This window comes from Jaculus jaculus, chromosome 2 (genome assembly GCF_020740685.1).
Source record: "Jaculus jaculus isolate mJacJac1 chromosome 2, mJacJac1.mat.Y.cur, whole genome shotgun sequence".
Classification (NCBI taxonomy): domain Eukaryota; kingdom Metazoa; phylum Chordata; class Mammalia; order Rodentia; family Dipodidae; genus Jaculus; species Jaculus jaculus.
This window is the reverse complement of record NC_059103.1, coordinates 165,308,591-165,418,836: the sequence shown is the minus strand read 5'-3', so window position 1 is coordinate 165,418,836 and position 110,246 is coordinate 165,308,591. Positions and strand designations below refer to the sequence as shown.

The 110,246-nt window shown below is 41.8% G+C and overlaps 2 protein-coding genes across 6 annotated transcripts; one reads left to right on the top strand and one right to left on the bottom strand.

Moving 5' to 3' along the window:
- Positions 1-21,933: 21,933 nt before the first annotated feature.
- Ccne2 (cyclin E2) lies at positions 21,934-35,719 on the top strand. Of its 4 annotated transcripts, none has more exons than XM_045143152.1 (12): positions 21,934-22,047; positions 23,270-23,309; positions 23,409-23,511; positions 23,596-23,649; positions 24,846-24,997; positions 27,717-27,852; positions 28,731-28,877; positions 31,112-31,207; positions 31,458-31,592; positions 33,827-33,938; positions 34,552-34,709; positions 34,975-35,719. In XM_045143152.1, the coding sequence occupies exons 2-12, from the start codon at positions 23,296-23,298 to the stop codon at positions 35,086-35,088; spliced, it is 1,221 nt and encodes a 406-aa protein (XP_044999087.1). In that variant the 5' UTR covers positions 21,934-22,047; positions 23,270-23,295; the 3' UTR covers positions 35,089-35,719. The 4 variants fall into 4 exon arrangements, with proteins under 4 accessions (XP_044999087.1, XP_044999090.1, XP_044999089.1 ...); XM_045143155.1 differs by having other exon boundaries at positions 21,938-22,047; positions 23,412-23,511; XM_045143154.1 differs by having other exon boundaries at positions 21,975-22,124.
- A 683-nt stretch (positions 35,720-36,402) lies between these two features.
- On the bottom strand, positions 36,403-97,783 carry Ints8 (integrator complex subunit 8). 2 transcript variants are annotated; one of them, XM_045143151.1, is made up of 27 exons: positions 97,557-97,783; positions 94,543-94,717; positions 91,302-91,442; positions 90,915-90,986; positions 89,590-89,641; positions 87,294-87,476; positions 85,267-85,374; positions 84,570-84,725; positions 82,911-83,011; positions 81,639-81,780; positions 80,023-80,093; positions 78,724-78,899; positions 75,009-75,142; positions 73,477-73,587; positions 71,334-71,535; positions 66,673-66,794; positions 58,488-58,672; positions 57,089-57,122; positions 55,107-55,163; positions 54,718-54,779; positions 49,888-50,006; positions 47,014-47,117; positions 42,940-42,990; positions 38,633-38,706; positions 38,332-38,396; positions 37,950-37,993; positions 36,403-36,602 (listed from the first exon to the last, which is right to left on the bottom strand). In XM_045143151.1, exons 1-27 carry the CDS (start codon positions 97,684-97,686, stop codon positions 36,486-36,488), a joined length of 2,988 nt encoding a protein of 995 aa, XP_044999086.1. In that variant the 5' UTR covers positions 97,687-97,783; the 3' UTR covers positions 36,403-36,485. The 2 variants fall into 2 exon arrangements, 1 of the variants encoding a protein (XP_044999086.1); XR_006635745.1 differs by lacking the exons at positions 36,403-36,602; positions 38,633-38,706.
- Positions 97,784-110,246: the final 12,463 nt, after the last annotated feature.

The following is a 110,246-nucleotide window of genomic DNA, read 5'->3' as shown; positions in this document are numbered from 1 at the left end:
TGACCATGGAAACATCAAATAGAGCCAAAGACACCTGTATGGGTAACAGTGAGAAGATAAAAAGCAGAAAGGCAGTGCCTCTCTTTCACACAGCACAGACAGATGTCATTACAGAAGCTGATCCCCGAGTGTGTGGGGGCATTTCTCTAGAGAGCACGGAGTAGAGCCACCGCCACACACAGGATAAAGAAACAGAAGCCAAGTTTTTTTTTGTTGTTGTTGTTTGTTTGTTTTTCAGATTAGGGTCTCACTCTAGCCCAGGCTGACCTGGAATTCACTATGTAGTCTCAAGGTGGCCTCGAACTCACAGCAATCCTCCTACCTCTGCCTCCCAAGTGTTGGGATTAAAGGCGTGCATCACCATACCTGGCTCAAAGTTAAATTTTATAGTATAATAAGCAAGAATTAACAAAAGTAAGATAGTGCTGCATGGGACAAAAATTGAAGATCTTCACTAGGTATTGGTTGAGTGAACCGAAGTGAATGGAAACCAGGCCATGATGATACATATCTGTAATCCCACCACTTGGGAGGCTGAGACAGGAGGATTGTTGAAAGTTCATGTCCCTCAGTGCATGATTCTATCTATAATGTGAGATCCTGTCCCATGAAAACCCAAATAAAAAGAAGTTAATGTATATAATAAGACCATATAGCTTAAAATATAGCATGAAGGGGGCTGGAGAGATGGCTTAGCAGTTAAGGTATATACCCAGGTTCTACTCCCCAGGACCCATGTAAGCCAGATGCACAAGGTGGCACATGCATCTGGAGTTCATTTGCACTGGTTGGAGGCTCTGGTGCGCCCATTCTTACTCTCTCTCCCTCTCTCTGTCTCAAACAAATAAATAAATAAAATAAAGGCTCTCTCTCTCTCTCTCCATATATACATACATATATATATACATACATACATATATATATATATATATATATATATATATATATATATATGTATATATAAAATGAAGGTATGAGCCTTAGAACAATATAAAAGATGGCTGCAGGGCCCAGCATGGTGGTGCTTACCTGCAATCCTAGTGCTCGGGAGGTGGAGGCAGGCAGGAGGGTCACGAGTTCTGAAACACATGAATCGTGCTGCAGGCTAACACTCAGGGTACTGGGGAACAAGCTGAGTGTGCTCAGTTTGTGTTGCCCACATTAGTTGAAATTGGCAGAGATTGGAAAGGGAATACCCAAGAGGCTTGGTAGGTGTGACTAATTCACGCTGGCTTTGCTATGCAAACAAAGAGTGAGGAGACAGATGGACAAGTCTGACACCAGTAACCGCTTTGCAACTGCCTGGACTCCCTGCTGGATCTATGTAAGCTGACTGGGGAAAACTGTCACAATTTGCTGTTCTACAGAAATGCTCACCACAGCCTATCCCAAACTTCTTGAAATGTGCAGTCCATGGCTGACCTTGAACTATGCACATTTATGAGTAAACATGTATGTATGGCAGTTTTTATAATTAGGGGGAGTGCTTGGATGGAAACCCAAGCTAATGAACCATATGTCACAGGAAAGTGCTTAAAAAGTGCACCTACTAAAGTGTGACGCTTAATCCTGCTCTTGCTGGCATCAGGTGTCTGCCCAGTGTCTGTTAGGGGTGGAAGCTGGTGCTCCTCTTTTCTGGCCAGACCAGAAGATAACCAGAGGTCATCACTGCTGGGAGTTTGTGCGTGCACAGGCATATTTAGCTGAATATGAATCAACATATATTTAAAGAATTATAAAATATTTTCCTTAGAACTAAGACTGCCTGAGTCTTAAAGATACATATTTATTTTATGATCCTATCATTTATATATATGTGTGTGTGTGTGTGTGTGTATTGTTTTTGTTTTTGTTTTTGTTTTTCGAGGTAGAGTCTCACTCTAGCCCAGGCTGACCTGGAATTCACTTTGTATTCTCAGGGTGGCCTCGAAGTCACGGCAATTCTCCTCCCTCTGCCTCCCAAGTGCTGGGATTAAAGGCGTGCTCCACCACGCCCGGCTTCAGTTTAATATTTTAAAACACTACACACTATGTGTCTTTTAAATTTTTTGTTGTTGTTGTTTTTCGGGCTAGGGTCTCACTCTAGCCCAGGCTGACCTGGAATTCACTATGTAGTCTCAGGGTGGCCTCCAAGTGATCCTTCTACCCCAGCCTCCTGAGTGTTGGGATCAAAGGTGTGCACCACCACGATATGTCTTAGTTAGGGTTTAGCATATTTACCTATAGAAATGTTATATGAAACTGAGAATGGTGAGACAAGCCTGTAATCCTAGGACTGTCTTGAGTGAGGCCATCCTGACTAAAATACCCTGCAGAGAGAGGCATATAATGCACTTTTGCCAGGTGTGGTGGCGCACGCCTTTAATCCCAGCACTCTGGAGGCCAAGGTAGGAGGATTGATGTGAGTTGAGGCCAGCCTGAGACTACATAGTGAATTCTAGCTCAGCCTGAGCTAGCCCAAGATCCTACCTCGAAAAACAGAGAATAAAAGAAAAAAGGGGTGGGGGAGAATAATGCAGGCTTGAGAAATTGTTCCAATTTCTTTTCCTACCTTGACAGCCTGAGTGCTGAGATTAAAGGCATGCACCACCATGCCCAGCCATTGTTCCAGACTAAAGTCTCTCCCTCTTCCTCGTGTGTGTGTGTGTGTGTGTGTGTGTGTGTGTGTGTGTGTGTGTAGGCCAGAGGAGAGCTTGACTGTCGTTTTCTGGAATGCTGTCCACCTCCTTTGAGACAGTGTCTCTCATTGGCTAGAACTCAACAATTAGGCTAGCCTGGCTCTTCAGTGAGCCCCAGGGAGCCTCCTGTCTCTGGCTCTCAAGCTAGGATTGTAGCCACTGTACCTGCCATTTTACATGGGGACTGAGGATCAAACTTCACAGACAGCTCTCTTCCCAGCTCCAGTTTAGATCATTTCTGAATAGTTTCTTATGACCTGTAATGCTGAGCTAAGGAGATTTCTAACAACCGGCTGGCACAGTATCATCTTTCCCTTATGGCATAAAGATCAGTTATAGTTTGAAAGTGATAGAAAACAAAATTTATGGCCAGGCATGGTGACACACACCTTTAATCCCAGCATTCAGGAAGCAGAGGCAGGAGGATCACTGTGAGTTCAAGGCCACCCTGAGACTACAAAGTGAATTCCAGGTCAGCCTGGGCTAGAGCGGGACCCTACCTTGAATAACCAAAAAAAAAAAGAAAAAAACTGGTCTGGAGAAATGGCTTAGTGGTTAAGGCACTTGCCTACGACTCCTAAGGACCCATGTTTGACTCTCCAGATCCCACATAAGCCAGACACACAAAGGTGAAGCAAGCACAAGATTGCACATGCCCACTAGGTGGCACAAACGTCTGGAGTTGGATTGCAGTGGCTGAGGTCCTGGCATACCAATATTCTCTCTCTCTCTCTTGCTAAAATTAAAAATTTTTAAAAACTTACTTTTTTTTTTAAATATTTTTATTTATTTATTTATTTGAGAGCGACAGACAGAGAGAGAAAGACAGGTAGAGGGAGAGAGAGAGAATGGGCGCGCCAGGGCTTCCAGCCACTGCAAACGAACTCCAGACGCGTGCGCCCCCTTGTGCATCTGGCTAACGTGGGACCTGGGGAACCAAGCCTCGAACCGGGGTCCTTAGGCTTCACAGGCAAGCGCTTAACCGCTAAGCCATCTCTCCAGCCCAAAACTTACTTTTTAAACCTCAAAACTGAAAAACTACCATATCTAGTGGAAAAACTAGATGGTCACAGTGCATTCATGGTTATTTTTTCAAGACTATGAGAAAAAAGAATGAATTTCTGAAGAAGTCAGCATCATCACTATGAGGAGCAGCTGTTGGCTGTGAACGTATAGTCTCTGGAGTTGTTGTGTTTGTGTTTTAGGTGTCTGAGCACCCCTGGGCTTTGTCTAGAGCGTCACTACTGGCTGCGCTCTGGGTACCTGCCATAGCACCCTTGCTACCGAGTGAGGACCGGAAAAGATTCTTTCAGTTGTCTGAAACAAGAACAAATGAGCTTGAACTTTGGACATCTGTTTTGGCTATTCAGACACCTTCTTCCTTCCTCCTCCTTCTCAGCTGGGTTACTAATAACTGAAGGACTAGGAAGGCAGCCCTCGGAGGGCTGGACACTATTGTGCGTTATTCTTACTTTGCCTCTAAAAGGATTCAGGGGAAACAAAGATGATCTCCTCATTATTTTAAATTTCTTTTTTTCACTCCATGGGTAGGCTGAGGCCAAGGCCATGTGAGGATGTCAGGAGAGCACACACTAGCAGCCTGTATGAATATTCTACTTCAAACTGCTTGTGTAGCAAGGAAAATAAATCAGCATTCAGAGAGGGATGACAGAGTGCCGCCTCTTCCATGCCTTTAATTTAGCGCTGATTTTACAGATGAGGACTGAAGTTAAGCAACTTGGCGAACATTAAGTGACATAAATGATACTATAACCATCTGCCCATACTAAATCATTCCCTTAAGAATCAGAAAAAAATGGAGCTGGGAGTGGTGGTTCATACTTCTTTTTTGGTTTTTTAAATTTGTTTATTTGAGGGCAACAGACACAAAGAAAGAGGCAGATAGAGAGAGAATGAGCACGCCAGGGCCTCCAGCCACTTCAGGTGAACTCCAGACGCGTGTGCCCCCTTGTGCATCTGGCTAACATAGGTCCTGGGGAATTGAGCCTTGAACCTGGGTCTTTAGACTTCACAGGCAAGCACTTAACTGCTAAGCCATCTCTCCAGCCCATGGTTCATACTTTTAATCCCAGCACTTGCAAAGCTGAGGTAGGAGGATTGCTGAGAGTTTGAGACTAACCTGTGTTACATGCAGAGTGAGTTCCAGGTCAGCCTGAGCTAGAGTGAGACCCTGCCTCAAAGCAGAAAGCTGGGCATGGTGGCACATGCCTTTAATCCCAGTACTCAGGAGGTAGAGGTAGGAGGATTGCCAAAGCCACCCTGAAACTACATAGTGAATTCCAGAGAGACCCTACCTCAAAAAAAAAAAAAAAAAGCCAAACAAATGGCAGTACAATATACATGAAACAATTTAACAATGCAGATGTGTTTTCCTATCCCCACTCCTTCCTCAAGGTAATGCATTTAACAGCCAAGGTAGTACTCTGCCACTTCCTCCAGATTCAAAGACCCACATACACATAAAGATTTCAAAGCCCGGAGGGTGGTTTATGCCTGTAATCCCAGCACTCAAGAGGCTGAGGCAGGAGGATTGTTGAGAGGTTGAAGTCATTTTGGGCTTTTGGACACTTCTATGACTTTTTCCTCATCTATAAAACTGACAAAATAAATGTTAGAGTATTCTTTCTTGCAAGACTTAAGGGTGTTTGTGGGAATGCTTGTAAACTTGAAAGTTTAAATAAACAGTTAAAATAAACACTATAATAAACTACAGAGATGGCTTAGTGGTTAAGGCCCTTGCCTATGATGCCTAAGGACCCAGGTTCAATTCCCCAGTACCCATGTAAGCCAGATGCACATGGTAGCACATGCATCTGGAGTACATTTGCAGTGGTTAAAGGCACTGGTATGCCATTGTTTTCCTCGCCCTCTAATAAGTAAATAAACAAATAAACAGTATAGTATTCTTGCTAAATCAGAGCCACCTTTTTTTTTGACTCAACTTAAATTTCACTAATCATAGCTGGGCCTGGTGGCACACACTTTTAATCCCAGCATTCGGGAGACAGAGATAGGAGGATTGTCGTGAGTTCGAGGCCAGCCTGAGACTCCATAGTGAATTCCAGGTCAGCCTGGGCTAGAGTGAGACCCTACCTCAAAAAAAATCCATTCATTTTTATATTTTAGTTTAATTTAGTTGAGTTGAGTTGAGTTGAGTTTTTTCGAGGTAGGGCCTCATTCTGAATTCACTATGGAGTCTCAGGATGGCCTCAAACTCATGACAATCCCCGTGCCTCTGCCGCCCAAGTGCTGGGATTAAAGGCATGTGCCACCACACCCAGCTGTTTTTATTTTTAATTATTTATGAAACAGGGTGCACCAGGGCCTTTAGCACTGCAAAGTCCAGGTGCATGCACCAACCACCATGTGCATATGGCTTATGTGGGCTCTGGGAAATCGAACCTGGGTTATTAGGCTTTGCAGGCAAGTGCCTTAAACATTAAGCCATCTCTCCAGTCTTATTTATTTTTAAGGAGGATGGAAGGAAGAGAGGAAGAGAGAGGGAGGAGAGGGAGAATGGGCATGCCAGGGCCCCCAGTGTCTGCAAATAAACTCTAGGTACATGTGTCACCCTATGCATCTGACTTTATGTGGGAGCTGGGGAATTGAACCCAGGTTGTTAGGCTTTGCAGGCAAGCTCCTTAACTGCCATCTCTCCAGCCCTATTTATTTATCTATTTATTAAGAAAGAGAGAGAGAGAATGGCATGTTAGGGCCTCCTGCCACTGCAAACAAATCCCACATACATACAGCACTATGTGCTGAAAGGTAGGTAACCAGCTAATGGATATTTGGGAATTAATGCCTCCTGGAGGGAGTGCATTGTTGAGGGCGGGCTTATGGGTATTATAGCCAGTTTCCCCATGCCAGTGTTTGGCACATTCTCCTGTTCCTGTTGTCCACCTTATGTTGGCCAGGGGGTAATGTCCACCCTCTGCTCATGCCATCGTTTTCCCTGCCATCCTGGAGCTTCCCCTTGAGCCTGTAAGCCAAAATAAACCTCTTTTTCCCACAAGCTGTTCTTGGTTGGGTGATTTCTACCAGCAATGCGAACCTGACTGCAACAGTAAAGTGGTACCAAGAAGTGGGATTGCTGCTAGACACCTGCTGTGTGGCTTTGGCCTTTTGGAGCTGATTTTCAACAGGAATGTGGAAGGATTTGAAACCTTGGCCTAAGAGATGCCTTGCAGTGGTATAAGTACAGCTTGATGAACCATTCTGGTCAGAGTTGAAAGACCTGAATGCAGTTAAGAACTATGAACTGCTCCCTCCAGACATAAAATGGCCTGGATATCCATGACCTCACAGTGCCTGACACTACCTACACAAGACCATCATAAGAGGAGGGAAAGATCATGACATCAAAATAAAAGAGAGACTGATTGAGATGGGGAGGAGATATGATAGAGAATGGAATTTCAAAGGGGAAAGTGGGGGAAGGGAGGGTATTACTATGGGATATTTTTTATAATCATGGAAAAGGTTAATAAAAATTGAGAAGAAAAAATAGAACTATGGACTGTGAGGTTTGGCTTATGAGGGTGAGAAAGAGCTGTGCCTGGACTGGGCTAGCAGTTTGTGTGAGAAGCTTGCTCTTGTGCCCATGTCCTGAGAAGTTGTGCAGGGTTGCTTTGCGTAGACATGAACTGGTGTGAGCAGAGGGATATGGCACAGAAAGAAAAATCTTTGGGTGAACTGCTGCCCGTTCAGCTGCAATTGAGAAATTACAACCTTTGAGATTGGGCCAGCTGACCTGTACGGTGGCAACAGGAAGAATGTAGACTCTTTTGAAGGGGTCTGAGTGCTCAAGGAGTGTCCTGTTCTTCAAAGTCAGCTTTATTCCCCCCTGGATTAACAAATTGGCACCCTACCTGGTATTGTGGAGCCTACGAAATGCAGGAAAGAGAGGGTCATTATGTTTGCAACATGGTCTTGTGTTTTGGAAATGGCCATGGGCAGTGTGAAGCAGGTTTGCTGGTTGCCTGCATGGAGACCCCATGGAGTCATGAGGATAAACCGGGGATTGCAATGGAGACCCAGGGGAGGTGCCTGGACCTGGCTGCTAAGGAAAGCTGCTGGCCCCAGTGAAGTTTTCCAGGGCTGGAGGGATGGAATTGGAACTCTAGAGACTTGTTGCTGGTTAGAATTATTGGACTTGGAAATTTGTCCCTAACTAGAGTTGTTGGACTTGAAGCTGCAGAGTTTGATGTTTGCCCTGGTTGTTTTAAATCTTGTATTGGTTGAGTATTTCTTTGTTATGCCTAATGCCATAATGTGCATGTTTATTCTGTGCCATTATGGGTTTTGGGGGGATTTTTTGGTATTATGGCTTGGTTAAAAGACCTTGGATTATGGGGATGTTTGAACATCATTAAGATAGATAAAAATCTATGGAGAACTTTTAAAGTTGGACTGAATGTATTTTATTTTTACATCATGTATGGATATCTGTTTATGGGGGCCCAGGGTGGAATGTGGTGGTTTTATTCAGGTGTTCCCCATAAACTTAGGTGTTCTGAATGCTAGGTTCCCAGCTGATAGAGATGTGGGAATTAATGCCTCTTGGAAGGAGTGTATTGTTGGGGACGGGCTTATGGGTGTTATAGCCATTTTCCCCATGCCAGTGTTTGGTACACTCTCCTGTTCCTATTGTCCACCTGATGTTGGCCAGGAGGTGATGTCCACCTTCTGCTCATGCCATCATTTTTCCTGCCATCGTGGAGCTTCCCCTTGAGCCTATAAGCCAAAATAAACCTCTTTTTCCCACAAGCTGCTTTTGGTTGGGTGATTTCTACCAGCAATACGAACCTGACTGCAACAGTGTAGTCTAGTCCAGGCTGACCTGGAATTCACTCTATAGTCTCAGGCTGGCCTTGAACTCATAGTGATCCTCCTACCTCTGCCTCTCACATGCTGGGATTAAGGGCATGTGACACCATGCCCAGCTGGTTAGCCTTTTTAAAAAATATATTTTATTTATTTATTAGAGAGAGAGAGAAAGAGAGAGAATAGGGGCACCAGGGCCTCCAGCAACTGAAAATGAACTCTAGACTCATGCACCCCTTGTGCATCTGGCTTACTTAGGACCTGGATAATCAAACCTGGGTACTTACACTTGGCAGGCAAGCACCTTAACCGCTAAGCCATCTCTCCAGCCCCAAGCTTTATCTTGTAAAAAGTTAAACACAGCTGGAGAGATGGCTTAGCGGTTAAGGTGTGTTGCAGTCTGGTTCTCATTAGTGGCAGAAATCACCCAACTAAGAGCAGCTTGTGGGCAAAAGTGTTTGTTTTGGCTTACAGACTCAAGGAGAAGCTCCACAATGGCAGGGGAAAATGATGACATGAGCAGAAGTGGACATCACCTCCTGGCCAACATCAGGTGGACAATAGGAACAAGAGAGTGTGCCAAACACTGGCATGGGGAAACTGGCTATAACACCCATAAGCCTGCCCCCAACAATACACTGCCTCCAGAAGACATTAATTCCCAAATCTCCATCAGTTGGGATCCTAGCATTCAGAACACTTGTTTATGGGGTACCACCTCAAGGTGCTTGCCTGTGAAGCCTAAGGACCCAGGTTCAATTCCCCAATGCTCATGTAAGACAGATGCACAAGGTGGCATGTGTCTAAAATTCATTTGCAGCGGCTGGGTACCCTAGCATGCCCATTCTCTCTCTCTCTCAAATAACTAAATAAAAATGTATTTATAAAAACAATGCATGACAGAATGGTTTGTGTTACTCAGAACCATTAATGGACCTAGGACTTACACAAAGACACCTTGCTGCTCTGTCAGCCATGCTTTTTAATGTAGCAGATGGGTTGTTCCCCCAGAACAACATTCTTTTTTAATTTTAAAAAATATTTTATTTTTATTTATTTATTCATTTGAGAGAGAGAATGGGCACACCAGAGCCTCCAGCCACTGCAAATGAACACCAAATGTATGCGCCTTGTGCATCTGGCTTACCTCTGAGTCCTGGGGAATCGAACCTGGTTCCTTTGACTTGGCAGGCAAATAAATGCCTTATCTGCTAAGCCATCTCTCCAGGCCAGAACAACATTCTTTAACACAGTGGCCCCTGAGGCAAGAGTGAGCTTCTCACCTAGCTCTAGTGGGGTGGGGAGATTCAGAGGAAGATGTCAGCCCTGCCTGGACATTTATTGTCCCCTGAAACAGTCAATGTTGCCAAGGGAAGGGGCACCATTCACAGCTGGGCTGATGTATCTGACCCTTGTGTGGGTAGTGGGTTAGGTCCTGATCCCAGGGAAAGGGAGAGTGAGAAGTACAGGTCGTGACACCAAACTCCAGAGCTGTCTGTCATGCAGGAGGCACTGCAGAAGGACCAGAGGAGGGAATGTGCCAAATGGGCTTCTGGGGTGGTGAGTAGATTTGTTTGGCTGGAGTGGCGTCTTCCATAAGAGCACAGGAAAACTCCAGAAAGGTGTAACTCAGCATGTACTCAAGAGCAGAATTTTAACAAATATATTTTAAAATTTATTTGCAAACAGTGGGGGTGGGCTAGGGATGGCTACCCCGGGGCATCTTACCACTGCTAACAAACTCCAGATGCATGCACCACTTTGTGCATCTGTCTTGATGTGCGTTCTAGGGATTGGAACCTGGGCCATCAGGCTTTGCAAGCAGGCACCTTTAATCACGGAGCTCTGTCTCCAGCCCCCAAAAGCAATTTTTTTTTTAAAGTTCATAAAAGGTATTACCGGAAACCAAACCAAACAAACTGAAAAGGAATAGCAAAACTTCCCACAGAAAGAAAACTCATCAGGAAAATGTCACACACGGCAGAAAACAATTTTTGAGTTCCATTATGCATGTTTTAAACGTGCTGAGGAGATGGCAGCAACGCAGGAAGATGACAGAGCAGAAACACGGCACTGCAGGAAGGACGGGTTAGATAACAAACTCAGGCTGCTGGAGGACGTGAACCGGGAACTCGAGACAGAAAACCAAGGGGGAAGATATTCCATTGTAAGAGCCTCTGGGAAAGTTATAAAGAATAGAATTAAGAAAAGTGATGAGGACAACAGAGAACTTTAAAACACCATTAGGCTGGAAATGATAGAGAAAATTGGTAAATAAAATCACACAAATGAAATGTTAAAGTCCCCGAAGGGGGAAAAATAAAAACAAACCTAAACAATGGAAAGGAACAAATATTTTAACATATGGCTTAATTTTCCTCAGAAGTGGGAGGGACCTACATTCAGGAACTAAGGGAAGGAAGGCCTGCAGGTTCTCTCAAGGCTACACAACCGGAGCAGGTCAGAGGTGCTCTTTGTCCCAGGCTCCACCCCTCCAGTCCCCAAGCGGCTGCTCATGAACTGGGGGGGGCCCTGAGAGAAACAACAGGGCCATGCCCTTCCTCCTGGATCCACCAGCTTCAGTCACTTCCAGGAGCAGCGGGCAGGGCCCAGATGGTGAGCAAGAAGTTCAGGAGGAAGTCCTTGAGAGCAACAAGTCAGCGACTAGAAAATCCACACCTGTGATGGACTGGGTATCCACCACTTGGTTTCATCGAATCATAACATTTTACCTTTTACCATCAAGGCTTCTGAGGCCTTTATATAGTTGGAGCCCATTATCAGCCTCTCTAATCCCATGTGTTACCCACTTTGGAGATTCCATTGTCTTGAAATCAATGACCATTTTTACAAGCATGAGACTGTTATTATCTCATAAATATGCATCCATAACTGTTCAGAACATTTGTTGCACAAGCTTTCAAGTTTTATATAAATGATATCATACTAAATGTTTTGATCTATAGTCTGCTTTTTTTTCCCCCCAAGGCAAGGTCTCACTCTAGCCCAGGCTGACCTGGACCTCACTCTGTAGCCCCAGGCGTATCTGACATACCAATACCAGGGCTGTCAGAGGACTCAGCAGGGGGCGTAGCCAAGTTGAAAGTATGGGAAGGAATTCTTTGACCTGTCTTGGGTTGGGCTTGGGTTATCAAGCTCTGAGTAATGGGTTGGCCATGTAGCCACTTGGCCTTTTCTAGTACAATCTGGGTTTTAGGTTTCCACTTTGGGGAGCTGTTAACATAAATATAACAGAACCCATTGTGTGCATACATTGTGTCCATACACCACCTTCTCTGGCCAATATCCAGTCTAGTACCTGGCGGTGGTGTCAGATCATGCCAACCAATGAATTCAGCGACCTCTGGAGGCCTTTACTTGAGCATGTTGTGTCAGGTTTGATGATATTTTCTTTTTAAAATTTATTTGGAAGAGAGAAAGAGGAAAAGAGAGAGAGAAAGAGAGAATGGGTGCCCCAGGGTCTCCAGCCTCTGCAAACAAACTCCAGATGTATATACCATCTTGGGCATCTGGCTTACATGGGTCCTCAGGAACTGAATCTGGGTCATGTGGTTTTGCTGGCAAATACCTTTACCACTAAGCTATCTCTCCAGCCCTCAAAGATATTTTCTACAGAGGACTGACTGATTAAGTACCTGGATGTTCGTCAGACAGAGCCCTAAGAAACCCCATGTCCCCCAGCAAGTCTGAGGATCAAGATCCTGTAACCTCACGCTTGGCCTATGCCACTATAGGATCTATAAAAGCAGCGTCCTTGGGGGTACATAGGAGTTGGAGTAACTATTCTGGGGGTGGGATTGGTTCCCTCGGGAACACAACTCGGTGCTCACCTTCCTCCAGGTCACTCTGGAACTTGGTTTTTCCATTTTGGGATACATTTTCAAACCACTCATAAAAGGAGGTGTATGGGTTGCCAGTCAGCAGTGGCAGTGCAAAGCTATTAGTGGCGTTACTGTATGGCTCTGCCACACGGACTCAGCAGCACAGATATAGGGGGAGTTCCAGTAACCCCGGGAATACCGCAAGTGTCTGAATGTGAGGGTGCGCCTGTATATGGAACTCTACCGTTATCACCCTCATACCAAATTGGTGCCTCACTGAAACTTCTTAAGCTAGTGATGCCCTAGATCCAGCCAGGACTGATCCTCAGATACGTTTTTACAGATGTCCCTTGAGTCCTGTGGCTGCAGGCATGTGAGTCAGGTCCAGAAATGGGTTTGGATAATCAAGAAGTTGTTTATCTAGAAAAACTGTCGCTGGGTCCAGTACTGACCAAACTTGTAGGACCAGGGGTCTAGAAACCATCTTGGGCCTCTGGACACACAGCCAACAGTTTGGGTATTAGCTAGAGTCCTTGCCAACTTCATCCTACAATTACTTCTCTACTGTCCTTAGGCCACAATAGAGCTCAAGAGGGCAAGCACTAGACAAATTTTAAGGAAGTTTATAATCAGTTCCATTTTTCTAGGGCTTTGAAGAAGGGTTAGGGTTATACAAAAAGAGGCAAGCTGAGATATTGTCCTGTGAACAGATATAAAGACTGCTCTACCCAGGACCTAGACAACTGTTATCAGAAAGCAAGACAATGAGAGTGGCCCCTCTCCTGAAAATCACTCTACCACAGAGCTTTATCCTCAGCCCATCCCTAACCCTAAAATAAGAAGGGCCCACAAGCAGGAATTCTTGTAGGTGAGGGGACATTAAGATTATGGATTATTCTGGGCACCACCAATATCCAGCTACCCCATCCCAACACTTTTGATTCTTCCAGTTGATAAAATCTAATTCCCACAAAACAAAGTTGATAAAAGAAGTTAGGCTCATGCCCAGCAAGTGCCAGTAGAATAAGGGGAAAAAAATTTCTTCCTTCTGGGAGGATCTACCCCCTCCTGTATATGTGACAAACATCAACCAACATGGGATAATCCAGGTCCCTTGTCTAGCTGAAGGGAATGAGGACAAAGTTTTTAGATCTTGCAATAAGTGTTGGAAGCTGTTTCCTTACTCTTCCTGAACATCCCGTGAATGTAGAGATGTCATTATGGGAGAGTGGGAGACAAAAGGAGGAAGTCTCAGGGTGACTGTGTGTTAGGTAGTGTATCTAAGTCAAAAAAAAAAAAAAAAAAAAGGTGAAGCTAAAAATTAGGGCTCCTGCTGGGGAATGACTCAAATGACCAGAAGGTAGGTAGGAAGATTGGTTGCAATCCACCCACAGATCTCTGAGGAACACTACCCATTTCTGCTGGGCATTTCTTTCTTTCGTTTGTTTGTTTGTTTGAGGTAGGGTCTCACTCTAGCCCAGGCTGACCTGGAATTCACTATGTAGTCTCAGGGTGGCCTCGAACTCACACCAATACTCCTGCCTCTGCCTCTGCCTCCTGAGCGCTGGGATTAAAGGTGTGCACCACCACATTCTGCTGAGCATTTCTTTCTTTCTTTTTTTTTTTCAAAAAATTTTTTAATTAACAATGTCCATGATTATAAAAAATATCCCATGGTAGTACCCTTCCTCCCCCCACTTTCTCCTTTGAAACTCCATTCTCCATCATATCTCCTCCCCCTCTCTTATTTTGATGTCTTATATTATGATGGTCTTATGTAGGTAGTGTCAGACACTGTGAGGTCATGGATATCCAGGCCATTTTGTGTCTGGGGAGAGCATGTTGTAAGAAGTCTTACCCTTCCTTTGGCTTTTACATTCTTTCTGTCACCTCTTCCACATTAGACCCTGAGCCTTGGAAGGTGTGATAGAGATATTGCAGTACTGAGCACTCCTATCACTTCTTTCCAGCACCATGATGCCTTCTGAGTCATCTGCTGGGCATCTCTGTAAGACCTACTGTTCATTCTCCAGGAAGAAGAATGTCTTAACAAGAGTAAGAAAAGAAAACCAGCTTGAGAATTCAGCCATGCTAGTCATGGTGTGGGGTTTCTCCAGGTCCACAGAACAAGAGGTGCTGGACATTCACGGTTACTCTCATCATTTCTGTTCTGGTTTAGCATGGCTCATAGTGACCTTTGGATGAGTCAGTGGTCTTCAGAAGTGGTGGGGGGAGGGAGTCCTGAACAAGCCCCCATCAATAGTAGTTACCTGTTTTGTAGTGCCGGGGAGGAGTAAGAAAAATGTAAAAGCTCTGGGTACAGCTTAGCACACCATCTTACTCAGGAGAAGTTAACTATGATTATGAAGGTCAGAAAAAAAAGAAGAAAGGGATAGTTAAGTTGACTCAGAATTCTTTCCTCCCCCCTCCCCCCCAGGTAGGTTCTCACTCTAGCCCAGGCTGACTTGGAATTCATTCTGTACTCCCAGGCTGGCCTTGAACTCACAGTGATCCTCCTACCTCAGCCTTCCAGGTGCTGGGATTAAAGGCATGTGCCACCATGCCCAACTGAATTATTTTTTTTATTATTATTATTACTGACAAGTTCAATAACTATAGACAGTAAACCCAATAAACCATGATAATCCCTTCCCACACTTTCCCTTTCACAAATCCACTCTTCCCCTCTTAATCAGTCTCATTTTTATTTTGATGTCATCATCTTTACTTCCTATTATGATGGTCTTGTGTAGGTAGTGCCAGACACTGTGAGGTCATGGGTATCCAAGCCATTTTGTGTCTGGAAGAGTGCATTATAAGCCCTATCCTTCCTTTGGCTCTCACATTCTTCCTGCCACCTCTTCTGCAATGGATCCTGAGCCTTGGAAGGTGTGATAAGAGACATTTCAGTGCTGAGCACTCCTCTGCCACTTCTACTCAGCACTGTGGTGCCTTCTGAGTCATCCTAGAGGTCACTGCCATCTGAAAAGAGAAGCTTCTCTAATCAAAAGTAAGAGTAACATTAATATATGGGTGTGAACATTAAGAGAAGTGCTTACCAGGAAGTTTAGTCAGGATAATATTTGCATTTAGCCAGACACCAGCAGACGTTACACCCTAGGGCTCATGACCACCCCATCATAGGTTTTCAGTATCCAGCATGTATTCCCTCCCATGGAGCAGGCCTCCAGTCCAGTTATAGAACTGTTGGGTCTAAGGCCATATCACCCTGAACATGCTCAATCTCATCTGATCTGGGAAGCAAAGCAGGGTCGGGCCTGGTTGGTACTTGTATAGGAGAGCAGTTGGTTTTCCCCATAACAGACATGCCACTACTGCACTCATTGGCTCATTTGGCCTGGCTGGCCCAAATGAAGGCTTGCAGTGTCCACTGTTGTTTATCTCTACTTATGACTGCTCTCTCTCCCATGGAACTGCATGCAGCATAGCTTTTTCCAGCTTCTGACAGCTGGTCTACAGGGAGGTTTTCAGCTCAGCTCCTACAAGGTTGCTCAGTGACCTTGCAGCCCAAGCATATGGATGACTCAGATTTTTTTTTTTTTTTTTTTTTTTTGAGGTAGGGCCTCCCTCTAGCCCAGGCTGGCCTGGAGTTCCTTATGGAGTCTCAGGGTAGCCTCTAACTCATGGTGGTCCTCCTACCTCTGAGTGCTGGGATTAAAGGTGTGCACCACCATGCCCGGCTTTTCTGTTTTTCTTTTGAGGTAGAGTTTCTCTCTAGTCCAAGCTGACCTGGAATTCACTATGTAGTCTCAGGGTGGCCTTGAACTCAAGGCGATCCTCCTACCTCTGCCTCTTGAGTGCTGGCATTATATATATAATATATACACATATTTAATCTTTATTTGAGAGAGAGACACAGACAGAATAGGCACAGAAGGGTCTCCTGCAAGCAAACTCCAGATGCACACTTCACTTTGTACATCTGGCTTTACATAGGTACTGGGGAATTGAACCTGCAGCATCAGACTTTGCAAGCTAGTGCATTTAACCACCAGTAAAGACTAACTTTATAATGGTAAATTGGCTGGACATTGTGGCACACACCTTTAATCCCAGCACTTGGGAGACAGAGTTAGGAGGATGCCCATGAGTTCAAGGCCACCGTGAGAGTACACAGTGAATATCAGGGCAGCCTGGGCTACAGCAAGAACTTATCTTGAAAAACCAAAAACAATAGTAAACTGAACAAACATCACCTCAGACAAGTGATCAAGGTCACTATTAATAATTATAAATCAGCCCAGTGTGGTGGCACACGCCTTTAATCCCAGCACTCAGGAGGCGGAGGTAGGAGGATCGCCATGGGATATTTTTTATAATCATGGAAGTTGTTAATAAAAATTTGAAAAAAAAAGGAAAAAAGAAAAAAATATATAAATCAACTGGATTGGGGAAGAGAGTGGCTGGAGCCATGTAAGGGTAAGGCTTTGGTTTTCAAGCAGAAACAAAAGGAGAAGCAGAAGAAACTAGAGGAGCTGAAAGCAAAGGCCACAGGGAAAGCCTCCTCTGGCCACAGGTAGAATTAAGAAATCTACACCTTAAATTTTTTTTTCATTGTTATTTGTTTATTTGAGAGTAACAGAGAGAGAAAGAGGCAGATAGAGAGAGAATGGGTGCACCAGGGCTTCTAGCCATTGCAAATGAACTCCAGATGCATGCGCCCCCCTTGTGCATCTGGCTAACACGTGGGTCCTGGAGAATCGAGCTTCAAACCAGGGTCCTTAGGCTTCACAGGCAAGTGCTTAACCGCTAAGCCATCTCTCCAGCCTAAGAAATCTACACCTTTAATCCCAGCACCTGGGAGGCAGAGGTAGGAGGATCACCGTGAGTTTGAGGTCATCCTGAGACTACATAGTGAATTCCAGGTCAACCTAGGCTACAGTGAAACTCTACCTTGAAAAATCAAATCATCATCATCATCATCTGGCAAAAAGCAAGCTGTTCCATAAACCTGAGATAACAGTGACCCTTCTCCATTCTTTTTTTTTTTTTTCAGGTAGCGTCTCACTCTAGCTCAGGCTGACCTGGAATTCACTCTGTAGTCTCAGGGTGGCCTCAAACTCTCAACAATCCTCCTACCTCTGCCTCCCAAGTGCTGGGATTAAAGGCATGCACCACCATGCCTGGCTTCTCCATTCCTTTCGACATATCTGGATTTCCTCCCATAACATCTTTTGCCACCTATAACTAGAATAACGTGTTGTCTGAGACTCTGCTGTGCATTACAATAAACTTTTGTAAACAAACAACAAAAAATAGTGACAAATCATGACAATATATATCCTTAGCACAATGTGACAAAAATGTATTTAATATCAAAACAAAATGTTGGACATGGCAATCTGGCAGTTGAGCAAGGAGAGTTCCCTAAAGATAACCCCCCAATGCACATGCACCTACATACACACATGCAAAACTCAAATAAATAGGACTGGAGAGACTGCTTTCCTGCAAAGCCTAAGGACCCAGGATAAATTCCCCCGTACCCAGTCAAGCTAGATGCACAAGGTGGCACATGCATCTGGAGTTTGTTTGCAGTGACTAGAGGACCTGGCATGCCCATTCTCTCTCTCTTTCTCAAATAAATAAAATAAAATTTAAAAAGAAGAATCTAAAAGAGATTAAAGCATTAAAAAAAGGGCTGGAAAGCTGGCTTAGTGGTTAAGGTGCTTACCTGTGAAGCCTGAGGACCCATGTTTGACTCTCCAGGTCCGATGTAAGCCAGACAAACAAGGTGACTCTGGCATGCAAGGTCATACATGCACACAGGTGGCGCACACGTCTGGAATTCAGTGGCTGAAGGTCCTAGCTGGGCTAATCCTCTCTCTCCCTCCCTCTCATAAAAAAGGGTGGAGGGAAGCAGGGCTGGAGAGGTGGCTTAGAGGTTAAAGCACATGGCTGCGAAACCTAAGGATCCATTTTCTATTCTCCAGGTCCCATGTAAGCTAGATACAAAAATAAATCTTAAGCCTGGTGTGGTAGCATACACCTTTAATTCCAGCACTCAGGAGGCAGAGGTAGAAGGATCACTATGAGTTTGAGGCCACCCTGAGACTACATAGTGAATTCCAGGTCAGCCTGAGCTGAGTAAATCCTCCAAAAAACAAAAAACAGAAAACTATATATAGTATTGCTTCTTGACTTCTTAACTTAAAAATAAAAAGTTATAGATGACAAAGAGATTATAGAGCCCAATAGAAGTATTAACATTAGGGATATTTTATAGGTAAGTAACAGTAACATTATTAATCATCTACATGGGTAAGTAAGAATCCAGAGTTGGGGACTGGAGAGATGGCTTAGTGGTTAAGTGCTTGCCTGTGAAGCCTAAGGACCCCGGTTTGAGGCTTGATTCCCCAGGACCCACGTTAGCCAGATGCACAAGGGGGCACAGGGATCTGGAATTCGTCTGCAGTGGCTGGAAGCCCTGGCGTGCCCATTCTCTCTCTCTACCTCCTTCTCTGTCTGTCGCTTTCAAATAAATAAATAAAAATAAACCAAAAAAAAAAAAAAAAGAATCCAGAGTTGGAGAGGATTATTGGTTAAGGTGACTGCCTGCAAATCCAAAGGACCCAGTTTCAATTCTCCAGTCCCCATGTAAAGCCAGATGCACAAGATGGCTCATGCACCTGGAATTCCTTTGCAGTGGCTAGAGGTCCTGGCGGACCCATTTTCTCTCCCTCTTGCTTCCACTTTCTCTCTCTCTCAAATAAATAAAATATTTAAAAAATCATTTAGGGCTGGAGAGATGGCTCAGCAGAGCCAGTTAAGGCACTTGCCTGCAAAGCCTAATGACCGGGGTTCAATTCCCTAGTACCCACTTAAAGCCACATGCACAAAGTGGCACATGCATCTCGTCTCTTCTCTATCCTTGCAAATAAATAAACAAGGTGTTAAATATGTATATATTATATATTTAATATCATATATATATATATTGAAGTAAGGTCTCACTCTAACTCAGCCGACCTGGAATTCACTCTGTAGTCTCAGGGTGGCCTTGAACTCATGGCAATCCTCCTACCTCTGCCTCCCGAGTGCTGAGACTAAAGGCATGTGCCACCACGCCTGGCTAAAAAATATGTATTTTTAACAATTTATTTGCAAGGAGAAAGTAGGGGAGAGAATAAGCATACCAGGACCGCTTGCTGCTTCAAATGAACTTCAGATGCATGCACTACTTTTTGTGTATCTAGCTTTATGTGGGTACTGAGAAATTGAACCCAGACCTGCAGGCTTTGCAAGCAAATGCTTTAACCAGTGAGTCATCTCTCCAGCCCAAATTTAATCTATTTTATCAGCATATATAAATTATGCAAAACAGTAGCCTGCATCATAACATTTGGTAGATGCATATGGTTTGATTATATCAAGTGCTCCCATTATCCTCTCTTATGGCTTCCCAATCAGCCAGTCCCTCCTTTTTGTCTTTTTATTGCCCCCCCTCCCTGGAACTGCTGAAGTTCAAACCCATAGCCTTGCACATTCTAGGCAGGTGTTTTACCCCTCAGTGACATCCCCAGCCTCATGTCTCTTTATTTTCATCCAGATTTTGCATTTAAAAGGAAACATATTTGTCTTTCTAAATCTAGTTTATCTCACTTAGCGTGATATTACACCCATTTATCTGCAAACACATAACTTTATACTCTATGGTGACATATCACACACTTCTTAAGTTGGCTATTGTGAATAGTGCCACAAGAAACCATAATAAATGGGTGTGCAGGTGCTTCTGTTGTATGCTGACTTTGATTCCTTGGGTAGATCCAAAGAGTGCTACACAGAATCCTATCTGCCAGTAGTTCTTCGAATTTGATTTATAAAACCACTATTAAGATGAGTGTCTCCTCAAAAACCCATGCTCAGAAGGGATTCTGCAACTTGCAGCAGTCTGAGTGGGAAAGTCATGCCTTACACAGGCCCACTTGTCTGTTGACCAGGGCCCTGTACTATGGTAGCATGCATTCTCTTCCTTTCCGCAGAGAGCAGTCTGGAGATTGCTGTAACTTCTCTTTTACTACAGTTATATTCTGCTCATAGTAGTCAAGGGTGTGACCAAAGCACATTTCTATTAACAGTAACTTGTTTGCAATTAATTTATGGGCCGGGCATACAAATATCCAAAGAGCAATCCTATGAATGTTAATGAAATCCCTAGTTTTCAGAATATCTTGAGCAAGGTCAGCCACATACGCCACCATTTTTGTGTTCTGGTTCCTTTTTTGTGTTTTTGTTTGGAGACAGGATCTCATGTAGTCAAGGCTGGCCTTGAACCCATACGTAGCTGAAGCTTTAGCCATCAGTTTCGTTTACACTCATTTAACATGCACTGGAAGACCCAGACACACACGGGCGCGCGCGCGCACACATTTGCTTTCTTGCCATCCTAACAGGTTAGATGACATGACTGCAAAAGGGAGACAACTCCGCTCTACCTAGAGCCTTGATAAGCAATATTGATTGCATGACGCATCTTGGGACAAGGCATGAGCCCTTCTGATTGTGTCATTTGACACTCTACAAGAGAAATACTTTATCGGTGTAAATAAACTAAGAACCGAAATTGTGAAAAAGGCTTTCGGGAGGCAGAAAAGGCACAGGTTCTCTCTAGGCTCTGGGCCAGCCCGAGCAGGGCTGCACTAGGGTCGAGGCCGGGAGCTGGGTCTCTCCCGCTCGCCGCCTCCTGGTGCATCTCGGGAAGGGCCAGCCCGCGCTGACTTCTCCGCGGTCCCCGGCCCGCCAGGATAGGAAAAAGCCGGTCCGCCCGCCACTAGCCGGGGCAGTCAGGGATCCAGGAAGCCTGACCAGCTCCTGCGCCCCGGGGATCTTTGGGTCCCACCGCCAGTTTTGCAGAGTAACCTGCGTACATCCACCTTGGAGATGCGCTGGGGTGCCGAGAGAGGTAGCTAGGAGAACACGAAGTTTGAGTACGCGGATCGAGGGCCCGATGGGCCGCCGGTCCCGCCACTTCCCAGCAGCGCCGGGAGGCGGGCGGCTCTCTCCCGCGCAGGCGGTTCGCGCGGGCTCCGCAGGGCGCGCAGTCGGCGGGGCGGGGCGGGGCGGGGCGCGGCGGGGCGGGCCCTGCACGTGGTGGGGACTGCTCCCTTCACCGAGCCGGGCCCCTAGGGGGTCCCCGCACGCTTGGGGCTGCGGAGTGCCCCGCAGAGGTGCGTCCCATCGGAGTCCCTCTCCAGCGGAGTCAGGGAGCAGGGCAAGGGAGGGGGGCGGCGGGGCGCGCGCGGTGCGAGGGGACGCCTCGGGCCGGAGCAGCCCCTCCTTGGAAAGGGGAGCCGGGCCGCGAGAAGAGCCCGTGGACCGACACGTACTTCGGCCGGCGGGCGGGCGGTGGCTCGTGGCCCGACGGGTGGCTCGCCGGGACGCACGTGGCCGGCCGCGCGCTCCAGCTTGTGTTTACATTCTGCAGCCGCTCCACGTTGTGCCGCGGTCCTCGCCTGCCATTGGCCGGCTCGTCAAGCCAAGGCCTTGCTCCTCCCGGAGGGGCGGGTCCTCCCGGCCGAAACCGGCTTCTCGGAGGCTTTGGCGGGACAGCCCGGGTGCATCCCACGATGGCCGCGTCATGGCCCTTCTGAACTCCTTCGGGTCGCCTCTCCGAGACGCAGGGCAGAGGTGCTGCCAGACGCCCCGAGATCCGTGAGGTACAGTGGGAGGGGGAGCTGGCGCTGAGGAGGAGCCGCTGAGAAGCGCGGGCGTCGGCGTCCCGGCCGGCGGGCAGGTGAAGAGGAGCTGGGGGCCGAGCGCTGTGCGGCCTCGGGGTGCGCGCCGGCGCGCTGGGAGCGCGGGGCGCGGGCGGGCGGGCGGGGGAGGGGAGGGGAGCGGAGCGGAGCGCGCTGTCTGAGGTGTCAGTCTCGGCGCATGCGTGCGGGGCGGTGCTGGCCCGGCCTATATATTGAGTTGGCGCCGGCGCCAGCTGAGACGAGCGGTACTGGGACTGGCGGTGAGGAGATGTTGGGGACACTGAGGGATGTGGGCAGGGAAGGGGAAGGCTTTGCTAGGCGGGAGCTCTGGGAGAGGAGAGAGAAAAAAAAAAAAAAAAAGGACGGCTGGGTGGACTGCAATGCTGCTGGGATTGATGAATGGATTACAGATTTGGGTGCCAGTCAGGACCCTTGTCAGCGATCGGGCAGCGGCGCGGGGTGGAGGGTATCCTCCTCCCTGAGAGGCCATGGAAAAGCGTCCTGATCCTGGGAGCTCCTCTCATGACCCCACTCCGAATTGGGGGAGCTTTCTCGTGAGGGGAAGGCTGGAGGTCTGGGTTTCTTTGCGGGGTGGGGACGAGTTCTTTTCCTGCCCACTTTGCTCCCTTCTCTGCTCCCGTCTGGAGTTGGGGTCCTGTTGCCCCTCCGAGCGGCTTTGCCCGCTGGGTGGGGCTGGGAAGGAGGGAAAGGAGGCTGGAGGACGTGACACCAGTGTTCCCTCCGCCCCCTGCTTCCCCGCCACTGCCGCTCTCCAAATTGGCGCGGAACCGGCTTCTCCGCAGCCTTTCACCTCCAGGGCCCTCCCCGTGGCTGGCCCGGCGGCGAGGTGGGACGGGGCGGCGGGCGCGCGCCATTCCCACTCTGCGGGTGCACTGGAGAGGGCCGAAGACCCAGAAAAACTTGGGTGGGGGTGCCGGGAGGCCTTTGTAACAAGCTTTCAAAGACACTCGCTTCCCGAGTGTATATTCATTGGAGGCAATGCAGGCACGTTTTCTTACAAAATAGCTAGTGGCACAAGTCAGCGTGGTTAAAAAAAAAAAAAAAAGTGGCTCAGGCCACCTTCTGAGGGACTTTAGTTGTAATCTTTGAATCAGCTCTAATTGGCACTTGGAGAATAAAAATGACAATGTTCTTGACTTAAGTTTCTCCCCCTCCCTTTCAGAGGTTTCAAACACCTGAAAGAAGAGGATGTCAAGACGCAGGTAACATTATTTATCTTGGAAACATGTTTTAAAATTAGCTACAGCCCTTGAAATGCATGACTTACTAATTTAAACTTCCTTTCTCAAAATTCTCCACAGTAGCCGTTTACAAGCTAAGCAGCAGCAGCATGCCCAGCCCAGCCAGTCGGACTCCCCCCAAGAAGCGCAGATAATCCAAGCCAAGAAGAGAAAAACAGCACAGGTGATTTAAAGACAGAATGTCAGGGAGGGAGAAAACTCCTTGTGGTGAACCTTAGTCTACAAAATGGTCTTTTCTCTTTTCCAGGATATCAAGAAGAGAAAAGAGGAGGTCACCAAGAAACATCAATATGAGATTAGGGTAATGCAAAACTGGACTGGGTGGGCTTGGGGACGAGTAAGAATAGAATTATGTATTAGGAAGATTTCGCTGATACATTTTAATGCCCCTAGAGGTCGAGAGGAAGGAGGTTCTTATATGCCTGAATCCTGCTAAAGCTGCAGTCTTAAATTTGCCTTGAAGCAGCTGGTTCCTTTTTGTAAATCCCTCCCTCTTGGAGCTGGCTGGTGCACCAGGGCCCGCCTAATCTGCCAGAAATACTGCTCTTTGTTCCCTGTCAGACTAGAGGGTCCTAATAGCTGCTTTTGGGGCATAAAAAGGGTGTGAGATCACTGACAGCCTGGCATCCAGCCCTTTGCTGCCTCTTCTTCATGTTTGTTACTCACATAGCATTTAGAGACAGTTCCCCTTCAAAGCCAGCATTGCTGGAGAAAGGGTCCTCTAAATAAGTGGCTCCAGTTTTTTAAGGTTTTGCCTCAACGGAAAAGGCTTAACTTTTTTTTGGGGGGGGGGGTTCGAGGTAGGGTATCACTCTGGTCCAGGCTGACCTGGAATTAACTCTGTCATCTCAGGGTGGCCTTGAACTCATGGCAATCCTCCTACCTCTGCCTCCCAAGTGCTGGGATTAAAGGCGTGCGCCACCACACCCGGCTAACTTTTTTTTTTTTTTAAATACCTATTAGAAGAGAGAATATGAATGGGCACTGTCTTGCTGCTGCAGATGAACTCAATGTATATGCCAAACTGTGCATCTGGCTTCACATGGGTACTGGGGAATTGTACCTGGGCTGGCAGCTTTGCAACCAAGTGCCTTTAATCATTGATTTATATCCCCAGCCCTTAAACACACACACACACACACACACACACATATATATATATGAAATCAGGATTGTGTTTTTGTTATCTAAAGCATTTATGAAGAGTGGTATAACCATATAACTTTAACAAATATGAATATCAAATTAGCTACATTGTCAACTATTCACATTCATTTAAGGTCCAGGACAAAAAACAAGGTTTCAGCTAGGCGTGGTGGTGCATGCCTTTAAGCCCAGCACTCAGGGAGGCTGAGGTAGGAGGATCACTATGAGTTCAAGGCCAAGCTGGGCTACAGTGAGACCCTACAGGGGTGTTGCGGGGGAGGGAGAAAAAAAACAACAACAACAAGATTTCATTTTGCACAAATTGGTTTTTCTCTTCTTTTTAAATGACAGAATTGTTGGCCACCTGTATTATCTGGGGGAATCAGTCCTTGCATTATCATTGAGACACCCCACAAAGAAATAGGAACAAGTGACTTCTCCAGATTTACAAATTACAGATTTAAAAATCTTTTTATTAATCCTTCCCCTCTGCCAGATTTAAGGTAAGGAAAATTTCAGTAAATTTTGTTAAAGATTAAAATTGTAGACTTAAATTAGTGCCACGTACTCCCTTTTGCTTTCATTCTAAAATAGAGAAACTTGTAAAGATGGATGCTTTTGGCCAGGCATGGTGGCACATGCCTTTAATCCCAGCACTTGGGAGGCTAAGGTAAGAGGACTGCCATGAGTTTGAGGCCAGCCTGAGACTACAGAGTGAGTTCCAGGTCAGCCTGGGCTAGAAAGAAAACCCACCTTGGGAAAAAAAAAAACAACAAAAAAAATTGCTTTTACCAAGAATTAAGCATATATTATTCTACCTGAGACAATGCTATTTGCAAGTGATATGGCATTACTTTCATTGGTTTCCTGAATACTAGACTTTGGAGAACTGAATTACTTTTTAAAATTTTATTTTATTTGCAAGACAGGAAGTGTGAGTATGGGCATACCAGGGCCTCTTGCCACTGCAAACAAACTCCAGGTACATTTTACATAGGTACTGGGGAATCAAACACAGGCTGTTAGGCTTTTCAAGAAAGCACCTTTAACCACTGAACCATCTCTTCAGTCCAATTGATTTATTTATGAGTGAGTGAGAAAGAGAGAGAAGGGGAGTATATGGGAGCACCAGGGTATCTTGCCACAGAAAATATACTCCAGATGCATGTGCTACTTTGTGCATCAAGCTTTGCAAACAAGTGCCTTTAACTTCTGAGCAATCTCCTCAATCCTGAATTACTTTTTTTTTTTATGTTTTATTTAAGCCAGGCATACTGATGCATGCCTCTAATTTCAGCACTCAGGAAGCAGAGATAGGAAAATCACTATGAGTTCCAGACCCACCTAGGACTATAGAGTGAGTTTCACATTAGTCTGGGCTGGAGAAAGAGAACATGGGCACTTCAGAGCCTCTTACCACTGCAAATGAATTACAGACTCATGCAATTTTGTGTATCTGGCTTTCATGGGCACTGGGGAATCAAACCCAGGATGGCAGGCTTTGGTAGCAAGCACCTTAAAGGGTGGCAGCATTTCCCCACCCCCTCAATTATGTTTTTTTTTTCAATATTTTTTATTTGCAAGCAGAGAGAGAGAAAGAAGATGGACAGGCAGATAAAATGGGAGTTCCAGGGCTTCCAGCAGCTGCAAACATAGTTAAAATAGGAGCACATTAACATGGATAGCATTTTAAATTGATTTATCAACCCTTTTTTTTTTTTTTTTCCTGAGGTAGGGTCTCACTCTGGTCCAGGCTGACCTGGAATTCACTATGTAGTCTCAGGGTGGCCTTGAACTCACGGCAGTCTTCCTACCCCTGCCTCCTGAGAGCTGGGATTAAAGGCATGTGCCAGCATGCCTGGCTCGTATTAACTCTCTTTTTTTTTTTTTTGTTTAAAATTATTTTTATTTATTTATTTGACAAAGAAAGAGAGGGTGAGAGAGAGGATGGGCGCGCCAGGGCCTCCAACAACTGCAAACGAACTCCAGACACGTGAGCCCCCTTGTGCATCTGGCTAACGGATCCTAGGGGATTGAAACAGGGTCCTTTGGCTTTGCAGGCAAACACCTTAACCACTAAGCCATCCCTTCAGCCCTCAACCCTATTTCTTACCAGCTTTAGTGAGGCCTACTTACCCTTCTAGTTGAATGTGACTAAAAAAAGCACAGCTTATTCACAGCATTTATGCAGCCAGGTAAGGTGGCATATGCCTTAAATCCCTGCACTCACAAGGCTAAGGCTAAATCACCGTGAGTTGGAGGCCAGGCTGGGCTACAAAGTGAGTTCCAGCTCAGTCTAGGCTAGAGTGAGACCCTGCTTCAAAAAAAAAAAAGTGTAGGCCTGGAGAGATGGTTGGGAGGTTAAAGGGCAAAGTCCAAGGACCTGAGTCTGATTCCCCAGTACCCACATAAAGCCAGATGCACAAGGTTTTGTTTGCAGTGGCTGGAGGCCCTGGCATGCTCATTTTTTCTTTCTTTCTATCTATCATCTGACTTTTTCTCTCACTCTCTCAATTTTATTTTTTTAATTGTACAATTTGAAGCTGGGCATGGTGGCACACTCCTGTTATCCCAGCACTGGTGAGGGAGAGGTAGGAGGATCACCATGAGTTTGAGGCCACCCTGAGACTATGTAGTGAATTCCAGGTCAGCCTGAGCTAGTGAGACCCTACCTCAAAAAAACAAAAAAATAAACAAATACAATTTGTATTTGATCTTAATAAGCAAATCAGTTAGATACTTGAGTTCATTAGCCCACCCTCCATATAAGTGGGGATGAGAAAACTCCAAAAATTTACCAATTTATTTTCCTTTTGTTGTTTTTCAAGGCAGGATCTCACTAGCTTAGGCTGACAATTTAGATGATCATGTTCAAGTGTGGTTTTTATGTAAGTAGTTTATTTATTTATTTTTACTTATGTATCTTGGTCTTTTAAGGCAGGGTCTAATGCTAGCCTAGAATGACCTGGAACTCACTATGTGGCTCAAGGTGTCCTTGAACTTAAGTCTCCCAAGTGCTGAGATTAGCTTTGTGCAGTTGCGGTTTAGTAAGGTTTATTGCTAACTAAAAACTTTCCCTCAGTGTTGGGATTACAAGCATGAGCCACCATACCTGGGAAGCTTATATTTTGTGCATATAACACAATTTAAATTATGTGCTTTCTTCATGGAAAATGTTAATAAAAATTTTTTAAAAATTATGTGCTTTCTTCCTTGTCATAGCTGGGGATGTTCAAAGGAGGTCTGGCTAAATATGTTAACAAAAGAGAACAGATATGTCCATGACAAACATTTTGAAGTTCTGCATTCTGACTTGGAACCACAAATGAGGTCAATACTCTTAGACTGGCTTTTAGAGGTATGTTGCAGCAGTATAAATTTCCTTTGCTTCTATGTTGGGAGAAATATTTATTTTTTATTTTATTTTTTTTTTTTGGTTTTTCAAGGTAAGGTCTCACTCTGGCTCAGGCTGACCTGGAATTCACTCTGTAGTCTCAGGGTGGCCTCGAACTCTCGGCGATCCTCCTACCTCTGCCTCCCGAGTGCTGGGATTAAAGGCGTGCGCCACCACGCCGGGCGGGAGAAATATTTAGATGTAAATGTGCTTTACATATTTTCTCAAGGAATATTGTCCCTTGCCAGCATGTTATTGTTTTTGTAGAATATGAAGTAGACCATGACTATCATTTGGAGTTATTTTGAGAATCCACTTAAATGTGGAAATGACTTACTAACTACAATAGATAAGCATATATAAGTAACTCCCACTAAGTCAGCAGTGAGGGATAGTTTATTATCAATATAGTTGTATTGGGTGGCAGTAAAATAAAAGCAAGTGGTATAAAAATATGAACAAACAGTAAAGTTACTGAAAATAAATAATGGCAATAGGTTTTATCCTACTTCTATATGTTGTTATTTTTCCCCTCCTATTTTAGTTTTGGGATTGTAAAAAGCAGTTTGGCCAAAAAGTATCCTGTACTCTATTATAATTAAGATGTGACTTTAAGCTGGGTGTGGTGGCACACACCTTTAATCCCAGCACTCGGGAGGCAGAGGTAGGAGTGAGTTCAAGGCCACTGAGACTGTATAGTGAATTCCGGGTCAGTCTGGGCTAGAGTGAGACCCTACCTCAAAAAACCAAAACAAACAAACAAACAAACAAAAAAAAGATGTGACTTTAAATTGGAGAAACTCTGAGGATAATGTTTAAATGTCAATTAAATTCTTCCTTAGGTCTGTGAAGTATACACACTTCATAGGGAAACATTTTATCTTGCACAAGACTTTTTTGATAGATTTATGTTGACACAAAAGGATATAAATAAAAATATGCTTCAACTCATTGGAATTACCTCATTATTCATTGCTTCCAAACTTGAGGTAAGTTCTTAAAAAGTTCATCTACTGACATACCAAAAACTTGATTTAAATGAACACAATAATCCTAAAGGATCCTATCTTTTTTATGTAAAATTTTTGTGAAAGGAGAATGGTTTGGCTCATTATACCACAGTGAAAGAAAAGTATCATAGTTTTCTCTAGAATCTGAGTCCAATATAAGTCTCTAGTTTAAATTCTGAGATTAGCATGGCTCATTTAGTAAAAATAGCTCAGTGTTGGGTTGGAGAGATGGCTTAGCGAAAAGCTTGCCTCTGAAGTCTAAGGACCCCGGTTCAAGGCTCGATTCCCCAGGACACATGTTAGCCAGATACACAAGGTGGCACATGCATCTGGAGTTCATTTGTAGGCTGGAGGCCCTGGTGCGCTCATTCTCTCTCTCTCTGTCTGTTGCTCTCAAATAAATAAACAAAAACAAATTTTTTTAAAAATAGTTCATTGTTACCTATATATACAACTGTAGTCACTGCATTCCAAAGAATGGTGTCTAAGAACTAAACAACCAATCAAATGAATGACATGGTATCTAGATAATAATATTCTATCTGAACCAATTTTTTTTTCTGACCCTATTTTTTCTTGTCTAGCTAATGTGTCCCCTAAATCAGGGGAACTTTCTGCCTCAGACTTTGCCTACATAATTACAATTTGCTGTTCCTTTTTATTTATCATTTATTTATTAGAGAGAGAGATAGATAGATAATGGGCATACCAGGGCCTCTTACCACTGTAAATGAACTCCAGATACATGAGTCACCTTGTGCATCTGGCTTATGTGGGTCCTGGGGAATCAAACCTGGGCTCTTTGGCTTTACAAGCAAGTTCCTTAACCACTAAGCCATTCCACCAGCCCCATTTGCTGTTCTTTCTTTCTTTCTTTCTTTCTTTCTTTCTTTCTTTCTTTCTTTCTTTCTTTCTTTCTTTCTTTCTTTTTTTTTCTTTCAAGGTAGGGTCTCACTCTAGCCCAGGGTGACCTGGACTTCACTATGTAGTTTCAGGAAGTCCTTGAACATATGGTGATCCTCCTACCTCTGCCTCCCAAGTGCTGGGGTTAAAGGCATGCACCACTACACCTGGCCTCATCAGTGCTTGTAACTGGTATAATTTTGACAATGTTAGAGGGATTATGACCTGATCAGTACCCTAAAAGTGTAATGTTTCTTTCCACTATCTTGAGCTTTTTTTTAAGTTTTATTTACTTATTTGAGAGAGACAAAATGGTCACCCCAGGACCTCCAGCCACGGCAAACAAACTCCAGATACATGCGCCACCTTGTGCATACATCTGGCATATATGGGTCCTGGGGAATCCAACCTGGGCCCTTTGACTTTGCAGGCAAGCACCTTATTTACTAAGCCATCATATATCTTTCTAGAATGAAAATGGCAGGTCTCTTCTAACACTCCCTCCCCCGCTCTCCCGGAGGTAGGATCACCCTCTAGCCTAGGCTGACCTAGAATTCATTCACTATATAGTGTCAGAGTGGCCTTGAACTCAGCAGTCCTCCTACCTCTGCCTCCCAAGGGACAGGATTAAAGGCTTGCACCACCACCATGCCTGTCCTCCCTTTAATTATTTTTAATTCTCAGGACTGCTGAGCCAGATTTGTCATCAGCCAAATCTTATCCTAGGCTACTGCTACCACTGAGCAACATATCTCTAGCTTAGTATTTTTCATTTTTTACCTTTTTTTTGAGGCAGGGTCCTACTCTAGCCCAGGCTGACCTAGAACTCACTTTGTAACCCATGCTGGCCTGGAACTCATGGCAATCCTACTTCAGTCCCCCAAATGCTGATTACAGGTGTGAGGTTGTCATGTCTAGCTTGAGTCTAGTATGTTTATATTAGTCTTATCTTCTTGTCACCCTATTGCTTTTAGTTTCTACAGTTCATTCACTCAATGCCTTATGGTCTGACTAGCATACCAGGTAATCTTGAAGCAAGTTTGTTTTTTAATTTAAATAACTGGTTAATATACTTTAGTTGTTTACTAACTAAGATCCCAAGTCAATTACAGAAAAATAAGCCTTGAAAATCAATACAGTAGTTAACCTGGAAACCTACATATGAAAAATAAGATTGTTTTGGCTAGAGAATTATTTTACTAAGTTGTATTATTATTTTGTGAAACTGTTATTAAAACTGAAGCCTACCTGTCATTTGTACATGATTCTTTTCATCTTAATTGTACTTAACAAATCAATTCCATGTTAAGGAAATCTATGCTCCAAAACTTCAAGAGTTTGCTTATGTCACTGATGGTGCTTGCAGTGAAGTGGATATTTTAAGGATGGAACTCATGATACTGAAGGTAATAATCATTATGCCTTTATTCTTAGTTTCAGCTTACTAATATAATATGACTGAACCTCAAATACTACTATGTACAGAGCCTGAGGTTTTAATCTTTGCATCCACTTCTAAAAGGTTAATGCATTAAAATATTGACATTGGTTTATGGTTGGAAAGGAAATTTACTTAACCTTTAAAGTCTGCTATATAATGTAATGTGGGTGTGGATGTGTACATTTGCTAATGGGCATTTTAAATTTCATTGACAGGCTTTAAAATGGGAACTTTGTCCTGTAACAGTCATCTCATGGTTAAATCTGTTTCTTCAAGTTGATGCCCTTAAAGATGCTCCTAAAGTTCTGCTACCTCAATATTCTCAGGATACATTCATTCAAATAGCTCAGGTACTGACATTGTTATTGAAAAAAAAAAACATACATACATATATATATATATATATATATATATATATATATATGCTGGTACTGTTGTTTTCTTAGATGATAACAAAACTTTTGACCCACAGAATTCAATCTGTGGCACTTATATTACTTAATAACTCTAGAAAGCAAACTGCTTTAAATTTCTTTGATTTTTTTCTTTTCTTTTATGAAACAGAGCCTCATGTAGCCCAGACTGGCCTTGAATTTCTGATCTTCCTGCCTCCACTTCCCAAGTATTGGGATTACAGGCATGCACCATGTTGCCTCATTTGTATGGTGCTGGGGATGGAACCTGGACTTTAGTTAGGCATGCTAGGCAGCACACTACCAACTGAGCCACACCTCCAGCCCCAGTATTCATTCTTTATGATTACAAGAGTTAAAATACCTCCTTTTGGGCAAAAATGTTTTTTTTTTGGTCTAGGTGTCTTTAGGTTTTATAATGGTTTGGATTTTTGTATGATTGTCTTACTGTCCTTTTACTTACAATGGGCATATACTTTACTTACATTTCATTAAAATTTAAATCACCTTATTCTGTTACATGATGTTTTTAAAACCTAAAGTTCAAATTAGACTGTCCTTGGCAGGCATCTAACAAGTACTCTCACAAAGAAACTAGAGGTTGAGGAACCCATTCTGCATTTATTATTTATAAGTAGCATTGTGGGGGGGGAGGATGCACATGTGCAGGTCAGAGGATTACTTTTGGGGTTGGACCTTAACGTTCTACCTCTTGTGGCAAGGTTTCTCTCTCTGCTATTCTTTGCTGCATTTACCATACGCTTCCAAGAAATTCTGTCTACTCCCATCTTGTTGCAGTATGCTGGGCTTACAGAAGCCCAACACTTCCAGCTTCTTTTTTTTTTTTTTTTTAAATTTTTTTTAAATTTATTTATTTATTTATTTATTTATTTATTTATTTATTTATTTGAGAGCGACAGACACAGAGAGAAAGACAGATAGAGGGAGAGAGAGAGAATGGGCGCGCCAGGGCTTCCAGCCTCTGCAAACGAACTCCAGACGCGTACACCCCCTTGTGCATCTGGCTAACGTGGGACCTGGGGAACCGAGCCTCGAACCGGGGTCCTTAGGCTTCACAGGCAAGCGCTTAACCACTAAGCCATCTCTCCAGCCCAATGGCAGCATTTTTTAAAAATATTAGCTGGGTGTCATGGCGCATGCCTTTAATCCCAGCACTTGGGAGGCAGAGGTAGAGGGATCTTTGTGAGTTCAAGACTCCCCTGAGACTACATAGTAAATTCCAGGTCAGCCTGAGCTAAAGTAAGACCCTACCTCAAAAAAAAAAAAAGGATGTTATTTATTTATTTATTTATTTATTGTAGTAGCTTGAATAGATGGCCCCAATATAGTCAGTGTTTTATTAGTTTTTAGTTTGGATCTGTAGCCACCTGGCTGGGGGAGGTGTCACTGGGTGATCTTAGGGTCCAGCCCTAAGGTGTGGTGGTGGATTTACAGTTCCAGTCTAAAGATATACAAAGTGCCTGGAGATCCTAAAGTGTGCTTCGTTGTGGTGTGGCTTTTTTTTTTTTTTTCCTTGTGCTCTCTCTCTTCTTGGACCTGTGAAAGCAGGTCAGTTTCTTCTGCCATTATAAAACTTCCCCTGGATCTGTAAGCTTCAATACTTCCAGCTTCTTATATGTAGTCTTGGGATCGAACTCTGGTACTTGCGTGTAAGTGCTGAGTTCTTTACCCACTGACCCATTTCCCCAATAAGTAACATCTTAAGGCTGCTGTATCTCATATATATATTGCATTTTGGCATATGCATTAAGTTATCTGGGTTAAAACATAATTTGTGACCAAGTAGTAACACACAGTACTTGAATGTTGTGAGTTCAAGGCCAACCTGAGACTACATAGTGAATTCCAGGTCAGCGTGGGCTAGAGTGAGACCCTACCTTGGGGTTAAAAAAAAAAAAAAAAAAAAGAGAAAAAAATAATTTGTGTTTTAAGTCTAAAACCCAACAGACACTATAGCATGTTTCTAGTAGAAATATTGTTTTATTGCACTGAACCCCAAACCTCTGAAATCTAGCCCCTGTACAACATCCTAGCTACTACTTGTTCAGTTATCATATTGCACCATTTTAAGTGTTCTAAAATAGTTAATTTTGATAGAAACATGAAGCAGTCATCTTTTTCCTAAATTCATCTTTTTCTTTTGTTGTTAGCTTTTAGATCTCTGTATTCTAGCCATCGACTCATTAGAATTCCAGTACAGGATTCTGGCTGCCTCTGCCTTATGCCATTTTACCTCCATTGAAGTGGTTAAGAAAGCCTCAGGTAAGACTGTTCACAACTTTTTTTTTTTTTTTTTTTGGTGGTGGAGTTTTTGAGGTAGGGTCTTACTCTAGCCCAGGCTGACCTAGAATTCACTATGTAGTCTCAGGGTGGCCTTGAACTCATGGGAATCCTCTTACTTCTGCCTCCCAAGTGCTGGGATTAAAGGTGTGTGCCATCACAGCGGCTTATATTCACTATTTTTAATGGGGACCATATGTACTTTATCACCCTATCAAACATATATTTAATAGTTTAGCAGCTTCCTGTTAGAAGCACTTTATAATCCTCAGTGTGTCTCTGCAGACAAATAAGGCTAAATGGAAAGAAAATGGAGGAGGATCACTGCAAGTTGGAAGCCAGTGTTATCTATAATATAGCTACTTCCAGTCCAGCTAGGACTGTGTAGTGAGACCCTATTTCAAAAAAAATTAAATAGATACAGTTCTTTAGGATTTAACTATTTTAAATTTTATATATAAAGGTACTGGTTATGAAGCTTTGAAAATGAAATTTTAAGTAACTTAAAGTTCACAAGCAGAAGCAAGCACATTAGATATTTGTAAGATCGTTTCTGGTGTATAGCCTTTACCTATTCTCAACTTTCAAAATCTAGGTTTGGAATGGGATAACATCTCAGAATGTGTGGACTGGATGGTACCTTTTGCCAGTGTAATAAAAAGTACTAGTCCAGTGAAGCTGAAGACTTTTAAGAAGATATCTATGGAAGACAGACATAATATCCAGACACATACAAATTATTTGGCTTTGCTGGTATGTTGTTTTTTTTGTTGTTAAGTCTTACTATCTAGTAAGTCCTAAAACTGATAGTAAAATGGAGTATTACTTTAGGTAGTTATATAAAGGGATGTTTTGTTTATATAAAGTAATGGGTACAAAAGAAGTTAAAATTTCTGTGAAGTCAAATTAATTTGTGAAGAAGCTCAAAATCAAGGCCAAGAGTCTAGATAGGAGTTTAAAATGTATGCACATTATGAACTTTACTGTTAATTACTATGTGATTTCTTCACATATACAGAATGAAGTAAACTATGTAAATACCTTCAGAAAAGGAGGGCAGTTGTCACCAGTGTGCAATGGAGGCATTATGACACCACCAAAGAGCACTGAAAAGCCATCAGGAAAACAATGAAGTGAAACAAGTTGAAAATGAACAAATATTGGATAGAAATGAACAACTCAGTTTTTCAGGAAAATACTGCTGTGATTGCCCTCATCAACTCAGAAGTTACACTGCCATATTTTGTTAAGACAATTGCTTAAAATTGGCACTAAATACCTAACATGTATGAGGCCCCGGGTTAGGTTAATCTCCAGACAACAAAAATTACCTTTAAAATTTGGTACTAAATAAAACATTATTTCCTACAATAGTACCCAGCAGGATTTGTTTAAAGATGATTTTGCTCTGAAGGTTACTAGCCAGCCACCACTTATGCCATGGCAATTGTTTGTTCTTGTGTGTTTCTTAAATTCAGTGTTACTATATTTATCTTGATGAACTTGGAATTTCAGCACAGGCATTATGGACTAGACAAGTGATACCTTAAAGTGTACATTAAGTGACACAGTACTTTGAAGTGGCGTTTATAGATTCTCAAAATGCCTATGTTCTTAACCAGTGCAATTTGGTTCTTGAAAATAAAATGTAAACTTGTTTACAAAAACTTAGTTTTATAGTAAGGTGACGACTAATTTATCTACAACTGTTTTAACAAGCTATGCTAAAACTTGAATTTTTATAAATGCAAAATTTAATCTGTTTTCAACTAGTTTATTTGCCTTGCCATATTTTTCAATCAGTATGGCATCAATGAACTTGATGTTTTTAAACTGTTCTCTAAACAGTGAGAGAACCAAAGAAATTATAAACAAGATAAATGCTTTGTCTCCTGCTTGGGGTTTTGATATATAGGTTATATATCATAAGTTGGATAAAAGTTAAGTATCTCTTCAAACTATTTATATGAGAAGTCACTTTATTACCCTAAGTATCCCTAAATTTTTTTTTTAATTTAGTGGCTAAGGCTTTATTTATGTTTGCATAAGTGTTAGGGTTTATTTCTAATTCCTACATTAAGATCAGGACAGTATCAAAGTGATAAAAGTTTATAACTTGACCTAAACTTCTATTTTCTTAAGGCAGAAAATATTAAATGTATACTGATTCCTAGAAATCTATTTATTTAAATGTGCTGTATATAGACTAGCTACTTATACATTAAATATTTTAATTAGCCTTTGAAGAAATTTGGGCCTCAAACAGTAAACGTCATTAGAAAAGAATGATACTGGATTGCTAGTTTGTTATCAAACATGTGAACCTTTAAGAAATTATAAATTTAAACTATTGTTATGACAAATTCTTCTGTATAGTTTTTGTTTATAACTAATACTTGTTTCAACATGTTGTCAGAAAAGAAAACACCACTAAATTGTACATATGTATTATATAAACTTAATCTTTTAATAATGTTTACTTTTAGCCTATTGTATAAAAAATAAAAGTTAAAAAAATTAACCAACTGCTTAAAAGTAAAGTTTTGCCATTGCTTGGAGAAACTTTTTTTTCCTTCTCTGCGCTGCCAGCTGTAGCACTTCTTCTGGGTTGCTTGCATTCAGTTCTGTCTGGCCAATGGCTTTGATCTTAAAACAGAAAGAAGTGTTATTAGGGCTCTGGTCAAAAATGAAGTCCTGCTAGTATATACAATATAAAGTTACTTTCATTCTAATAGTAAAGTTAGATAATTAACTTGGTCTAATATATATACATAATTATTTATTTAGGTTTTCTGAGGTAGGGTCTCAGGCTAGCTCAGGCTGACCTGGAATTCACTATGTAGTCTCAGAGTGGCCTTGAACTCTTGGTGATCCTCCTCTTTCCCTCTCACTCTCTCAAATAAATAAAATTTAAAAAAATATATTTGGGAGAGGGAGAGAATGGGCATGCTAGGGCCTCTAGCCGCTGCAAACAAACTCCAGATGCATGTGCCACCTTGTACATCCAGTTTACGTGGGTCCTGGTGAACTGAACCTGTGTGCTTAGGCTTTGCAGGCAAGTGCCTTAACTGCTAAAACCATCTCCAGCCCAAGGATTGACTTTTTTTTTTTTTTTTTTTCAAGGTAGGGTCTCACTGTAGCCCAGGAATTCACTATGTAATCTCAGGGTGGCACTTGAATTCGGGGCAATCCTCCCACCTCTGCCTCCTGAGTGCTGGGATTAAAGGCATGTGCCTCCACCGCACAGCAAGGATTAACATTTTAAAAGAAAAAGGCAAGGGCTGGAGGGATGGCTCAGCGGTGAAGGTGTTTGGCTGTAAAACCAAAGGACCCGTGTTCAATTCCGCAAGACCCATATTAGCCAGATGCACAAGTGGGCACAGGCGTCTGGAGTTCCTTTGCAGTGGCTGGAGGCCCTGGCACACCCATTCTCTCCTTTCTCTTCCTCTTTCTCAGGTCAGCCTGGGCTAGAGAGCAAGACCCCACCTTGAAAAACTGAAAAAAAGAAAAGAAAAAAGTAACTGGGCACACAGCTTTTAAAAAATAATTATTTTATTTATTTGAGAGAGAGAATGGGCACACCTGGGTCTTCAGCTGCTGCAAATGAACTCCAAACACATGTGCTACCGTGTGCTTCTGGCTTATGTGGCTCTTAGGGAATTGAACCTGGGTTCTTTAGCTTTGCAGGCAAACACCTTAGCTGCTAAGCCATCTCTCCAGGCCACAAAATCTTTTTTTTTTTTTTTAATATTTTATTTTTATTTATTTATTTGACAGAGAAAGAGGGAGAGAGAGAGAATGGGCCACATGCACCCTCTTGTGCATCTGGCTAACATGGGTCCTGGGGAATCAAACCTGGGTCCTTTGACTTTGTAGGCAAATGCCTTCACCACTAAGCCATCCCTTCAGCCCCACAAAGTCTTTTTACCTGGAATAAATCTTAACTGTTTAACAGTCTGGAAATTACATCATTGAAGGTATAAGGCAACTTACAGCAATTTGTCTTTTATCTGTCTCTCCTCTTTTATGATGAAGATCTAAATGTATTAGTTAAGAATAATAAGTGAGGGCTGGAAAGATATGTGTGTTAAGCCTAAGGGCCCAGGTTCAATTCTCCAAGTCCCACATAAGCCAGATGCACATGGTGGCGCATGCATTTGGATGAAGGCCCTGGCACACCCACTCTCACTCTCTCCCCCTCTCTGTCTCTAATAAATAAATTTTTAAAATTATATATAAAAAGAATAGTGAGTATTATAAATCATGATAGAATCTCAACCATTTCTGTTTCAGTTTAGAGAATATTCAATATGAAATTACTTCCTTAATTTACAGAAATGAACTGTTTTAACAATATGTGTACATGGAAGGATACAGGTCAGATACTCCAAGATGGTAACATCCCAAATGTAGTCGTAGTATGAGTCCATAGCATCATGACTGAAAAACAAAATGTAGTTACTTAAGCAGAGAAATTTCAACCTCACTTAAACAAAACAAAAACAAAAACCCCTCAGAGCCACTGTGGTTACACACACCTTTAATCCCAGCACTCTGAAGCTAAGGTAGGATCATTGTGAGTTTGAGGCAAGCCTGGAGTTACAGAATGAGTTCCAGGTTGATCTACGCAAAAGGTAAGACCCTACCTTGAAAAAAAAAAAAGCAAAAATTCATACCTGTTTTGTTCCTGCAATGATTTAAAGGCTGTTTTGTAGTCAATTTCTCTGAGGAACTGACATAAAATTGCCACCTACATGAACAAACATTTGAAGATAGTTTCATGTAACAACAATTCCTGCTTATAGAGGCTAATCTTTACCTTTCTGGCTGCCTAGTACTTTCTACATTAGTGACCCAAACCACAAATTTTTAGAGCTTTGTTAATTTGACAAAAAAGACAATTCAGAAAACTGAACTAAGGAGACAGAAAACTGCCAAGCCAAAATGTTATGACATTCAAGGACAAACAGAGCACACAATTCAACCTTTATAGCAACTGTACAAAGCTCATTCTGACAGAATTTTGGCTACCAGTCTTTAAACATAAAAAGCATCCTCTACAGTCTGAGGATATAACTAAGTGGTATAACATTTGCCTAGCACCTTGTATTACAAAAACAAAATCAAATAAAAACTTTCAAAAAAAAAATCCCCATCATTGATAAAGACTATGGGGACTTTTAAAGTTGGACTGGATGCATTGTATTTTACAAAAAAAAAAAAAAAAAAAAAATCCCCATCCATTTCAATCAACTATAGAGGTCTCCTTTCCAAAAAAAAAAAAAAGGAGGGAACTGAAGGGGGACCCTTGCTTAGCTTTGTGAAAACCTGGGTTCAAGCCTCAGCACTGCAAAAATATAACAAAAAATAAGAAATAAGAGATGGGGAGATGGCTCAACTGTTAACAGCACTTGCTTGCAAAGCCTGTCATCCTAGGTTTGATTCCCCAGTAAAGCCAGATGCACAATGTGGCACATGCACCTGAAATTTGTATGCAGTAGCAAGAAGCCTTGACATGGCCATTCATTTGCTCATTGCTCTCTCTTTCCCTCCCCCTCTCTCAATAATTTTTTTTTTAATGTGGAAAAAAAAGAGGGCTAGAGAGATTGCTCAATGGTTAAGGTGCTTGCCTGCAAAGCATAACACCCTGGGTTTGATTCCCTAGTACTCAAATAAAGCCAGATGCACGAAGTGGTACATGTGTCTGGAGCTCGTTTGCAGTGGCTACTGGTCTTGATGTGCCCATTCTCTCTTTACATATCTGCCCCCCCCCAAAATAAGTACGTAAATAAAATATTTTTTTTAAAAAAAGGATCACTATGAGTTTGAGGCTATCCTGAGATTATATAGTGAATTCCAGGTCAGCTAGGAGCCTGAAGAGATGACTCGGTAGGTTAATAATTCTTGTCTAAGCCTAAGGGCCTGCAGTGACCTGAGAAATGGCTATGCTTGATCTCCAGGACCACATAAACATCTAGGCATGGCTATATGCACCTGTAATTCCCAACTCATAGAGGAATAGAGGCCCAAAAATCACTAGAGCTTGCAAAAACAAACAAAAAAACAAAATAAATAAACAGCAAGCTTCAGGATCAGTAATAGACTAGAGCTCAAAGTAATAACAGGGTAGATGGAAGGGTTCTGGAGCAGGATGTCCAAAATTCCACTCTGAGAACGGTAGACATGTGTTCCCCACTGCATGAGCACACGGGGTACAACAAGGACACATAAATGTGCATGTGCCACATACACCATATAACAAACATTAATGCAAAAATATTTTTAACTCATGTGCCATAAAAATTATCCTCTTACAAGAACACAGTATTTCTTAGTGTGTTAACAAAATACATCACTGTCTGAATTTTCTCACTTGTTACTCCCAAAAGAAATCCCATGCTGAGAAGTAGTAACTCTCTATTCCCTCATTCCTCAAGCTTCTGATAACCATTATTTATATTTTCTGTCTCTATAGGTTTGTTCATTTTGAGCATTTAAAAAAATATATATTTTATAAGTTAGGTCAGGGGAAGAGACTGAATAAAGGAAAGGTTGAAGGAGGGTTAATCAAAATCTAAGAGGATATAAATAAGTCATATGTAAATCTACTTTTTTAGACAATGGAACAGTCAGGAAAAATATTACTAGAAAAATTTCAGTGCCAGGGATGCAATAGCTTCCAGTGAGTTTTTGGCCAGGGAGGTCCCTGATGCTCCCAAAACATTATAGGCCATTGCCGAGGCCCTTGATTTCCCACTAGGAATAGATGGTAAGACCCTATTGATAAAGACTCCACATACTTGGGCTGCAAGGCCACTGAAAAATCCTGCTGAAACTGAGCTGAAAACCTCAGTTCCAGGAGGATTTTACAGTGGCCTTATAGACCAGCTGAGAGAAAGCTGGAAAAAGTCACACTGCATGCAGTTCAATGGGAGAGAAAGAAATTACCAGTGAAGATACTCAACAGTGGACACTGCAAGCCAGGCCAAATGAACCAACTGGTGCAATAGTGGCATGTCTGTTATGGGAGAAGCCAACCACCCTCTAATTTGACTGGAGGCCTACTCTATGGGAGGGAATACATCCCTGATACTGAAAACCTACAATAGGGATAGTCATGAGCCCTAAGGGTGTAATGTCTGTTGCTATCTGGCTAAATGTATATACTATGCTCATCAAACTGCCCAGTAAACACTTCTCTTAATGTTCATACCCATATATTAATGCTGCTCTCACTTTTGGTAGAGAAGCTTCTCTTTACAGAGGGCAGTTACCTTAGGATGACTCAGAAGGCACCATGGTGCTGAGAAGGAGTGACAGAGGAGTGCTCAGCACTGTAATATCTCTATCACACCTTCCATGGCTCAGGGTCCATTGAGGAAGAGGAGGTGGAAAACAATGTAAGAGCCAAAGGAAGGGTAGGACTCCTTACAATGTGCTCCTCCAGACACAAAATGGCCTGGACATTCATGACCTCACAGTGCCTGACATTACCTACACAAGATCATCGTAATTGTAGGAAAAGATCATGACATCAAAATAAAAGAGACTGAGAAGGGGAGGGGATATGGAGTGGAGTTTCAAAGGGGAAAGGGGGGAGGGAGAGAACTACCATGGGATATTGTTGACAATCATGGAAGTTGTTAATAATATAATATTTTATATATATATATATATATATATATATACACATATATATATACACATTGGTTTTTTGAGGTAGGGTCTTGCTGTAGCCCAGGCTGACCTGGAATTCACTATGGAGTCTCAGTGTAGCCTCGAACTCATGGCTATCCTCCTACCTCTGCCTCCCAAGTGCTGGGATTAAAGGCGTGCACCACCACGCCCGGCTTAAAAACATCTTTTTTAAAAAATATTTTTTTTGATTCATTTTTATTTATTTGAGAGTGACAGAGAGAGAGAAAGAGGCAGATAGACAGAGAGAGAATGGGTGCGCCAGGGCTTCTAGCCACTGCAAACGAACTCCAGACGCGTGTGCCCCTTTGTGCATCCGGCTAACATGGGTCCTGTGGAATCGAGCCTCAAACCAGGGTCCTCAGGTTTCATAGGCAAAGTTTCAAGGCATCTATCCAGCCCAATAATAATTTTTTTTAAATATTTATTTAGGGGCGGGGGAGAATAGGCATGTCAGGGCCTCTAGCCATTGCAAACAAACTCTAGACACATGTGCCACCTGGTGCATCTGGCTTATGTGGGTACCGGGGAATCAAATATGGGTCCTTTAGGCTTTGCAGGCAAACACCTTGACTGCAAAAGCCATTTCTCCAGTGCACAATCTGAGCATTTTGTATGAATGGAATCACAAGGTATAATGTAACCTTTTATGTCTGTCTTTGATGTAGCATCATCTTTCCAGGTTTAGCCATGCTGTAGCATGTAAATGTGTTTCTTTTTTGGGGGGTATAGCTGAATAGCTCATTGAATAGATACATCACATTTTAATTAACCATTCATTACTGGATGGACATGAGGATTTCTGCTACTTTTTGGCTCTTGTGAATGCTATTGTGAACATTCAAGAACCACTTTTCCTGCAGACATCTTGCCAAGTCTCTTGGGTATTTATCCAGAAGAGGAACTGCTGAGTGATAAGGAAATTTCTAGAACTTTTTGAGGAATGGCCAAACTTTGTTTTCCAGAATTCCACCTTTTTATGTTTCTGACAGCATATAAGATTCTAGCTTTTCCACATTCCTAAGTAATTTGCATTTCCCTAATATCTATTATACAAATCTAATCTTAAATAAAACACAGAGAATGCTTCTTTTCTACTTTAAGAGGTTCAAAGGTTTTCTAATTCATACTTCAATTTTAGATACTACTAAAAATTTAAAAGAATATGTCAAGTGATCAAACACCATAAATCTAATTAATTTTGATATATTAAAAAACCATTTCCACATCTATAGATTTATATATAAACCCTAACACAAATGAAAATGGACCAGTATTGTAAACTGACCTGTGTGTGGCAATTCAGCAAAGAGCAGCACTTTATCATTCGTTTTATTACCTACAAAAATGAAATCATTACTTTCAAAAGCAGCTACTATAAGTTATGGTGAACACCACCACTACGGTACAGGACAACAGAGGGGAAGCTGTGAGGGGGAGGGAGAACAGTAGGTATATGCAAACTGTACTGTCATTCAATTTTGCTATAAATCTAAAAAGGCAATAAAAATAACTAATTAAGGGGCCAAGGGTGGTGGTGCACATCATTAATCCCAGCATTCGGGAGGCAGAGGTAGAAGGATCGCTGTAAGGTTGAGGGCAGCCTGAGACTCCACAGTGAATTCCAGGTAAACTGGAGCTAACGTGACACCCTACTTTAAATAAATAAATTACTAAACAGCTTGAAAACTTCAAAAGCTACTCCTAAAATTGATTTTTTTCATTTGTTACATTTTATTAGTGGGCTAAGTCAGAGGAAATAGCAATATTTATTAAGAGAAAGTGAACAAAATTTTCTATCAGACCAGAAGAAGAAGAAGCAAGTTAAAAAGGCCAAGTTTATAATCAGAACAAATAAAAAGTAGAAATCTAATATTTAGCATAAATAGTCATTTTTCTAGGTATAGCAAAACATGTTGCAAATATGCATTCACAAATTCTAGAAAAAAAATAGTGATTCAGTAAATAGAATCAATATGATTTGTAAGCTGGTGGCAGGAAGAATCAGTAAACTGAGGAAAAAAGCCAAGTATGATGCTTAGGTCCTGGGCTTGGCTGTTCCGATAGTTAAAGGTATTTTTTATTCTTCAGGACTTTTTTTTTTTTTTTTTTAAAGATGCAGGGATGGTTCAACATACACAAATCTATAAATGTAATACATCATATAAATGGATTGAAGGACAAAAATCACATGACCATCTCATTATACACAGAGAAAGCATTTGACAAAATCCAGCATCCCTTCATGATAAAAGTCCTATAGAGACTGGGAATAGAAGGAACAAATCTCAATATAATAAAGGCTATTTATGACAAGCCTACACACAACATATTACTAAATGGGGAAAAATTGGAAGCTTTTCAACTAAAGTCAGGAACAAGACAAGGGTGTCCACTGTCCCCACTTTTATTTAATATAGTTTTGGAAGTCTTAGCCATAGCAGCAAGGCAAGAGACACACATAAAAGGGATACAAATTGGAAAGGAAGAGAGCAAGTTATCATTATTTGCAGATGTCATGATTCTATATATAAAGGACCCTAAAGACTCTACTAGCAAGCTGTTAGAGCTGATCAAAACCTACAACAATGTAGCAGGATACAAAATAAATACACAGAAATCAGTAGCCTTCATATATGCTAACAACAAACACACAGAGGATGAAATCAGAGAATCACTCCCGTTCACAATTGCATCAAAAAAATAAATAAATAAATAAAGTACCTTGGAATAAACCTAACCAAGGAAGTAAAGAATCTCTACAATGAGAACTTTAAAACACTCAAGCGAGAAATTGCAGAAGACAGTAGAAAGTAGAGAAACATCCCTTGTTCCTGGATTGGAAGAATAAATATTGTAAAAATGGCAATCTTATCTAAAGCAATCTATACATTTAATGCAATCCCTATCAAAATTCCAAAGGTATTCTTCATGGAAATAGAAAAAAAAATCCAAAAATTCATTTGAAATCACAAAAAAACCTCGAATATCTAAAATAATACTGAGCAACAAAAATAAGGCTGGTGGTATCACCATACCTGATTTTAACCTATACTACAGAGCCATAGTAACAAAAACAGCATGGTACTGGCACAAAAAACAGACATGTAGATCAGTGGAACATAACAGAGGACCCAGACATAAGCCCAAGTAGCTATAGCCACTTGATATTCGATAAAAATGCCCAAAATACTCATTGGAGAAAAGACAGCCTCTTCAGCAAATGGTGTTTTGAAAACTGGATATATATCTGCAGAAGGACGAAAATAGATTCTTCTCTCTCGTCGTGCACAAGAATTAAGTCCAAATGGATTAAAGACCTTAACATCAGACCTGAAACTCTGAAACTGCTAGAGGAAAAAGTAGGGGAAACCCTTCAACATACTGGTCTTGGCAAAGACTTTCTGAACACAACCCCAGTTTCTCAGGCAATAAAACCACAGATTAATCACTGGGAACTCATGAAATCACAAACATTTTGTACTGCAAAGGACACAGTGAAAAAGCAAAGAGGTAACCTACAGAATGTGAAAAAATCTTCGCCAGCTATACATCTGATAGCGGATTAATAACTAGGATATACAAAGAACTCAAAAAGTTAAATAATAAGGAATCAAATAAGCCAATCAATAAATGGGATATGGAGCTAAATAGAGCATTCTCAAAGCAAGAAATACGAATGGCATATAAGCATCTAAAAAAATGTTCTACGTCACTAGTCATCAGGGAAATGCAGATTAAAACTACATTGAGATTCCATCTCACTCCTGTCAGATTGGCCACCATCATGAAAACAAATGATCATAAATGCTGGCGGGGATGTGGAAAAAGAGGAACCCTTCTACACTGCTGGTGGGAATGCAATCTGGTCCAGCCATTGTGGAAATCAATGTGGAGGTTCCTAAAACAGCTAAAGATTGATCTACCATATGACCCAGCTATAGCACTCCTAGGCATATATCCGAAGGAATCATCTCATTTCCTTAGAAGGACGTGCTCAACCATGTTTATTGCTGCTCAATTTATAATAGCTGAGAAATGGAACCAGCCTAAATGTCCCTCAACTGATGAGTGGATAATGAAGATGTGGCACATTTATACAATGGAGTTCTACTCAGCAGTAAAGAAAAATGAAGTTATGAAATTTGCAGAAAAATGGATGGACCTGGAAAGGATTAGACTAAGTGAGGCAACCCAGGCCCAGAAAGCCAAGCGCCACATGTTCTCCCTCATATGTGAAGCTACAGATGTTTGGGCTTCTGCGTGAAAATGAAAATACTTAGTAGCAGAGGCCAGTAAGTTAAAAAGGAGATATACTTTCTCTTTCTCTGTCAAATAAGTCAATGATAATAAAATATTGAAATAAAATTTAAAAAAAAGTAAAAAAATAAAAAGGAGATATAAAGGGAAGACAAAGGAAGGGAGGAGGGTACTTAATAGGTTGGTATTGTATATATGTAAGTAGAATGATTGAGATAGGGAGGTAATATGATGGAGAATGGAATTTCAAAGGGGAAAGGGGAAGGGGAAAGGGTGAGGGGGGGAGGGTGGGAATTACCATGGGATATTTTTTTATAATCATGAAAAATGTTAATAAAAATTTAAAAAATAAAAAAATAAAAAACAACAAAAAAAAAAGAAAAAAGAAAAAACAAAAGAAATGAAAGGGACAGACAGCGAGCAGGTTAATCAGAGTGTACTATTACTTTCCATGTTGCTGTGAGAGGAAAAAGAAGACTGATAAAACAAGTTAAGGAAGAAAAAACAATAAAAATTAAAAAAAATTTTTTTTTTTAATTTTTATTTATTTGACAGAGAAAGGGGAGGGAGAGACAGAGGGAGAGAATGGGCGCTCCAGAGCCCTCAGCCACTGCAGGCGAACTCCAGATGCACGCGCCTGCTTGTGCATCTGGCATACATGGATCCTGGGGAATTGAGCCTGGGTCTTTTGGCTTTGCAGGCAAACACCTTAACCACTAAGCCAGCCCTCCTCAGGACTTTTTGAAACGGCAGTTTAGATCACTGGGAGCATCCCCTGTGAACTAAGATGTTGAAATCAGTTTCAGGGAGGCTGAAGTGGAAGTGTTGCAGGGTATCAAAGCAGCAATGGGCAGTATAAATATGGGCACTGAAAATATACGCGTGGAGGTACACACTTGTAATCCTAGTATTTGGGAGGCTGACGCAGGAGAATCACTGTGAATTCAAGGCTAATCTAGGCCACATATCAAGACCCTGTCCAAAAATAAAACAAAAGGCCACGAAAACCAAGCAAAACATGAGCATGACCAATCCATACAGGAAAGAGATAAGCTCAATTCAAAGGGATTCAGTCAAGAAAGCACACCCATACACAACTTACCTGGTCTGTATAAACATCAGGGGGCACAGCCTTATTAAAGAAATCAGAGCACACAGCTCCTGCCTGGAGGTAATACTGAAGAGCTGCTGAATACTGATTTGTTGCTGAAGTAGAAAACAGGTAAAAAATTACTTGTCACTTAGTTATAAGAGTTGGAAAACAGAAAGGGCCCTCTTTTGTAAAAGACATAACTTTGTGGGTTGGCAAAAGTAGACTGAAACCATACATTAGGGATAAGACATTGTATTTACTCACAACACTGAGAAAAAACTGCTTTGATTTTTAACAATCACAAAAAAGAAAAAAAGTGATAACTACCTACACTCGACCATCATAATAGCAGGAAAAGATCATGGCATTGAAATAAGAGAGAGACTGATTGAGAGGGGGAGGGGATAGATGAAGAATGGAGTTTCAAAGGTGAAAGTGGCGGGTGAGGGGATTGAGGGCATTACCATGGGATATTTTTTTATAATCATGGAAATTATTAATAAAAGATATTTGAAAAGAAAAAAAGTGATATAACTGATTCTTTGCCTCTTAAAACTGATTAGCCAAAAGGTAAGCTCAAAGTTCTATAGGGCTGGAGAGATGGCTCAGCGGTTAAACGCACTTGCTTACAAAACCTGATGGCAGGGTTCAATTCCTCAGTTCCCTAGTACCCAAGTAAATCCAGAATCACAATGTGGCAGATATGTCTGGAGTTCATTCATATAGGTGCACCCATTCTCTCTCTCCCTAATAAGCAAATATTTTTAAAAACCTAGTGCAGAAATTACTATATGGAGGTATTTGTTCCCCAAATATCCACACTACAAACAAATCCTACTCTTTGAGGCAGCTAAGAAACTGTATCTATTCTGCAGTTAGATAGGAAGGGCTTGGAAGTGAATTATTTTGGAGGCCGGGTGAAAATTAATGTTAAAAACTAGCAAGGGCTGGAGAAATGGCTTAAGGGTTGAAACACTTATCTGGGATACCTAAGGACCACACACTTCTGGCGTTCGTTTACAGTAGCTGGAGGGCCTGGCATGCCCATTCTCAATCCCTCAATCTGCCCCTCTCTCAAATAAATAATAAATAAAATAAAAATTATTAAAAAAAAAATGAGGGACTAGGGAGATATTTGAGTAGTAAATGATGCTTGCCAAACCACCTACATAAATCTGGATGAAAAGGGGGCACAAGCATCTGATGTATTTACAGCAGCAAGAGGCCCTTGTGTGACCCACACCCTGCCCTACAAGTGCAATTTTTATTAAATTTTTTTTTGTTTTGAGGCAAGCCCAACAGACTGGTCATTTTTATTTTTATGCAGGAAAAAGAGAGAGAGAATTGATGTGCCAGGACCTCCAGCCACTGCAATAGAACTCCAGATTCATGCACCATCTAGTGCACATGTGCAACTTTGCGCACTTGCGTCACTTTGTACGTCTGGCTTATGTGGGACCTGGAGAGTTGAACATGGGTCCTTAGGCTTCGCAGGCAAGTGCCGTAACCACTAAGCCATCTTTTCAGACCTTTTTTTTTTTTAAGATTTATTATTTATTTATTTATTTATTAGAGACAGAGAGTGAGAACAGGCATGCCAGGGCCTCTAGCCACTATAAACAAACTCCAGATGCATGTGCCATGTTCATTTGGCTTATGTAGGACCTGGAGAATAGAAACAGGGTGAATAGTGAATTCCAGTTCAGCCTAGGCTAGAAAGAGACCATGCTTTGAAAACCAAAAAAGAAAAAGGAACTTCCTATCAACTTGAAAAATCCAGTTACATAAATTGCTGATGTTGGAGGCTAGAGGGATTAGAAATCTATTTCCAAGAATATATTTGCTAAAATTACCTGAAAAGATTTGGAATTTTAATTTATTTATTTTGGCTTTCCGACATAGGTTCTCTCTCTAGCCAAGGCTGACCTGAAATTCACTATGTAGTCTCATCCTCTTACCTCTGCTTATTGAGTGCTGAGCCACCATGCCTGGCTCATAAAATTCTTATTTTTTACATACCCACGTTGGGAAGGACACAAAGTTTGAGGCAGGGTTTTATTATATAACCTTGGCTGACCTAGAACTTGCCACGTAGGCTGGCTTCGAACTTGAGGCAATTTTCATGCCTAAGCCTCCCAAGTGCTGGAATTATAAGCATGAGTCACCATGCCTAATTAGAATTTTTAAATAGTAATTTAAAATATCTTTATATATTTACTTGCAAGTATTAATGGTATGTGTATGTGCGGGGGGGGGGGAGGTTGAATAGGTATGCCAGGGACTCCATCCGCTGCAAGTGAACTCCAGAGGGCATGCACCACTTTGTGCATCTGGCTTTATGTGGGTAATGGGAAGCAAACCCAGGTTATTAGGTTTTGCAGGCAAACACCATAACTGTTGAGCCATCTCTCCAGCCCATAAACAGTAATTTTATAAACAGAACCTCACTCTTGTAACATAAGGAGACAAACTATGCATTATTTTTTAAAATGTAGTCAATAAAATATTTAAACCGTAAGAACCAAAGGTTCTACACCCAAAAAAAAAAGCATAAATGAAACAATTTAGTTTATTCTCTTAGTTACCAAGGAAGATAAGAAACTCTCAAAAACAAAACCCAAGGGCTGGATGTGGTGGTACATGCCTTTAATCCCAGAACTCAGGAAGCAGAGGTAGAGGACCACTCTTGAGTTTGAGGCCACCCTGAGACAACATAGTGAATTCTAGGTCAGCCTGAGCTAAAGTGAGACCCTACCTTGAAAAATAAAAACAAAAATAAACACAAAAAAATTCAATATAGTATAATAAAACATGTAATATAGTTATTTGCAATCCTTGGAATGGTACATAAACAAAATATAAGGCAACCAACATCTCACTTACCAAAATAGATGTCTGCTTGAATTATTAACCAAGAATGGTTGTTTGGATTTATACTGAGTGTATAACGAACTAGTTCTTTCACTGTGATTGCTACAGCTTCAAAGTCCACAGACTGGAGGCTAAAGGGAAATACGTATCATTCATTAATCTCTAACTTTTTTTTTTTTTTTTGCTTTGAGATAGTTTTATTCTAACCCTGGCTGACCTGGAATTCACTATGTAGTCTCAAACTCACTATGTGGCCTCAAACTCATGGTGATCCTCCTACCTCTGACCACCCCCTCCCACCCCAGTGCTGGGAATAAAGGTGTGTGCCACCACACCCAGCTGATTAATCTCTATGTATAGCCCAATTTCAAATTCCACACATATATTTATTAAAAACAAGAAAACACCTCCTTGGCCAACAGTGCTGGAATTACTGGTGTGTGCCACCACACGTGGCTTTAAAATGATATATTTGATAAAGACAAATGTTTTAAAAGAAAATTAAAGTTTTTTAAATTTATTTTTATTGACAACTTCCATAATTATAGACAATAAGCCATGGTATGGTAATTCCCTCCCCTCCCACATTACCCTTCACAATTCCACTCTCCATCATATCCCCTCCCCCTCTCAATCAGTCTCTTTTATTTTGATGTCACCATTAGGTAGTGTCAGGCACGGTGAGGTCATGAGTACCCAGGCCATTTTGTGTCTGGAGGAGCATGTTGTATGGAGTCCTAGCCTTCCTTTGGCTCTTACATTCTTTCCATCACCTCTTCCACAATGGACCCTGAGCCTACAAACCCAAGATCATAAGCTGTCTAGTGTAGAGCTATGGTTCAGCACTATCGTAAACTATTCTGTACTTCACTTTCACACACAAACTGGAAATCAATTGACAGCCCAAAGTTAAGCTACAGAGGTGATGACGAGGTAACACAGAAGCTACACAATCAGAGGCTTAAACGTAACTGAGTGGAAGTATGCCTGCCAGCATACGCAGCACTGATTCTTGGACTGCTATATAGTAATTTATATGTAAGAATCAGAAGCATAGGACAAAAGCTGCAGTCAGAAGGCTGTGGAGCATGCACACTTGAATAACAAAGTACGGCACTGCTCCCAGAAACAAGCCTTAGTGAGATAGGGCTGGTTACAAATCCACCCCTCCCCTCTAAATCCACCCTGAGATAAAAGATCTCTCTCTCTCTCAGAGGTGAGGGGAAGGAGTTAGGACAGGGTATCACATGTAGTCCAGGCTGCCCTGGAACTTGTAGGTTGATTCGTCTGCCTCAACTTCCTTAGTGCAGGGATTATAAGCAGGCACCACCAAACAGGTGCTATTTCCAACCTCTAATTTGGAGGTGGAAATAAATGATTTACACTCACTATCTCTCCTATCTATCTACCCACTTAGTGAAATCCTTTTTTTTTTTTTGTGGGGGGGGCTAGTGTTTTGAGGTAGGGTATCATCTAGCCCAGGCTGACATGGAATTCACTATGTAGTCTCAGGCTGGCCTTGAACTCAAAGCAATCCTCCTACCTTTGCCTCCAGAGTGCTGGAATTAAAGGCGTGCGCCACTATGAGGGAGGGTGGGGGGAAATGGGCTGGTAGTCACTGCCAATGAACTCCAGACACAGGGGCCCTTTGTGCTTCTGGCTTTATATGGGTACTAAAGAACTGAACTCAGGTCATTAGACTTTATAGGCAGGCGCCTTAACCACACAGCCATCTTTACAGCCCCTGAATTTTTTTCTTCCTCAAGAAGACACTAAGAACAAAGTATTCATATAGTAATATCAAGAGGGAGGGCAGGAAGGTAAGGACACTTTGAGCTGGAAAGCTGGCATGGTGGTGCATACCTATAATCCCAACTCCTTGTGATCCTTTTATTTTATTGTTTTACTTATTTATTAGATACAGAGGGAGAGAAAGAATGGGCACAATAGGCCCTCTGGCCACTGCAAACAAATTCTAGATGCATGCACCATCTTGTACATCTGGCTTACATGGGTTCTGGGGAATCGAACCTAGGTGCTTAGGCTTTGCAGGCATGCACCTTAACCACTAAGACATCTCTCCAGCCCCCCCATCCCCTTTTTTTTTTGGTTTTTCAAGATAGGGCCTTGCTCTAGCCCAGGCTGACCTGGAATTCACTACATAGCCCCAGGGCGCCCTCGAATGTATAGCAATCCTCCTACCTCTGCTGGGATTAAAGGAGTGTGCCACCATGCCTGGCTCCTCTCTTTTGTTTTTGTTTTTTGAGGTAGGCTCTCACTCTAGCCCAGACTGACCTGGAATTCACTATGAAGTCTTAGGGTGTCCCTGAACTCATGGCGATCCTCCTTACTTCTGCCTCCCAAGTGCTGGGATTAAAGGTGTGAGCCACCACGCCAAGGATTTTTATTTTTTTCCCAAGACAGGGTCTCACTCTAGCCCAGGCTGACCCCAAATTCACTATGTAGTCTCAGGGTGGCTTGAACTCATGGTGATCCTCCTACCTCTGCCTTCTGAGCACTGGGATTAAAGGCGTGTGCCACCACGCCTGGCTTTTTATTTTTTTATAAATTTATTTAAAATTTTTTTTTATTTTTATTTATTTATTTGAGAGCTACAGACAGAGAGAGAAAGAGGCAGATAAAGAGAATAGGTGCCCCAGGGCCTCCAATCACTGCAAATGAACTCTAGACACATGTGCCCCCTTGTGCATCTGTCTAACATGGGTTCTGGGGAATCGAGTCTCAAACTAGGGTCATTAGGCTTCACAGACAAGCGCTTAAATGCTAAGCCATCTCTCCAGCCCCCGCCCTTTTTTCAATGAGAGATAATTGTCGTGTAAGGCCTCTAGCAACTGCAATCAAACTCCAGATGTAACCATCACCTTGTACATCTGGCTTACGTGGGTTTTGGGGAGTCAAACCAGGGTTCTCAGGCTTCGCAGGCCTTAACCGCTAAGCCATCTCTCCAGCCCTGTAATCCCAACTCCCAGAGGCTAAAGCAGGAGGACTGTGAGTACAAAGCCAGTATGGGCTACATAACAAGTGCCTAACTGAATTGAAAAAAAACAAAAAAAGAAGCTGGATGTGGTGATGCACACCTTTAATTCCAGCACTCAGGAGGCAGAGGTAGAAGGATACCTTCCAGTGAGTTGTTGGCCAGGGAGGTCCATGATGTCCCCAAAACATTACAGGCCATTGCCAAGGCCCTTGGTGTCCCACTAGGAATAGAAGGTAAGGCCCTATTGTTGAAGACTCCACATACTTGGGCTGTAAGGCCACTGAGAAATCCTGTTAGAACTGAGCTGATAACCTCCTCCATGTAGACCAGCTGACGGAAAGCTGGAAGAAGCCATTCTGCATGCAGTTCAATGGAAGTGAGAGAAATCACCAGTGAAGATACTCAACAGTGGACACTGCAAGCCTTATAATTGGACAGCCAGACCAAATGAGCCAACGGGTGCAACAGTGGCACATCTGTCATGGTGGAAACCAACTGCCCTCTAATTGGACTGGAGGCCTGCTCCATGGGAGGGAATACATCCCTGATACTGAAAACTTAAAACAGAGGTAGTCATGAGCACTAGGGGTGTAACCTCTGCTGCTGTCTGGCTAAATGTATTTACTATGCTTATCAAATTGCCCCGTAAGCACTTCTGTTAATGTTCATACCATATATTAATGCTACTCTCACTTTTGGTAGAGAACCTTCCCTTTTCAGATGGCAGTGACCTTGGGATGACTCAGAAGGCATCACGGTGCTGGGAAGAAATGACAGAGGAGTGCTCAGCAACATCTCTATCACACCTTCCAAGGCTCAGGTGTCTATTGCAGAAGAGGTGGCAGAAAGAATATAAAAGCCAAAGGAAGGGTAGGTCCCCTTACAATGTGCTCCTTCAGACACAAAATAGCCTGAATATCCATGACCTCACAGTACCTGACACTACCTACACAAGACCATCATAATGGGAGGAAAAGATCATGACATCAAAATGAAAGAGACTGATTGAGAGGGTGAGGGGATATGATGGACAGTGGAGTTTCAAAGGGGAAATTGGAGGGGGAATTACCATGGGATATTTTTTACAATCATGGAAGTTGTTAAAAAAAAAGGGGGGGGGGGGCTGGAGAGATGGCTTAGCAGTTAAACGCTTGCCTGTGAAGCCTAAGGACCCCAGTTCAAGGCTCGATTCCCCAGGACCCACATTAGCCAGATGCACAAGGGGGCGCACGCATCTGGAGTTCGTTTGCAGCGGGTGGAGCCCCTGGTGCGCCCATTCTCTCTCTCTATTTGCCTCTTTCTCTCTGACTGTCACTCTCAAATAAATAAATAATTTTTTTAAAAATGAGTTCAAGGCCAGCCTGAGAATACATAGTGAATTCCAGTCAGCCTGGACTAGAGTGAGACCCTACCTCAGGGAAGAAAAAAGTTCTTATGGCAACTGACAGAAGACTGATTTAAAAAAAAAAATCACAGTATTAGCTGGGCATGTTGGCACACACCTTTAACCCCAGCACTCATTAGGCAGAGGTAGGAGGATCACTGTGAGTTCAAGGCTACCCTGAGACTGCATAGTTAATTCCAGTTCAGCCTGGGCCAGAGTGAGACCCAACCAAAAAATAAATAAATAAATAAATAATAATACATATTTTTTAAAAATTGTTAAACAAAAAATAATTTTCATAAATTTTAGGAAGATATTGACTATAACATACAGACCATGAGTTCTTTGTTGAATTCTACAGATCTATGACCCTTTAATTAAATTATCTAAGGTTATCTAGACCAATCAGGATGATTTCTATATATGTAACTAATTTAATATAAGGTATACATCTACTTACTTTGGAATAGAAGATGGCCAGATAGAAATATGTTCAGCTGTTATATCATTCACAATGTCCTCCTTTAAGAAAACAAACAAAACAGTGCTATTTTTTTTAACAGTGTGATTTGAAAAGAAATTTCTTTCAAATAATTATTTTCTTTTGAGACAGTTTTCTGTAACCCAGGCTGGCCTCCAACTTACTATGTACCCGAGGATGACCCTAAACTTCTTATCCTCTTGCCTCAACCTCCCAGCTTCTGTGATTACAGGTCTGTACTGCCATACCCAATTATGCCATGCTAGGGATCAAATCCAGGATTTCAAGTGTACAGGCAGGCACTCCATCAAATGAGCTATATCCCTAGAACTCAAAATAATTTTTAAATGAAACAATAAAATACTGACCCGAACATTGTGAAGTTTCACAAAGAGTGATAAAATGATACTCAAAACCAATGGCTCCTATAAGAAAGAAAACACAAGAATTTTCAAATAAATGAATGGGGAGTGTGTGTTTTCTGTCAATCTTAGAGGTACCAAGTATTTTTTTTTTTTTTGTAGCTTTTTAATAATGGAGAGAATTTGTATGCCAAGGCCTCCAGTCACTGCAATCAAACTCCAGACATGTGTGCCACCTTGTGCTTCTTGCTTATGTGGGAACCTGGAAAGTCTAACATAGGTCCTTAGGCTTTGCCGGCAAGCACCTTAAATGCTAAGCCATCTCTCTAGCCCCCAAGTACTTTTTGAAAGACCTTTTAATTTTTGGAATTTAGCATCTGTTTTAGAGCACCAAAGATCAACTTCATTATTAGCTTCATGAAAATAAAAAGCAGCATGTAATTTATCATATTAAGATGCCTGACGGGCTGGAGAGGCTTAATGGTTGAGGCGTTTGTCTGCAAAGCCGAAGGAACCTGGTTCAATTCCCCAGGATCCATGTAAGCCAGATGCACAAGGAGGCGCATGCATGTGGAGTTCCTTTGCAGTGGTTAGAAGCCCTGGCAGGCCCATTCTCTCTTTTAAATACATCTTTTAAACATATATTTAAAAAAAAAAAAAAAAGATGCCTGGCTTCTGAAGCTTTCTCAGGATATCACTAGGAAAGATGGGGTGAGGAAGATGACGGGGATTAAAGCTGAGCTAGCTTTGGTCTCTTCATGCGACCTTTGATCTCTTTCCAACCAGCATTTCTACCTACTTCCAAAGAACAGGTTTTTAAAAATTACTTAAAATAGGGCTGGAGAGATGGCTTAGCAGTTAAGGTGCTTGTTTGCAAAGCCTAACAATACAGGTTCAATTCCCTAGTATCCATGTAAGCCAGATGCAAAGTGATACATGTGTCTGGAGTTATTTGCAGTGGCTGGAGTCCCTGCCATGCCTGTTCTCTCTCTCCCTCTGCCTGCAATTAAATAAAAATTTTAAAACAATTTTTAAAAAGTTACTTTATTTATTTATGAGAGAGGATGGGCTCGCCAGGGACTCCAGCCACTGCAAACTTCAGATGCGTGTGACCCCTTGTGCATCTGGCTTACATAGGTCCAGGAGAATCAAACCAGGGTCTTTTGCTTTGCAAGCAAATGCTTTAACCGCTAAGCCATCTCTCCAGCCCCTTAACCTTTTTTTTTTTTTTTTTTAATGTTTTTACTTATTTGCAAGCAGCAAGAGAGAGAATGCAGGCAACAGCACCTTTTGCCACTGCAAATAAATTCCAGAGGCATGTGCCACTTTGAGCATCTGGCTTTAGGTAGGTACTGGGGGGAATCAAACCTGGGCTGTAAGGCTTTTCAGTGTGCCTTACACTGTTGAGCCTCTCCCCAGCCCCTTAAATAAAGAACTCTGAGCTGGGCGTGGTGATACTCACCTTTAATCCCAGCACGTGGGAGGCAGAGGTAGGAGGAGTTCAAGGCCACCTGAGATTACATAGTGAATTCCAGGTCAGCCTGGACTAGAGTGGGGTAAAAAAAAAAGAATCCTAGATCATGACCATGGCATAAGCATGACATTAATCCTTTTCAGCAAATGGCAAAGCCAGGCTTCCCTATGGAGATTGTCCCATGTGTCTGTGTGGTGTTTTGAGACAGGGTCTTATAATGTAGCCCAGGTTGATCCCAAACTTAAATCCTACTTCAGCCTCCCAAGAGCTAGGATTACAGGCTTATGCCACTATATCCAGACCAAGAGTTTTCACAACTCTAAGAATATGTACTCTACTAAAACATAATTCATACAGAACAAACTTATCCATCTAGAGTAGCCAATCAATAAGGATCATTTCAGATAAGCAAATTAACAGTCATTTTAATAATTAAATCAGCATGGGAAGCATTATTTCTTTGTCACTTACAAAAAGCAGTAGTAGTAGTTACATCAATTTTAATAAAACTTACCCGTAACTTTTTGATAAAAGAAAGCAGTTCACTCCTACAAAAACAAAATTTTAAATATATCCTTAATATTAGACATTAAAAATAAGAATGTAGGAGAAAGGAAGGGAGGAGGATACTTAATAGGTTGATATTGTATATATGTAATTACAATGATTGTAATGGGGAGGTAATATGATGGAGAATGGAATTTCAAATGGGAAAGTGTGGGGGTGGGGAGGAAGGGAATTACCATGGGATATATTTTATAATCATGGAAAATGTTAATAAAAATTAAAAAAAAAATAAGAATGTAAACTATATGATTTATTCCTAACTCTCCAGTTCTACAGTCATGAGTATACAATATTCTATTGTCATAACCTAATAACATCTTATCCTTTGGAATCACATGAAGTCCTCGGTATTACTATCCAGCCTCAAACATTACTGATTTTGAATTTGTGTTGATTAAATTGAATGGTTGATGACAGCTTTCTTTTTAATATTTTTGTTTGAGGCAAGCCCAACAGACTGCCTTTTAAAAAAATTATTTTATTTATTTGAGAGTGACAGATAGAGAAAGAGGGAGATAGAGAGAGAGAATGGGCGTGCCAGGGCCTTCAGCCACTGAAAATGAACTCCATATGCGTACACCCCTTGTGCATCTGGCTAACGTGGGTCCTGGGGAGTAGAGCCTCAAACCGGGGTCCTTAAGCTTCACAGGCAAGTGCTTAACCACTAAGCCATCTCTCCAGCCCAACTTCCTTCCTTTTTATGTGAGGGGAGGGGGAAGAAGTGGCGTGCCAGGGCCTCCAGCCATTGCAATCGAATTCCAGATTCATATACCCCCCTTGTGAGCATGTACGACCTATGCGCTTACATGGGACCTGAAGAGTTTGAACACAGGTCCTTAGGCTTCACAGGCAAGCATCTTTAACAGCTAAGCCATCTCCCCAGCCCTTCTTTTTTATTTCTTCATTTTTTTTTTGGTTTATCAAGGAAAGGTCTTGCTCTTGCCCAGGTTGACCTGGAATTCACTATGTAGTATCAGGCTGCCCTTGAACTCATAGCAGTCCTTGTACCTCTACCTCCTGAGTGGTGGGATTAAAGGCATGTGCCACCATACCCAGCTAATGAGAGCTTTCTTAAGCAGGAGGCATTTCCAAAAGTGGCCATGCAGACAGGTCCACCAAAGAGGAGCACCTTAGAATCCTTAGAACATTATTCACCTTATTTTGTTTTGTATTTTGTGGCATTACAGACTAAGCCTAGAACCTCATGCTAAGCAAATGTGCCCACCGAGCTATATCCCTAAATAATAATCTCAAGATTATCCAGCTTTATGATATACAGGATAAAGATAGCTAATAATAAATGAAGACTCAAAAATTATCACTCATAGAAACATACCAATACGTACCGATACATTATGCCCAAAGTAGATTCCCTCTGCTTTATTAAACTAACTCGGCCATCATTTCCTCGTTTGTGTTGATTAGACACACTACAGATTTGAACAATAACTTCCCAAAGGTCTTTAGCAGTCCGTCTGCTTTCCTTAGGGCCTGGAAGTTCTTTGCAGGTGGCTGCTAAAAGCTGTCCAAGCTGTAACATGAAAAACAAGACAGAAAATACACAAAAAGCTAACCTATTAAGTCATAGGTTAGTCTTAGCCTAAAGGCACAGTGGAGGAAACAGATACCTACACACAGGAAGCAGCTATCTCACACTGATAATCCAGAACAACCTCTGAGGGGGCCTGGCTCTACCATACAAAGGCCATCTTTCTGCACACTTATCAACTAGTAAGAACACAAGCAAGTAGTCTAGGGAGGTTCAAAACAAGAATGCCAGCCATGCTTTTGATCCCAGCACTTGGGTGGCAGAGATAGGAAGACTGAGTTTGAGGCTGGCCTAGGCTCGAGTGAGCTCCAGATCAGTCTGGGCTAGAACGAGATCCTACCTCAAAAAAAAGGGGGGGGCTGGAGAGATGGCTTAGCGGTTAAGCACTTGCCTGTGAAGCCTAAGGACCCCGGTTCAAGGCTCGGTTCCCCAGGTCCCACGTTAGCCAGATGCACAAGGGGGCACACGCATCTGGAGTTCGTTTGCAGAGGCTGGAAGCCCTGGCACGCCCATTCTCTCTCTCTCCCTCTATCTGTCTTTCTCTCTGTGTCTGTCGCTCTCAAATAAATAAATAAATAATTTAAAAAAAAAGAATGAAGAGACCAATAATGCAGGGGGAAAGATGTTCACTGTAAAAAGAACAATCTCATTTTACAAAGTGTGTAATGGAGGGCACATAGCACAATGTTAATTAAATGCCCAGAGGTGGAATCAAAACATTGCTTATAGCACACACAAGCATATGCAATATAATGTTTAATCATTTTAAATTAGGAAAAGAGTAAGGAAATTGAAGTTGGTAGGACAAGGGAACAAAACTTAGAGCACCATGCTTTTATGGTACTGCAAATCAAACCCAGGGCCCCTAACCACACTCAGCTCATATATTAATTTTTAACAGCAGCAACTGTTAGCATAAAGCAAATTAAGGAAGAACAGATTACAGAGGTGGTAATCTAATTAAAGTTAACAACCATTGAATAGAGAGTAGGACTGAAAGCAAAAGGCAAAGACAGGCCCAAAATATGGAGGAAGAAAAAACAAGTTTAAATGAAATTCAGCATTTCTTTCTCTAACTTCAAAGCAAGAGAAGGCTTGATTCTGGCTCTTATTAAATTTTATATACTATGGCTCTTTTAGAGAACACAATGGAAGTTAATTTCAAAGGCGCATCAAGAAACCCTAGTTTTGAGAGCGAGATGCTACCTCGAAAAACAACAACAAAAAAAACCCATAAAACAAAGAAATCTTAGTTTCCAATAAAATGGACCCAAAAAGTTTTCTAATGAAATTCCTACTGCTTAAAGAAGAAACAGATTTACTGCAAATGAAAACTGTTGTTTCCCTATATGTTTTTGATATGAAAATATTTAAGGGGTTTTCCCATTTCTGGGGACCACTTCTACTTTACAGGAGCTGTGCCTTCTTTCCTTCTCTTAAACTCTGGAATAAAATCTTTCTACACTTACTAAAAAAATTTTTTATTTTGTTTGTTATTGTTTTTTGAGGTAGGGTCTCACTCTAGTCCAGGCTGGCCTGGAATTTACTAGGTAGTCTCAGGGTAGTTTCGAATTCATGGTGATCCTCCTACCTCTGCCTCTTGAGTGCTGGGATTAAAGGCGTGTGCCAGCACGCCTGGCTTAGAAAAACTCTTTGTTTTTAATTAACAAACTTCCATGATTGTAAACAATATCCCACGGTAATGCCCTCCCTCCCCCCACTTTCCCCTTTGAAACTCCATTCTCCATCATATCCTCTCCCCCCTCAATCAATCTCTCTAGAAAAAGAAAAATTTTAAATAGACTAAAATAAGTACCCAACACACTTTGATGCTCTGTTGTATTTGCTCTCTATATCCAACTATACATACAGTATTCTATCAAAACATTAAGTTACAGGGCTGGAGAGATGGCTTAGCGGTTAAGCGCTTGCCTGTGAAGCCTAAGGACCCCGATTCGAGGCTCGGTTCCCCAGGTCCCACGTTAGCCAGATGCACAAGGGGGTGCACACATCTGGAGTTCGTTTGGAGAGGCTGGAAGCCCTGGTGCGCCCATTCTCTCTCTCCCTCTATCTGTCTTCCTCTCTGTGTCTGTCGCTCTCAAATAAGTAAATAAATAAATTAATTAATTAATTTAAAGAAAACACATTAAGTTACAGCAGGGCATGGTGGCACACGCCTTTAATCCCAGCACTCGGGAGGCAGAGGTAGGAGGATTGCCCCGAGTTCGAGACTACCCTGAGATTACCTTGTGAATTCCAGGTCAGCCTAGGCCTAGAGTGAGACCCTACCTTGAACCCCCCCCCCCAAAAAAAAACGTAAGTTATAGACATGGTATTTTACCTGTAAATAATTCACTATACACTTACTAAGGACAAGGATTTTTTTCTTTCTTCCATTTATTTATTTGAGAGAGAGAGAGAGGCAGATAGACAGAATGGGCATGCCAGGGCTCCAGCCACTGTAAACAAACTCCAGATGTATGTGCCACCTTGTGCAAGTGGCTTATGTGGGTCCTGGGGAATCAAGGTCCTTAGGCTTCTCAGGCAAATGTCTTAACTACTAAGCCATCTCTCCAGCCCATTTCTTCCTGATTTTTTGAAGCAAGTTCTCATCTATCCCAGTACCAAGTTGACCTGGAACTCTGTAACCCAGGCTAGCCTCAAACCCATGATAATCCGTCTGCTTCAACCTCCTAAAGGCTGGATTAGAGATGTGCAAGGACATTTGATATAACTATAATTAAGAAAATGAGCAAGAATAACTTGTAGGCGTGGTGGCGCATGCCTTTAATCCTAGCACTTAGGAGGCAGAGGTAGGAGGACTGCTTTGGGTTCAAGGCCAGCCTGAGATTACATAGTGAATTCCTGGGCTAGAGTGAGACCCTACCTTGAAAAACAAACAAACAAACAAAAACAACAACAACAACAACAAAAAGCCAAAATACTTGTGTCTTGTAAATGCAGTAGAAATGATGTAAAAGTCCTACCTAGCCCATATGGATGGGTGTCAGCCACATAGTGTCCCTCGGGACTTTTACCCCACATGCCCTTTAGAAACTCCAGCAAGTGGAACCGGGGTGCTTGCAGGGCTACTATCACTTATCTCAAGTTCATTTCCTGTTGTCAGGGATCACATGAAGGTCACTACATTTACTAAGTAGGTAAATTTAGTGAAAAGCAAGTGCTGGAGGGAGGGGAGATGGCTCAATGAATAAGACAACTGCAGCCTAAGTGTAAGGAGGGGTGTGCTCCCAGGTGGGTCTGGCAGGCTGCCTGTAATCCAGTGCTCACGAGGTGGATCCGGGAAATCCACAGGACACGCTAACTACCTGAGTAAGAGAGCTCTGGGTTCAAGGAAGATGCAGTCTCAATAAGTAATGTAGAGCGCCATCAAGGAAGGTACCCCACACCAATCTCTGGCCTCTACCATGCAGGCACACAAACATACACCCACCCAAACACATATATGCATGCATACCACACACATGGGAAAAAAAGTACTAACTAGAAGTTAGGTTGTATATATCAAAAATGCCAAGGCTGGAGAGATTGCTCAATGGTTAAAGATGCTGGCTTGTAAAGCCTGAGAACCCAGGTTTGATTCCCCAATACCTACATAAAGCCAGGCACACAAAGTGACACTTCCATCTGGAATTTGTTTACACTGGCAAGGGGCCCTGGTATGCCTATGTTCTCTATCTCATAAATAAATACATAATAAATAAAACTAAAAAAAAATCCTAGCACTCAGGAGCTGAGACAGGAGATCTCAAGTCTGAGGCCAGCCAGGCTACATAGTAGAGCCTTGTCACATGAATTTTCAAAAGTCTTATGGCTCCCAAAGTAAAGAAGTCCTTAAGCCTCTGAGCACCTGTGCTATGCACCATATGGAACACAAGAGTACATACTGCTGGAGCTGAAGCTAGTTAAAGGCAATTACTTACAAAGCCTGATGGCCTGGGTTCAATTTTGCAGTACCCACATAGAGCCAAATGTACATGCATCTTAGTTCACTTGCAGTGGTAAGAAGCTCTGGTGAACTTATTCCCCCCTCTCATTCTCTCTCTATACCTGCAAATAAATAAAACTTAATTGCCATCAAGAACTCACCATCTGAGGCTTTTACTCCCTCCTGCCTTTGATCATGGGTAGGAAGTCTTCATAATATTTCTTTACTGCTTTTATTTTGGTTTTTCAAGGTAGGGTTTCACCTCAACCCTGAGCTGCCCTGGAATTCACTATGTTGCAGGGTGGCCTCGAACTCATGGCAATCCTCCTACCTCTGCCTCACAAGTGCTGGGGTAAAAGCATGTGCCACCATGCCCAGCCATTCTCTCTCTACATATATATCTGCCTCTTTGTCTTTCTCTCTCTCTCAAATAAATAAATATCTTTTTTAAAAGAAAGCATTGAGGCAATAGTATTTTCATCATGTCAGCATGAAGCAGAGCAATCCCTGATTTTTTTTTTTTCTTGTTTTTCTTGGTAGCAAATTGAAAATGAAGAGCGGTCAAAGGCTATAGGACACCTTTAATCCCAGCACTCAGGAGGCAAAGGTGGGAAAATCACTATGAGTTCAAGGCCAGACTGATATTATACAGTGAATTCCAGGTCTGCCTTACATCAAGACCCTATTTCAAAAAGCCAAAAATAAAATAAAATAAAGGCTATGGGGCTGGAGAGATGGCTTAGCGGTTAAGCGCTTGCCTGTGAAGCCCCAGGACCCACGTTAAGCAGATGCACAAGGGGGCGCATGCATCTGGAGTTTGTTTGTAGTGGCTGGAGGCCCTGGTGCACCCATTCTCCCTATCTGCCTCTTTCTCTCTGTCTGTCACTTTCAAATAAATAAATAAAAACAAACAAACAAACAAAAAAAAGAACTCACCATCTCACAGGAAAGACAGACCAATAAATAGTTGATCATACAGTATATTTTTCTATTTTTTTCTTTTTTGACTTTTTGAGGTAGAGTCTCATGCTAGCCCAGCTGACGTGGAATTTGCTCTGTAGTCCCAGGCTGATGTCTAATTCACAGTAATCCACCTACCTCTTGGCTTCCCAAGTGCTGGGGTTAAAGATGTGTACCACCATACCCAGTAATTATGCAGTATAAACTCAAGAATAAACAACATCAACACTATAACAGAAGCAAGACTAGCATGAAGGCAGTAAGAGGAGAAAGTGATTTCTTCATTTAGAAAGAAAGGAAAGCTGCCAAGAAAACACAAAAACAGGCAAAAGTGGGAAGGTGCCTTGCAGCTAAGAGAAGAGAGAGCATGTGCACAGCGCACCGGGTGCGGCCGGCAGGGAGGGCCTGATGAGGCTCAAGGGAAGATGCACCTGCAGAAGGCTCACGTCTTACAAGGCATTGCAATCATACTAGAATGTGAGGCTTTATCCTCACTTTCATTACTATCACCAGCCACTCCTCTTCCTCACTAAAATTTTAGAAATAAACTCCACGTCTTTTCCATAACAGCATAATGACTCCCATTCTGATCCAAAAGGCAAACCAGACAGAATTAAGTATTTTTCAAAAGGGTCTAGATCTAAAGGAAGGCAATACAGCCCAATGGTAGAGCTCTTGCCTAGCATATGTAAAGCCCTAGGTTCAAAAAGAGGGCAATTAAAAAAAACAGAGGTGGGGGGCTGGAGAGATGGCTTAGCAGTTAAGTGCTTGTCTGTAAAGCCTAAGGACCCCGGTTCGAGGCTTGATTCTCCAGGACCCACGTTAGCCAGATGCAAAAGGGGGCGCACGCGTCTAGAGTTCGTTTGCAGTGGCTAGAAGCCCTGGTGCGCCCACTCCCCCACCCTCTCTCTCTGCCTCTTTCTCTGTCACTGTCAGATAAATAAATAAAAATAAACAAAGAAATTTAAAAAGGCGGAAGAGATGGCTTAGCAATTAAGCACTTGCCTGTGAAGCCTAAAGAGCCCGGTTCGAGGCTCAATTCCCCAGGACCCACGTAAGCCAGATGCACAAGGGGGCACATGCACCTGGAGTTCGTTTGCAGTGGCTGGAGGCCCTGGCATGGCCATTCTCTCTCTATATATATCTGCCTCTTTCTGTTTCTCTGCTTGTCGCTCTCAAATAAATAAATAAAAGTAAAAAAAAAAAAAAAACAAAGAAATGTTCTTTAAAAGAAATTTTTAAAGGGGGGATTATTTTAGTCATTTATTAAAGATTGGTCCTAGCCAGGCGTGTCGGTGTATGCCTTTAATCCAGCACTTGGGAGACAGAGGTAAGAAGATCACCATGAGGTAAAGGCCACTTTGAGACTACACAGTGAATTCCAGGTCAGCCTGGGCTAAGGCACACCCCTAACTTGAAAAAAAAAAAAAAAAAAAAAAAAAAAAAAAAAAAAAAAGATTGTTCCTTTCCTTTCTGAGATTATATAATATATATCTAATAAATTAAGAGAAAATATGTAATAGCTAAACAAATCTGTACTCTCAGCATTGAAAACAAGGCTGATATAAGAGATTCACAAATTTGAGGCCAGCCAAGGATACACAGTGTATAAAAATATATAAAACATAAAAAAACATGGTTAAAATCATCTATTACTATTTCTCATATACAATGGCCACTTAGCCTTCCAAGCTTTTTCTTTCTGTCTCTCCTTTCTCTCCTTGTTTCTCTCCTCTGCTCTCTTCCCCTACACCTCGCTCTCTCTCAGGGTCATCACCACATCCTTCCGACTTTTGGCCCAGATCAAGGACAGCAGAGGTAATGAGATGGCTTAGCCCAAAGTTAAGTAACCTTCAACACATCACAAACCCTGAAACAGTATTACACAAACATGTGACATCTCAGGTTACACAACCCTAAAGATTTCACTGCCAAGGAGAAGAGAAGATACGAGAGGAGCTACATACTATCTTAAAATTTTGAGTGGAAAAGATACTAACCTTGGAAGAAAATGGTTCTCTCACCTGAGAGTTCATTAAAGGTTAAACAGAAATTTGGGGGCATAATCAATAAGAACCACAAATCTATTATAAAATTTTCTCCAAAGAAACAATGAGTATCTAAAATTCCAAAGAAAATATAGCAATATCTTATGAGCTATAAAGAAGAAAATATCAGGCATGGTGGTACATGCCTTTAGTCCCAGCACTTGGGAGGCTAAGGCAGGAGGATTGCTGTAATCTTGAGGCCAGTCTGGGCTACAGAGTGAGACCCTCCTTCAAACAAATGAATAAACAAACAAACAAGTACACCACTGATGGTTTCTACCAATTCTAGAGCCTGATCTTGGCATTCAAAGCAAGACAATGCAAAGGGCTCTTGCTACCTTGTGACTATACAAAAATGTTACTCTCTAACCTATAATTTATGTTTGCATCTTTCCATGTTATATGGCAACAGGAAAAAAATATCAGAGGCAAGAGTTAAAGGTTTGTTCATAGCCAGGTGTGGTGGTGCACACCTTTAATCCCTGTACTCAGGAGGCAGATGTAGGAGAACTGTTGTGGGCTTGAGGCCACCCTAAGACTACATAGTGAATTCTAAGTCAGCCTAGCTACAGCAAGACCCTACCTTGGAAAAAGAAAACAAAAAAAAACAAGCATATATGTATGTATGTATATTTGTTTGTTTGTTTTTTAGCCAGGCATGGTGGCACATACCTTTAATCCCAGCACTCTGGATGCAGAAGTAGGAGGATCACTGTGTGTTCAAGGCTAGCCTGGGACTAGAAGACTTATCTTAAAAAAAGCAAAACAAAACAAACTACTTTTTTTTCCTGTCTTACTTTTTTTGTAGTGCTAGGATCACATTTGGAGCCTCATACATGCTAGCTAAGGGTTCTACCACTAAACTACAATCCCAATCCAATGCTTTGAAGTCCAACTAATAAGCACTTGTCCCATCTTCCACTGTACCATGGAATTCTCACAAATCTCCACAGAAAAGTATAAGCTGAAGAAACAGGTACAATAATACCACTCTAATAATCACTTTTAGTTTAATCATTACTTACCTTCACGTATGGATTACTCTGAAGTAGAAACGCAGGGACTTGCAGTGTAAGATATTCATTTTCTCTCCAGTTTAGCATAAAAGCAACACACTCTTCAGCTACAACTTGACGAAGAGGAATATCTAAAATGCAAAGAAGGACAAAGGTATGTTTCTGTCCTGCTTTTCCTAACAAGTTGTAACAGCTGAGCATGGGCTCAGGCCTGTAATCCTAGCACTCTGGTGTGGAAGCAAGAAGGCCAGAAGCTCAAGGTCATCCAAGGCTAGCTGGAACTACAGATCTTGTGGAAAGAAAGACAGAGAATGAGAGAAGGGGGAGGAAGGAAAGAAAGAAAACAGTAGGAATTACCATAACATTAAAATGAAGACAGGTCTGAAGAGATGGCATAGCAGTTAAGGTGCTTGCCTACAAAGCCTATGGACCCAGGTTCCCAGAGCCCATGTTAAGCTAGATGTACGTGGTGGAGCATGTGTCTGGAGAATGTCTGCAGTGGCTAGAGGTCCTGGTGTATGGCCATTCTCTCTCACTATCTCATAAATAAAAAATAAAATATTTTAGAACAGGAACAAATCCAATTTATTTTAGAATAAGAACAAAGCTCCAATTGCAACTAAATTTAGAAGCCAGGCTTAGGATGAGTGCAACATACAGCACTTTCCTAGCACACGTGAAACTCTACTTTCAATTCAGAGTCCTGGAAAAAAAAAAAAAGAGAAAGAAAGAGTAAAATGCTGATTTTTGGTGGGAGGGGATTTTGATCAAGGTACATTGAGATTGTAACCAAAATAAGATTAAAAAAATTAAAATAAGCTGGGCGTGGTGGCGCACACCTTTAATCCCAGCACTTGGGAGGCAGAGGTAGGAAGATCGCCGTGAGTTCGAGGCCACCATGGTGAATTCCAGGTCAGCCTGGGCTAGACTGAGACCCTACCTCGAAAAAGCAAAATAAATAAATAAATAAATAAAATAAAATAAAATAAATTAAAATAAAAACAGATGCAATGAAAAGTAGAAAAATACTAGTATTTTATAATTTTCACTAGAAAGTTTCACATTTCCAAACAATAGGTGACCCCAGTCCCACCTATTAATTAGTTAAATCATTTATTTCTTTTACAAGCCTAACACTGTTGTGGAACTCTAGAAGGTGACAGATGTCCTGAAGAATCCTAAAATTCACATGAACAGAAAACAATCCTGCAAATAAATTAAAGGATTGGTGGACTGGAAAGATGGCTCAGTGTGTAAGATCATTTCCCTCATGAAAGCATGAGGGCCTGAGGACACAAAAATGTTGGATTTGAGCTGGCTGACATGGCTTGCCTGTGAAGCCAAAGGACCCAGGTACCATTCCCCAGGACCCATGTAAGCCAGATGCACAAGGGGGTACATGCATCTGGAGTTCATTTGTAGCAGCTAGAGGCTCGGGCATGCCCATTCTCTTTCCCTCTGTCTGCCTCTTTCTCACACACTCTCTCAAATAAATAAATAAATAAATAAATAAATAAATAAATATAAATTTTTTAAAAACAGTTGGACATGGCCATGAATATCTGGAAGCCCAGCCCTGTGGGGAGTGGGGAGTGGAGAATCACTAGGGGTCATGGGAGGGGGACTAGTACAAACAGTGTGATGTACACTCTACCACGCTTACCACAAACAGTTCAAGTACATAAAACTGTAACAAACCTTAACATATTTATTCCTTTTTAATAGCTTTTAACTCTATTAATATGTTTCTCTTTTTATTTATTTGCACGTGTGTATGTGTATGGTGCACCAGAGGCTCTTGCCTCTGTAAATGAAAATCAGACACTTGCACCACTTCTTACACCTGGCTTCTGTGGACAGCTTGGGGAATTGAACCCCGGCTAACAGGCTTTGCAAGCAAGGACCTTTAACTACTGAGCCATCTTCCTAGCCTTTTATACTTGTCATTTAAAAAATTTTTTCTAACTCATAAATAATAAACATGAAGGTTATTTTGTTATTCAAAACTTATTTACTGCCAGACTTGGTGGTGTATGCCTTGAATCCCAGCACTCGGGAGGCAGAAGTAGGAGGACTGCCATGAGTTCAAGTCCAATATGGGACTACAGAGTGAGTGCTAGGACAGCCTGGGCTACAGTGAGACCCCACCTTGAAAAAAGAAAAACTAACCTGGTATGGTGGCTCACACCTTTAATCCCAGCATTTGGGAGGCAGAGGTAGGAGGATTGCCATGAGTTCAAGGTCACTCTGAGACTACATAGTTAATTCCAGGTCAGCCTGGACCAGAGTGAGATCCTACCTCAAAAAAAACAAAAAAAGGTGAGTGTGGCACACACCTTTAATCCCACCACACACATCTAGAGTTCATTCACTGTGGCTGAAAGGCTCCATGGCACCCATTCTCTCTCCTTCTGGCTCTTTGTCCCTCTGTGTCTCTCTCTCTCAAAAATAGAAAAAAAAATCTCTGTGGAAGAGCGATGGAGTGGGACACCCAACACTCTGACAACTGCAGCCAAACACATGGGGTGCTGCAAGTGTACATACAGCACACACAAGTATGTGTGTGCTATGTGTGAGTACATGTGTGTACATACGGGTACATGTGCACGTGGAGGCAAGAAAACAACCTCAGGAGTTGTTCCTCAGGTACACTGTCAATTTCTTTTTTTTGTTTATTTGTTTTATTTTTATTTATTTAAGAGCGACAGAGAAAGAAAGGGAAGAGAGAATGGGTGCACCAGGGCTACCAGCCACTACAAACAAACTCCAGATGCGTGCACACCCTTGTGCATCTGGCTAATGTGGGTCCTGGGGAATCAAGCCTCAAACCGGGGTCCTTAGGTTTCACAGGCAAGCGCTTAACCACTAAGCCATCTCTCCAGCCGGTCAATTTCTTTTTGAGTCAGGGTCTCTCACTGGCCTGCAGCCCACCAATTAGGCTAGACCTGCTGGTCAGGGGCTCCTAGAGAGGCTCCTGTCTTTACCCACCACACCTGGCATTTTACATGGTACTGGGTATTTAATTCAGGTCTTCATGTGTGAGGCAAGCACTTTGTCAACAGCCCCCAAATAATTTTTATTTATTTATTTATTTATTTATTTGAGAGCGACAGACACAGAGAGAAAGACAGATAGAGGGAGAGAGAGAGAATGGGCGCGCCAGGGCTTCCAGCCTCTGCAAATGAACTCCAGACACATGCACCCCCTTGTGCATCTGGCTAACGTGGGACCTGGGGAACCGAGCCTCGAACCGGGTCCTTAGGCTTCACAGGCAAGCGCTTAACCGCTAAGCCATCTCTCCAGCCCCTAATTTTTTGTTTTAAATTTTATTTATAGCCAGGTATGGTAGTGCATGCCTATAATCACAGCACTTGGGAGGTAGAGATAGGAGGATTGCCATGAATTTGAGGCCACCTTGAGACTACATAGTGAATTCCAGGTCAACCTGGGCTAGAGTGAGACCCTACCTTAAACCCCCCCCCCCAAAATAAATAAGAATTTATGTGTGTGTGTGTGTGTGTACACTTAATATTTTATTTTTCTTTATTTGTTTGAGAGAGAGAAATAAGCAGGGAAAGAGAGAGAAAATGGGCTCACCAGGGCTTCCAGCCACTGCAAACAAACTCCAGATGCATGTGCCCTCTTGTGCATCTGGTTTACATGGGTCCTAGGCAATCAAACCTAGGCCCTTTGGCTTTGTAGGCAAGTGCCTTAAACACTAAGCCATTTCTCCAGCCCTGAAAATTTATTTGAGAGAAAGAGAAAAGCAGATAGTGAAAGAATAAGCATGCCAGGACCTACAGCCACTGCAAACGAATTCCAGACACATGCGTCACCTTGTACATGTGGCTTAGTGAGTACCTGGGAATCAAGCCTAGGTCCTTAGGCTTTGCAGGCACATGCATCTGAGTTCGTTTGCAGTGGCCAGAGGCCTTGGAGTGCCGATTCTATTTGCCTCTTTCACTTTCTCTCAAACAAATAAATAAAACATTTCAATGGAGAATGAACTACAGACACATGTGCCACCTTGTGCACCTGGCTTATGTGAGTACTGACAAATCAAACCTGGGTCCTTAAGCTTCACAGGCAAGTGCCTTAAATGCTAAGCCATCTCTCTAACCTCTAAATTTTTTTTTTTTTTTTTCGAGGTAGGGTTTCACTCTGGCCCCAGCTAACCTGGAATTAACTATGTAGTCACAGGGTAGCCTCGAACTCACAGTGATCCTCCTACCTCTGCCTCCCAAGTGCTGGGATTAAAGGTATGCGCCACCACGCCCAACTAAGTAATTTTTTATAGAGGTGGGGAGATGGCTCAGCAGCTAAGAGAGCTTGCCAATTGAGTATAGATTCCTCAGAACCCAGTCAATACACTTCAGTAACCTCAGTCTGTGGGACAGAGACAGTGGAGAACTGCTGGGACTGGCTAGCTAACTGTAGTTCCAGGTATAGTGAGAGAACCTCATCTCAAGGAAATACACAAATGAACAATAAAAGGACATCCTGCATTCTCTTCTGGCCTCCACATACACATACATGGGGTACATCTATCTTTGCGCACGCACACACACATACACATGCATACAACACATCCACAGAAGTAAAACATTTCTTTATCCCCACAACTACCTAAGTATGGAGTTTATCAATTTTACAATGTGAACCAGCCTTACCAGGAAGCCTCATTTCCAGATATCCTCGTACCCTACTAATAAGGTCAGAAGGAGGCCTTTCTCCCGACTGCCCTGTTCCAGCTTCATGTGTATGAATATCCAAAAGCAACATCTCATTCAGCATAACCTGACGGAGTTTTGGTGAGAACTCAGTTACCAATTCCAAACAGGCAGCAAATAGCTGTTTAGCATGGGGAAAATCCTATAAAAGAAATAAGAGTATAGTCTGAGTCAATCTTTGTAAGAAATTCTGATAATTTATTCATGATTAAGAATTTAGCAGAGGGGCTAGAGAGATAGCTTAGTGGTTAAGGCGCTTGCCTGCATAGCCTAAGGATCCAGGTTGGATTTTCCAGGTCCCACATAAACCAGATGCACAAGGTGGTGCATGCATCTGGAGTTCATTTGCAGCAATGGCTAGAGGACCTGGCATGCCCATTCATTCTCTGTCTGTCTCTAATAAATAAATAAAATAAAATAAAGTCTTTAAAAAAAAAAAAAAGAATTTTAACAGGGGGGAAAAAAACAGAAGAGAAAAGCTGGGCATGGTGGCACACACCTTTAATCCCAGCACTTGGGAGGCAGAGGTAGTAGAACTGTTGTGAGTTCAAGGCAACCCTGAGACTACATAGTGAATTTCAGGTCAGCCTGGCCTGCCTCGAAATCCACCCCCCCAAAAAAAATTACCATCTTGAACTGCAAGATCACTAAGAAATCAGGCTGGATGGGCTGGAGAGATGGCTTAGCGGTTAAGCACTTGCCTGTGAAGCCTAAGGACCCCGGTTCGAGGCTCGATTCCCCAGGACCCATGTTAGCCAGATACACAAGGGGGCACATGAGTCTGGAGTTCACTTGCAGTGGCTGGAGGCCCTGGCGTGCCCCCCCCCCCTCTCTTCCTATGCCTCTTTCTCTGTCTGTCACTTTCAAATAAATAAATAAACATTAAAAAAAAAAAAAAAGAAAAGAAATCAGGCTGGAGCTGAAGCTGAAAACCTTCTCCCTGTAGACCAGCTGACAGAAAGCTGGGAAGAGCTATGCTGCCTGCAGCCCAAGGGGAGAGAAGTCACCAGCAGTAATAAAACTGGACACTGCAAGCCTTACGTCTGGCCAGCTAACAGGTGCAATAGTGGCATGTCTGTTATGGGGGAAATAAACTGCTATCTAATTGGACTGGAGGACTGCTCCATGGGAGGGAATACATGCCTCATACTGAAAACCTATCAAAAGCCTATGGTGTGGGAGGTTATGAGCCCTGGGGGAATAACACCTGCCATCATCTGGCAAAATTAGTATATGATGCTTACCAGACTGCCCTATAAGCACTTTCTTTTCTTTTTTAGCTTTCACTTTTATAAAAATATCAATTATATGTATTTATTATACAGATAATGGGCATGCTACAGCCTCTAGCCACTGCAAACGAACTCCAAACACAGGCCACCATGTGCATCTGGCTTAAATGGATTCTAAGGAAATCGAATCTGTGTCCTTAAGCTTTGCAGGCAAGCGCCTTACCTGCTAAGCCATCTCTCCAGCCCTATAAAAAATATTTTTGGGCTGGAAAGATGGCTTACAGTTTCGTTCATAAGCCTGGAGTTCACTTGCAGTGGCTAGAGGACCTGACATGCCCATTCTCTATCTGCTTCTTTCTCTCCCTCTCTCAAATAAATAAATAAACTAACAACAGGCTGACCTGGAATTCACCTGAGACCTCAGGGTGGCCTCAAACTCACGGTGATCCTCCTACCTCTGCCTCCTGAATGCTGGGGTTAAGGGCGTGTGCCACCAAGCCCAGCCGAGCTATTTTATTTTTTAAAGAAAAGGAATCCTGCTATATTGTATAGATTAGTTGTGAAGTTCTAGGCTAGAGTGAGCCTCCTGCTGTAACCTCTGGAGTGGCAGGAACTCTATGTGTGAAAAACCATATCCAAAAAGCACAGTGCAATAGCTACAGGTACAAACACACTGTGGTATAACTATGAGAGTAAAGGAAGAATAATCAACTAAAATACCTTGGAAAATGGTATTTTAGGCCTATCCTTTTAAGCCTATAATTATGATATTACCAACAGGAATCAGAACGTCTTAGTTCCTGACTTTCATGCATACTTCTACTCACCTTGACATGCATACTTCTACTCACCTTGACAGTACTGCAGTGTAACCCTTTGGCCATGAGAATGTAAACCAAATCTCTTGTTAAATTGTCCTTAATTCCCAGGATAACACCACTATATACAGAAGGCACTTCCCACTAAAAGAAAATACATTAAGCACACACACAGAGGAAGACACACCTAGATGAGAATTTCAACAATCTTCAATTACATTAAAAAAAAAATCATCCATAGATTGTTTTTTAAATAGAAAAGAAAATAACAATGTTAAATAAAATGAATATACATTACAATGAATACCAGTTAAGAGCTTAAAATTTCTCAAAGATGATAACATCAAATTAAGAGAGACTAATGGAGAGAGAGGGGGGATATAATGGAGAGTAGTTATGAAAGGGAAAGTGGGGGAGGGGAGGGGAAATATCATGGTTTGTTGTCTGTAAGTATAGAAGTTGTCAATATAAAAAATATATATTTTAGCCGGGCGTGGTGGCGCACGCCTTTAATCCCAGCACTTGGGAGGCAGAGGTAGGAGGATCGCCATGAGTTTGAGACCACCCTGAGGCTACATAGTGAATTCCAGGTCAGCCTGAGCCAGAGTGAGACCCTACCTCGAAAAAAAAACAAAAAAACAAACAAACCCCAAAATATATATATTTTAAATTTTTCTGAAGGATGAAAAGGGACATAATGATACTAATAGTAGCACAGCACTTGCCTAGCATGCGTGAGACTCTAGACTTGGTGTGCAGCACAGGGGTTGCTGAGAAGGGTACCCCCCAAAAAACCAAGAGCTTTAAGTAATGCTGTGATCCTCACAAGGATACTGAGACTGATGCTATTGTTCAGATTTTACATGAGAAAATTAAGATAGACATAGCATATCTAAGAAAATAAAATGTCATGGAAAATGTTAATAAAAATTAAAAAAAATTAAAAAATTAAAAAAAGAAAAGAAAATGAGTAAAGTACAGAAACGGGACTCAATACTCAGGCAGGCAGCTCTAGTATCATCTCTTAAACTATTATTTTATACATTTCCACTTAAAAATTAACACTAGGTGGGGAGATAAAGGAGGATAGTGAGAGGGGGCTGTGATCAGGGTACACTGTAGATATGTATGGAGGCTGTCAATAAAAAGTCAAAAATTTAACACTAAAAGCTTGGGTGTCATGGCTCACACCTGTACTACCTGGGCAACAAAATGAGTTCCAGGTTAACCTGGACTAGAATGAGACCGTATCAGGAAAAAAAAAAAAAAGAGGAAAAACAAAAGAAAGAAAGAAAGAAAAAAAGGAGGGGGGTTAGACAGAAACAAACATAATTCATCTCTGTGCTTTTTGAGACAGGAAGCTATAGGCTGGGAGTGGCTTTGCATTCCTGATCCTCCAGTTTCCATCTCCCCAGTACTAAGACTACAGGTGTGTACCAACGTGCCCAGTTTTATGTTGGACTGGGTGGGGATTGAGCTCAAGGCTTTCTGCATGCTAAACAGGTTCTCTTCCCATGGAGTAACACCCTCAACCCATACCTATTCTTAACAGAGAATTTTTTTACCTTATTAGATACTGTCCAAAACTGTCGCTCTGAAGTCATACCATGTAACTCAATTAAAATCTGTCGAATCCTCCAGGGATCCACTGATAATATAAGCTGATGTTCCAGCTGCCCAATGTTGACACTTGCTGAGGCTACAGAAAAGTACTCTATTTCAGTTAATAGTTTAGTTCAGATACTTGAAAAATTATAAATTTGATACTATAATTGAAAGAAATTTTGTCTTTTTGAAAGGGGAATTACTTTATATAATGCAAATTATATACTAACTCCATCCTCATACAAAAAACCCATCACAACTTATATCCAAATTTAGTAAAATGAACACATTTTAAAATATATACAGTAAAAGTATAAACATACCAGGTGTGGTGGTGCATGCTTTTAATACCAGCACTCGGGAGGGCAGAGGAAAGAGGATCCCTGAGTTTGAACTCAGCCTGGAACTACAGAATGAGTTCCAGGTCAACCCAGGCTAAAGTGAGACCCTACCTCAAAAAAAAAAAAATTAGGGCTGGAGAGATGGCTGATCAGTTAAGGTGCTTGCCTGTGAAGCCTAATGACTCAGGTTTGATTTTCCAGAACTCATGTAAGCCAGATGCACACAGGGTACATGTGTCTGGAGTTCATTTACAGTAGCTAGAGGCTCTGGCATGCCTATTCTTGCAAATAAAAAATTTTTTTGTTTTGTTTTGTTTTTTTGAGGTAAGGTCTCACTCTAGCCCAGGCTGACCTGGAATTAACTATGTCTTCTCAGGGTGGACTGGAACTCACAGCAATCCTCCTACTTCTGAGTGTTGAAATTAAAGGCATGTACCACCATGCCCAGCCTAAAGCATTTTTTTTTAATTAAATAAACATAGTCAAAGCCAAGTGTGATGGTGCATGCCTTTAATCCCAGTGCTCGGGCAGAGGTAGTAGGATTGCTGTGAGTTCAAGGCCACCCTGAGACTACATAAACTCTACCTCCTAAAAACAAAAACAAAAAGCAAACAAACAACAACAACAATAAAAAACCCAAACACAGTCAAAATCAGTTCATGCAAAGAATATGTGGGCTACATGGAAAGACATTAAATGTACACACATGCTAATGAAAATATTTATAAGGTGTAAATTTTAAGTAGTAAATATTAAAGATGGGTTGGAAAGATGGCTTAAAGGCACTTGGGCACTTGCATGCAAAGCCTGACAGCCTGAGTTCTATTGCCTAATACATATGCAAAGCCAAATGCACAAAGTGGTTCAATGTGTCTGGAGCTTGTTTGCAGTGGCTAGGGGCCCTGGAGTGCCCATTCTCTCTCTTTCAAATAAAAAACAAAACAAAACAAAAAACCACTAAATGTGTGTGTATGTGTTATTGAGGAGATATTAAGGAAAGGAAGGAATCATTCCCTTCCCAGAAAAACCCCAGGTCCCACGTTAGCCAGATGCACAAGGGGGTGCATGTGTCTGGAGTTCCTTTGCAGTGGCTGGAAGCCCTGGCACGCCCATTCTCTCTCTCTACCTCTATCTGTCTTTCTCTCTGTGTCTGTTGCTCTCAAATAAATAAATAAAAAATGAACAAAAAAAATATTTAAAAAAAAATCTCTATTTTAGCTGGGCGTGGTGGCACATGCCTTTAATCCCTGCACTTGGGAAGCAGTGGTAGGAGGATCACCAGGAGTTCAAAGCTACCCTGAGACTACATAGTGAATTTCAGGTCAGCCTGAGCTAGAGTGAGGCCCTACCATGAAAAACAAAAAAACAAACAAAAAATCTCTATCTTAGGGCTGGAGGGATGGCTTAGTAGTTAAGGCATTTGCTTGCAAATCCAGAGGATCTTGGTTCAATTCCCCAGGACCCATGTAAGGCAGCTATACAAGGTGGAACATGTGTTTGGAGTTCGTTTGCAGTGGCTGGAGGCCCTAGTGCGTCCATTCTCTTCCTTTCTCTCTCTTTCTGCTTCCTTCTCTCTCAAATAAATAAAAATGAAATTAAAAAAAAAATTTAATCCTATTTTAATCAAAATTCAAAGACAGGTTATGGTGGCACACGCCTTTAATCACAGTACTCAGGAAGCAGAAGTAGGAGGATAACCTTGAGTTTGAGCCAGACTAAGACTACATAGTGAATTCCAAGTCAGCCTGGGCCAGAGCAAAACCTCCATTGAAAATCCAAAAAAAATAAATAAATAAATCAAGATATTATGAATAAGCCATATGAAACATTACTTTTTTGGATAATGGCACCCCCAGAAGCCATGGACAGTTACTAGAAAAATTTCAGTGCCAGGGAGGTCCTTGCCCCCAAAATATTACAGGCCATTGCCAAAACTCTTGGTTTCCCACCAGAAATAAATGGTTAAGACCCTATTGCTGTAGATTTCACATCCCTGGGTTGTAAGTTCATTGAGAAATCAAGCTGGGGCTGAGCTGAAAACCTCCTCCTGGAAGACCAGCTGACAGAAAGATGCACTGAATGCAACCCTATGGGAGACAGAAGTCATCAACAGTGAAAACAGTAGACACTGCAAGCCTCAAGTTTAGCCAACCAGGCCAAAAGACTGAATTGATACAATAGTGGCATGTCTGTTATAAGGGAAACCAATAGCTCTCTAATTGGACTGGAGGCCCACTCTACAGGAGGGCATATAAGCCTGGTTCTGAAAAAATCTAATCAAAAGCCTATGGTGGGGGAGATCATGAGCATTAGGAATGTAATGCCTGCGACTGTCTGGCTAAATGAGTATATTATGCTCACTGAACTGCCCTGTAAGCATTTTACCTAACATTCATACCCATATATTAATACTACCCTCACTTTTGGTTAGAGAAGCTTCTCTTTTCAGATGGCAGTGACCACTGGGATGACCAAAAGGCACCATAGTGACTGACAAGGAGTGACAGAGGAGTGTTCAGTACTGAAACATCTCTATCACACCTTCCAATAATAATTGTTAATTATTTTTAATAATTTTTAAAAGATAGGGTGAAGCTTTCAAAAAAAAGAACATATTAGCAGTAGTGTTATTTGGTAATTTCCTCTGCTAAAATATTTTTTCTTTAATATTTCATTTACTTCTTTATTTATATTTTTGCTTGAGAGAGAGAAAGCAAGAGAGAGAGAAAGAGAACTGGCACTCCAGGGTTTTAGCCACTGCAATGAACCTCCAGATGCTTGTGTCATCTAGTGGGCATGTGCAACCCTGCCCTTGTCTCACCTTTGTGCATCTGGCTAATGTGGGATCTGGAGGGTCAAACATGGGTGCTTAGGCTTCACAAGTAAGTACCTTAACCGCTAAGCCATCTCTCCAGCCCCCTAATATTTTACTTATTTGTTTTACTTACCGGGGGGACGAGAGAGAATGGGTACTCACGGCCTTCCTTCAGCCACTGTAAATGAACTCCAGACATATGAGCCACCTTGTGTATCTGACATGGGACCTGGAGAATCAAACCTGGGTCCTTAGGGTTCGCAGGCAAGCACTTCAACTGCTAAGCCATCTCTCCAGCCTATAAATCTTTTAGGTCTCTATTAACCATGGATTTACCTGAGTCCTAACAATAAACAGCTCATAGAGAAATCTCATCGTAAATGACAGATTGAATTTCTATTAATTACTAACACAAGTATAAACTAAAATAAAAACAAGGCAACATTTAAATATATTTCAGTGCTCATTTGAATAGATGGGCAAAACGTGCACATTTTAGGTGCAGAATAGACAGCTAACCTGGGATATCATAAAATGAAGTCACAGGCTTAATGCACAGATTGACTCGAGGGGATCTCTTCCTCATCTGATCAACAAGGAGCTTCCGTTCATCATCTTTCAACAATGTAATGAATAACTCATGTGAAGAAATCATGAAAACATACTGCAGATCTTCTAACCCCAGACATACATTCCTAGATCAGCAAGAAATATTTTTTAAAATATAGAATTTCAAAAAGGACTCATCCTATCAACCAATTTTTATTCAGAAGCAACTTTAAAAGCCACTATTTCATAAATTACAAGACAGTACTCTGAAATATTTCATATTTCCCATTGATTATTACTTGAAATTACAATGTACAATGTACTATGTACAATGGTACTAAAGTATACAAAAAAGGTAACTATGTAATCCTAAAGATTAATGCTGCTATACAAATTTGAAATTAGCCTTAGCTGGTTTTTCAAATCTAAGTTACTGACTGGCTATACAGACGCAGGATAAATTTAAAGACAGGTAATAAAAATATATGTCAAGCAAATAAAAAATGTTAAGTGGAGCATATGTGTTTAATCCCAGCACTCGGGAGGCTGAGGTAGGAGAGGAGTGCTGTGATTTCAAGGCCACCCTAAGACTACATAGTGAATTCCAGGTCAGCCTGGACTAGAGTGAGACTGTACCTAAGCAAAAGAAAAAGAACAAAAAAAAAATTTCAAGTGGGCATGGTGTATATACCTATAATTTTAGCACTTGGAAGGCAGAGGCAGGAGAATTCATTCAAAGTTTGAGGACAGCCAGAGTTATATGGTGAATCTCGGTCTTTTTATAATGAAAAAAGAATGTATAAAACACTTGTCCAGCAACTCTAAGGTCTGGGATTTCATCTCGAGTATACAAACAAAATAATATACTTTTCAACAAGGTATGATGGGCACACACGTGCAATCCGAGTACTAAGAAGTCTGAGGATGAAATCATGAGATTCAGGCCAAGCTCACTCAAATACATAATAAAACAGCTTAAAAGCAAAAACAAAAACAAAAAACTACTTTTGGGCAGAGAGACAGCTTACCGGTTAAGGTGTATGCCTGTAAAGCCTAAAAATCCAGGTTCAATTCTCCAGTACCCATGTAAACCAGATGCACAAGGTGACACAGGCATCTAGAATTCATTTGCAATGGCTGGAGGCACTGATGCACCCATTCTCCCTTCCTCTCTGTCTCCCTCTCTCTCAAATAATAAACAAATAAAATATTAAAAAAATACTTCTAGAAGTAAATCCCAAGTTTATGATAGGAAAGAAAGGTACTTACTTTAGAAAAGCAGCCAGGTTTCCTTTCAAAGACTCTGAAGCTTTTTCTAAACTTACTGATCTTGAACATACCTAGGAATTGAATAATTTTTATTTTAAGAGAGACCTCACTTTGAAAAGTTTAGATTTAAAGACAAATGAACTTTCATGTTTCAACCACATAATGTGACCTTTTCTTTTTTTTTTTTTTTTAACTTTTTTTTTTAACTTTTTTTTTTATTATTTATTTATTTGAGAGCGACAGACACAGAGAGAAAGACAGATAGAGGGAGAGAGAGAGAATGGGCGCACCAGGGCTTCCAGCCTCTGCAAACGAACTCCAGACGCGTGCGCCCCCTTGTGCATCTGGCTAACGTGGGACCTGGGGAACCGAGCCTCGAACCGGGGTCCTTAGGCTTCACAGGCAAGCGCTTAACCACTAAGCCATCTCTCCAGTCCATAATGTGACCTTTTCAATAACTGCAGGCAAAAAAAAAGTTAAGCCATGGTGGTATTCCCACCACTTTAGGAGGCTGAGACAGGAGGGACACAAACCTTGAGGCAAGACCTGTCTCAAAAAAGAAAATAAATAAATAAAAAGGACAGCTGAAGCCCCAGGCATGGTGTCGCATGCCTTTGATCCCAGCACTTGGGAGGCAGAGGTAGGTGGATCACTGTGAGTTCAAGGCCACCCTAAGACTACACAGTGAATCCAGGTCAGCATGGGCTAGAGCCAAATCCTACTTCAAAAAAACAAACAAACAAAAAAAGGGCTGGAGAGCTGGCTCAGCCATTAATACACTTGCCTGCAAAGCCTAAGGATTCAGGTTTGATTCCCCAGTGTCCACATAAAGGCAGATGCACAAGGTGGCACATGCATCTGGGGATCATTTGCAGTGGCTAGAGACCCTGGCATGCCCATTCTCTCCCGCACAAAACAAGTAAATAAATAAAATATTTAAAGAAAAAGAAGAGTGGGGGTGATCCAATAGAAACCCATTGTATATATTCTGTAGCTCACAGAAAAGGCGGCTAAAGTTATGATTTGGGTGCTTAGAATGAGCAGGTGATTGAGGCTGTAGATGAGAATGCAGATAGCTTGAAAAGACAAGTTGGCAAAGAAAAAGAGTTAAAAGCAAAAAAACTAAAAGGTGCTGGAGAGATGGCTCAGTGGATCAATGGTTAAAGGCATTTGCTTGCAAAGCCTGCCAACCCCAGGTTTGATTCCCCAAAACCCAAGTGAATCTACATGTACAAAGTAGCACAAGCATTTGGAGTTCATTTGCAGTGGCAAGAGACCACAAGGCACCCATACTGTCTTCTTCTCAAATAAATAAATAAAAATATGTTTAAAACACTAAAGGGAGAGCAGAAAAGAAATCAATGAAAATCCAAGGAGAATGTAAAGAAGGCAGGCTAGGCATGATAACCATTTGAGAGGCCGAGGAAGAAGAACAGAAAATTTGAGGTCATCTTAAGTTGTAAAGCAAAAGAAAAAATAGGGGTCGGGGGGCTCAGTCTGTCAACAGTACCAACTATCAGACACAGAAAGGGAAGTCAGGGCAAGGTAGAATAGAGGGCAGGATATGGTCACTTGGAGTAAAATTATTATATTATCAAAAGAAGAAAAGATCTTACCTCAAGAAGAAAGTCTATTTTTTCTTTGTTTGGTCTAAGAAATAGTTGGTTAAACTGAACACTAATTGTTCTGCCTTCCAATACATCACGAACTGTGTTACAGGCACATACTTTAAAACAGATTTCTTCTAGAGCTTCATTTCTATAGAATACAATAGTAGATCCCTAATATTATTTTTATTATAATGAAAGGTCTATATTATAAAACAAACTTCTTATGACAAAACCATTTCTTCTTGAAAGGAAAAATTTTAAGATGTTTAAACTACTAAATACCATATACAAGTCAGGCATGGTGGCAACTCCTTTAATCCCAGCACTCAGGAGGCAGAGGTAGAAGGATCACTGTGATTTCAAGGCCAGGCACGAAGAGTGAGTGCCAGGTCAGCCTGGGCTAGAGTGAGACCCTACCTCAAAAATAAAAATATAAAAAAATAAATATCATACACTAACACATAGGGACAACAAAGTACAAGGACAGTTTAGGTACAAATTAAGCCACAAAACAGAATTCTGCTCTGAAAGACTTTCTCACCCAAACGACTTTTAGTACAAACTAGAAGAAGCAACATTAAAATGTCTCCACTATACAGATGATTGGGCTTCTGCGTGAGAATGAAAATACTTAGTAGCAGAGGCCAGTAAGGTAAAAAGGAGACATAAAGGGTAGAGAAAGGAAGGGAGGAGGATACTTAATAGGTTGATATTATATATATGTAATTACAATGATTATAATGGGAGGTAATATGATGGAGAATGGAATTTCAAATGGGAAAGTGTGGGGGTGGGGAGGGAGGGAATTACCATGGGATATATTTTATAATCATGGAAAATGTTAATAAAAATAACATAAAATAAAATAAAATGTCTCCACTAACTATGTCAGTGTCCCTTACGTTGACAAAATGGGGGGAAAAGTAGAGTTGGGTGTGGTGGCACATGCCTTTAATCCCAGGAGGATCCCTATGAGTTTGAGGACAGCCTGGAACTACATAGTGAATTCCAGGTTGGCCTAGGCTAGAGTGAGATCCTACCTCAAAAAACAAAAACAAAAAAATCAGACTGGAGAGATGGTACAGTGGTTAAGGTGCTTGTCTAGAAGCCTAAAGACCTAGCTTTGACTCTCCAGATCCACATACGCCAGATGCACAAGGTGACATATGCACACAGGTGGCACACACATCTGGAGTTCGTTTGCTAAGAGCCCGATGTGCCAATTCTCTCACTTTCTCAAAAAAAAAAAAAAAAAATCAAAATGGTTTTTCAACTTACCCCTGTTGAGCTTTCTGAAAGAGTTCTCTTAGTACTGACTGCCGGAACTGAACAGGTAGACTGAAGGTTAGGTTATCGTCAATGAAAATCTGAATTACCTCCTAGAAAACATACACAAAAATTGCATCCATCAAAAAATTATGGCAGTTTCTTTATTAAAATAATTTTTTTTTTTTTAAGTTTCCTTCTCCTCTCCCCCAAGGTAGGGTTTCACTGTAGCTCAAGCTGACCTGGAATTCACTATGTAGTCTCAGGGTAGCCTTGAACTCATAGCAATCATCCTACCTCTGCCTCCTGAGTGCTGGGATTAAAGGCATGCGCCACCATACCCGGATTACTTTAGTTTTTTAAATTTATATATTTGCAAGCAGAGAGATATAGACCGAGACAGACTAAGAGAGAAAAAGACAGTGAAAGAGTACGGGTGTGTCAGGGCCTCCAGTCACTGCAAATGAACTCCAGACACATGCACCACTTTGTGCATCTGGCTGACATGGGAACTGGGAAATCAAACCGGGGTCGTTAGGCTTTGCAGGCAAGCATGCTGACTGATGATCCACCTCTCCAGCCCAGTTTCTTTATTTTAAAAGTCTTTCTACAGGCTGGGGATGTGGCTCAGTGGGTAGTGTGCCTACCATGTACAAATCTCTTGGTTAGATTCCAAGCACAGCATAAAAAATTGGTCATTGGCCTCACAGTGCCTGACACTACCTACACAAGACCATCACAACAGGAGGAAAAGATCATGACATCAAAATAAAACACACTGATTGAAAGGGAGATGAGATATGATGAGAATGCAGTTTCAAAGGGGAAAGTGGGGGGGAGGGGAGGGCATTACCATGGGATATTTTTTTATAATCATGGAAGTTGTTAATAAAAAGTAAAGAAAAAAAGGAAGAAGGATGGAGAGAGGGCATAGTGATTAAGGCACTTGCCTGCAAAGCCTAAGGACCCAGGTTCGATTCTCTAGGTCCCATATAAGCCAGATGCACAAGGTGGCATATGTGTCTGGAGTTTGTTTTCAGGGGCTAAAGGCCCTGGTGTGCTCTTGCTCTCTCTCTAATAAATAACTAAATAAAAATAAATCAGAAAAAGAAAAACAAAAATTGGTCATTGGGACGGGCATGGTGGCACATGCCTTTAACCCTAGCATTTGGGAGGCAGAGATAGGAGGACTGCTGTGAGTTCAAGGCCACCCTGAGAGTACAGAATGAATTACAGGTCAGCCTGCACTAAAGTGAGACCCTACCTCAAAACAAAACGAAACAAAACAAAACAAAACAAAAAAACTGGTCATTGGACTAGAGAGATGTTTCAGAGGTTAAGGCACTTGCCTGGAAAGCCTAACCACCCAAGTTTGATTCCCCAGTACCCACGTAAAACCAGATGCACAGGCATGGGAAGGGGGGCAGGGCAGGAAGAAAAACTTTGAGGAGCTGGGGAACGAAACTCAATGAAGTGATTTGCTTCCAAAGCCTGACAGGGGTAACTGGGATAATAACGCTAATGGTAACATTCTTTTTTAGGCCAGGCTGATAGTTTAAGTGGTTTGCCCCAATTCAAACAACCAGCAAATAGTAGTACCAGAATTTAAACTCAGTTTGTCTGGTTCCAGGCTTTTCAAGTATGTCACTGCATCCCCACTATGTATCTTACCTGATAGTTTCCAGATCTCAAACAAATATGGACTTGACTATATGGAGTCAACTGTTGAGAGTTACTATCAGAAGAAGGTACAAGAACATCACACGCTTGACAATAGCCAGCTAACCGCTTCTCATCTATGGTACAATGAAGAGATAATGAACCTATCTGTAAAGTAAGAGTTATAGATCATTATCCATTAATGAAATGTAAATAAGTCTACTATCCCCTTAGTGTATATTAATGATACATGAAAATTTTAAAACTGGAAGACTCAAAGATCATAAAATGCTTAAATGTTTACAGCAAGGACCAGCTAACTATTGTTCACAAGCCAAATGCAAAATCTGTTTTTGGTTGTCCTATTAACTAAGAACAATTTTTAGGGTTGAAAACAACCAAACAATATCCAATAGAAACAATGTGGCCAACAAAATGTGAAATATTTACAATCTGGCCCTTTACAAAAATTTGCCAACTCATAGTTTATAGTTTTCAGTCCAATATCCAAAGATGGATATTATAACCAGTAAAGTATCATAAATAAGACACAGTGAGACCCTATCTCAAAAAGAAAAACTCACAAAATACTACAAACAAAATGAGTTACACATTCAAAACCACCAACCCACTTTTTTTCTTTAAAAAAAATTAGAGCCAAAAAGCCAACAGATGGAACCAAATATTACATTTCTATGACTGTATTTACCTCTGCAATTAGCTCTTTAGTTCTAAAAAACTTTTCTCTGGCATTTTCATAGAGGGATGAATTTGTGGAGCCTTGCTGAAAATATGCTGCACCCAAATCATAGCACACCTAAAATGATATTAAACACCAATTTGCTTAGTCATTTTTTATGTACTTCAGAAGTGACAGAACTCTTTTTTTTTTTTTTTTTTGAGGTAGGGGCTCGCTCTAGCTTAGGCTGACCTGGAATTCACTATGTAGTCTCAGGGTAGCCTCAAACTCAAGGTGATTCTCCTACCTCTGCCGCCTGAGTGCTGGGATTAAAGGTGTGAGCCACCACGCCTGGCTGGAATTCATAATTATTGCCATTACTGTTGTTATTATTATTGGGGGTTTTTTGGAAGAAGTGTCTCTTTAGCCCAGGCTGTCCTTGAATTCATAGCAAACCTCTGGTCTCAACCTCCCTAATGCTGGGTCTATAGGTCTGTGCCACATGCCCCCTTAGAACTCACCATTTTTTCTTTTCCAGGCTGACTTGGAATTTACTATGTGGCTTGAGGGTGGCTTTGAACTCACGGTGATCCTCCTGAGTGCTGAAATTACAGGCAGCCATCACACTTGGCTACAATTTTTTTTAACACTGTTTTTGTATGTGCGTGCTTTTTAGAAGTAGGGTCTTACTGGAGCGCCCAGGCTGACCTGGAATTTACTATGTAGTTTCAGGGTGGCCTCAACCTCAAGGTGATCCTCCTATCCCTGCTTCCATAGTGCTGGAATTGAAAAGGTATGTGGTACCATGACCAGCAATAAAAATATTTTTTAATAAAAGAGACTTCCGCTGGGCATGGTGGCATACACCTTTAATCCTAGCACTTGGGAGGCAGAGGTAGGAGGACTGTTGTGAGTTTGAGGCCACCCTGAGACTACACAGTGAATTCCAGGTCAGCTTGGGCTAGAATGAGACCCTACCTCAGAAAACCAAAACAAAACAAAAATAAATAAATGAGACTTCAGAGCTGGGTATGGTAGCTCACACCTATAATCTCAGCACATGGAAAGATGTGGCAGGCAGATCATGAGTTCAAGGCCACAATGATCTACATAGTAAGTTAGTTCAGCAGCTTGGGCTGCAAAGTGAGACTGTCTTAAAAAAAAATGAAAATAAAGTTAGAGAAAGAAGACAGATTGTTAAAAAGTTATATTATGAGGAATGGGGAGATGGCTCAGCAGTTAAAGATGCTTTATTGCGAAATCTACCGGCCTGGAGTTCAATTCCCCTACCACCTAGGTAAAGGTGGAAGGTCATTGGTTTGCAGCAGCAAGAGAGCCTGGTGTTTACAAAGTATACACGCATACACACACACACACACACACCACACCAAACCACATATGTAAATAAATAAAAATCTAAAAAGTTCACCTACTGGCCTACATTTTTCTATCTACTACAAAATTAGCTTTCAGGTATTTTGAGAGGATCTAATTAGATTTCTAATAAAAAGGTTAAACTGCAAATCAGTTACATATACAATGTCTCTAAAATACAATGGAGAAATTAAATTTTCCTTCTGTATCATTTAAAATATATATCAAGTAAGCCAGGCATGGTGGCACATGCCTTTAATCCCAACACTCAGGAGGCAGAAGTAGGAGGATCACGTTGAGTTCAAGGCCACCCTGAGTCTACTCAGTGAATTCCAGGTCAGCCTGAGCTACAGTGAGAACCTACCTCAGAAAACAACAACAACAAAAAAATCAAGTACAGTTTATCTACTTTATAAAATTATAAACCAAAATTTAAAGTATGTATGGTCAAGCATAGTGGCACATCCCTATAACCCTTCATGTGGGAGACTGATGCAGAGGATTACAAATTGAAAGCCAGTCTGAGTTACATAGCAAGTTCTGGGCCAACCTTAGCTACATTAATAAAAAGTATCTCTCCCCCCTGCCAAGTGTGTAAATCGAAGAAACAAAGGCAGAAATAGATTTTATACAAGATCCTGACTCCAAATTGTCATATGCTGACTGAATGCTGAAATAAATACCTGGCACTGCATTTCCTCAGTTCTGATCTTCAGTCCAGCAGTAGAGCTCTCCGTTTCTCCATTTACCATGCCTGGTTCCATGGCCAATAAATCTAGAGTTCTCATTGTATGAACATAAAGGTCCTTGTTTAATTTTAGGGCTGCTTCTAGTACCAAGATAGAATCAGCAGCTTGTTCCTTTAGCTACAAAATTTAATAAACAGATTAAAATACGAAGATAGCAGCTGGTTACACTACATACAAAATAGGGTAACTAACTTCATGTACTAAAATGGTACTAAAATTGCTATCCTTAGTATAAAAATAGAACTGGAAGGTTTTATACTTTAAATACGATTTGTGTAATTATTTAACAGATACTGTTAAAGGGATTTATAAGCTGTAGGACTGGGAGAGTACTAACTTCATGTACTAAAATTTCAATATGCATACAACTACTGAAATAAGTCATTTCAACTTTTAAATACATTAAGGTCCCACTGTAAAATCAGAAAACACAGAATACAGGACTATTTTTTTTTCTATAAAAATTTTATTTATTTAGTTTTTTAGTTTTTTTTTTTTTGAGGGAGGGTCTCACTGTAGCCTAGGATGACCTGGAAATTAAATCTGTAGTGCCAGGCTGGTCTCAAACTCAAACAATCCTTCTACCTCTTCCTCCCAAGTGTTGAGATTAAAGGTATGTACCACTACACTCAACTTTTTAAATTTTAATTTACTTGTGAGCAGAGAGAAAGCCACTGAGTACGGGAGTGCAGGACTTCTACCACCACACATAGACACATACGCCACGTTGTGCATCTGGCCCTATGTGCTTATTGAAGAACTGAACCCAGAACAGCGGGACCGCACAAAAGCACCTTTAACCGCTGAGCCATAACCTCAGGCCCTTTTGGAAAAACTTTAATAAAGAAAAAGGAAGTGGGGCATGGTGACACACACCTTTAATCCCAGCACTTGGGAGGCAGAGGCAGGAGGATCCCCGTGAGTTCAAGGCCACCCTGATTAACATAGTTAATTCCAGGCCAGCCCGGGCCACAGTGAGACCCTACTTTGAAGAAAAAAAGAATATAAAGATTTGCATAGATTCACTAAAGTTTATTCAAAAAATTGAGGGCTGGAGATGGTTTAGCATTTAAGACACTTGTCTGTGAAGCTTACGGACCCAGTTTCAATTTCCCAGTAACCGTGTAAGCTAGATGCGCAAGGTGGCGTGTGTTCCTGGAATTCACTCACAGTGGCTGGAGGCTGTGGCATACCCATTTTCTCTCTCAAATAATTTTCTTTTAAAAGACCATTGATATTTCACTGCCAGCTATTTGGATTTACGCTCCACATAACATCAATAAAATTATGCAGGCTTTTTGCTTCTAAGTTCAAATTACAGTGAGTTTGCTTTACATGAATATAAACTGTTTAACTGTTCCCATCTCTCCCAGTCCTACAGCTTATAAATCCCTTTAACAGTATCTATCAAATAATTACACAAATCATATTTAAAGTATAAAAAACTTCCAGTTCTATTTTTATACTAAGGACAGCAATTAAAATAAATAACTGGAGAGATGGCTTAATGGTTAAGGCACTTGCCTGCAAAACCAAGGGACCCAAGTTTGATTCCCCAGGACCCACGTAAGCCAGATGGACATGGTGGCACTTACAAATGATATTCGTTTGCAGTGGCTGAATGTCCTGGCACACCCATTCTCTCTCTCTATCTGCCTCTTTCTCTCAAATAAATAAAATAAAATAAAGTTAAAAAAAAAATAAAACGTTAAGCCAGGCATGGTTGCACATGCCTTTAATCCCAGCACTTGGGAGGCAGAGGTAGGAGGTTCATCATGAGTTTGAAGCTACCTTGAAACTACATAGTGAATTCCACGTCAGCTTGGGCTAGAGCGAAACCTTACCTTGGAAAGAAAAAATCTACGGGGCCACATATGAGGGTGCACACTTATTAAAACGAGAGTAACCCTAGGCCAGACATGGTGGTGTGCACCTTTAATCCCAGCACTCGGGAGGCAGAGGTAAAGGAGGATCACTGTGAGTTTTAAGTTCAACCTGAAACTATATAGTGAATTCCATGTCAGTCAGGACCAGAGTGAGACTCTACCTCAAAAAAACAAAAACTAAAAAAGTTTTAAAAAAGACAAACAAAACACCAACTTGTACAATTTAGAATTTTGCATTACCTATATGCTAACAGTAAAAAGCTCTTGTCACTGCACTTAGGCCATGATAACTCTCACATGCCTAATATCAGAAATGATACATGACAACTGTTGCTAATACTTACCACTTTCAAAATGTTTTCTGTTAGTTCTTTTTCCTGTTGCATCTGATTCATACTGAAAGAGAAATGACTAAAGATCACTGAAATGTTACTAAACACTGAACTTTTTAAAAAATTTATTAGAGAGAGAGAGTGAGTGTGTGTGAGAGAGAGAGAGAGAGAGAATGGGCAATCCGAGGCCTCTAGCCACTGCAAACCAACTCCAGACACATATGCCACCTTGTGCATCTGGCTTGCATGGGTCCTGGGTAGTCAAACTTAGATCCTTTGCCTTTGTAGGCAAATGCCTTAACCTCTAAGTCATCCCTCCAGCCCTACACTGAAAATTTCTAAATTTAAAAGCATCATTCTTGAACATATTTTACTTTTTAAGGTATCTTAATGTTACTTCTTTTCACGGTTAAACAAAAACCCCTATTACTACAGTGATCCCTCACTTAACAGTATTTCTTCAATTTATGTAAAACTCTCATTTTGAGAGTAAAGCTAGTCAGGCTTACACCTGTAATCCCAGCACATGGGGGTGGGGCAGGAGGAGATGGAGTCCAAGGCCAGACAGCCTGACTATAAAGTGAGTGTAAGTTCGCTCACACTTGGGTTATAGAAAACCTTATCTTTAAAAACAAAAGCCAGGCATGGTGGCACACACCTTTAATCCCAGCACTCAGGAGGCAGAGGTAGGAGGATCACTGTGAGTTCAAAGTCACTCTGAAACTACATAGTGAATTCCAGGTCAGCCTGGGCTAGAGTGAGACCCTACCTCCAAAAAAAAAAAAAAAAAGGTAGAGCTAGATAGGTGGCTCAGCAATTAAGAGCATTTCCTATGCAAGAATGACAGTCTGAAGAGGCCTGACTCAGGAGACCCCCCAAAACAGCTGGGGGTGGCCACACATGTCTGTAACCCCACTCCTACCAAGGAGCAGAGATATGACTTGCCAGAGCTTGTAGGGGTGGGAAGAACGGCAAGCTCCAGGATCAGTAAGACTCCAGCACAAGTAAGAACCAGTAAAAGAGCAACGGAGGTAGAGAGATATTCTGCCATCACAGGTAAGCATACCCAGGCGCAGGCAAGCACATGGGCTTCAGGTGTGCACATATTCATGCATACATCACACACACACAGAGACCACCACATACACATAAGGAAAAAAACCTGACAATAAAAGTTCATTTATTAAAAAACAGCCAGAGCTGGAGCCGGGTGTGGTAGTGCACACCTTTAATGCCAGCACTCAGGAAGCTGGGATAGGAGAATAACCATGAATTTAAGACTAGCCAGGCTACAATGAGATCCAGCTTAAAAGAAAACAGAAAGAGCCATAACTTACACACTTAACTGAGGGGGTCCAGGTTTGGCCTGCTTGACAGGAAAACTACTTTGAACAATCGTCCTAATTGCCCTAGAGACAAAATAGGAAAAAGATTATTATCCAATAAAGATGAGTTGACTACTTTTTTAAGTACTACTTAGAAGATAATGCTTTTACATGTAAGATTTGAAATATAAACCATCTGAAGCTCTGACATGGAATAAATAATCTGTCTACATTTTCAGCAGAGTACTATTCATCTAATTACAAATTTTTTCCACTGACAGATTCACAGTCCCAGTGATCCTCTGAGAGATCTCTGGAGCAAAAGGAGATACTGAAAACATGGAAGAAAGCCAGAGTACACTAAGCAGAGGTTGGTTCCAGCCCTCTGAAAGCATTTACCATCTATTGTAGAGAAGAATAGCCATTGCAGTGGTTGGAGGTAAAGTGGCCAGATCCAGGTCGACATGCTTTGTCCCGGGAGGGACCTCACTGATGCATAGCAGCTCATTGAGTAGCATATTCAGTACTGGAACAGACAAGCTTAAAGGGAGCAAAAGGCACATGTCTACATGTTAGCTGCATAAGAAGCACAAGATACACAATTTCCAATCTTCAGTGACAAGAACTACATTGTTAAAGCATGAAATCTTCAGATTTACCTACCAAAGTTCAAGACTTTAGAACCTTTTTACTATGAATTGAAGTGCACACAGAAGTATACGTATAGCCGGGCGTGGTAACACACGCCTTTAATCCCAGCACTCGGGAGACAGAGGTAGGAGGATCACTATGAGTTCGAGGCCACCCTGAGACTACATACATAGTTAATTCCAGGTCAGCCTGGACCAGAGTGAAACCCTACCTCGAAAAAGAAAAACAAAACAAACCAAAATACACATATAGAATGAGATCCCACCATATGCTCTCAATAATTCAGGGCTGGAAAGATGGCTCAGCAGTTAAGATACTTGACTGCAAAACCTAACTACCTTAACTTGATTCCCCAGTACCTACATAAAGCCAGATGTACAAAGTGGTGTGTGTAGCTGGGTGTGGTGGTGCACACCTTAAATCCCAGCACTTCAAAGGCAGAGGTAGGAGGAAGGCAGAGGTAAGAGGACTGCCATGACTTCAACCACCCAGAGACTACATAGTGAATTCCAGGTCAGCCTGAGCTACAGTGAGACCCGCCTTGAAAAAAAAAAAAAAAAAGGTGCATGTATCTGGAATGTGTTTGCAGCAGCTGAAGGCCCTGGAACTGTGTCCTCTATCTCTCTCTGCTTGCAAATAAGTAAATAAAAATATTGCGAAATAGCCGGGGGTGGTGGCTCATGCCTTTAATCCCAGCACTCAGGAGGCAGAGGTAGGAGGATCACCAAGTTCGAGGCTACCCTGAGACTACATAGTGAATTCCAGGTCAGCCTGGCCTAGAGTGAGACCCTACCTCGAAAAACGTAAATAAATAAATAAATATATATATATATATATATATATATATATATATATATATATATATATATATAAAGCAATTCAATTGATGACCAATCTTTTCTTTGGTTTTTCAAAGTAGGGTCTTATTCTAGCCCAGTCTGACCTGGAATTCATTATGTAGTTTCAAGGTGGCCTTGAACTCACAGTAACCCACCTACCTCTGCCTCTCAAGTGCTGAGATTAAAAGTGTACACCAACACACCCAGTTGACCACAAACTTTTGATCCTCTTGTCTCCACCTCCTAAAGGCTAGCATTGCAGGCGTGTAACACCACACCCTACAAAAAATTGAATTTTTAAAAATATTTATTCTTGCAGAGCACGGTAGCACATGCCTTTAATCCCAGCACTCGGGAGGCAAAGGTGGGAGGATCACCATGAGTTTGAGACCATCCTGAGACTCACAGTGAATTCCAGGTCAGCCTGAGTTAAGGTGAGATCCTACCTCAAAAAACTAAAAAAGACAAGACAAGACAGAGAGAGAAAGAATGAGATACACAGAGAGATTTGGCATGCTACAACAAAACAAACTTGAGAGCACGTACCACTTTGTGCATCCAGCTGAATGTGGGTACTGAAGAATCAAATTCAGGTGATCAAGCTTTGCAAGCAAGCACCTTTAACTGATGAATCATCTCTTCAACCCAAATGTTCAACTTTTCACTTATGTCATAATACTTTGATACTCTATACACATTATTATTCCGTTTGTTTTTCAAGGTAGGGTCTCACTCTAGCCCAGGCTGCCCTGGTATTCACTATGTAGTCTCAGGGTGGTCTTGAACTCACAGTGATCCTCCTTCCTCTCCTCCCAAGTGCTGGGATCAAAGGCATGTGCCACATGCCTGGCTTCTGTTCACACTTTTAAAAACTAGTGTTTTGGGCTGGAGAGATGGCTTAGTGGTTAAGCGCTTGCCTGTGAAGCCTAAGGACCCCGGTTCGAGGCTCGGTTCCCCAGGTCCCACGTTAGCCAGATGCACAAGGGGGCGCACGCGTCTGGAGTTCGTTTGCAGAGGCTGGAAGCCCTGGCGCACCCATTCTCTCTCTCTACCTCTATCTGTCTTTCTCTCTGTGTCTGTTGCTCTCAAATAAATAAATAAAAATTAAAAAAAAAACTAGTGTTTTTTTAGTTAGTTATTTGCAAGGAGAGGGACAGAACGTCTGTTGCAAATGAACTCCAAATGCATGTACCACTTTGGACATCTGGCTTTAAGTGGGTATTGATACTCTATATACATTATTATCCCCAGGAGTGCTGGGATTAGATGTGTACACCACCACACTTGGTTTCATTAACCTTTATTCATTTCCACAATATATGCACAAACATGTTAAATGTATATATGCATGTATACATGTATGTATGTATATGTCAACTGAAACGTTTATCAACATTTAAAGGCATCTGGTTGCAGAGCCTAAAGGCCTGTGTTTGATTCCGTAGTACCCATATAAAGCCAGATGCACATAGAGACACATGTATCTGGAATTTGTTGGTCGTGGCCACAGGCCCTGGTGTACTCTTTCTCATTCTCTATTTGCTTGCAAATAAATAAATAAATGTTTTAAAGGATGATTTAAATTTATCTAACATTCAAAAAGAACTGTAGTTTGTGTTTTGTTTGGGGGTAGCTTGGTCACTTTCAGAAGACTTGTCCAATCCAGTCTCTAACCTGTGGTCTCAAGTGATCCTACAATTTTATCAAGATACTGTGACCACAGGCATGATTGAATATTTTGTGAAGAATATGCAGGAAAAAAAAAAAAGGTAACTTTCGGCTATGCATGGTGGTGTACTTGAGAGGCAGAGATAGATAGGAGAATTGCCATGCATTCAAGGCCATCCTGAGACTACACAGTGAATTCTAGGCCAGCCTGGGATGGAGGAAGATCCTACCTCGAAAAACAAACAAACAAACAAAAAAAAAACCCTTTCATTTTAAGAAGTTATTTCCTAGCTGAACGTGGTGACACATGCCTTTAATCCCAGCACTCAGGAGGCAGAAGTAGGAAGATTGTCATGAGTTCAAGGTGACCCTGAGCCTACATAGTGAATTCCAGGTCAGCCTGGACTAGAGTGAGACCCTACCTTGAAAGGAAAAAACAGTAAGATATCTAAAGAGTACTAACGAAAGTTAAATCTTCATACCTTTTCTCTAATGTGTCTAAGTCCCACTTCAAATGTGCAGCAACTTTAAGAGCAAGAAGTTTTAAAATGCGGTTTCTCTTGTTGTCAGGTGGAGGTTGAACTTGGTTCTGTTCATTAACTGAAGGCTTGGAAGCCTGTTCCAAAAACTGAACAATAAGTTGAACTGGTGCAGGATCTAGGATTGAAAAGCAAATTCTTAAATTTAAGTTTTAGTTATGAAGGTACAAACAATTCACTGTATTGTTCATTGGCCACAAAAGAAATCAATTCAAGTATGTAGGGTAATGGCTACAGAAAATGATCTGTAATAAGTATGCCTGGGGCTAAGAGAAAAGAACTGGAAAAGTGGTAAGGAAGAAGGGATAAGATTAGTGGAGGCCAAGTATGGTGACACATGCCTTTAAGACCAGCACTCGGGAGGCTGAGGTAGGAGGGATCCCTGTGAGTTTGAGGCTACCCACAGAGTGAATTCCAAGTCAGCCTAACTTGAGATCCTAAGTTGAAATAACCCCCCCCCCCCGCAAAAAAGATTAGTGGATTCCAGGGACTGGGAAGATGGTTCAGTGGGTAAGAGAAATTGCTGTACAAGCATGAAGACCTGAGTTCAACTCTCAGCACCCAGGTAAAAAAACCAGGCTTGCTGGAAGTGGTGGCACACACCTTTAATCCCAGCATTTAGGAGGCTGAGATAGTAGGACTGCTGTGAGTTTGAGGCTACCCTAAGAATACATAGTGAATTTCAGGTCAGCCTGGGCTAGATGGAGACATTAACTAAAAAAAAAAAAAAAAAAAAATACAGGCTTACACACCTATAGCTCCAGTGTTGGGGATGTAAAAAGGAAACTCACTGGTCAAAGAGTTAAAATGAAAACAAGGGCCAGGCATGGTGGTGCACATCTTTAATCCCAGCACCAGGGAGGAAGAGGTAGGAGGATCACTGTGAGTTCGAGGCCACGCTGAGAACACATAGTGAATTCCAGGTCAACCTGGGCTAGAGTGAGACCCTTCCTCAAAATACAAAACAAGAAAAAAGAAAGAAAGAAAAGAAAAACAGCTCGAGGTTCAATGAGAAATTTTATCTGGAGGAAATAAGGCAAAAAAGCTACAAAGAAGTACTACTCTGGCCTTCACATGTTGGATCACATGGTAAGCTATGTACATATTCCACACAAATCACATGTACACAAACTACACACAAATAATCCAACATATAAGGATTCGTGCAGAAAAAAAGTATTTCACAGGGAAAATCTTAATAGTTACAGATTCCCAGTTCATCAAATGATCAATGCTTTTTAAAGGAAAGAGATGCAGGCAGCAGAACTATTGTTTTGACAATCACAGAGGCCCTCCATCAAGATATCTGCAATGAAAAATAGAGGCTGGGCTTGAGAGTTGACTTAGCAGTTAAGGGACTTGCCTGCAAAGTCAAAGGACCCAGGTTAGAATTCCCCAGGATCAACGTCAGCCAGATGCACAAGGTGGCACAGGTTGTCAGGAGTTCATTTGCAGTGACTGGATGCCCTGGTGCACCCATTCTCATTCTCTCTCTCAGCCTCTTTCTCAAAATAAATAAAAATAAAAATAAAAATGTGGGCTGGAGAGATAGCTTAGTGGTTAAGGCGTCTGCCTGCAAAGCCAAAGAATCCCAGTTCAACTCTCCAGGACCCATTTAAGCCATATGCACAAGGGGCGGGCATGCCTCTGGAGTTGTTTGCAGTGACTAGAGGTCCTGACATGCCCATTCTCTCTTTCTCTCTATGTTTCCTTCCCTCTCTAAAATAAATAAAGTATATTAAAAATAAAAAAAATTAAATAAATAAAAGCATTAAAAAAAGAAAAATGGAGGCTAACAATGAAGACTTAAATGAGAAATCTGGTGTAATAATAACCACAGTCGCTGGGCACCTTGACAGCACTCAACAAATGTGTCAAAAGCCAGGCACGATGGGCGTGGTGGCACACGCCTTTAGTCCCAACACTCCAGAGGCAGAGGTAGGAGGATGGCCTTGAGTTTGAGGCCACCCTGAGACTACATAGTGAATTCCAGGTCAGCCTGAGCTACCTTGGGGAGGGGGGTGGAGAAAGCCAGGCGGAGTGGCAATGCCTTTAATCCCAGTACTCAGGAGGCAGAGATAAGAAGATTGCCATGAGTTTGAAACCATCCTGCAACTACATAGTGAATTCCAGGTCACCTTGAGCTAGAGGAAGACTCTACCTCGAAAAACCAGAAAAACAAATGTGTCAAAAGCAATGTTCTGTCAAAAGGCCAGAACAGAGAGAGGAGAGCGCTCAGCAGTTAAGTGCTCTTCCCGTGCGTGCTACAATGACAGAATCCTTGTTAGACGTCTGAGTGTGGCCCCTAGGGTGATAAGCCCAGTCCCTTGGGAATCGAGACCTGAGACTCACTAGGGATCTGGAAGTGCCATTTCCAGAATCAATAGGAGATGACATCGCAAGATAAGAGGCTGGCGAGTGATGGAGGCAGACAACCGGCCTTCTCTTCCAGCCCCAGCTGGACAGTGCCCGTGCATTTACACCACACATACCACGCAAGTAATTTACCCTTTTACTTCCAGAAATGCATGAAAAGATGACTAGCATGTTCCTCCCCCAGTAACAGCCATTTAAGTCAGCACTAACGTCAGAATACAACCATCTCCTTGCAAGTGTATAGAAGTTCCGCCTTCCAAGTTATTATCTTTTTTTGTTTTGACCTGGAATTCATCCTGTGGTCCCAGGCTAGACTCGAACTCACGGTGATCCTCCTTCCTCTGCCTCCCGAGTGTTGGGGTTAAAGACGTACGCCACCACGCCCGGCCAAGTTATTATTTTAATACAGTCCGCCTCGGAAATAATAAAAAATCCCTTTACTCCCCGTTCAACCAAAACCTAAGGCAATGCGACTGGCTGGCGTCAGACCGAGACGGCTTCTTTCCCCGGTGTCCCCGACGGGACAGCCCCGCGCCCCGGATTCTCCAGGCCCTCCCCCGGGACGGGGGGTGGCGGCTCACCCGGGCAGGCTTTGCGCAGATGCTTCTCCAGCAGCGACTCCTCCAGCAGAAACTCGAACCAGCAGGTCTGCGGCGGCGTGCAGGGCCGGCTGGAGGTGGCCGCCTCCCGGTCCGCCGCCTCCGCGCTCATCCTGCCGCCGCCGCCGCCCCCAGGGCCGCTTCCCGACTCCAACCTGACACTGGGACGCGGGCCCCCGGCGCGCGGTCAGCGGAAGTGGCCCCGAGGGTAATCGCCCTGCCAGCGAGCGCACGTCCACACCACCCACACGACCCAAGATGGCGGCACCGGACCGTAGAGCACAAGCCCCGATCCGTCTGCCGGAGCGACGCCGCTGTGGACCAATCGCTGTTCGAGTTGGAAGGGGGAGGGCGGGACCGTGAGGAAGGACACGCCCCCTCCTAATGACCGTGGGAGACTACTGGACCTGAAGCCTGGTGTCGGGATTCCCTGGAAGCTCCTCGCTGAGAAAAGAAGCAACTAAGACGTTTTCGTAAAAAAGTGAACACGAGCCGGGCGTACTGATGCTCGCCTTTAATCCCTGCATTCAGGAGGCAGAAGTTGAAGGATCACCGTGAGTTCGAGTCCATCCTGAGGTTACATAGTAAATTCCAGGTCCGCCTGGGGTAGAGCGAGACCCTACCTGGGGGTGGGGGGGGCTACTGAACTTGACGAAATCTAGTTGCTATCCTGGTAGTTTCTCTTCCAGTTCTGAGATTCTTGGCACTTAGGTCCTCTCCTCAGGTGTCCCCCACAGCCATGGGCACCCACCTGAAGAAAGACTCCAAGCCATTTCTCTACTTCCCAAGACTAGCGGTCCGCATTTAGGGTCTAGTGCATCCACTTGATCTCTATTTTATATTTACCACCATTCTGTACATTTCTTTTTTTAAATTTTATTTTGCTTATTTTTATTTATTTTATTTATTTGAGAGCAACAGAGAGAGAGAGAAAGAAAGAATGGGCGCGCCAGGCCACTGCAAACGAACTCCAGACACGTGCGTCCCCCTTGTGCATCTGGCTAACTTGGGTCCTGGGGAATGGAGCCTCAAACCAGGGTCCTTAGGCTTCACAGGCAAGAGCTTAGCCGCTAAGCCATCTCTCCAGCCCTGTACATTGCATTAACAATAAAATCTAGGAGCAGGGGTTGGTGATGTATTCTGCAACTCTGAACTTGGGAGGCTGAGGCAGAAGGATCAAGCCAATTCAAGGACAGAATGAGTTCTAGAAGCCAGGACTACATGTCAAAAATCAATTGCAGGGGCTGGAGAGACAGCTGGGCGGTTAAGGCGCTTGCCTGGGAAGCCTAAGGACTTATGTTTAACTCTCCAAGTAAGCCAGATGCACAAGGTGACACATGCATATAGAGTTCAATTGTAGTGGCTGGAGGCACTAGCATGTCAATTCTCTCATTAAAAAGGGGTGGGGGGCAGAAAGCCAAACGTTGCATGCTTTCTCATATGTGGATCCTAGCTAAAGATGACTGGGCTTCTGTGTGAGTAGGAAGAAAAATCAGTAGCCAAGGCCAGTAAACTAGAAGAGATATAAAGGGAAGAGAGGGCTGGAGAGATGGCTTAGCGGTTAAGCGCTTGCCTGTGAAGCCTAAGGACCCCGGTTCGAGGCTCGGTTCCCGAGGTCCCACGTTAGCCAGATGTACAAGGGGGCAAAGGCGTCTGGAGTTCGTTTGCAGAGGCTGGAAGCCCTGGCATGCCCATTCTCTCTCTCTCCCTCTATCTGTCTTTCTCTCTGTCTCTGTTACTCTCAAATAAATAAATAATAAAAAAAATTAAAAAATAAATAAAGGGAAGAGAAAGGAAGGAAGGGAGGTACTTAATAGGATGGTATTGTATATATGTAAATAGAAGAATAGATTAATGGGGATGAAAAGGCCCCAAGTGAGGTTGGGGGAAGAGATCGGGGGGACTAAAGGAAAGGTGGAGGGAGGGCTAATCAAAATCTAAGAGGATATAAATAAATCATACAGAAACCTACTTTTTTGGACAATGGAACACTCAGGAGCCAAAGATTGTTGCTAGAAAATTTTCAGTGCCAGAGATGGGATACCATCCAGTGAGTTGATGGCCAGGAATGCTCCTAATGCCCCTTCACTCACCAGTGAAGATAATACTGGACACTGCAAGCCTTATAATTGGCCAGCCAGGCCAAATGAGCCAACAGGTGCAATAGTGGCACGTCTGTCATGGTGGTAATACTGGACACTGCAAGCCTTATAATTGGCCAGCCAGGCCAAATGAGCCAACAGGTACAATAGTGGCAGTCTGTCATGGTGGAAACCAATTATGCTCTAATTGGACTGGAGGCCTGCTCCATGGGAGGGAATACATCCATGATACCAAAAACCTACAACAGGGGTAGTCATGAGGCCTAGGGGTGTAATGTCAGTTGCTGTCTGGCTAAATGTATATACTATGCTTATCAAACTGCCCAGTAAGCACTTCTCTTAATGTTCATACCCATATATTAATGCTACTCTCACTTTTGGTAGAGAACCTTCTCTTTTCAGATGGCAGTGAGCTTGGGATGGCTTGGAAGGCTATATGGTGCTGGAAAGAAGAGACAGGAGTGCTCAGCAATGCAGTTATCTCTAGTCTCAGGATCTAATGCAGAAGAGGTGTCAGAAAGAATGTAAGAGCCAAAGGAATGTGCTCCCCCCAGACAAAATGGCCTGGATATCCATGACCTCACAGTGCCTGACACTACCTACATAAATAAGACTGTCATAATAGGAGGAAAAGATCATGACATCAAAATAATAGAGACTGATTGAGAGGGGGAGGGGATATGATGGAGAATGGAGTTTCAAAGGGGAATGTGGGGGGAGGAAGGGCATTATCGTGGGATATTGTTTACAATCATGAAAGTTAAAAAAAAATATATATATATATAGGTGTGTGTGTGTGTGTGTGATATATATATATATATATATATATAAATGTAAAAAGGTGGGGCTGGAGAGATGGCTTAGCCGTTAAGGTGTTTGCCTGCAAAGCCAAAGGACCTCCCTCAGTTCAATTCCCCAGGACCCATGTAAGCCAGATGCACAAGGTGGCACATGTGTCTAGAGTTCATCTGCAGTGGCTGGAGGCCCTGGCACATCCATTTTCTACCCCCCTCTGCCCGGTGTGTCTGCATCTTTCCCTCTAGCTCTCTCAAATAAATAAAACAGCTGGTGACACATGGCTTTAATTCCTGCACTTGGGAGGCAGAGGTAGGAGCATCGCCATGAGTTCAAGGCCACTCTGAGACTAGTGAATTCCAGGTCAGCCTGGACTAGAGTGAGATTCTACCTTAACAAAAGGGGCTGGAAAGATCGCTTAGCTGATAAGGCATTTGCAAAGTCAAAGGATCCCAATTCGATTCTCCAGGACCCATGTAAGCCAGATGTACAAGGGGGGGGGGCGCATGTATATGGAATTTGTTTACAGTGGCTGGAGGCTCATTCTCCTTCTTTCTCTCTCTCAAATAAAATATAGCTGGGCATGGTGGCACACACCTTTTATCAGAGCACGTGGGAGGCAGAGGTAGGAGGGTTGCCTTGAGTTCGAGGACAGCCTAAAAATACAGAGTGAATTCCAGGTCAGCCTGTGCTAGAGTGAGACCCTACCTCAAAAATTAAATCATTCATATATATATATATATATATATATATATATATATATATATGTATATATGTATGTTTAAAAAAAACAGAAGCTGGGCATGGTGGAACATTCCTTTAATCCCAGCCTTTGGGAGGCAGAAGAGGATCACTGTGAGTTCGAGGCCACCCTGAGACTACATAGTGAATTTCAGGTCAGCCTGAGCTAGAGAGACCACACCTTGACAAATCAAATAATAATAATAATTAGGTCTGGAGAAATGGCTTAGCTTAGTGGTTAAGCCACTTTACCTGCAAAGCCAAAGAACCCAGATTCAATTTCCCAGGGCCTACGTAAACCAGATGCAGAAGGTACATTTACAGTGGCTGAAGACCCTGGCACACCCATTCTTTCTCTTTCTCTTTCCTCTCAAATAAATATTTTTTTTAAATAAAATCAATTGATGAGCTAGAGAGATGGCTCAGTGGTTAAGCACTTGCCTGCAAAGCCTATGGACTCTGGTTCAAGGTTCGATTCCCCAGGACCCAGTAAGCCAGATGCACAAAGTGGTGCATGCATCTGGAGTTCATTCGCAGTGGCTGGAGGCCCTAGCGTGCCCATTCTCTCTCTGTGCATCTTTTTCTCTCTCTGTCTGTTGCTCTCAAATAAGTAAAAATAAACAAAAAAAAAAAAAGTTTTAATCAATTGAGGGGTTGGGGAGATGGCCCAATGGATAAGGCACTTGCCTACAAAGCATAATAACCATGGTTTGATTCCCCAGTACCCATGTAAAGCCAGATGCACAAGGGGGCGCATGATTCCATAGTTCATTTATAGTGGCTAGAGGTCCTGGCATGCCCAATCTCTCTCAAATAAATCAACTGAATTGCCAGGCTGGGTATGATGGCACACACCTTTAAACCTAGCACTCAGGAGGCAGAGGTAGAAGGATCACTGTGAGTTCGAAGCCAGGGTATATAGAGGGAGTTCCTGGCCAGCCTGGGCTACACTAAGATACTACCTCAAAAAAAAATAATAGCTAAATGTATTCATGCATCACGAACTGATTTAAGAGTCTGCACTCCTCCACTCTATCACTTGGGATAGGGAATTTAACCTCTTTGAACCTTAGTTTCCACAAATGAAAGTAGGGGTGATAGTGCAAAATTTTAGGATTCATAAGAAAATTAAGAGGTGGAGCTTAAGGATAATACAGGTAAGTGAGATAAGTCCAGTTGTATGAACCCATTTTCCCTTGCTAAAACAAAATACCTGAAGCTGGCCAGATAGGATAGAGCATGCCTTTAATCCTAGCACTGGGGAGGCTGTGGTAGGAGGACTGCTGTGAGTTTAAGGCCAGCCTAGGACTACACAGTGAATTCCAGGTCAGCCTGAGTTAGAGTGACTCTACCTGGAAGAAAACAGAAAAACAAAACAAACCTAAAGTTGGGTACTTATAAGTAAAAGAGGTATATTTTACAGTTTGGGCAAGTCCAAGATCTAGCAACTTGATTAGTTTGGTTTCTAGTGAGGGTCTGATGGAGAAATAGGAACAAGGTAGGTTATTTTTTTTTTTCTTGTGTGGTGTGTGTATGTTTTTAATAGGTAATTAGGGACAAAGGCCCAAAGAGAAGGAACTAGGAGATGCCACCTTGCCTGTCTTGGCAAAAGTAGAGCTTGGAATCTGACCCAGTCTCATGTATAATGGCTATTAACAATTCCTCAGTAAGCATGGCTCCTACTTCTTCCCAGTCTACACACCTGAGTCTGTGGCTTCTCAAGGGTCAGGCCCTAAGGCCATGAACCAATCAGTTATCCACTGCCCACTTGAGTCTGACTGTGTGGACAAGAGGGCTTTGCTGTCCATCTTTCCTCCTGGCCTCTGAACCTCCAGGTCCCTGTTCCGGTAAGCCCCTTCCCCCATCCCATCTGGAGAAAGAATTTCTTTACTCTTACCCTCCTTAAGTTCTGGCCCTTTTCTGATTTCCCTGGAAATCTCCTTTCACATCTTTTCTCCCCTCCCTAGACTTCCCTCTCCATCAAGTAAGGAATTACATGGGCTTCCAGGTCTTAGCTTCCATAAGTGTGCAACCATTCCAGCCTTTCCCTGAATACTAATTTCCCCTAAATGAACTTCATAATTAATAACTTATCCTGCTCTCGGCTTTAGAAACTTCTGCACCAACCATGAGAGTGAAGTGGGGGAAGAAGTAAATGCGCAGACTGAAGCACAAAAGATGAGGCAGAGGTCTAAGCAACAGCCATGCACCCATGGGAGGAGCTGTGGGAGCAGAAACGAGGAGTGCTGGAGGCTGGGGACGCCGTGTGCCGGGACTGTATGCAGCCAAGGAACTGTCTCCCTGCATCTGGAACTTTACCACCATGTGACCACCAAGACCACCATTCAGGAGATCTGCCTTGCATCCCCATTGATGCTTGGACCTGGACCTCTGGCATTCTGGGCTAGTTCTGTTCTCATTGGTGGCCAAGTGTAACATGTGTACACTAAGTCACCTCTGTACCATTTATACTGAATGCACAGAATAAACAAAAACAGAGATCCTATGTTGATAATAGTATTTACCTAAAGCTGAGGTGGATGGCATAGTTGGGGTTGGCAGCCCAAAGGGATGGGGTTTCTTTTGGAAGTGATGATAATGTCTTAACATGAGCTGTGATGATTACTGTACAACTCTGAATGTTACTGAAAACCATAAAATTACACGTAAATGTGTTGGTTGAATGGTACATGGATGTCTGAGTAAGTGTATAATAAAAAGTTGATGTATGAATAAAAGACAACTTAAAATTCTGAGTCTTAGTATTGAAATAAAACAAGGAGTTAAATGAGCAGATTTTTTTTTTAATTTTAATTTTTATTTTTGGTTTTTCGAGGTAGGATCTCACTCTAACCCAGGCTGACCTAGAATTCTGGAATTCACTATGTAGCTCAGGATGGACTCAAACTGGCAGTGATCCTCCTGTCTCTGCCTCCCAAGTGCTGGGATTAAGGGCGTGTACCACCATGCAAGGCTAAATTTTATTTCTTATTGAAGTTGTTAAGTTTTATTCTTTAGCAGAGGATATCGGAGGAACACAGTAAATCTAAATACACAAAAAATTTTTTAAAATACATATCAAAGATTTTTTTAAATTTATTTATGTATTTGAGAGCGACAGACACAGAGAGAAAGACAGATAGAGGGAGAGAGAGAGAATGGGCGCGCCAGGGCTTCCAGCCTCTGCAAACGAACTCCAGACGCGTGCGCCCCCTTGTGCATCTGGCTAATGTGGGACCTGGGGAACCGAGCCTCGAACCGGGGTCCTTAGGCTACACAGGCAAGCGCTTAACCGCTAAGCCATCTCTCCAGCCCCATATCAAAGATTTGACTCAGCCAGATGTGGTGGCATGCACCTTTAATTCCAGCACGAAGGGGGCAGAGGTAGGAGGATCACTGTGAGTTCAAGGCCAGAATGACAGTACATAGTGAAGTTCAGGTCAGCCTGGGCTAGAGTGAGACCCTTGACAAACCAAAATATAACAAAAGGTATGACTTAGTGGTCAAGATATATAAAATAGCTATATTCACCCTTGTTAAACACCTACACAAAGGTTTGAGATATTGCTTATGTTTGTTATACCACTTTTCCACTAATGGTTACAAATTAACCATATGTCTCATAAAATTGCACATAGAGAGCTGGGCATGGTGGTGCACACCTTTAATCCCAGCATTTGGGAGGCAGAGGTAGGAGGATCACCATGATTTCAAGGCCACCCTGAGATGACATAGTGAATCTCAGGTCAGCCTGAACTAGAGTGAGACACTACCTCAAAAAACCAAAAAAAAAAAAAAAAAAGAAAGAAAGAAACAATTTGCACACAGAACTACATATGTCAAAATTTTAGGAGACACAAAGAGAAACAATTCAAAAGATTTTTTTTTTTTTTTTTTTTTTTGAGGTAGGGTCTCACTCTAGCCCAGGCTGACTTGGAATTCACAATGCAGTCTCAATGTAGCCTTGAACTCAAAGTGATCCTCCTACCTCTGCCTTGGGAGTGCTGGGATTAATTTTTTACACCACCACACCCAGCTTTCAAAAGATATCTTTAAACTGAATTCAACAGGTTTCTTTCCGAATTTGTCATTTGTTTATTTATTTGTGATAGGATCTTGCTCTAGCCCAGGCTAATTTGATTACTTTTTTTTGTTTTTCCAGGTAGGGTATCACTCTAGTCCAGGCTGACCTAGAATTCACTATGTAGTCTCAGGGTGGCCTCAAACTCACAGTGATCCTCCTCTGCCTCCCAAATGCTGGGATTAAAGTGTGTACCACCATTCCCAGTTCTAAACTAACTTTAAACTCACAGTGATCCTACTTCTGCCTCCTGAGTGCAAAGATTATAGGTGTGAGACACCATGCTGAGCCAGAATGACCTTTTTATTACAGAAGCAAATACAATATAAATTTTACTAGACAGAAAATAGTTGTCATAGATTCCTTTGCAATTTTACATCTAATTTTATTTAAAGAAATTACCCTATACATTCCAAACTTTAATATTAACAAGAAGCTGTTTAATTTTACTTGCAGAGACATAATTCTAATATATATTGGCCACTAAAACTATTAGCAAATATTAACAATAAAAACTATGCTTTTTGGAGCTGGAAAGATGAGTTAGCAGTTAAGGCACTTGCCTACAAAGCCTAAGGACCTGGGTTCAATTCCCCAGTACCCATGTAAAGGCAGATGCACAAAGTAGCACATGCATCTGGAATTTGCTTGCAGTAGCTGGATATCCTAGTGCACCCATTCTCTCTGAATCTTTCTTTTCTCTTTCCCTCTCTCTCTTTCTCTCTCTGATTGCACATAATAAAAAAAAATATTTTGTGCATGTGTTCTGAGGTAGGGTTTCCAATGTAGCCCAGGCTGACCTAGAATTTACTATGTAGTCTCAGGGTGGCCTCAAACTCACAGCAAACCTCCTACCTCTGCCTCCCGAGTGCTGAGTTCAAAGGTGTGTACCACCATGCCTGGCTATGCTTTTTGTTTGTTTTTGCTTTTTTTAATTAAAAAGAAAAAATTGTATATGTATGGTGGTCAGAAGTCAACATCAACATACCTTCCTAAATTGCTCTTATTCTTTAAGCCAAAAAGTTTCCAGGTTGAAAATACAATTTGCTGATTCAGCAATACAAGCTAGCCAGTGAGTCCCACGGATTGCCTGGCTGTCTTTCCAGTGCTGGGATTATAGGCCCATGCCCAGCATTTAACATGGGTGCTAGGGATTAAACTCAGATACTTGTGCGACAAGCACTTAACTCACTGGGTCATCTCCTATAATTTTTAAACTCCCCCCTCCTCAGGACAGGGTTTCATGCAGCCCAGGCTGCTCTATGAACTTCTTATGTAGGTGAGGATGATCTTGAGCTCGTGATTCTCCTTGTACCTCCAAAATATTTGGATTAAAGGTATGCAACCCAAGATGACTATGTTAAAAATTGGATAAATGAGCTGGGTGCAATGGTTCATGCCTTTAATCCCAACACTAAGGAGAATGATGTAGGAGGATCACAGCCAACTCAAGGTCAGCCTGAGCTACAGTGAGATCATGCCTCAAAACAATTTAAAAAAAAAGGATGGGGGAAGGAATTATCATGGTTTATTGTCTATAATTATAGAAGTTGTTAATATTAAAAAATTTTTAAAGATAAACAAAATATTTTGAGATATAACTCGGGAAGCTTTAAAAAAAGATATTAAATATACAAAATAATTAGTAACATTCCCTTTAAAAATACATGCATTAAAATAAACTTACCAAAAGATCAATTTACATACAACTTTTAACAACTCCACCAACTAAAAAAGAGAGGCACTATTTTTATCTAAAAAGTCATCAAACAGTTCAAAATTAGAAGGGATCTCCAAAGAATTGATTTTTCAGAACCAAAAGTAACTTAATAAGAATTATTTAAGAAATTTATTATTTTCTTAGTTTTGGGCATATTTTCTTCCCCAAATTGCAACATATTTTCATTTTCATTTCTGCTATTCTTTTTATTTATTTATTTTTTGTTTTTCAAGATAGTCTCAGGGTGACCTCGAACTCACAGCAATCCTCCTACCTCTACTTCCCCAGTGCTGAGATTAAAGGTGTGCACCAACATACCAACTTTTTGGCTTTTTGAGGTAGTGTCTCACTCTAGCTCAGGCTGACCCGTGTTTACTATCTAGTCTCAGGGTGGCCTTGAACTCACAGTGATCCTACTACCTCTGCCTCCCAAGTGCTGGGATGAAAGGCATGCGCCACCACGCCTGGCTTGCTGACTATTTTTGTTATTCTTGTGTCAACCAATCTGGAAAAATATATGGAAGACTATCAGAATACTGAGGCAACTTACAATTTGGGTTAATGTCTTGGGGGTGTGTGCTGTATATATGTATATACACACACACACAGACATACACACACATATGAGAACTAAATACACTTTATACAAAGTATGAAGATACAAAATGCTGACATTAGAAAAAATATGAACCAGATAAATCATACTTTGTCAAATAAGTTACATTTGTGGGTTGCTTGGTGTATAGGATGCTCAATACACTAATTTAGGAAGTTGGAAATCCTTAAAGATTTGGTTATTACTGAACTAAACAATGAACATTTTTGTGCATTTGAAATTAAACATTTGTGTGCTAGGAACCAAACCCAGAGACAAATGGTCTACCGAAGCCCTAGTCCCACTCACTCTGTTTTATTAATGAGGCAAAAGTTACCAATATTTCCATATGGAATAGCACAGGGATAGTATGTTTAGGAAAATACAAATTAAAATTAGAAATAAAGAAGCTAAGGCACTTACTTCAAAGGGTTTGCAATATTAAGGACAAAGTATGTTTTATATTTATTTGAGGAATTCCTTCTAACCTAACCCCTGAATTTTGCACATTAAATAGATCTTTACTATTGACCCTAATAACTGTTAAGTCAACCAAGTATAAATTTTGTGTGTGTGTGTGGTTTTTCAACATAGGGTCTTGCTCTAGCCCAGGCTGATTTGGAATACACTGTGTAGTCTCAGGGTGGCCTCAAACTCACAGTGATACCTCTACCTCTGCCTCCCAGTGCTGGGATTAAAGGCATGTGCCATCATGCCTGGCTCAACCACGTATAATTCTTAACATTATTCTTTTTTTTGGGGGGGGGGGGGCTCAAGGTAGGGACTTACTCCAGCTCAGGCTGTCATGGAATTCACTATGTAGTCTCAGGGTAGCCTCAAACTCACAGCAATCCTCCTACCTCTGTGCCTCCCAAGTGCTGGGATTAAAAGGTGTGTGCCACCATGCCCGGGTCTTTGCATAATTTTTTTGTTTGCTTGTTGTTTTGAGGTAAAGTCTCACTCTAGTTCAGGCTGACCTGGAATTCATTACATAGTCTTAGGGTGGCCTCAAACTCATGGTGATCCTCCTACCTCTGCCTCCCGATTGCTGGGATTAAAGGCGTGCGCTATCATGCCCAGCTTTCTTTGCATAATTTTTAATCATGTTACTCTACAAATAGCTAAAGAAAAAAAGTAAATGTTGCCAATTCAAAGTTTTCAACTGTTATTGTTTTAACAGCTTACATGAAAGCAAAAATACCTTTATAATTTGAAAAATAAAGATAGTAACATATGCTTATCACTCATAACTAATATCATTTTTAATTTTTTTTTTTTTAGTGGTGCTAAGGGCTGAACCCAGGGCCTTGCCTATGTTAGGCAAGCACTATATCACTTTAGTATATTTGCCCAGCCAAATATTATCATTTTTATAATAAAGCTTATTTTCCCCTTCAGCTAGTGCTGAATGAAATATTATTTTTAAATTCAATTTAAAATCCTCCTAACCTATTTTATTTAAGAGAAGTTGACAGAAGTAAAAGCTATTTAATAATATTGAAAAAAGCCACAACCAAAACTAATTTATCATGTAATGTACATGTAATATGTTAATAAAAATTCCACTAAATAGTTCACATTATATGGAAGTAGTATTCTACTTCACCTTCAAAATATACAAGTTTGTTTGACATGCTGTAATCACAAGCACTACCATGTTACTATTCACTGTGCACTTTCGTAACTGTGCTAATTTTTCATAACACTTGATGCTAAACACTACTGACTCACTAAGATATTCAGAGTCAACTTGAAATGCACTGCCTGCAGCTATCTTAATATACTTAAACCAAAATATATAAAATAATGAAATTAGAAGCAAAGAAGTTAACATATCAGATTTAACAATGACATCAAACATTTATGCTCTAACAGTAAAGCACTGTTATAACTCTAAGTGCATGTACTTAAAAAAATACATTTTTATTATACAAAATGTAATGTGACAACTTGGAAATCTGAAGGTGTAATTTTATAATACTCTCACAAGAAAAGTTTAAAAAAATCTGTTCATTGAAGGGATATATAAGGTAAAGTTAAATATGCAACTTATTAAAGCAATTTTTCCATAGGCTTCATCTAATCTGAATCTCTTTAAGTGGCCAAATTACTTACTTTACAATTTATTTTATTTTTATTTTTATTATTTGGTTGTTCAATTTTATTTTTTGTTTTGGTTTTTTGAGGTAGGGTCTAACTGAAGCCTGGCTGTCCACTGTCCTAGAATTCACTATATAACCTCAGAGTGGCCTGGAATTCACAGTGATCCTCCTACCTCTGCCTCCCAGTGCTGGGATTAAAGGCATGTGCCACCACACCTGGATGACTAGATGGTAACTAGAATTTCTTCTAATAAATGATATAATACTCAAGGGAACATAGCATTTATATAGAAAAAACTTGAAAATTTTATTGAAACTGTCATTCTGCTTGTCTTATTAAAAATTGCATGTTTCAGCTGGGCGTGGTGGTGCATGCCTTTAATCCCAGCAAGTGGGAGGCAGTGGTAGGATCACTGTGAGTTTCAGGCCACCCTGAGACTACATAGGGAATTCCAGGTCAGCCTGGGCTAGAGGGAAACACTACCTTGAAAAAAAAAAATCCATGTTTCATGAATAATATCACTTGCACTTTACAA

Coding starts and splice junctions, on each gene's coding strand:
- Ints8 (XM_045143151.1), bottom strand. CDS start 97,686: ATGAGCGCGGAGGCGGCGGACCGGGAGGCGGCCACCTCCAGCCGGCCC. Junction 85,375..87,293: donor CTGAGGAAATGCAGTGCCAG/GTATTTATTTCA, acceptor ATATCATTTTAG/GTGTGCTATGATTTGGGTGC. Junction 54,780..55,106: donor TGAAACTTCACAATGTTCGG/GTCAGTATTTTA, acceptor GTTTTCTTAAAG/GAGGACATTGTGAATGATAT.
- Ccne2 (XM_045143152.1), top strand. Junction 23,512..23,595: donor AGAAGAGAAAAACAGCACAG/GTGATTTAAAGA, acceptor TCTCTTTTCCAG/GATATCAAGAAGAGAAAAGA. Junction 28,878..31,111: donor TCATTGCTTCCAAACTTGAG/GTAAGTTCTTAA, acceptor TTCCATGTTAAG/GAAATCTATGCTCCAAAACT.